Below are 144,179 nucleotides of genomic sequence, written 5' to 3'. Positions count from 1 at the left end.
AGTCTCAAAGACAGCTAATTTTAGACTTTAGAACAAGTTCAAAATAGACTAAGCTGCCCCTACAGAAAATACACAAAGAAAAGATCCCAGGATTGCTGAATCACAGTCAGAACTGAAGCAACTTTGGTAGACATAACCCTCTACAGTAATTGACTGCACATACTCCTAGGTGCAAGGTTCAGCCAACTGTTCACTTTCTGTCTGGAAACCCTCATCAACTTAGAGCTACGTGCTTAGCCAAGTGTTATACTGACCAGTCAGTGCGACCTTCCTACTCTGAGAGAAACTATGTGACTTATCATGTGTTATGAGAATGAGTCAGACCCTGAAAATGTAACATATAATTGTGCAGTTTGGCTGTGGGAAAAGAGTGAGCGATGTGAAAGGACAGTGTAAGAGCTGGACAGAGGGTAAGAGTGAGTGTGTGAGTGTGTGTAGGTATGCATGCTGAGTGAGGGATGTAACTGTATGGGAAAAGAGAAAGAAGGAGAAGTATGAGAGATAATAGAAGAAGTGTGAGAACAAGATGAAAGAATGAATGAATTAATTAATGAATTAATGAATTAATGAGAGAATGAGTAAGTCAAGAGTGAAGAAATGATGTGGTAATATGTGGAAGAATGTAACAGAGTAGAGAGAAGAAATGTGTAGATGTAACTGTGCAAAATAGTTACGTGGCTGTGTGGAGAAATCATGGAAAATGTAACAATGTGAAATATAACTTGGCTGTATGGAGAATGTAGCAATGTAGAATATATATATGTGGAGACAGATTCTCAGAGAAAGAGATTTTTCAAGATGTAGTAAAAGAGAAAGTTACCATCAGAAAGCACGTGTGTTTCTTTAATTTTATCCCTCAGATAGATAGAAACTTATTTCTAAATACCCTCATATAGAAAAAGTCTAGCCCTCAGATAGCTAAGAATTTTTCCTAGCCCTATCCACCTTTGTGGATTTTTTTTAACATACTCTAGGTGGCTGAAGCTGGCCCCCCAGCTACCAATACATCATGACCACCACAACTCTTATAAGGGAAAACATTTAATTGGGGCTGGCTTACAGTTTCAGAGGTTTAGTTCATTAACATCATGGCAAGAAGCATGATGGTATGCAGGCAGACATGGTGCTGGAGAAGGAGTTGAGAGTTCTACATCTGGAACCACAGGCAGCAGAACGAGTCTGTGTCACACTGAGCATAACTTGAGCAAAGAACTCAAAGCCCACCCCCACAGTGACACACTTCCTCCAACAAGGCCATACCTACTCCAACAAAGCCACACCTCCTAATAGTGTCACCCCCCCATGGGGGTCATTTTCTTTCAAACCACCACAAAATTCCCATGTCATATTGTAAAGGTTTAGAAAAACAATACAAAAAAATTTGTTGACTTTTTTTTACTCTTTGAGGGCCCACCACCCAGTTCCCAAATAAATACACAGAGACTTACGAATGCCCAGCCTTAGCTTGGCTTGTTTCTAGCAAGCTTTTCTAACTTAAATTATCCCATTGCCCTTTAGCTACATTTTGCCTCTGGGCTTTTTACCTTTCTTTATTCTATATATCTTCCTTTCCTTTCTACTCTGGGGCTGGCTGTGTGGCTGGGTGGTTGGCCCCTAGAGCCACCTTCTCCTTCTCCTTTTCTCGCTCCTCCCTCTTGTCCCTGGATTTCTCCTCCTCTTGGTTCTCTCTGCCTGGCAGCCCTGCCTATCCTTTCTCCTGCACAGCTTTGGCTCTTCAGCTCTTTATTAGACCAATCAGGTAGTTTAGACAGGCAAAGTAGCACAGCTTCACAGAGTTAAACAAATGTAAAAAGAATGCAACATATCTTTGCATCATTAAACAAATATTCCATGGCATAATTGAATATAATTAAATAAAATGGCAAAGCTATGCCCACTTAATTTTTTACAAAGGAGGCAAAAATAGCCCACAGTGTATTAGTACTGGGATTTGAAACTTTTACGAAATGGGGCTAATGGCTAATGGCTCAACAGAAAGTATGCCCTCACAGTTAAGGGGACATATTGGAAGCAGGAAAGGGAAGGGGAAGAAATAGGGTAATCATATTTTAATTTCAGAAAATATGAGCTGGAGAGTGGCTCAGCAGTTGAAGAGCACTGGTGGCTTTCCCAGAGCAACCAGGTTCGATTCCCAGCACCCACATGCCGCTCACAGCTGTCTGTACCTCCAGTCTCAGGAGACCCAACACCCTCTTCTGGCCTCCATGGGTACTGCACACATATGATGCACAGAAACACATGATGTGAAAGCTACCCATAGACATAAAATAAAATAAAAATAAAAGTTTTTGGAAAATAAAAAATAAAAATTTAAAAGGGGCGATATAAAGGTAATTTCTGGCCAGCCCCTGGCTAGGTCCTGTGTGAGATTGTTATGGAAGCATTAGCCAGGCCTCCCAGCCCCCCCCCAGCCCAACCCAAGCCCTCCTGTTTTCTGCATTAAGATGGGATTATATGTCCCACACGTGACCCCATTGCTGCCATCACCTTGATGTGACACAGCTGAGAATGTGTCACAACTGAACAAGTGTCAACACCATTCTCTTAGACCTCCAAAACTTTGAACTAATAAGCCACCTTTAGTCCTAAGTGTCCTGCCTTGGTTATTTCATTACAGTGATGAAAATGACTTAAATATTATAAGGTAATATAAATATTGCATGATATGCAACTATCCCATAATTTTTAGAAAAACATTGTTCATCTGAATATAAAGCAATGGACACTAGTGGAAACCCATGAACTGTGGACTGGTGGCTGTGGAGCCCCCATGGGATTGGACTAGGCCCTCTGGATACAGTAGAGGGTTGTTTGGCTCAAACTGTTTGGGGGGCACCAAGGCAGGGGGATCAGGATCTGTCCCTGGTCTGTGGGCAGGCTTCTGGAATCTGGTGCCTGTGGTGTGACACCTTGCACAGCCTTGGTGCAGTGAGAAGGGGCTTGGACCTGTCTAGGCTCAGTGTGCTGGGCTCTGTTGATTCCCCATGGGAGACCTTGATTTGGGGGATGTGGGGATGTGGGGTGGCTTGGGAAAGAGGGCTGAAGGGTGGGAGGAGGGAGGGGGGTTGTGGATAGTATGTGGAGTGAGTAGAAAAATTCTTAATAAAGAAAAATGAAAAAAAAAAAGAATGGAGTTTTTTTAAATGTGAACTTGTTGGAGAACATGTTAAGCGCTTAAATAGTTATAAGTGGATTTACCAGAAGTCATCAGTGTAGATCACGACCAGAAATGACTGTCAACAGGGAAGCAGTATTCAAATCACCAAACACTACAGAGACAAAACAGGCAGGATGGAGAGGCTTCCCATGGATTCAGGCAGATGAGAGCTGTTTCAGTAGAGTGAAGGTACAAGTCACGTGTCATTCAAGGGCGTAAGGAAGAGGAGTGATGGACCTTGGGAAATATCAAAGGGGTTGAGTGTTCCAGACATCTGTCCAATAGCAAAAGGAAAAGTTTTCACTAGGTGTGGTAGTGCAAACTTGTAATCTCCACACCTGGGAGGCAGCAGGCAGGAGGGTGGGCAGTTCAAGTCTACTCCAGGTTTATAGTGAGGCCCTGTTTCAAGAAACATAAAACAAAGCAAAAGCCAAGGAAGTTCCTGTCCCAAACATCTACTTACTTTGGGGTTCCCTCTGCAGCTGTCACTATTTATCTGCTTCTTTAAAACAATACTGATTCCTGTGCAAGTAATTCCCAAGCCTCACAAAGCCAGGCACAGAAGAACAGATGCCATGGGATCTCATTCACGTCTAGAATCTGGAAGCTTTGACCTCACAGAAGAAGAGTCGAGCTTACCAGAGGCTGGAGACAGGTAGGACCACACATCCTAAATAACAATTAGGAGAGATAAGCTGTGGCATGGTGTACAGACACAGCAGAGGGACCAGAGATAAAATAATGCACCATGTATCTCCAAAGGCAAGAAGAAAGGACTTTGAATGTCCTTGCCACAAACGTATACTGGAAGTAACGGCAATTTTAATTATCCCCACTTGACCATTGCATAATATATGCATGCATAAGGACAGCATACCCTATAATCATGTAAAATCACATGCCAACAAGAAAATAAAACATACGGGAAATTTTAAAACTGTAAGTAACACCCAGCTTCTTTTGGCTACCCAAATTGTTCCCTCAAATCTGATTCATTTTTCTATAGGGTTGACTCCCAGGTTCCTATACTAAACCAGTCAAAGCATTCCACTGTCATGACGGTGAGTGTTTTGTAGGTGGAGGTGGGTGTTATGTTGGGCCAAACATGGGAACACTCCAGATAACTTTGCTAGGAATCCTGGGACATCAGTGCATGCCACTCCTCTCAGAGCCACAATTCATGTCATATCCCATGTGAACTGTGCCTGTCGTCTGGAAAACCGTACCAGGAAAGATGCAACATCTGGAAACTGAAGCCATGGTGTGACCACAAAGGCAGGGGGTGTGAGAACAAAGCCAGTTTTTAATAAAGCTGAAGCATGGGGTGAATGTGATCCCGGCAAAAGCCCACACCAAACTTCACCTCAGCCTCTTCCACCACCGCACTGTTTCAGTGACACAAGCCCTTCAAGCCCTTTTGTTTCCCAACCCCGTCAAAGCTGAGCTTTCTACTGTGACGGAAGTCACCCTTAGGGTACAGCACCCTCGCTGGTGGACATTCTGTACAAACGCTTGAGCTCCTTCGTTCATCTTTATTTCCTCATTCCAGACAAGCCACCAGAGCTGCTTACCTTCTCCAGAAGGTGAACTTGAACGGGACAGTTCAGGAATTTGCTGCTGCCTGGGCCAAGGGAGAGGACAAGGCAAGGTACTGAGGTCCTGCCGCTGTGACCTCAGATGGGAGCTAGTGAGGACACTGTCATTTTTGTGCTCCTTCATGCACAGACTGCCCTGGGATGTCTTCAGATGGGAAATCACTGCAAGCCCTGCGTTCTACACTTCTACCGGAGCAGGCACGTGTTCACATGTCATTTTAGGTATTTCTCAGCCGACTATTAAATAAACTTTCCCTTTTTTTATTCTGGACATGCACTATTTCTGAGTATTACTTTACTCATTCTAAATAATGGAAAAATCTTGTAGGTTAATCTGAAAACAAGCTTCAGGTCCTGCTTCTTTCCATGACAGCGTCATACACAGATGATTCTCTTTTCCACTGAACAGAATTTCCTGGGTATGTCTCAGTTTGCAGATTCAAAAAGAAAGGAAAATACATGTTAAACCAAAAAGAATTTAACAAAAAAGGCAAGTCTCAAACTACAAATACGGCTCCTTGTGCCACATTCTGGAGGTCATTAACTTAAATCCCCTCTGCTCAGTTCATGCCTTTAATCATACTTAGTCTAATGTGAGGCTCTCTTTTCATGTGAAAGTTGTTAAGTACACACAAGGTAAAACCAGCCCATGGGTTTTTTTTTAATCCTAACAATTCCCAATAGACCAATTTGCAGAGACACAAGACCATAATCAACACAAACTTTAACAATTCCTTACCTCAAGAAGAAAAAAATATACATATTTCAAAGAAGTGTTTTTCTCAGAAAGAAGAGAAAGCATTAATTTTATTCCTAGTTTATATATCTATATAATACCAGATTACCCTCCCAACAGACACATATGCACATATATGCATACCTAATTACAACCAAATTTGCAGGAAATTTTATTCTGGACCCAGGAAAATAATAATTAAAAACATAAAGGATAAGAGGTGTAGGGAATGTAATGTTCCAGACATGTATTAAGGCAAGTAGAAGTTCCAGCTACTCTCTCCTGTCATTATTAGCTGGACAGGTGATTTTCTGTGACCTTCAGGAATTCAGTTAACAGCTGGACTGCTAGGAGTCTACTGCCTATTAGATAAATCTCAGAAGAAAGACCCAGATATAAAAGCACACCAAGAAGAATCTGTAAATTGTTATTGTTGAAAATGCAAAACTGACTAACCTGTGCATGATCCTTCTGTGGTGGCTCGAATAAGAATTACTCCTATAGACTCACAGTTTTGAGTGCTTGGTCACCAAGGAGTGGTGACCACTAGTAGGAGGTGTGGCCTTGTTAGAGGAAGTGTGTCACTGGGGGTGGACTTCAAGGTTTCAGATGCTCAAGCCAAGCCCAGTGTCTCTCCTTTCTTTCTGCTGCCTGCTGATCAAGGTGTAGAACCCACAGTTACCTCTCCAACACCATGTCTGCCTGCATGCTGCCATGTTTCCCGTCATGATGATAATGGACTGAACCTCTGAACTATAAGCCAGCCTGAATTAAATGTTTTCCTTTATAAGAGTTGCCATGGTCATGGTGTCTCTTGACAGCAATAGAAACCCAAACTAAGACACCCTCCTTCAATATCATTTTCTAAGTGATAAATAACCTTTAGAGAATTATAATGCTTGCTTTGTGCTATATATACTATTTAGCTACTTACCAATATCCATTTCGCAAAGAACATTCTTCTATAGAACCTTGGGTATGATATGAGGAAGGCATACTTTCTGTTCTTAACACACTTTCAAATTTATGAATGGATTACTATAAATTCTATGAAATAAATTGATTCATTGCTCACAATACTGCATAATAAAATGCACTGGCATCCATCTAATTTATAAATGTCTGGGTTAAGACTAACTATTTAAGAGATTGCTATAAAGCATTACCAATTTCATATTTGTGATAACCCAGGGACTTGTTGACATTTTTTTAAACCAAGAAGAATTACAAATACTTTTTACTTTGGAAAAATGAACCAGTGAATATTTACTCAATCATCCAAAGAAATTCTTTATTATCTATTATAAGATTTAACATTAGGGCTTGGGAGATGGCTCCGTGGGGTGGGGAACCTGCTGAAGAAGCATGAGAACCCAAGTTAGTATACCAAGAACCCACACAAAGCCGGGAATAACAGCACTCATCTATAACCCCCATGCTTCTATAGTGAGATGAGAGATGGAAATGGGAGCATTGCACCAGCCAGCCTGGTGTAAAGATGGAAAAACAACAAAAAGAACTTGACCCTTGCAAGGTGGAAGGTAGGGGCAGATAATCCAAGTTGTCCTCTGAACTCCACACACCCACCACGGCATGCAAATGCATGCTCACACACTGCACATGTGCATACACAGAGTTGTTGTTTTTTTAAGATTGACATTAGATGCTGATAATGACTCTTTTTAGCTTTCAAGAACTTCATAAGAGCATTATTATTTAATCCTGATGGCTTGTACTAAAGATGTTTTCTAGCCCTGGACTCCCAGGAAAACACATTCAGAAGTCTCTTGTAATAGCTAGTAGTCTCTAAAATATGAGATAATTTGTATATGGGAAGAAACCAAATTTATTGCACCCATATGATGTTGGGAGGCTCCATATGCATCACAGACAATCCAGTCACCTCGAGTTAACCTTGATATGCCATCAGAGAATATTTATGTCACTCCATTTGCATCTTAGGAAGCCAGGCTTTTCCACATTACCCCTTTTTATGTTCTTAATAATTAGTGGCTCTAAAATCCACATCTGCTTATTTAAACTAGAAGTGACAGCTTGGTGCTTTGCAGCATGATACCCAGATGCCACATTTTCTGCAGGGGAGGACACTATGTCTTCATATGTCTGGAGACAGAAAGCAAGGTAGCCAATGTTGTAGGAAGCCTGTTTTACTCACTAGTGAGAAGTCCTCATGACCTGGTCACCTGTCAAGGCCCTTTTAACGTTACTGGACAGGCAACAGCTGAATTTTGTAGGGGCCACATGAAAGCCACAGCAGACCTCTTGAACGGTCAAGTGACTTACCCAAAGTCACTGATTTTGTACATGTTCAATTATTTTTGTATACATTGTAATAATTTTAAAATGGCTTTGAACATAAACTTAAAAAAACTGTAGTAAATATACAAGTCATAACCACAATGAATCTTTTGAAAATCTGTTACAGGACAGTGTAGGTCCACAGGATTTCTCTCGTTCACTTCAACTTGGTATTAGTTGGCCCCAAAGGAAGATTTAAAATACGGTACACTCATTTCCATCTTAGGATATAAACTATGAAAGGAATTAAAGATTCTTCATGTTGCAAATGGCAGGAGGAGAGAGGTAACTGACTGGTGAACTTAGAGTTATAGCCAAATAAAAGTCTGGTCTCCTTTGCTCTCTTGCATACAATCGCTTTCTGCCCTCCAAAGCTTGGTGATGGGGTTCTTTTTTAATGTAAAGCTAATGCTTTTCATTTTAAATCTTAAGTCACGTAACGTCAAGCAACTCAGACTATGGCCTCAGGTATTCTAGATGGACAGAGTCCCCCAAAGTGAAAATATGATTTAATATGAACACCAATGTATCAAGTGGGCATCTCACTTCAATCCTTCCTCTTTAAACTCATTTACCAGGCATGTGCTATAAACTATGCATAGCTATGTGCCTGTGGAGGCAAGAAATATATAAGAAAGTGTGCTTTGCACAAGATAGTTTGGGAAAAAATATGTGCATCTATGACAGTTCTGACAAAGCTGTTTTGACACAGCTGTGCATGGAAACAGCTGTGTCATACAGTAGAGGAGGGAACAGCTTTTAAACAGTCCCAAAAACAAACTGTCAGAGCTTCAGCTGTTTCTGTTAGCAGTAATGTGTGAAACAGACATCCTTTTCCCATTCTCAAGCCTCTGTACAGCCTTAGAGCTCTCCATTTGCAGCCCCCCCCCACCTCCCTGGAATAGCAAAGCCAAGACTAAGTGAGGGTCCAGAATGAGGCTGTGTCAGGGATGGGGTGAGAATGAGGGATGGGATGCGGGGAGGCATTATCTGGCAGACAAACTGTACATGACCAGAAGTTATATGCTTACCACACTTACTCATCTTTGAGAGGGCCATTCATCATCCTTCACAAAATGCCTGCTCATTCTCTGAGAATTCATTTACATGCTAAACGGCCTGTGCTGCAGACAGTGGGCACACTCCTTTACGTTCATGTAAACAGGATCATCTGAGTGAAGATGCCACTTGGTCTGTTTTACATTTGAACCTCTAGAGAACTAGCTGGTGGGCACCTCTGAGCTTGGAGGTTTACCTCACTATGAAAATTTGATTTAGTTGGATGTCTATGTTATAACAAAGTGAAGGAGGGTATTTGAGTGGTATAATTCTCACATGGAAAGATTAGTTTTGTTTTCTAACAGTTTTTTTTTAAATCTCAGCGATTTTTTTTCCTATTTACAACAGTAATGCATACTTAGAGAATTTCCAGCATTTGGTCAAATAAAAAAATGGAGATGTAACATTTGAGGATATCTGTGGTAGTCACTATATTACTACAAGGGATGTGGTGAGTACAAAGGACCATTTATAACACTCTGCTTTAGAGGGGCTATACATATGCATCCACCTTGGGGAAATACCTGCAGCTCATCGCTGAGAATCCCTTCAGCAAAGTGAAGACATGGCTTTCTCTCTTACAATCCAGTCGCTTTTCCACATTGTAGTCAATTGCTTTATTGATGTATGCCAGAAGTGGAATCAATAAATTATGGCCTTCTGTCTCAGTTACAGTTTCTATTGCTATGAAGAGACACTATGACCACAACAACTCCTATAAAGAAAACATTTAATTGGGGTGGCTCACTCACAGTTTCAGAGGTTCAGTCTGTTATCATTATGGCAACATGCAGGCAGATGTGGTGCTGGAAGAGTAGCTGAGAGTCCTATATCTTGCAGGCATCAGGAAGTTGACTGACTCATTGGGTGCTCTTCTGAGCATAGGAAACCTCAAAGCCTGCCCCCACAGGGACATACTTCCTACAATAAGGCCATACCCATTCCAACAAAGTCACACCTCCTAATAGTGCCCATGACATTATGAGGGCCAATTACATTCAAACTACCACACTTTCTTACTACAGAACATTCCAGTGATTGACATTAGTGCTAATCTAATGTATACCCTTGATTTGGTTAATCATCTAATAAAAACACTAACGTGAGCCAAGGATGCCTAGCTATCTACCATAACAACAAAAATGTATCTTTGTGCTACTGTGGAAGTCAATATGTGTGTCCATTGCCCTGTGAGGAAGATGGTTCTTCTAAATGACAGGTTCTGTTTACTTTTGAGGAGCTCTTGTAGGCTGTCTGGTTTCACTTTGTGCATGAGCTCTGGACCCCAGTAAATGTGTGCAAAGGTACTTGTGTTTTCATAAAATGCATAAACACACCATTGTGGATTCATGCACATGAGTGTGGTGTGTGTGTGTGTGTGTGTGTGTGTGTGTGTGTGTGTGTGTGTGTACCCATTATTTTAAAGGTAAACTCTTACATTAAAGGGCATACATAGGATGAAATTGAAACATGAAGAGACAATGTACAATGTTATAAATTCAGAATTTTGCTTACAAATTCTGACTATTGACCTATGAAAATGAATGGTGTGGCTACTCTGTACTAAATTAATGCAAATCATTGTTATTTTTACATGGGTCTATGCAGCTCATAAATATTTACCACTTAAGTAAATAACTTTGAACCCATACTAAATCCCAGACACCCTTCCAACAATTAAGGATACAATGTGCACAAAAATTGACCTACATAGCCTTGAGAAGCTTATGGTTTATGTAGTTTAGATGATTATCATGCTGAGAAAAAACAGAACAAAGTAAGAAAGTCCAGGATGTCACTGGGTGGGGAAAGTGGGGGGTATTTGAACAGACTGAAATGTAGCAGAGAAGTTCGAGCTGCTCATGTGTGAGAAAGGCACTAGGTAAAGAGGAAAGAAAACACAAAGGTTAAATGTGGGCCATGCATGTGTGATCAAGAATCAGCAAAAGAGATAGGCTGCAGGAAAGTGGGAGAAGGGGAGAGGCTAGCAGAGGTTGATCAGAGCAGGGTAGGTGGGTTAGAGAGAGAACTGGATGCTGGTCTCTCAAGACAGGGAGCAGGGGACAACCCTGAAGGAGGAAGCCAGGCAGGCATCAGAGCACCAGGGAAGTCGGGTGAAGAAGGATCTCAGAAGAAAGAAGGGATAAGAAATGTGGTAGAATAGGGACTGCGAATTAACCACTGGGTCTGCCCATCCCCACCCCCGCGTCTTCACTCTGGCTTTCATCACTAAAGTTTTCCAACCTTTCCTCAATATTCTTTCTTTGCACAGACATGGAACATGTGGTGAGCTATCCAGTCCCTAGAAACCTATTTCTCCCACTCACTGGAACTGATAGGCCATGAGAAAAACTGTTGTCTCTTAGATGGTGGCCAATCATTCCTTCAAAAAGGAGTCAGAACCAGGGATGGAGTTCAGCCGGCACAGTGTTGGTCCAGCACGCAGGAAGTCCTTGGCTCAAATCCCCAGCACCACACAAACCAGATACGACAATGCATGTCTGTAATCCCAGCACTTGGGAGGTGGAGGAGCACTGTGAGTTCAAGGTCATCCTCAGCTACACAAGATTAAGTCCAGCCTGTAATATGTGAGACCTAGCCTCCAAAACCAACAGACAGACAAAAAGGAGGGAGAAAAGGAGGTACACAATAAACTTCATACCAAAATAAAAATCCAGGAAATGATTTAATAGGAAATTATCTTTTTTTAAAGATCTGAATGGTTTGAAGCAGGAGTGTAAAAGAAAATGTCCCACGGTCGCTAATCCATGCCAAAGGCCCTGCTATATTCAAGGCTGGAGAGATGGTCTTGATAGTGGATGGGGCTCATTTCTTCCTTCGAGGCTGTTGTCCTTTACCTGGATGTATAATGGGTGGCATCTGAGATGGCATTTGAAGAGAGGGCTCCTAAGCTTAAAGCACATCTGGAATCCTTGCACTGAATAAGAGTTAGAGGCTTTGTGAGTCTGTCGTCATGCAAGTCTTTTTCATGGTAATTCTGCAAGTCAACAAGCTTGATCTGAATAATCGCCAAAACCAGACTGAAATTAAATTACAAGCACAACGCAGAGTCCAAGTTGGAAGTGGAGCTCAAGTTTGGGGACACCAAGGAGAAAGTTGATAGTTACTTCACATTGTTGATTCGTGGAACACCACAGCACTGAGGACACAGAGAAAAACCTACCTGGCTATCAATATTGCCCACTGTCCTGTATGCTAACGGGATTTTCTCCTCTTCAGTCATTCCCAGTGTAATGGTGAGCTGGAAAACTAACTCTAGATTTCCTCTTTTCAAACGTCCATAATTCATCTGACCCTAGAGGAAAAATTCTTACACACTCTGTCAGGGTGAGGGCCATGTGATTCTCATCATCTTTAATAGAAATCACACTTCTGAAACCCTGAATAAAACTTCATCAGTTTAGGTAGTCTTGTTTCCATAGCCAAATCTGTTGCTTTTAATTTCCTCCAGGAGTTTATGTCATTAAAACAGTAAAGCATATTTATGGTGTGTGTCAGTGTACAAGATGCTATGCACAGCTTCCCATTTCTTCTCCTTTGGTTCAGAGACAGAGTGCATATTTTCAGCGTTCTGATAACACATATTTGGCAAATGAAGTGTGTCCATGTACCAGTTAGTTTATTTGAACTAACATAGTTCTGCTAACTGTGGAGGCTTATGAACCCACATGATTCACTTACATCTAAATCATTTCACATAGTGTCAAAATTCATCCTGCATTTTCACATTATAGGAACTGTACTTTTGAAATCTGAGCATTGAGAAATGTGCATAATTGTACATAATTGCTTGCATAGCTCTGTTAACAAACTTACATGTTCTGAACTACAAGAATAATTAACTGTATGTCAGTCATAATGCATCTGAAAATGTTACATATTTTGTGTGAAACACACCAAGGCAAGGCTTAGCACACCATGGATTTGTGGAATCTCTGCACTAACTCTGGCCTCTCTTAAAAAAAAAAAAAAAAGCCCTAAATGTGACAAACCGTAATAGAACAAAAATCCACAGTCTCCAGAATGAGCAAAACAAGTTAAACTGCAAGACAAGGGCCTGGAGAGACAGCTCAGTGACTAAGAGAGGACCGGCATTCAGTTCCCAGCACCCATTCAGAGATTCACAACCACCTGTAACTCCACCACCAGACGACTTGATGTCTTCTTCTGGACTCCACTTGGATGCCTATACTCACATGGGAACTTACCCACACAAAGGCACTCTAAGAAAATTAAAATAAATCTTTAAAACACAGCTGGCCTCTTAGTAGCTACATGGATGAACTTTACCAACCTAAGTGTTTCCTAGCGTCCTTAGCTAATGCTTCTACTTTTCGGAGATATATAATAAAATATCATAGTGCTCAATATACAGTGCAATGATGATAGATGATTCCTGTGTTACACACTGGTCTAAGTGCCATAGACTGTTCCTATATCTCTGTACTTACAGGGTAAATATATAAACACAATCCCATAAAGCACATTGGGTAGAAAAAAAAAATGTATTCTAGTAAAGAAACTCTGGTAAATCCGAGAACTCTGGACTCTTGTACTTGGCCATGATAAGTTATTTCATTTCCCCAATAGTTTCCTCCTCCTTTGAAAAATGAGACAAGTCACTACTGTATACTTTTCACCTCCAGCAGCATACAGAATTCCAGGACCACAAACGCTATGAAATAGAGTAAAAGCTTCTAGCTGGGCGTCAGCTCAGCCTCTCTATGCTCCTGCAAGATATACTGATGCTACAGTGGCAAAAATGTTACGGAGTACCTGAGTACTGTTTTTTATTGGATTTAAGGCCCACTCCGTGAGATGGAACCCAACCTGATATTGCTAACATGACTAAGAACCTGAGACTAAACAGGTCATGGACCTAAAGGAAAACCTACTGCTATTATTCTGCTGAAGGAACGTAACAATCAGATGATTCCTAATGACATATTGAGTACCCACAGAGCAGAGTAATGTTCAACCCTCATCAGCTCAGTGAAGCTTCTTCTTGCCATAAAAGATAATTAACACAAATACTCACAACTGGACAATATACAGAGAGTGAGAGATTCAGTCCAGAATGGGATGTCTTCACCAAACCCCTCTCCTCAAAGCTCAGGGATCTATGTAGAAGAGTCAGAAAGATTAGAAGAATCAGAGGTGATGGATGACTACAGGGAAACAGTGTCTTCCAGACACAAAACTGATGCACATACGAACTCAGAGAGACTGTGACAACATGTGTAAGACCTGCATTAAGTTCAAGTCAGACAAAAATTCCAGCATGGAGAACAGGAAGTGGACACCAAGCCCCACCCCTATCCAAAAAACTATTAGCAATTGATTCCTGCTGGATAAGGGAAAATCAGTTTTCTACAGTGGACTGTCACTGGGTATATCAACCACACTTGAGGGAAAGCCCCAGGTCCAGGAGGAGTTGGTCAACACCAAATGAACGCCATGTTTTGTTTTGTGGGATTTTGCTTCATTTTGCTTTATTTTGATATTTTTTTTTGTCTTACTGGATTTTTGTTTGTTTACTTTGACTTTCATTTTTTTAATGTTTGTTTGTTAAGAAAAAGAATGTGAAGTTAGGATGTGGGTAGGATCTGGGAGGAGTTGGGGGAATATACTGTGTGTAAAAAAGGTTTTTAAAGAAAAATGAGACAAGAGTAATAGTAATAATATCTGACAAATTCTCAGCACAGTGCCTGGCACAGAGGGAGAGCATAAATGTTAGATAATCTTATTCTACAGATGAGGTAACTGGGTTCAATAAATTTATTTGTTCAAGGTTGTATAGTTGCTAGGTCTGAACTACAGTTGTAATTCAGACAACCGCTCAAACACACATTTTATAGGTGTGGGCTTCTTTCTCCCTCTGCTTCCGTTTACTCTGGTCTAGCTGGACTTCGGGGTGATGGAAAGGACAAGCAGATGCTCAGCAGTGGGCTTGTGTCATAAGTTAGCTCCCGCCAGCACCACCCCACACACCACACTGAACTCTCTGGAACCGTACAGGGAACAGTGCAGAGAGGTAAACCAAGCGAAGGAACGCCTTTGCCAGCCCTCCATTTCTTGTATTGATTGCAACCCAGAGGTTAGCGGAAGTAAGCAGCAAGCTCGGTGCTCGGTGCCCTTGAACTCATACTCAATAGATGTCATAATACACGACCCGGATCCACACACTATAATCTCTCCTTTTCCTCCTTCTAAGTCACTTTCGCTAAATTTTCCCAAAGGCTAGACTGCATCCTGTCATCTCACTAGTTGATATGCCATTATGAGAAATTAAGTTGGCATGTTGAAGAGATGTCTGTACTCTATACTCAATGCAGCACTATTCACAAGATCCAAAATATAGAAACAACTCAAATGTCCACTGACTGGTGAATGGAAGAAGAAATGTGGTACATATATGTAACAACATACTATCCAACCACTACAAGGGATGAACGCCTATCACTTGAACCAGACGGATGAAATTGGAGGATAATATGTAAATAAACAAACATACACATAAATAAATCTCACTAACATGTGGAATTCTTACAAAGGGGTCTCCTGGAAGTTGAGATGAGAATAGTGGTCAGCAGAGACCAGGAAGAGTAGGGAGGAGGGCGAGAGGAAAGGGCTAGTCAATAGGTACTAAGTTACTACTAGATAGACAGTGGTGATTTATAGACAATGTTGATTTATCATATGTTTCAAAAAGGCTGGAAGAGGGCTGGAGAGATGGCTCAGTGGTTAAGATCACTGGCTTCTCTTTCTAAGGACCCGGGTTCAGTTCCCAGCTCACCACCATCTGCAACTGCAGTCCCAAGGAATCCAGTGCCCTTTTCTGGCCTCTGTGGGCACTGCGCACACATGATACACACACACACACACATATATATATATGTGTGTGTGTGTGTGTGTGTATATATATATATATGTGTGTATATATATCTATATCTGTGTGTGTATGTATATATATATATATATATATATATATATATACAGGCAAAACACCAATACACAAAAAAGGTAGTAGTAATTTTTAAATTTTTAAAAAGACTAGAAGAGAGAATTTTAATGTTTTTGCCACAAAAAATATTATAAATATTTGAATAAATATGTACACTGACTTGGATTTGATTTGAATATTATATTATATAAACACATATCAAAACATAACACAAATATGAATAACATAATTTCATCACAATTTTTTTCAAAGTTTTATTTAAGGTAGAGCTAGTCTATCAGTATTTTTTCATCTCCCCCTGTATTATAGTTATTCACACCAGGATTATTTCCCACAATATGGTAACGTGAAGAAAATGCCCTCAGTAAGCAAACTAAAGATCCAGCTTGGTTGAAGGCCACACACACCCCTTAGGATGCAGGTAGGAACAGGGCAAATTCCATACACCAGACTTAACTGCATCTTAATGGTCCTTCAGGGAAAAACCCCAGCTCAGTGTTCTCTGTTGCTAATTCAACATTAAATCAGCATTGACAGCTCAGTTCTCAGATTCTTTCTTAAGGCCTTCTTAATATTATTAATTATTAAATAATTATTAATTAAAATAATTCTATAATATTTTAGCTATTATAATATTAGCTATTAATTATCATTAGTTATTAATAGTAGCTACTAATTCTGATACTATATTTCTGTTGGATTCTTTTGCTACATTTATTTGTTTATGATTTATTTGGAGAGAGAGAGAATACATGCATGGATGGGATCTGCACGACACATGTATGGAAGTCAGAGGACAACTTGCTAGAATGGGTTGTTTTCCCTCTACCACGTGGGCCAAAGGGATCAAACTCAGGTCAGCAAACTTCCCAGCAAGCATCTCCCCCTGCTGAGCCCTCTCATCAGCCCCTATCCATCTCACCAGCCCCTATTCTACTGTGTTAGCCCATTCCAGTAATATAACACACTCTAGTAATACTAACTAGTCTTGAAACATACCTCTATTCCAACGTAATGACATCTGATTTTCATTGGTACTATATGGGACATTCTCTTTAAACTTGAGCTCAGAAATCCCTGAAAAGAATCCCAGATACAAACGGCAGAATGTCCAGCAGACTAGGGGCTAATGGACTCCTAGTAGCAGTATATTTTTCTGATTGTCTATAATTTAAAAAGCTAGATTGTATATGACTCCTCACACAAAAGGCCTTCACAAGCTGCTATCTTTATACATCACAGATACCTACATTTTTCTGAGAAATTTCTTCTTAAAATTAAGATTTGAAAGTTGCCTTGAAGTGGGTACGGCCCTCAGACACCCTCATTTCCCAATCAGCATCTTCCTTTGTATTAAAAGCTGTGTTTTCTGATTAGTACCACAGACTTCTCTGTTGCCCACATTCTCACTTAAGTGTAAGCAAAGTGGATGGGCGGGTCCTCAGCAAATGGCCGATGGGCACCAGATGGAGAGCCAAGGCTTCCTTCACACTGAGGCTGTGGACAACGACGTAACCTTTTTCTTTTCAAATGGAAAGTTCCATTGGAAACTCAAAGTTCCCTCTGCCAAACTGAAAGGGACAAAACAAGTTCAAAGAGAATTTCCAACTTTTGCAAAGGTTATTAGGAACAATGGGAGTTTTTCAAATTATTTTTAAAATATTGCTGGCACTGCCCCTTGAAACAAGTTAAAAGGCAAAATAGGCTGAAATGTGACCCCTGTAACCAGCATGCTCAGGCAGAGAGATCCTGGCAGAGACAGTCTCGAGCCATAATTCTGTTGCCTTCCTCCTGCCTTTCAAGTCTGATGAATTTTCCTTTAACTCCCATCCAGTGTGGGTCTCCCCAAGTGCTTGGAAATTGAGTCAACGAGGGGAGGCAGTTTCCTAGGGACCTTCAAGAAGAAACTGACAGCTTCGCCTAACTTCTGCCTGGTTTCTTCTTCCTGCAGCACACACTCAAGGAAGAAACATAATTTTCAAAACATTTTAACTCCAATTTTCTGTTCATATATACAATAACTAAATTTAACTCCTGACTCAAAACATGGTAGGTAATTAAACCAATCACTATTATAATTGGTAGCATACTATTACTATTTAAACTGTCTGAACATACACCTAACTGGAGCCAAAGGGCCAGACAAGGTAAATTGAAATGATTCTTTTTCTTTTTCCCTTTTGTTAATTAAAAAAAAAATGTAAGAACTTCATACATAAGAACTGTGTCTATATCGCTCCCACTAGGAGTAAAGTTAAATGGCTCAGTAGGTTGTATGTGCATGGGGCCAGTGATTCCTAAAGCACCTGCAAGGAAGTTCAGGGGAGAAATTGTCCTTCTTGTGAGGAAGCGGGTTCCCAGGTGAGTCACCTTGCAAACAAAGAGTAAAGCTGTTCAGTTTGTTTGACCGCCTTATTGTCTCCCTGATACTCTCTTAAAGGTTGAGGAGACACTCTAAGAATTTATCTCAAGAGCTACATCAGGCATTGTCTAGTTGAAAGGAAATTAAAAACAACAGAGGTGATCTACAGGAAGTTGAGGATTGAGCAAATAGCTTCCTTTACACTTCCTGTTATGGATAAGTGTTCTTGTGTCATTCTGTTGCTATGATAAAACACTCTCACCAAAAGTCCCTCAGGGAAGAAGCATTTATTTGGCTTGTGCTTCCAAATCACAATCCATCATTGAAGGAAGTCAGAGCAGGAGCCAGGGAGGAACCTTGCTTGCTGACTGACTCGTGGGCTCACGATCGATCGGCTAGCTTTCTCATATAGCCCAATACACCTGCCTAGAGATGTTGCTACCCACAGTGGCCTGGGCCCTTCTGTGCAAACTAAAAAAAAAAAAAAAAAAAAAAAATGAAGACACTCCCTCATAGACACGCTCACAATCAAACCTGATAAAAACAATTACTCAATAAAGACTTTTTTGTCAGGTGATTCTAAGCCCTGGCAGGTTGACAGTGCTAACTAAGACAATGAGAAGCACAGAAACCAACCTGTAGAGAAGCTGGCATCTCAACAAGTTTGCCCAGTTGGCAGGTTGCAAAGTTGACGTTTGGGCCTGGGTCTTTCTAGCTCCAAGGCCACTTCTAATTACAGTGAGGTCTGACATGTGAAGGGATAGAAATCTAACATGACCTTGAAACATTGTACTTCACTTTAGTATGTACTTATAGAACCCTAATAGTCCATCATGAAAAAAAAAATGTGTCAATCAGAAAGAGCATTTTTAAAGTTATTACTATTATTTGTGTGTGTGTGTGTGTGTGTGTGTGTGTGTGTGTGTGCGCGCGCACAGTCTCATGCCACAGCTTATGTATGTTCTTAGAGGAAAATTTGGGGAGATGGCTCTCTCTTTCCACTTTGTTTTTGAGGCAAAGTCTCTCATGTTGTTCCTACCATGATGCGTGTTCCAAGCCAGCTGTCCAGTGAGTTTCTCCAGTTCCCCTGCCTCTGCCTTTCATTCACCAGAAAGAGTCATGGGATTTAGCGAATGACACCACGGTATCTTTTTAAGGTGGTTCCAGGGATAAACTCAGGTCATCAGACTTGCTCATAAAACACACTAACCCGCTGAACCAGCAAAGTGCATTTTTTTTAATGTTCAAAACACTCAGAGTAAAATAGATTAACGTTAACAAGGCGTGAGTTATGAATTCTAGTTTGACCGGCCGATGACCGTAACTCCTGATCCAGATATCAAATAATCTTCAAGTATGTTTCTAATTGTTAAGGGAAGAGCCACTACAGTGACTGTTTGGGGGCTGTGGACAAACTGTTTCCTTTCAAGGAAGAAAAGAAATTCCTCTTCCTGATGCCTGAGATTTCTCTGTGTATTGAGGGAAATGCGGCTGTAAAAAAAATAATAAACATTTAGCACATTCTTGTTAGTATGAGCACGTTTATATGTAGAGTCTAACTTTGCTGAAAGACAATCAAGATGAAAGAGTGAAAGGGAGCTTATAACAGGAGCTCATAAACGTTTGCTCTATTAGAATCTTCGGAAAGCGTGTTCAGAACGTGTGGCCCTGTTGTTGATTATGCACATTCGGCTAGCAATGGAGAATTCAAATTTCCAAAAAGTCCCTAGATGTTTCTGCCGTGACTAAGCCCAGTACCATACTTTTTAAAAACGAGGAAAGTGGAAGCAAAAGAAGGTACTAGATGTTCCTTGTCTATGAAGCATACTGAGCATCAGTTCATCCCAGGGTGTGCTCTCCTTCCTCCCACTGAAACTGTACCATCAGCTCACCATCATAGACTTGCCTGGGAATTGCTGGCCTCCATAATCATGTGAAACTGCTGGGTCTGTTTCTCTCAGGAATTCCTAACCAACTTAAGTTGACATGAAGAGAAATGTTAGAGCCATGATATGATTAAAGGAGACGATGCTGAATTAATACAAGGATGAGGCGAAGTTAATATTCAAGTCTTTAAACAGGGAAGTCTTATCTTCATGCACCAGACAGTATTTCTTCACCCCTACTGCTTTTAAGAGAATTTTAAAATCTCTTTGAAGTCCTTGACAGCCACATTCTATTTCTACTGCCCAAACTATCCACTCTGTAGCCTGAGCTCAACAGCTCTTTAAAGCTTGGGAGGTAGGGAACACATGTTACCTATACTTAATAATTAGCCAGTCCCCGTGAAGCCATGTGACATTCCTTCATTGATTTCACAAAAGTTCTAACATGATATTACATCTCCAAGCAAAACTTTAAATAACTCCTCTTATCCCGTGTTATTTTAAAAATCACATCATCCCTACAGGACAGTGAAATGTGGTGTATGTGATGATCCCTGTATGTAATGGCTTAATAACAAGCGAGGAACATCAGAGTATGCCTTACACCTCCATAAGCTGAGAACTAAATCTTCAGCCATCTGAACAACACCTGTAAAAGTAGAGGCCAGAGCCCACAGACACATAAGCACCTCCTCTTGAAGCCATTGGGGAACTTCTGGTACCTTCTACAAATGTCTGTGAGATGAGTGGAACCTAAACTCAGGAAAATAAGGATTTTCTTGAACTATCTCAGTCCCTGGGACCTCATGTCTCAACAGGAACTGCTCAATAGTAGCTAAGCTGAATTTTAAATAATTTGAAAAGTGCTATTTCCTCATCTCAAAACACTTCACGCTTCGATGGGAGCGATGGGAGTTAAAAGGAGATAGAGGATGGCTCATTTAGCCAAGAATGGAAAAAGAGAGAGAGAGAGAGAGAGAGAGAGAGAGAGAGAGAGAGAGAGAGACTCTGAAGCTTGGATTTCTCTGGCCATGAGTGTGGTTTTGGTTGTGCTGTGTTTACGCTTAGAAAGATGTGGCATCCCGTTTTTATTTCTCAAAGGGCTTTAAATGCTTATTAAAAAATGTTCTTTGAAATCAAATAGCTCTTTAAGGCTGTGTTTTGATGATTTGATTGTAAATGAATGAAAAGCATATGGATTAAGTCACACATGGTTTTAAAGAATTACAGGCAAAAAGTGTCTAACAAGACACATTGAGAGTTTACCAAATTCAAATGTTTGAAAGAAAAGTCATGGGCTAGAGAAAAACAAACTGGATTTTTTAATTGAAACAAATGTAAAGGCCTGTATGTGAAGAGTTTGGTCATGATGTCAGGCATCTCCAGTTACCATTTTGGTCCAATATTTCCACCATACACTGTTCTACGCTAGGCCAACTCCCCAAATGCTGATGACAATTACTATTCTGAAATAGAGGAGTTCAAGTAAGACAAACAGCACTTCGCCCTCTAATCAGGGCTGAGATACCAACCCTAAAATGGCTGTTGTTTTGTCACGAGTGAACTGTCGTGTATGGAAACACCACTGTTTCAGAATAGTCTCAAATCACTAGTGATTTTCTTTGAGATTTTCCTTTAGACACACTCTGAAGCGATGCTTCCCTGTCAGGGTGAAGGGATGGGATGCAGCTGAAGAGATCTGAAAGAGGTTCTAGGTTTAGAAGAACCAAGGAAACAGGAAAGAAGGTTGAAACTGGAGGTTGGAGGGCTAAAGTTTCTTCACGATGAGAGAAGGAAGGTATGCAAATGAAGAAGGGATAGCCATGCTAAGACTGGGACCTAAAAGGACACAGGAAGCGAAATCCAAAGCAGTCAAGGGACTCCGATGAGAGCATACTGAGCAGGACCTTCTGCAGGAGCTTCCAGTCCCCTGTGTCTGAGGTGATACCATGGGGATGGTGCTCTTTAGATTCTTGTTTTATCCCTTCCCTTTCTTTTCATAGGTTGGTTTTTCCAGATCTTGTCTGGGTTACTACTTTTTAAAGACCCAGATTTTAGGCTTGGTCCTCACTATTGGGTTTCACGGTGTGCTTGCTTTGCTTTCCATGCTTTTGTGGTGGTTAATATTAATCACAACTTGACAAGATTGATCACTGTGAAACAAGCCTCAGGCACACCCACACCTATGAAGGATTATCTAGATTGAGTTAGCCTCTGGGCATGCCTGAGAATTTTCTGAATTAGGTTAGTTGAAACTGGAATAGAGCCACCCTAGATATGGGCAACACACACATACACATACACACACACACACACACACACACACACACACACACACACACACACGAGCACACCAAGGGAAAAGTTCTTTTTACACGACTGTGTTGGTGCCTTGCTGGAGAATTGTTGTTGCCACAGCTGCTGCTATCATCCTTCCTTGCTCTCAGAACCCCGATTTTTCAGCCTGTAGATACGGTCTGAAGACCAGTGGTCCTCCAGGAATTCTCCAGGGCTTCAGTGCCACACTGGAACTGCTGAAGCATCCAGCTTCATGGACTGAGCAACTATGGGGCAGTGGCTAGGACTTGTTGATAAGCGTTTGGATTTTCCCACTTTATAGGTTAGAAATGCTTAGTGAAGTTTTAATTATCACTTTTGAGTTTTTAGACAGACAAAAGTTGGAAGTGTTTTCATATGTGAGAGCCTTTTTATTTTACCCTTGTGGATGGTCAGTTTGTGTCTCTTTCCTGTTACTAAACTGGATGGGGAGATTTCTTTTATTCTTTTGCTTTTCAGTTGCGCACACACACACACACACACACACACACACACACACACACACACACACACATACACATTGTAGGCAGACTAAATACCCCTTAAATTTTTATTTTTTAAGTTATGGTACATTTACTTGCAGATAGAGACTGTGGCTATGAACTTACATATAGTAATTAAAGTATTGTTAAAGGAACAAATTGAAACACACAGTATATACAGCATGTATTATTAGAAATGTCAGTTGTATAATATATATTATAGATGTCTGGACTATCTAGTACATGTCACAGATACTTTCACAAATGTACCTGGAAGTTTTCCTATGTCTCGGCCATCTGGCGGTAGGGACAAATCTCTCCCACTTGTGTCCCCCAAGTAAACACATAGAGGCTTATATTAATTATAACTGCTCAGCCATTAGCTCAGGCTTATTACTGACTAGCTCTTACACTCAAATTAACCCATAATTCTTATCTGTGTTTAGCCTTGTGGCTTGATATCTTTTCTCAGTTCTGCCTTGTCATCTTTCTTCCTCTGTGTCTGGCTGGTGACTCCTGACTCAGCCTTCCTCTTCCCAGAATTCTCCTTGTCTGTTTATCCTGCCTATACTTCCTGTCTGGCTACTGGCCAGTCAGCATTTTATTAAACCAGTGTACAAGGACATTATCTCACAGCACACAAACTTTCCATTATTTCTTGATGTTGATAGTATTTTTCATGAAGGTATTTTTTTAATGCAGTCAAATTGACCAATCTACTCTCCTAATGCACCAGGATTTTTATGTCATGGAGGTCCTTCCCAGTAGGGCTTATAAAGGGATATTTATATTTCTGATTAGCTCAAAGTTTATTCTTATATTCATGGTTTGATGAATAGTTCTAACATTTTTCAAAGAACTGTCCAGTTGTCTAAGTATCATTTTGTTCTATCATTGCTCAGAAATTTCAGATGCTAGCTTTATTCAGTGGTAAACTTATACACATTCTTAAGTCTTCTCTAAATGTTACAGTCTGTTCCATTGGTCTGAGTATTCATGCCCCTGTACCACATAATTTTAATTAATAAAAATCTTAATTGTCAGCCGGGCAGTGGTGGTGCATGCCTTTAATCCCAGCACTCGGGAGGCAGAGGCAGGAGGATCTCTGTGAGTTCGAGGCCAGCCTGGTCTACAAAGTGAGTTCCAGGAAAGGCGCAAAACTACAGAGAAACCCTGTCTCGAAAAACAAAAAAAACAAAAAAAAAAATCTTAATTGTCAAAACCTCTTTTCATACAAAACCATTTAGTCCTCTCCAACTGGTGAACCATCAGGTCATCAGTACCTTAATTTCAGTGTTTTCTTGGCTGTTATTACGTCCTATTCTGTAGGAACTTCATAATCTACTTGACCTGCAAGTAAAAGTGTGTTGGTATGCTACTAGTATCTACAATGTACTGATACAATGTATCAGTATCAACGATACTTGGAAGCCTGGCTAAGAACAATGGATGTTTTCCATTGTGGTATTTGGAGTATAGATAATTCTCGTGGGTTTTGTACATTTCTTACTGTATCTTGAGCATTTTATTAATATTTTCTGATATTACAAATTAGTTTTCTCTTCCATTTTAGCTCCTAAATGAAGTTATTTGCTTATTTCAAAGTGCTCATATTAGCCATTTTGTTTTGTTGACTTCTTTTGATGCATGAGTTAGTTTTTATCACTGACTCTGGAGGACTCTTCAACTACCCCCTACAACTAGCTGGGGTTTTTTTTCCAGGTCTTTTATTTCTGTTTTCTTTTCCCTAATCACATTGCCTAACACTTCAATGCCAAATAGTATAGGACATGGTAGATTTCTTCATTTTAGACCCCCTTGGAAATTATATTTGGGTATTTTAATAAAGATGTATTATGTTAACCTTTTATTCCTGTTTTTCCATAATGTTTGTATTAGAATGAAACTATCAAAGGCCATTTTTTAATTTAGCACTTGTGGAAATATTATATTTTTTCTTTTGAGACCTTTTATATGAAGATTAATAAATATACTGATTTTTATTTTTATTTACTAATAATATGTAGCATGAATCTTAAAAGTTCTTATTAATAAAATCAAACCCAAGGCCAGTTATTGGGGTCAATGCTGGTAGATCAGAGAGACAGAACAAGCCACAGCTACCTCACCTCGCCGGATCCTCAGCTGGTCTTGTCTCCTCAGACTGGAGGCCTGTGAGTCCTCATCCAGAATGGGTCTCACCTGAATTGCTGCTAGAAGCCTGAAAGCTTAACCAGCCAAATGCTTAACCAGCCAAATGCTTCTAGTTCCTGGTCTTCCCACCTTACATATCTTGCCTTTCTGCCATCACTCCCTGGGATTAAAGGCTCACTTCTTGGGATTAAAGGCATGTGTCACCATGCCTGGCTGTTTCCAATGTGGCCTTGAACTCACAGAGATCCAGAGGGATTTCTGTCTCTGGAATGCTAGTATTAAAGGTGTGAGTGCCACCATTTTCTGGCCTCTATGTCTGTCTAGTGGCTGTTCTAACTCTAACCCCAGATAAGTTTATTAGGGTGCACAATATTTTGGGGAACACAATACCACCACATTTCCCCTTTTTTGTCTAAAACTAAAAAAAGCTTATAACTAATACAAGAAAAATTATATCCAATAAGTCAAGATTACATTAATAATATGCTAAGATTAATAAACCTTTTAATACTGTCATCCTTGCATTTTGATATAAATCTCACTTGACCTAGTTTATTGGGTTTTGATATGATAAAGTCTACTCATTAATGTTTTGTTATTATGATCTTGCATCACTCTTCCTAAGTGATGTACTCCCACAATCTTAGTCAGACTAGGCTAGCAAAACTTAATACCACTTTGAAAGAATTTGGACAATTTGGGCATTAGCCTCACTTTCTTCATTTTCTGTGTCCTAATTTTGAAATTTCATTACCTTTTTCCTATGAATGATTCTAGGCCTTTTTCTTCCCTTTTGTGCTCCTTCCTTAGTGACTCTATTTCCCCCTAGAACCTTGGCCTACTGAAAACTCCAGATATTTCACTGGGATCAATTCTAGTAAACTTGACTCTAAAGTTATTTGGATAGAGATATGCAAATTGTCTTTTTATGATATGAAAGTTTCCCTGCAATCAATTCTTTTCTCCCTGTAGTTCCTTATTTTATGAGCTACACTTTTTCTTTACTAACTTGGCCATTGGTTTCTGTACATTAATCAATTGTCTAGGGAATTGGAGTTACTATTTCCAAACTTTATACACTGTTTCTATGTTCTCTGGAGTTGACCCTGCCCTTCCACATGCTTTCTTTTTATTCAGTTTGTTGTCTATTTCTGGATATTTTTAGTTGGGATTTTCTTTATTTTTAGTCTTTTATTTGCACTTAATTAGATGTTTGAGTCTATTACTTTTTCCTTCTGCTCACTGCTTTAAACATAACTCCCAGATGTGGTTATAGAGTGTTCATTATTGTTTTCCAGAGATTCTATAACTTCTGTTTGTATTTCCTCTTTTTACCCAAGATTTAACTTCATAAAACATTTTCTAATGTTAGCTTGTAAGAGTCTTTTGAGATTTAATTCATTTTAAGGTCATAGTTGTACCACATTATGACCTGGGAATATTATTTATAATATTTTTACTATACAAATATTGGTATCTTTTTTATGATATAAAATATATACTTTTATGAACACAATGTGCAAGTGTGCAAAAGGAATTCTCTATTACCAGTGTGTAATATTCTGATATATTCAAAACAGCTTCATCATTGGTGACAGTCTAATCCTTTCCTTTGTCCTGTTGATCCGTCTTATGTTCGAAGAGAGATTAAAGTCTTCCATCGGCCGTGTGTTTCAGCATATTCTTCATTTATGTTTTGCAGTTTCTGCTTTATAGCACTAACAGTTGTGCAGTTTGACTTGAAGACACACGTAACTATTGTGTGCTGGTTGTAAGTTGTGGCTTTGCTTTTCTTTGCCTTAATTAATGCTTTTATTGGTACAAAATTTGCTTTGTCTGACTAGAGGTTCAGCCTAGTATAAATTTAAATGTTCATCAATTTTTAGCCTTTTTATAATTCTGTTGCCTTAGGTAAATCTCTCATAATCAGCATAAAGTTAAGGCTGTCCCATGAGCCTCTCTTGTTTCCCAAAGGCAAGTTAAGTGTACATTCATTTATTGACAATGTTGACCTACTCTGTCTTTTTATTTATTGCATTCCTCTCTCTCTCTCTCTCTCTCTCTCTCTCTCTCTCTCTCTCTCTCTCTCTCTCTCTCTCTGTCTCTCCTTGCCTCCCTCCCTCCCTCTTCCTTTACCTCTTCCCATCCTTTCCACTTTAATTTTATTCTTTCTACTCTGTAAAATATAGAACTTTCACATTCTTTCCTCTTAATATGTCACCAGCCTTGTTTGTTCTTAGACCTATAATCAAGTTTTCTAAATGTACAAAATCAGTCCTCTTGATATTTCCTTTTTTATTTCTCAGTTAAGAGAGTCTTGGCCAGGCAGTGGTGGCACACACCTTTAATCCCAGCACTCGGAAGGCAAAGGCAGGTGGATCTCTGTGAGTTTGAGGCCAGCCTGGGCTTACAGAGTGAGTTCCAGGAAAGGCGCATAGCTACACAGAGAAACCTTATCTCGAAAAAAACAAAACAAACAAAAAAGAGAGTCTCATATAGATAAAACTGCATTTCTTTTTTGAAAGATATATTGATATTTATTTACATGTATGTATATGTATGCATTCACATGCAAATGTGTAAGTATATGTGTATGTGTGCACACGTGATTTTATGTGTGTGCAGTTACCTGCCTAGTGTAGAGTGTGTCAGATTCCCTAGAAATGAAGTTATGGGCAGCTGTAAGCCATGTGATGTGGGTGCTGGGACTTCAGCCTAGGTCCCTCTGGAACAAAGTGGCAAGCTCCCGTAACCACTGAGCCATCTCCCCAGCCTGAAGCTGCATCCCTTAAATGCCATGTTTGCCCAGTAAAATTAAATTCAGTATGATGTATCATTCTGCTTTCTGACTGATTATTTGGAGGAAATTTCCACCAGTTAAGATATTTGTGTGTGTGTGTGTGTGTGTGTTTAATTTTTATTTTATATTTTTATTTTATTTTATTTTTCTTTATTAAGAAATTTTCTACTCACTCCTCATGCTATCCACAGACCCCCCCTCCTCCCTCCTCCCTCCTCCCACCCCCAGCCCTCTTTCCCAAGCCACCCTGCATCCCCACATCCCCCAAATCGAGGTCTCCCATGGGGAGTCAGCAGAGCCCAGAACACTGAGCCTAGGCAGGTCCAAGCCCCTTCCCACTGCACCAAGGCTGTGCAAGGTGTCGCACCACAGGCACTGGGTTCCCAAATTAGGAGTAACAAATCCATTTGCATCAATAAAACTAAAACATATCACTGCTATTTATAGATCCCACCTGACAGTCTATAATAACATTTGTTGCTGGTATGAAACAATAAATTCAGTTGAAGGAAAAAATAAATAAATAAAATAAATAAATTATTCTTCAAATGAAAAAAAAAGATATTTGTGTTTCCTTTTCTATTTTATTCTTATGGCACCTTCCTTAGAAAGTTCATCTGATATTCTTCTTAGACATCAGGATTTGCACTTTACCACCACCCTGTTCTGTCAAAATAGTAAAGTCTAGTTTCTTTTTTTTTTTTTTTTTTTTTTTTTTTTTTTTTTTTTTTTTTTGGTTTTTCGAGACAGGGTTTCTCTGTGTAGCTTTGCGCCTTTCCTGGGACTCACTTGGTAGCCCAGGCTGGCCTCGAACTCACAGAGATCCGCCTGGCTCTGCCTCCCGAGTGCTGGGATTAAAGGCGTGCGCCACCACCGCCCGGCAAGTCTAGTTTCTTGAATGGATGGCTTCCTTGACTGTTTGCCTTCTTTGTATTCCCATATGATTACTAATTCCGTATTTCACTGCTCTTTCTCATCTTTGCTGCAAGGGAGTATCTTTTTTATTCTTTGTCTTCTTTCTCTCAGAAGCAACGCTTCTACAGGGCTGCCATCCCCAGTTCCACTCATATTTGAGGTTTCCCAGACCTCAGGTCAATATTTGGCCTGTATAGGTTTGGGTTTTGTTTTGCTTTTGGCGTGTTTGGTTTGGTTAGTTGTTGGTCACTTGGTGACATCTTTAGCCCAACCTGCACCACATCCTTCAGGTAATTCTCTTCTAGCTAGGGCACCCACAGGCTAGCAGATAATAATAACTTTATTGCTGACAGAATACCAAGGCCATAGAAGAGTGTGTGTGTGTGTGTGTGTGTATGTGTGTGTGTGTGTGTGTGTGTGTGTGTGTGTGTGTCTGTCTGTCTGTCTGTCTGTCTCCTTCTTAAAAAGTCTCTAGTATTCAACCTCTGAGACTCCCCCTTCTTGATCTTATGAGCTACTAACCAACTCCTCAAAGCTCCACTTCAAAGTATTTCCTTGCATTTTGGCATGTGTACGTGTTCAAACATCCCTTGGTGGCTTATGATAATGCTATTAATAAATCCCAAAGCACTTAAAGCACTCTTCACAGCCTCTATTCAAAGCCAAGATAGCTGTCCATCACTCCAGCCTCTGAAAAGACCTTTCCTGAAGAAGCACTTGGGGCTTGGTTTGAAAGCTACGGTAAAATTTATACCCGGCTGGTCCCTGAGGATGTGTTCAACCTTGTGTTTCCTGTTCCTTCTGAATGGTCCCTTTGCAGTACCCTAAAGCAGTATAACTTCCAAAGAAGATGAAAATCTCATCAGCTGGCTGCATGGGAAGAAGAGGCAAACACTCCTATACTCTGTGTGCAGAGAGACACTTGACATACTTCAGATATAACTGCATTATTATATATTTTCCCAACTGTACAAAAAAGCACTATATTAAAAACTTCATGCTTTCATGAGGTTGAGACAAGATGATTGTGCTCAGCCTGGGCTACAAAGTAAGTTCAACCCCAGCGATGCTGGCTAGTGGAAGTCTGTTTCAAAAACAAAAACTGGGTTCACACTCAAATTCCTTTTAAAGAATTTATTTTTGTTTATGAAACCTGGAAAAAAAATCATCTGGCTGGAAAAGAAAATACATCAAATACGAGATAGAGAGAGGAAAAAAGAGACGGTATAGGAAAATGAGTAAGACACCACATCTGACACATTACAGAGTAAAGATAGAGAAAGTTTTGTCTATTGTTGAGCAAAAGATTTTGCTGTAAAATCTCTTCCGTGAGCCGATTGGTCCGAGTCAGCCACGCTTCCTAATGAGAAGGGAAGGATAGAGCTTCAGATGTAACCTGTAACTCATGTACATGAGCCCAGGCTTCAAAGTCAGCACTACAACGAGGTCAAAAAGAGGTTAGAAGGGTAATAATACAGAAGATAAAAAGAAATTAGGGCGACTCGGCGTGGCACTGGCAAAGGATACACAATATGATGAAGCAGAAGTCAAGGCTCTAAAAGAAACATGTGAGCTACCATCAGGATGCCTCAATGTCAGGTACAGAATAATATTAAAAGTACCCAAAATGCTTGTACTTCACTTTATTCTTACTTATTTGTGTATTAAATGACTAATGAATGTGCTGAGTTTTGCATGGATGCTTACAGAAAGCTAAATAGACCCCATGCACTTGGAAACACCCTCTGCTTGGATTATGGGTTTTTTAAAAAAATGAATCTCTTAAAGGCTATCACAGGAACTGAGTCTCAAGATTATCAAAATTTTAATGTATGTAATGGAAAGAAATAACTTTTTATATAATGGAAGGTGGAAACTGTAAACAAACAACATTACAAAGCATTGCACTATTGTGTTTTTAAACCATTCCATGTTTGTAGGGCCTCTGAGTGGCTTCACTATGGGGCAACGTCTGAAGCACTTTTTTTTTTTTTTTTTGGTTTTTCGAGACAGGGTTTCTCTGTGTAGCTTTGTGCCTTTCCTGGAACTCACTTGGTAGCCCAGGCTGGCCTCGAACTCACAGAGATCCGCCTGGCTCTGCCTCCCGAGTGCTGGGATTAAAGGCGTGCGCCACCACCGCCCGGCGAGGCACTTTTAATAGGTATTACAAATAGTGATCCCATCTCCTCTCCCAAGATCTCCATCGGGGAACAGAATTAATCCTTGCTGATCAGCCCCGCACTGCATTGCCTTCAGCAGTACAGGTGGCCAAACCTGCGTGAAACAGTCACATGGCCCTGTTAACCCCATGTCGGCTTCCCTACCACTCTGTCGTTCTCCTGGCTATAAACTGTTCCCTAGCAACAACATCCTGGGATTTTACTGGCCACTCTTGTTCATGAAGACCAGCTGTGTAGCAGTGCCTGGAAGTATCAGAAGAAATATGTGTGGATACTTTTACCATGTGGCTTATTAAAAGCCAATGGAGTCCTTTCATGTAAGCCAGGCTGGGCTAGGCACGGACTGCACAAAGCAAGGCCCAGCAATGTGTCTACAAAAGAAAAACTTCTTTCTCTGTGTTGTCTTTGACACACAACTGTCTTTGCACTTCCTAAAAATATCTTGGACACTGTCACCACTGTGGATCTATAAACTGCTCCAAAGATACGTTTTATAGTTACCACTCAAAGTAAAGTCAAGGGGTAAAATACCATTTTCTATAAAACTGAAATTTCCATTATAGGTTTTCTTCAAGTTAATAGGTATTTGTTGCATAATTTGAAATTCATGTTAATATTCAACAATTTTTTGGTTTTGCTATTTTATAAATATACATCTTTATGGGGTACAGTGTAATAATTCAATACATGTATATAATGCCCTATGATCAAACCTTCTCCTAGTATGTCCTCATGAAAGCTTTATAATTTCTCATGTTGGGGATCTTTGACCTCCTTTATTCTAGTGTTTTATAAAATACATAATAAATAGATGAAAACTGTACTCACCTTAACATGCAACAAAACATGGCAATTTACTCTTTCTCTCCAGTTGTATTTTTTAACCATTTTCCACTCTCCATGCCATTTCCCAGCAACTTTCCTGGCCTTTGAAAATTGCTGTTCTCTCTGCTGCTAGGTCAACTACTTTCTTTTCTTTTTTAAACAATTTATCTATCTTTATTTTATGTGCATTGGCATTTTGTCGGCGTGTATGTCTGTGTGAGGGTGTCAGATTCCCTGGAACTGGAGTTACAGACAGTCGTGAGCTGCCATGTGGGTGCTGAGAATTGAACCCTGATCCTCTCAAAAAGCAGCCAGTGTTCTTAACCACTGAGCCATCTCTTCAGCCCTGCTAGGCCACCTATTTTCAATCCCATGTATGAGTGAAATCATGTGGTATTCGTCTTTCTGAGATTCTTCTATCACATAAAATTATGGTCCATACCTGCAAAGTAAAAAGCAAAATGAACAGTAACAACAAAAAAAGAGCTATAATAAGTACTGTGAAATCAATGAGTGTGGTGAAGAGAAAAGGAGAGTGTCTCAGACAGGCGAGCCTACCCTAGTCTGCAAAGCCAGAGATGATTTTTGGAAAGCAGTGATATTCAAATGAAACCTTTACAGGGACACAAGTGTTGGTGTTTGCTCTGAAGGGTCAAGAAAAGAGTCACCAGAAAAAGAAATAGGTACATGAGCAAAAGCCCTGAGGAGCTGAGAAGGGATGACATCACTTGCTTTCAGATACTTAGGAGATGAATGAGTATATGGGGGTTAACAAGATGTGGTAATTTGAATGTAACTGGCCCCCATAAGCTCATAAACATTATTAGGAGATGTGGTTTTGTTGGAGGAAGTGTGTCACTGTCAGATTGGGCTTTGAGGTCTCATATATGCTCAAGCTATGCCCAGTGGCTCAGTTCACTTCCTGTTGCCTCTTGATCAAGATGTAGAACTTTTAGCTCCTTCTCCAGCACCATCTACTTGCATGCCAACATGTCCCACCATGATGATAATGGACTAAACCTCTGAAATGTAAGCAAGCCACCTCAATTAAATGTTTTCCCTTATAAGAATTGCTGTGGTCATGATGTCTCTTCACAGCAATAGAAACACTAAGATAAGTTGGTACCAGGGACTGAGGTATTGCTGTGATAGGCCAGACCATGCTTTTGTTTGGAGGAATGTCGACTTTGGATTAGAAAAGCAGTTAAGTCAGGCCATAGTGGCGCACGCCTTTAATCTCACCACTTGAGAGGCAGAGGCAGGTGTATCTCTATAAGTTCAAGGCTAGCCTGTTCTACAGAGTGAGTTCCAGGACAGCCTGTCTTGAAAAAAAAAAAAAAAAAGGAAAGAAGTTGAATGCTTTAAGTGGGGCTTTGATGAGTCATCGTAGTAGGAACATGGAAGACAGCGGTGCTGAGGGTGACTTGAACTGTGTGGGCTCAAGAAGTTTCAAAGGAGAAGAATGTTAGTACATAGCCTAGAGGTTGTTTTTATAATATTTTGGCAAAAAAAAAAAATGTTACTGCTTTTTGTCCTTGTTCAAAGAGTCTGCCTAAGGCTAAGTTGAAGAGTTTTGGATCAATTCTGTTAGCAGAGGAAATCTCAAAACATCCTAGTATTGACTCTGTTAGGTGGTTATTAGTGTTCACTCTTACGCAGATCTATAATGAAAAGGAGCAAGCTGAGCAAGGAAAAATATAGAATGTATAATTTGAGGAGAAAGGGGGCATGGGGAAGTGAAATAGAGCTTAAGTCTTGTGTTCAAGAAGATAAACAGATTAAAGAAAAGCCTGATATTAAATGGAATAAAGGTAATGATGGCCTCAGGGTAAGACCCCACCCAACTAGGCTTCCAACTTGTGAAAAGGAATTAAAGAAGTTTAGGTTCAGGCATGGTAGCACACATCTTTCATCCTAGCATTCAGGAGACAGAGACAAGCAGATCTCTGAGTTCAAGACCAGCTGGTCTGCAGAGTGAGTTCAAAGACAGTCAGGCTTAGGCACTAAAGGAAACCATTGAAAACAGAAAGCTGGTGAAGATGTAATTGAATAAGAAGGCCATGTTCCAGCCCCAGCAAGCAGCAGAACTTGGCAGCTTCAGTCATGTGGTTCTGGCTTTAGAGTCAAGGATAGAAGAAAGGGGTTATGAAATCTCCCTCTGAGACTAAGGAAAGCCACTGAGGCCAGACAGGTGTCAGGGGTGCCCCTGAATGGAGGTCCAAAGAGGCCATTGTGTGAAACTGTGAAGGTGAAGCCTGGACTGCTTTGGAGACCTCAAAAGATGTTAAAGATGCCAGAGTTGTGGATACCTGCTGAGGAGAGCTGCTAACAGGGAGTAGAAACAGCCCAAGAGAAAGAAGTGTGTTGCAGTCAACAAAGCTGAGTGGAATTGGAGATCTGAAGAACGTTTTGAAATCAGACACAGAGATGCAGAGTTAAGAGTTTGCCCAGCTGGTTTTGGGTCTTGCTTTGGTCCAATATTTCTTCACTATGCTCCCTTCCCTATATTTTGGAATGGTAATGTATATCCTATGCCATTATTGGGAGTATGTGATTTGTTTGTTTGTTTTTTTTGATTTTGATTTTACAGGGGATTAAAGTTAAGAGATTACATAAAATGCAGAAGAAACTTTGAACTTAGGACTTTAAAACACTGTTGAGACTATGATAGACTATGGGGACTTTTGAGGTTGGACTAAATGCATTTTGCCCTATGGTATTGTTATAAGCTAATGGGGGCCAGGGCATGGAATGTGTAGTTTGAATGTAATTGGCTCCCATAAGATCATATGGAGAGGCACTATTAGGAGGTGTGGCTCTGTTGGAGCAGGTGTGGCCTTTTGGAGGAAGTGTGTTACTATGGGGGCAGGCTTTGAGGTCTCATACATGTTCAAGCCATACCCAGTGTCTCAATTCACTTCCTGTTGCTTCCTGATCAAGATGTAGAACTCTCAACTCCTTCTCCAGCACCTTGTCTGCCTGAATGCCACCATGTCCTGCCTTGATGATAATGGACTAAACCTCTGAACTTTAAGCCACACCAACTAAATGTTTTCCTTTGTAAGAGTTGCCATGGCCATGGTGTTTCTTCACAGCGATAGAACACTGACTAAGACACAAGAGATGCTTCTGAGAAACAGATATTTCAATTTTCAATCACAGGGAGGACATTTGAATTTATGCAAATGAAAGTGAGATGCAATGAAGGAAGGAGTGGGGGAGAGGAACATGTTTATGGGGTCTCTTGATAGTAGGTGAAAACTGTCTTGAAGGAGAGGAAGGATGGATGAGCTGCTGGCAATCTTCTGTAGCTGGTGTCTGTGAGGGAGGAGCAGTGTGACCTCCTGAGATGTAGACTCTGCAGAAAACATTTTAGCTTCCAGAGAATGGCACGTCCACCCTGGAAGCATCCCTGACTCCAAACCACTGCTGTCCCCTCGCTCCTCTCTGTAGTGAAAAAAAAAAAAAAGGTCCCACCTGGTGCCAGGAGGCACAGCTACCAGTCATAAAGAGAGGGTCATAGCCTCAGCCACACCTGCCAAAGCAAAATCGAGGCTAAGCAGGCCTAGGCAAAACCTATGGGAACAGGGTGTGTGGAATCAAAACGGAAGTGACAGCAGGGGATGAGGACAGCCTTGGAACAAAGACTCATCAGGATCCCAGTCAGATCAGTCAGCCCTTAATCTGGCCCCCGAACCACGATGAGAAGAGCGCTCCTTTGATCAGTGTGCACCCATAAGCCCTGCAAAGCCCCATCTCCTTCTGCGAGGAAGACCTTAAAGCCTTGTTGTGTTTGATTACCTAAAAAACACTCTCCACCAGGAAGATCTAAGAAACAGCAGAAATGCAAATCAAAGCGTAGCTAAACGTCTTCTAGGAGGCCTCTGACAGCACAGCTGGGATGGGGGGGGTTCCACGGAAGAGGCCAAAGTCCTTCCATCTGATGCAAGTGCAAACCCACCACATGATGAGGACACCTAGACCTGAGCCTTTCATGGTGTCCCGTGAACAGTACTGATTAACACCAAATGGTAAAACAAAATTATTCCCAGCAGTCCTGAAAATGCAGGCTGCCTTCATGGACAGAAGCCCTGTTACCTGGACAGAGTTCTCCTGGATGAGACAGGTGAATGCTAGCTACCAGCAGGATGCTATGCATGTGTTTCAAGTTGAAGAGAGTTGTTGCCAAGCCAGAATGCTCTGAATGTTAAATGAAACACATATCAAAGGAGCAAACGTCTCTGTTGAGCCACATGAAAAATCCAGAGCTCTACCAAACTGTAGGGTATTTATTCACATGGGGTCATTAGTCATTGTTTTAAGAAAAAGTCAGACTAACACTGAACACAGCAGGACAAAAAGGTTTCATTACATTAGTAACACTGAAGCTCACTGGCGAGAGAAGCTGGCAGGCGAGAGAAGCTGGCAGGCGAGAGAAGCTGGCAGGCGAGAGAAGCTGGCAGGCGAGAGAAGCTGGCAGGCGAGAGAAGCTGGCAGGCGAGAGAAGCTGGCTGGCGAGAGAAGCTGGCAGGCGAGAGAAGCTGGCTGGTGAGAGAAGCTGGAGGGTTCAGTGGGTGAGGGTGCTTGCTGCCAAGCCTGACGAGACCTGAGTGTGATTTCAGGGACTCACAGTATGAAAGGAGAGAGCTGGCTCCTGAAAGTTATCCTCTGACGTCCACACACATCAATAAATGAATAAATGTAATAAAATATTTGCAAATAAGGTGGAAAGAGATAGAGGAACTATGTGACAGTCTCTCCTGGCCTCTTCATACATCACACACCACTCACATGCACACACACACACACACACACACACACACACACAAATACACATCTATGCACATGGAGAGAAAAGCAAAGCACTGAAACTATACTAACTAAACAAATAATTATAAATATATGTAATTATATTTACAAATATGCATGTGCATTTGTATACATTCACTGTGGTTAGGTCTTATATTCAGAATTTGATTTCCAATAATTTGAAAATGACCCTAATCTAATGACATTTGCTTCTCTCATAGTGACCACTGGCACTTTAGAAAAAAATATATATATTTATACTCACTCTGACATCCCCTGCTCCATTTATATATCATTGAAACCCCACATAGGACCATATAATTATTTGTTCTTGCCATTTCTTGCCCACCAGATAAGCAACTGAATTCACTCAACTTGTCACTAGAAAAGGGAAGTCTATTGTTTTGCCTCTACATTTTCTTCTGCTTGTGCTTAGGGGAACATATCATTGCAAAGGAATTGTGAAAACTAAACACAAACACGTTTATTTTACCCCTTTCCTATACAAAGGTCAGGTTCAGGCCACTTCCTCTTGAACTCCAGCATTGCTCTGAACAATACGTCATAGACGTGATACTAGGCCTTTCTCCATGCCTGAAAAACCCAACATCATTAGCTCCCAAACTCTTCAGACATGAACACTGTGAGAATCTAGTTTTCCATGCTATGAGAAAAACCACAGTGGTCACACCCAGAAGCACCCTGAAAACAGGGATGTCAGGGTAGGCCCAGCCTGGTCCAGGCACACCAGTCCAGGCACCTGACATAAAGTAGAAAGTCATTATTGTCATATGTCCAAGGAAGACGGCGACAGAGCCAACCCCATTTGAGGTTTGATTGTTAGACATCAGGAGCCTAAACTGAAAATTAAGCACAGCCAATCCACAAAATTCTAATAAAAAGCAACAAAATACTATTTACAACCACTGTATTTGGAGCAGTTTGTTAGTAGTAGTAGATACTAAAAGTCATGCATTTTGCCAAAAATCGCTGCACAGTTTTCAAGACTTAAATTCTATACTCTTAGGATGTGAACTGGAGTGGTCCCTAGACATGCACCTATTTAAATCAGAATTAATTGCACTTAAATTATATTTAAAAGTCAGTTCCTCAGTCATATAAGACACGTTTCCCAGGCTGAACAGCCAAAGCACTGGTGGTTACCGCTACATGCAACAGAGCAGATCACAAAATGTTCCCAATTACCACACAAAGTTCTAGCAGAGATCGGTTACAGACAACCCAGAGCCCTGCCCACAGTTCCACGGAGAACGCTAAAGATGAAAAGACACAGCGGCCATGTATTCTACCTTCTCAAACACAAAACTGATCAAATCACGCCCCGAAGCCTGTGTCTAACTGCACTGAGAAAAGACACGGTCAGGTAGGCTCCGGCTAGAAAGCAAGCTGGTAAATTTATCCAGGGAGACTTTAAGCCTGAGACTTGTGAAGAAAAACTCTTGTTATTGTTGTCGCTGCTAATTATGCCCCCCACCTCCCCTCCAGCAACAACTGCTCTCAGTATGTCCCTGAATATGAGAAAGGGTCTAAGAGGCAAAGTTACCGGAACTGAGCCCCGCCAAGCCGAGGCAGATGCGGTAATCGGAGGAGACGTTGTGTAGAATTCGCGGAGGTTTTGCCTGACAGAGAATCATCACGATACATCAACTAGAGAAGAACAGGGACCCAGGACCTTGGCACAGAGCCACAGAAAATGCTGCTTTTCATCAAAAGATTCTTTGTTCCTTGTGGGAAGTTCTGAACCTACACGGATATATATGTGTATGTCTACATGGGGGACCTACAGGAAAGGAATAGACACACAAACCAGTAACTCAGATACACACATGGCTTTGCCTTCAGGAGGACGTAAGTAAGAAGCCACCTTTTAAAAAGCCCTGGGGCAAGTTGATAGTTGCTTTTTTTTTTAAGTAAATGCTAAGCTATATAATTTCAAAAGTGATGAGGTTTTAATGGCGCATAATAAAAATAAAGTTTGAATCAGGTGTAAGGTAAAGATTCGTGACACACGGAAAAGTAAGATAGAGGGATGTCATTTTTCTTGTGTGGGTCCAGACAGAGATGAGCCCGTGGTTTCTTTCCTCTGGTTCTTTTTGTCTCTCCTCATTCAGCAGCAAGCATGAGCAAGCAAAGGCCTTCCTGAGGCACATGTGTTTACTTTGTCCCTAGCTAGGGGAGGGATGCACTATAAGTACACATGTAGACAGATATCCGAGGTTAAAAAGAGCCTATGGGCCAACTCTGAGACCTGTGTGGCAATATTGCTCCACCACTAACACAACGGGCATCTTCTTCCAATAAAAAGTATCTAAAAGTATCTATAATGGCCCATATTTTATAATAGTAAGATACTTGTGAATTTTAAAAGTTATTTTGTTGGCTCCATAGCAGGAAGGAGAGAAGAGAAGGGCATACCAGAGGCCTGAGCCATGACACTGTGATTCATCACAATTACCAGCTGACTGGTTGTAGTTCAACATCATGGGTATCTAATCTCTAATTCTTTATAACTTCTGTTTCCATGTAGAATATTAGCTGCACAGTGATCAAGGAACTTCAGAGCCCAGGCAGCCTGCTCTAGCTACTTCAGAAAATGAGTAATATACAGTGCTCCTAGGTATGGGCTACATGGGATTGGGGGATCTAGTTAAAGACACAAATACTATAACATTATACTCAAATACTCAAAAACTTCTCTTGTCTTTACTGAAACTAGAAGAGGTTTCTGTGATAGGCAAAGTGATTGCCTTGAGACTTTAAAAAATTAATTTTTAAATAGCTTTGAGCTTAAATGAGGCATGGAAAATTTCAACCTAAAAAATTTAATTTGGAGAAAGTTACTAGCAGATGAGGAATATAATGGAAACCACATGGCAGACACTATTATATGTGAGTCATTACTAAATACACTGCTTCACATGTGCATATATGGTGAACTTTATAGATTGTTCCACAAATTTATTGAGATCAGATATAAGTACTATCTTAAAAGTGTCCACTCATGTTTTCAAAGCATTTTAATCTTCATAAATGAAAGAGCCTATCCTTCCTCATCAAATACATTCACTGCAAATTTGTTGCATTATATTGTGTTTGGATTGTACTACTTTAGATTTGGGGATAGTCTTACCAGTACTACAATTAGGGCTGTTCCAGCTACAAAGAAAACCCCTGAATTCCCTAAATAGTGCCAGCAAGATGTTAGATATGAGAGCCAGAACACTTATGCTAAAATCAAGTCTTTTTAATTTCATGTCATTTGCATATAAAGACATGCATGTTGCTGATAACAATAACAATGCTGTCAAAACAGAGTATTCACCTGTATTCGGAGAATTAAGTCCTGTGCTTTGTATGTTCTGAAGTTTAAACATCCCTCCTCATCCCCAGTAAGGACAGGCACCGAGAGGAGGCATGGGCGAGTGATAAGGACAGGTTAGCAGTTGCTTGTCGTTTGGCTGGACATCACCCGTTCCCAATAATGAGAACTGTTTGCACCTAACATAGAGACCCTGTTAGCGTTAATTAGAAGCAGGAAGAACTCATAAAGCTTCACAGTATGAGAACAGAGTGAAGTCCAGGAGTTTGTGCCTTTATTTACCATTACCCCTCAGCCACCATAACAGTGGTATTTAGTGAATATTGACTGAATTTTCCCATGAAAGATTAAACAACACCAACACTGTCATGTCACAAGGGGGAGGGTTAAATAGAGTGTTTTAGCAAGAGGACTGCACTCGTCTCTGTGCTGTCTGGAGATAGTGAATCGTGATGACTTATGGTCTGGGAGAATATATTAATCCCTAAGCAGCTAGTGGATGACAACAGTCCTTCCTACTGAGAAAGTTTAACTAAGCAGAAGCCACACCCAGGAAGGATTTCCCTACAGTCTGCAGGACCCAGACAAGGATACTAATAATCCATCCAAAGATGCCATGGACACAACTGATTGTGGTCACCATGGAGACACAGGTCTTCCTAGTCAGAGGGAAGTGGAAGGGCTGGAGTTGTAGCTCAGTGGTAGAGTGCCTGCTTTGCATGGTAAGGTCCTGGGTGCAGAATGGGGTGGCGGATGAAGGAAGAGGAGGGGGGGGAGGAGGGAAGAAGGAAGAGGGAAGGAGGAGGAGGAAGCAAAGGAGCAAGAACTGGGGCTTCCAGGATTTGGCCTTATGTTAAGTGGGTTGTGAAGAGAATTTAAGGAAGTCGGTAGAGGTGGGTGCTGTCAAGAGGTAGGTGTAAGTCTATGGCTGCTGTTAGGGTTCTCATCTATAAATGAGAACAGAGTGAAAGCTAAGTTGTATGATAAAGGAGTAGTCTCTCACGATACCTAGAGAAATATCTTAGTTAGGGTTTCTATTGCTGTGATGAAACACCATGACCAAAACCAACTTGGGGAGGTTTATCTGGCTTACACTTCCACATCATAGTCCATCATTGAAAGAAGTCAGGGCAGGAACTCAAACAGGGCAGGATCCTGGAGGCAGGAGCTGATGCAGAGGCCATGGAGGAGTGCTGCTTACTAGCTTGCTCTTCATGGTTTTCTCAGCCTGCTTTCTTATAGCACTCAGGACCACCAGTCCAGGGATGGCACCACCCACCATGATCTGGGCCTGCCCCCATCGATAACTAATTAAGAAAATGCCCTACAGGCTTACCTACAGCCTGATCTTATGGAGGCCTTTTCTCAATTAAGGCTCCCTCCTCTTAGGTGAGTCTATCTTGTGTCGAGTTGACATGAAACCACCCAGCACAAAGAAGATCTATGTTTCTGCACTGTCAGATCTGTAAAGGTTCTCATGCTCAGATCATGACTTCCATCATGCTCACAGCCATGCAGCAGGCTTATCCTAGCTTTGCTCTGTGAAGTTGCCTGTGGTCCCTGGACACCACTAAGTCAGCTGCTGGCAACCTGAAGCCACACTGAGACACCGTCAGCTCCTCATTAAATGGCAAACACTGCCAGAGTGGTGATGCTGAAAAGGCTGGAGAAAGCTGTGATTTTTATCACAACTCAAAGCTGGTGAGATATTCTAAAGGCCTGAATCTAACTATTCTTCCTCCTGTCTGGATATTCCACTCACAGGTCAGTGAGATTTGTACAGTCTCTGTGCTGCCAGAGTAAAGATCTTTTATAAAAGTTGAGACCTACTGACAATCATGATCCTATAACTAAAAATTAAAATGTAATTATATTCATGGGATATATGATTGAAAATATTTCCATCAAAAGCAGGAAACAGTTACAATTTTATATATTTTTTAAAAGGTATTGTTTTTTCTAAATGTCAAAATTACATAGAAACCAAAAGGTAAAATAAAAGCATTATTTAATATCAGAATAGCAAATTAAAAATTATCAAGCAAAAATTACATAAATGAAAAATCTAATTGAATATTTTTTTAATTATGACTTGAGTTGGGTGCCATGAACGGCATGGATCAACCCTTCCAAGCTACTCAGGAAGCTGAGGTAGGAAAGCTAAAAATCACCTGAGCTCACAAGCCCAAGACCAGCTTAGACAACAGAGTAAAACCCAAAAATAAATGAATAAAAATTATTAAGTACACATACGTTTTATAAAATATATCTAGAAAAATCAGCTATCTGTAGCTCTAATGTCCAAGGCCCATGACTGCCGCCCTCCAGCAGTGTTACATCTAGACCTATGTACATACAATGTGATAGGAACTTTAATTGAAGTAAGAGGTAGAAATGGAAACCCATCCTCACCAGTCATGCACGAACTGTTAGAGCCACAAATGGAACATGAGAAAATAGGTTCTCAGAACTAATAGGAAATTATTCCTCCCCCCCAAGAGACTATTGCACTTGCGTCCTCTGAAAGGGGAGGGGGTGATGAGTTGATTAATTTGTCTTGTCTCACCTAAGCACATTGACCATTCAGAGTCTGGCAAGCTGACCTAGTTTTCACCTCCACTGTTGGCAGCAGGACAGGCACATGGGTTACAGACAGAGGTATTTTTGTTAGAGGACGGAGGAGAAGTCATGTGGGAAGCATTTCACTGAAGCATGAACTGTGTTAATCATGAAAGTAGGTATCTGTGGCCACCGATCATGCTATAACCTCCAGAACTGGGGGGGGGGGGAGGGGTGCCTGTGTGCCTTTTAATAGGTTGGCTTTATATATCTGTGATAAACCAGGTCTCTACAACATGGGGCTTCATGTAGGTTTTCCTATTGCTCAGACCTCAGGGACAGATCTTCCTCTTCTCTTTCAAAATCACCCAGTTTAACTGGGGAAAAGTACCCACGGGGACCTCGTCAAAGGCAGAATCTTTGCAAAACACTGTAAGAATGGAAGAAGTTTCCCAGAGGAAAGGAAATGGAAAGATTTGGAAGCTGGAAATCAAAGATCACAGAAAACAAATCAGGGAAGAGGGAAAGGTAGACCACAAGAGCCACACCCCTTTTCAGTGCTGACTGCGTGATGTGTGGCACTGGGCACTGGGTAAGGTGCAGGTACAGTTCCCTCATCACTGCTTTCAAGGGACGGCTGATCCTTGAATAAAGTAACTTTCTCTATTTACCTTATAGACTATCGAGGTTTGGTATGGGAAACTCAAAACCCATTCATTCTTCCCCCAATACATACAATTTTACATTCTCAAAGATGTTGATGTTTTGAAGAGGCACACTTGGATTGGGAAGTAGCTCAGACTACTGTAGACAAAATGGATGAAGGGTGACTCCTCCCCCCAGGACCATTGTCTGGTAACTTCCTCTCCCTCTAGAGGTCTACAATCTCCTTTAATTAAATTTCAAAACATTGAATCTGTAGATTGCTTTTGGTAAGATTGCCATTTTTACTATGTTAATCTTGCCTATCGAAGAGCATGGGAGATCTTTCCATTTTCTGACATCTTCTTCAATTTCTTTTTTCAGGGACTTAAAGTTCTTGTCATATAGGTCCTTCACTTGCTTAGTTAGAGTTACCCCAAGGTACTTTATATAATTTATGGCTATTGTAAAGGGTGATGTATCTCTGATTTCCTTCTCAGCCTGTTTGTCAATTGTATATAGGAGGGCTACTGATTTTTTTTAGTTAATCTTGTATCCTGCTATGTTGCTGAAGATGTTTATAAGCTGTATGAGTTCCTTGGTCGAATTTTTGGGGTCACTCATATATACTATCATGTCATCTGCAAATTGTGAAAGCTTACCAAAAGCAATCTACAGATTCAATGCAATCCCCATCAAAATACCAACACAATTCTTCACAGACCTGGAAAGAACACTACTCAACCTCATATGGAAAAACAAAAAACCCAGGATAGCCAAAAGAATCCTGTACAATAAAACAACCTCTGGAGGCATCATGATCCCTGACCTCAAGCTCTATTATAGAGCTACAGTAATAAAAACAGCTGGGTACTGGCATAAAAACCAACATGTGGACCAATGGAATTGAATTGAAGACCCTGACATTAATCTGCACACCTATGAACATATGATTTTTGACAAAGAAGCCAAAACTGTACAATGGAAAAAAGGAAGCATCTTCAACAAATGGTGCTGGCATAACTGGATGTCAACATGTAGAAGGCTGCAAATAGATTCATATCTGTCACCGTGCACAAAACTTAAGTCCAAGTGGATCAAAGACCTCAACATAAATCTAGTTACTCTGAACCTGATAGAAGAGAAAGTAGGAAGTAGTTTTGAATGCATTGGCTTGGAGATCACTTCCTAAATATAACACCAGTAGCACAGACACTGAGAGAAACAATCAATCAATGGGACCTCTTGAAACTGAGAAGCTTTTGTAGAGCAAAGGACATGATCAACAAGACAAAAACGACAGCCTACAGAATGGGAAAAGGTCTTCACCAACCCCACATCTGACAAAGGGCTGATATCCAGAATATATAAAGAACTCAAGAAATTAGACATCAAAATGCCCAACAGTCCAATTAAGAAATGGGCTATAGAACTAAACAGAGAATTCTCAGCAGAGGAAGCTCAAATGGCTGAAAGACATTTAAGGAATTGCTCAACATCCCTAATCATCAGGGAAATGCAAATCAAAACGACTCTGAGATACCACCTTACACCTGTCAGAATGGCTAGGATCAAAAACACTGAAGATAGCTTATGCTGGAGAGGATGTGGAGCAAGGGGGTATTCTCCTCCACTGCTGGTGGGAATGCAAGCTTGTACAGCCACTTTGGAAATCAATATGGTGCTTTCTTAGAAAATTGGGAATCAATCTCCCCTGAGACCCAGCTATACCACTCTTGGGCATATACCCAAAGAATGCTCAATCATACCACAAGGGCACACGCTCAGCTATGTTCATAGCAGTATTATTTGTAATAGCCAGAACCTGGAAACAACCTAGATGCCCTTCAACTGAAGAATGGATAAATAAAATGTGGTACATATACACAATGGAGTACTATTCAGCAGAGGAAACCAATGACGTCATGAGGTTTGCAGGCAAATGGATGGATCCAGAAAAAAATCATCCTGAGTGGGGTAACCCAGACTCAGAAAGACAAACATGGTATGTACTCACTCATAGGAGGATACTAGATGTAAAACAATGTAAAACAATGTACTCACAACTCCAGGGAGGCTACATAGAAAAGAGGACCCTAAGAAAGACACAGAGATCGCTCAACGACAGAGAAATGGATGAGATTTACATGAACAAACTGGACATGAGGGGGGGTAATGAAGGGCAAGGGTTGAGGGAAAGAGAGATTAGGGAGCAGGAGATCCCAGCTGGATTAAGAACAGAGAAGGAGAACAAGGAAAAAGAGACCATGATAAATGAAGACCCCATGGGAATAGGAAGAAGCAAAGTGCTAGAGAGGTCCCCAGAAATCCACAAATATAACTCCACAATAGACTACTTGCAATGGTCGAGAGAAAGCCCAAACTGACCTACTCTGGTGATAGAATGGCCAAACACCCTAACTGTCATGCTAGAACTCTCATCCAATGACTGATTAAAGCAGATGCAGAGATCCACGACCAGGCCCCAGGTGGAGCTCTGGGAGTCCAATCCGTGAGAAAGAGGAGGGATTATATGAGCGAGAATTGTTGAGTCCATGATTGGTAAAAGCACAGGGACAAATAGCCAAACTAATGGAAACACATGAACTATGAACCAATAGCTGAGGAGCCCCCAACTGGATCAGGCCCTCTGGATAAGTGAGACAGTTGATTAGCTTGAACTCTTTGGGAGGCATCCAGGCAGTGGGACCGGGACCTGTGCTTAGTGCATGAGCTGGCTGTTTGGAACCTGGGGCCTATGGAGGGACACTTTGTTCAGCCTGGGTGAAGGGAGGAGGGGACTGGACCTGCCTGGACTGAATCTACCAGGCTGAGCTAAATCCCCAGGGGAGTCCTTACCCTGGAGGAGATAGGAATGGGGGGGGGTGGGCTTGGGGGAGGGGGGGCGGGAGGAAGGAGGACAAGAGAATCTGTGGCTGATATGTAAAATTAAATTAAATTATAAAATAAAAAAATTTAAAATTTAAAAAAAATTCAAAACATGCAGGATTCCTCAGGATCAAAAGCTGTTGCAAAGGTGACATAACATCTTCCTTCTCAGAATTCACCAGAAGCTATCTGGAAATGCCTTGTTCTAGATATTGAAATTTTCCATTCTTAGAGCCCAGTGGCTAGGATCAATATGGTTACATTGCCTAATAACATTGTAGTCACTCTATGATGTTTTTATATAAATGGTAATATGGTTAAAATTGCCTCGTACTGTGTTCTGGAGTGTGAGTCTGCATTGTAAAATGATACATGCGATGCTATACTTTCCATTGAGAGACCTGGAGAATAGCCCCAGTCACCGACATCTTACAGAGTCCTAAATTTCAGAAATGAATGGCGGATGTTGAGGTTCTGTGAGTTTTAAGAACTTCAGGGATCTCCTGGAGATTGCCTAGTCTTGAAAGAAAACAATTCCAAGTTTCTAGAAATCAGCATGTTTCAATGTTTTATTTTTAAATCTTGGCTTTATGAAAGACACAATAGTCTAAAAACAAAATATTTCTCCTTTTTCTTTTTGAGTCAGCTGACAAGACACTGTGTTGATTCAATGGACAAGAAAGTGTCACATTGCCCATATTCCCAAGGATGCCAGTGGCTGCTGTAACAAATGCTGGCACAGATATGGCTGGTAGGCATTGGAAATCCCATCTTGAATCAGGCCCTTCCTGCTGGCTGTGTGCTGAGGCGGCATTCCTTGTTTACATATAGTTCTGAGCAGAGAGTCCTGCCTCACCTTCCTTTGCAGTCAGAAGTGGACAGACACTAACGTGTGCTGAGGTAGCATTTAAAATAGAATGAAGATTCACACAAAAGGCCCATATGCTAGGTCACCACAGAAGGACAGAAAGTTACTACCTTTGTTTGGTGGCACTTCTAATTTAGACTTTGATGCTGCTGAAGAAACACACAAATAGCAAGAATCAGTCTTCAGTCAAAGCAGAATGAGAGAAGAGACGTTGTGATGTGAAGGAAGATAAGTCTACTTTTATATAAATCAATTCATAAAGATGGATCTCTCTAAGGCATCTGAAAAATAAGAAAGGCGCTTACTTCAAACTCACTGTACTTTGTAAATGGAAGTTTTTAAGTTATATATATATATAATGTATATTCTAATGAGTTGATCAAGAATCATCTTTCCCATTGCTGTTCACAAGAAGGAAGCAGAATAATGAACTGCATAGGTTTATTGTTGGGGAATTATTTTAAGGTGTGTTACTTTTGTTTATGTTGCATTTGTTTAACTCTGTGAAGCTGTGTTACTGTGCCTGTCTAAAACACCTGATGGTCTAATAAAGAACTGAATGGCCAATGGTGAGGCAGGAGAAAGAATAGGCAGGGCTGGCAGGCAGAGAGAATAAATAGAAGGAGAAATCCAGGAGGGAAGAAAGAAGTAATCAGAGAAGGAGGAGGATTCCAGGGGCCAGCCACCCAGCTACACAACCAGCCACAAAGCAAGAGTAAAATTTACAGAAGTCAGAGAAAGGGAAGAGCCCAAAGGCAAAAGTTAGATGGGATAAATTATGGAAATCTGACTAGAAACAAGCCAAGCTAAGGCTGGGCATTTGTAATTAAGAATAAGCCTCTGTGTATGATTTATTTGAGAGCTGGGTTGCCGGCCCCCCAAAAGAGCAGAAACAAACATTTATAATCATAAGAAAGTCAATTCCTACATACCCTTTCCCTTCCTTCAGATATCAAATATATCAACATAAGTCACATTGCAGTACATCAGTGGCAAACTACTCTGCAAGACATTTATTCCTTTTTCTCACCATAAGAGAAAGTTTTCATAGATATATAAGGAAACACACACACACACACACACACACACACACACACACACGCACACACACACATCATGTATGAACTTTTGTCTTCAATATAAGGAATATGTAAGCCAGATATAGTGGCTCATGCCTTTAATACCAGCATTTGGAAAGCAGAGGCAGGCAGTTCTTTGTGGCGGTATTTTACTTGTACTGAAATGTGATTTTAATTGTATGTTAATAAATAAAGTTGCCTAGGGGTCAGAGCAATTAGAGCCATAGCAAGTGCATGGCAGCAGTGGCGCATGCCTTTAATCTCAATACCATAGAGGACCTGGAGGGCTGTACATACAGGCAGTGACGAGGCAGTCACGTGTTTGGGTTTACAACCAATGAGAAGGCAGAACAGCTAGACTATATAAAGACATACACACAGGAAGTAGGTCCCTTTCGGAGAGCTCTCTTGGCTGAAGCAGAAAGGGTAAGGCTCTTAGTTCTGACCTCTTGGCTTTCTTCTCTGAATCGGCTCTGTGTTTCTTATTTAATAAGACAGTTGGTTACATCTATAGTTCTTTGTGAGTTTGAGGCCAACCTGGTCTACGTAATGATTTCCAGGACAGCCGGAGCTACGTAGTGATACTCTGTCTAGATAGATAGATAGATAGATAGATAGATAGATAGATAGATAGATAGATAGATAGATAGATGATAGATAGATAGATAGATAAAATAAAGAACATGCATTCATAGCATAGATTATCTTCCATGTGCTGTATGTTAGTTACTTTCCCTATCACACACTCCACACATAAAAAGTGAAGCACACATACAAAACATACTTGTTTTTTTCCTTAGACATTCAGATTCATGATGTCCAAATGAAAGTTGTACTTTTTTATGAGCTCCTAAGTTTAACAACCCCGGTAGGCATAGCAGAGAGAGGAGAGTGGACCTGGGGTGTAATGTCACCCACATCTGGAGACTCCAAAAGCTTGCCAGCTACATGAAACATCAATGAATCTCACGGATATAAAATCAAACATTAAAAGTCAGACCAAAGGGCACATGCCGTGCGACTGTGTTTATAAAAAGTTTTACAAGCAGGCAAAATTTAGCTATTATTGGGGAATGTATGTTTCGATGATAAAACTATAAATAAAAGCAATATTGTGGTTTCCTCGGCAGGAATGGGAGAAAGACTGACTGGCAGGGGTGTGAGGACAGATCTCCAGCAACGGCAATATAAGTAAACTGGGCTTTGCTTTGTTATTAAAAAATAAATGAAAAAGAAAAAAAAACTTTGTTTGTGGCTATGTGTAATTTTCTACAGAAGACTGCTTAATGTGAAAGTTAGAAAAAAGAATTTGCAAAACTGATTTTGAGGGTGTGTGTGTGTGTGTGTGTATGTGTGTGTGTATTTTAAAGACAGTCTAATGCTGTCTGTTATACTAATTCTACCTTTAAGAATCTACTCTACAGGTATTCATACTCTTTAAAAAGTTTTATCCCAACCAGGTGCCATAGCTTATACCTGTAATTCTGGCACTTAGGATGCTGAAGCAGGAGGATTGCCTTAAGTTCAAAGACCGGTGGGTTATAGGATGAGACACTATCTCAGAAACCAAGCCTTATCTCTAATGATCAATGACAAATCACTGGCATTTTGAAAATGAACATAACTGAAAACCCAGCAATAAGGAAGGAGCTAAAGTATTGTCACACACTGTCAGAACTAAAAGAAACACAATATAATCATGACTGCGTGTTTTTAAAACCTATTCATGAAAACAAGAAGACAAACATCAGATTCCAGCGGTGCATTTGAAGTGAGGTTGTAACTGATTTCTTCTTGCCTTACCTGAGTTCTCTACTTTTCCATAATCAGCACTTCCTAATTGAAAATTTATAATGCACTGCTGTGTGGTTTTAGCAGAATTTCCACACGAGACTGTGAGTTACCAAAGTCTGTTTATAGTTCGGCATCAAAAATTTAAAATAGTTTCCTGAATTCATGTCCATACAGGTCAGAGTTTAAAACCTGGGATATGTGAATAAGCTACATAAATTTAATGCCCCTTTCAACTTATCTAAAAAAACCTAACCCATTCATATATTTGTATGCATATTTGTGTGTGCATTTTCCTAATAGATTCTCACATGCATCTGTATTGTTCCTTCTAAACTCTGGGTATCACTGGAAAGCATGACAGCAGCCTTGCTGTGTTGGAGAGCACCGCTGGGCCTCCATACTTTAGACTAGTGTTGAGTCTGAAAGGGTAGAAAAATACTGCTCAGGAACCCAGGGAGTAACCAAAGCAAATGCTTTCCCTCCTCAAACTTCCCTGAACCCCTATGATGAAGAGAGTGGGAAAGGCCATGTTGGCTGACCGCCATGAACTTTTCAAAGATGGCAGACCTTAGGAGTCCTATAAAGAACTCCTGGAGATCAATGGGTAAATTCTGACAGTCTTCCACACTAGCTAAAGAGGAGGCTGTCATCTCTCTTTGATATTACTTCTTCTGTCTGCATAGTCTGGACCCAGATGGATGAAAATAGAAATATAGGATAAAAGGCTGATGAGGCAGCCCCAGGCACAGGACCAATCTTTCTCGCTCAGATCTTCCTTGGCAAGTGGATCTGAGAGAACAAAGGAGACCCCCAAAGCCCTGACATGCTCCTTGCCAAGGAGCTCCTAATACCACTCGGGGCCAGATCATCACTCATGCTTTAGATTTATCTTTCCATCCTAACTCCTTATCCCAAAATAGACTCCATGGATTATGGCAATAGGCCTCCCACCCACAATCTTTATCTCACTAGGATTCAAAGGTTGGCTGAAGGTTGGTGGTATTTAGTGTTATAAATATACCTAGAATCCCACATGTTGGTGTTATAGCAGAGATGAGAGACCAGGCTGCTTCCTTCAGCTGATGTTCCTTCTGTATCCGTGGCCCAGATCACCTTTCCCACCACTGGGCCACATTAGAGGGGGCCACAGGCTCTGACTAGGAAACATGGGACAACTTCCAGAGAATTCAGTATTTGTGAATCTCTCCTCATGTACCAGAAACTATGAGTGAACTACCTCCAGACATTTTATCTCACCAAACCACCAGTCTCTCATTAACTAGGCAAGACAATTGAGAAGCGAAGAGACTTTCCTGAAAACACATTGGGCTTTGCCCCTTATTAGGGAGATAGAGCATCTAATTCGGGGTCTTGCTGAAGTAAACGTCTTACTATAACCCGCTCCATCTTAGCAAGCAGGGACACTGCCAATGGATGAGCTTGAAAGCAAGATCCCTTGGCAACACTTTGTTGGGCGATCCCTTTCAGACTGCTCTCCATGCATCTTGAGGACCCAAGTATTATGACACTTGCAGGTATGAGAGTCATAGTTTTCTGTAACTTGTTTTATATAAGGTTTGTGTGCTTGGTTTATATAAACTGGAAAAGTCACTCAGAGTCACAAATACAAATAATGTAGATGAGACTAAATAGGAATTCCAATTTTGATACCTGGTTTGGCTCAAACACAGAAAAATTGATTTACATTATGAATTCTGAGCTGGGAGATTAAGGAACACAATGTCTTCAGTTGTATGATACAAACAAACAAACCCTTCAATTTCATAGAATATAAAATACAAGATATCTATCACTATCTTTTTTTTTCTTTTTTGGTTTTTTGAGACAAGGTTTCTCTGTGTAGTTTTGGTGCGTGTCCTGGATCTCACTCTGTAGACCAGGCTGGCCTCGAACTCTGCCTCCTGAGTGCTGGGATTAAAGGCGTGCACCACCGCTGCCCGGCTATCACTATCTGTCTTAGTTAGCATTTCTACCGCTGTTGCAAAACATCATGACCAGAAAGCAAGTTGGAGATAAAAGGGTTTCTTTAGTTTATATTTCAGCCTTGCTGTTCATCACTGAGTTCAGGACAGGAACTCAAACAGGGCAGGATCCTGGAGGCCGGAGCCGATGCAGAGGCCATGGAGGGGAATTGCTTACTGGCTTGCTTCCGCTGGCTTCCTCAGCCCACCTTCTTATAGAACCCAGGACCAACACCCAGGGATGGCACCACCCACCGTGAGCTGGGCCCTCCCCCATTGATCACTAATCAGAAAATGCCTTACAGCTGGATCTCACTGAGGCGTTTCCTCAACTGAGGCTCCTTCCTCTCTGATGACTCTAGCTTGTGTCAAATAGACACACAAAACCAGCCAGTACAACTGAACCCTTGTCGACACACAAATACACCACTATTAAGCCACAACCCTTCCTTTCTTATTCATCCACAAGATCTCACATTAAAATCGTAAGTAATTTTAAAAGTCCCACAGTCTTTACAAATTCAGTCTTTAAAATTTCAGTCCCTTTAAAATATCCAATCTCTTTTAAAAGTTCAAGTCTTTCATCTGTGGGCTCCTTTAAAAATCAAAATTAAAAACCTTCTTCAATAGGAAAGAACCAGGGCACCATCACAATCTGAACCAAGCAAAACCAAACTCCAACACTATAAATAATTCAGCGTTCAATTATCTGGGATCCACTCACAATCTTCTGGACTCCTCCAAAGGGCTTGGGTCACTTCTCCAGCTCCGCCCTCTGCGGCACACACAGCTTGTCTTCTAGGCTCCAGCTGGCTCCACTCCACTGCTGCTGCTGTTCTTGGTGGTCGCCCCATGGTACTGGCATCTCCAAAATGCTGGGGTCTTCTGCTACAACTGGGCTGCATTTTCTCCAATAGCCTCTCATAGGCTCTCTTCATGGTGCCAAGCCCCAACTCCTTTGCATGACCCCTTCAGTCCTGGACCTTCAACTGCCACTGAGGCTGCACCTTCACCAGGGGCCTCTCATGACCTCTCACAGTGTCAAGTCTCAGTGGCTCTCCATGACCTCTTTAGCCTTCAAAACCAGCAAGTACCACTGGGGTGACTCTTACACATTACCAAGTCCAGCTGCCAGCCTTAGGTACAGGCTTGTCTGCCTCTGGAACATAGCTTCTCTGTGCTCTCCAGGAAACACTCTGCAGAAAATTTCACCAGTGCTGCTGGTCAGTTCTAAATCACTGCTCATTTCTTAGCTCCAGCTGACGAGCATCAAGTATCCAAGCAAAGCAAAGTTTTACGTTAGTGGTTCTGGTATCGCGTTAGTCACAGCTGATTCTTCAGCCCCAGCTAACCAGAACCACAGGCTATTAATTCAAAATAACAAATGGCCCTGATAGAGTCTTTAAACTTCCCTCTGAGACTTCACAAGCCAGGCCTCCATCCTCTGCACTGCTCTCAACATTCTTATCTTCTAAGTTCCTAAAGAATATCCCGCCGGGCGGTGGTGACACGTGCCTTTTATCCCAGCACTCGGGAGGCAGAGGCAGGCGGATCTCTGTGAGTTCGAGGCCAGCCTGGTCTACAAAGCGAGTTCCAGGAAAGGCGCAAAGCTACACAGAGAAACCCTGTCTCGAAAAACTAAAAATTGTACATTCTGGGCACAGTTTCCCCTCCATCCTCTCCTTCCAGTTCCCCCCCCCCCCCCCGCACCCACTCTGTTGCCACCCCCGCCCCCAATCCACTCCTCTGTTTCTGTTCAGGAAAGAGCAGATCTCTCATGAGTATCAACAAAACATGGCATATCAAGTTGCAGAAAGACTAAGCACCTCCCCACGTATTAAGGCTGAGCAAGGCGACCCAGTATGAGGAGGAGGGTCTCCAAAGCCTGTAAAGAGTCAGAGACAGCCCTGTTCCCACTGCTAGGAGTCCTGTTGGAAGGGCCTGCTGCTTAGGGTTGCAGTCCACCGTGTCTGGACAGCTCTTCAAGCTTGCTGCAAAACGGAAGACTCCCTTCCCCTGATGGGATTTCCTTTACTGCTTATTAATTGTAAAACTCAAGGACTAATATAAGAACCTGAGACCATTACCACGGCTGTAATGCACCCTCCACCCTGCCTTCCAGCTCCAAAAGGACCTCAAAACCTTCCAGCCCTGCCTAATCTCTGTATAGGCCACTCTTTCTCTCATCCTGGGTCCATCAAGGACTCATTGATCCATTCTGGCCAGCTGAATGTGAACTCCGCCTCTCAGACCAAACACTCTATTCATTTGGATAATGGATCACAGCATAAACAGAATCCCTATAACATTCCCCCAGCAGGGGCTTCCTGCTCTCTGCCTGACCTTACTTGGAAAGCCATCCCTGAGCTTGGATGCCTGACTTATCTTAAGTGTGACCTTTGACACAGCTCCCTGGAAAAGCTCTCCCCCTGATGCCCATAGATAATTAGGTGTTGTGCTCCCATCTGGATGATGGGCCCGTGGAGTCAAATTCAAATAAAGCATACTATGAGCACCCATTAGGTGACGCCCCAGCTGCTGCCCCCACCCTATATATTCCCCTCACTCTGCAGTAAAGGTGAGCTGTCTCACTGAATCTTACTCCCAGCAGGTTATTTCCATCAGACTTACAGCTGGCTAAACCCTGCCAGCTACCTCTGCTCCCTTTGTCCTCTTAGCCTGGTGGCTAAAACACCTTGAGAAAAAGGGAGACCCCACAGAGGTCCCCACAAGAGGACCAAGCTACACAACTGTAACATATATGCAGAGGGCCTAGGTCAGTCCCATGCAGGCTCCCTGGTTGTCGGTTCAGTCTCTGTGAGTCCCTATGAACCCAGGTTAGTTGATTCTGTGGGCTTTCTTGTGGTGTCCTTGACTCCTCTGACTCCTACAATCCTTTCTCCCCCTCTTCTGTAGGGTTCCCCAAACTCTGCCTAATGTTTGGCTGTGGGTCTGAATCTGTTTCCATCAGTTGCTGGATGAAGCCTCTCTGATGACAATTGAGCTAGGCACCAATCTGGTCCCAGGAGATAGCCAGTTCAGGCTATGCATCATCCTTGTAGATTCCTGGGAGATTCCCTTGTGCCAGGTTTTTACCTGAACCCAAAACTCTCCCCCTTTCCAGTAGTCTCTTTCAGTACTCTCTCCCTCCACCCCACCAATCTAAACACTCATGTTCCCATCCCCACCTGCCCTCAATCCACTCACGAAATCTCTTCTATTTCCCCTTCCCGGAAAGATCCGGGTGTTCCCCCATGAACTCTCCTTGTTGCCTAGTCTCTCTGGGTCTGTGGGTTGTAGCACAGTTGTTATCCTTTACTTTACAGCTAATACTCACTTATGAGTGAATATATACTATGCTTATCTTTCTCGGTCTGGGTTACCTCACTCAGGATGATTTTTTTCTAGTTCCATTCATTTGTTTTCAAATTTCCTGGTGTCCTTGTTTTTAACAGCTGGGTAATACTCTGTTATATAAATAGCTTTTTCTATGGAAAAGACCCCGATCCTTTTAATATCCTGGAATTTGTTGAATAGACCCTCTTCTTCTTAAGGAGGAAGGAAGAAGGTATTTTTGTGACCTGATCCCCAGAACTAATGAGCATAAACTTCTTTGTGAATAAAAAAGGGGGTATTATAGATGTAATTACAGTCAAGATCTTACAAAGATCTTACAAAGATCCTCTTGTGTTGTCTAAGTGAGTCCTCAAATCCAATAGAGAGTGTCCTTAGGACAGGTGAAAGGAGAGAAAAGCTCAGCCCCTGAGAAGGAGGAAACAGACATTTAAGTTGGGCAGTGAAGCCTGAAGCTGCCAGTACCTGGAAGTAATCTGGAGATCCTGCAGAGAGGACAACCCCACCTCCACTTTGATCTCACCTTGCGGCACATAGACCCACGAGAGGAACCTCCTCATCTGACTCAGTGAAGAGCAGTCTATGATTGACAGCTGCTTGCCATCACAGAAAAGGACAGGAACTCTGGAGCATTTGTGGGAATTTTTGTTTACTTGAAAAAAAAATGGAAACTGCATCATTGGTGGACAATTTGTCAGTACTTTAGTATGAGAAAGGAGGTGACACTCCCACCATGCCAGAGGCTTATTCTCTGCTCACCTCACTGCAAAGGGTACTGTGCTAAGTCCACCAGTCTTCTGGACCATGGAAAGAGGGAAGGGCTAGGAGAAGATTCCAGTAAAGGTGGGAATGAGGGAGCTTTCTCTGGCCTATTGGCTTGTGGGGTTCCTGCCTAAATGAAAACAATTACCATAAATTACCTCCCGCCTTCTTGCCTTTGCAGTACGACTGACTTTTATGTGGCCCTTCGTTCCTGCCATCAAGAGAGAAAGACCATTTCCTCTCCCCTTGAATCTGGGGTGGCCCGTGTCTTATTTCAGCCAACGAGTCTCACAACTGTCTCTGACTCGAGTTCCAGGGATTTTGATGCCTTCTCCTGGCCTCTGTGGGCACTTCATGCTCACGGTCGTGGTACACATGCATACAAGGAGACAAACATTCACATCAAATAAAAGAGAATTTTAGCTGAGTTTTCAAGTCTGGGCTTCCACGGTGTTCTCGTCTTCCTGACTGGAGCTCTTTGTTCTCCTTTGGTTATTTGTGCCATTAGAAGGAAAAACATTATGTAAACTTGGAGCATCTTTCTTTTAATCCATAGAAATGTGAGTAAAAGAAAGAACATCCTTCCTTCTTCTTCTGAAGTCGAAAGTATAAAATACATTGAGAGCCTCCCCACCCCACAATATACCGGATATATGATGTCTTGGAATTTCCCCGAGAGGTTGGCATTTGGATGTTTTATGTTGTCCTCATGTTTTAAAGGGAACCAAAAGTAAGGAAAACGTTAATAATATAGCATACAGGATACAAATTACAACGTGGACGTCATGAAATCCAGAATGGAGGCTCCCATCCTGCTCCCAGGCTTGGCAACCTGTCACACAGCCTCTGCATTCACGGTGCTTCTGATGATCATTAACTTACATAAATCAGTAGTTTCCTAGAGAGACATTGTGGTGATATATTGTGTACTCTAATAAACTTTGCCTGAAGATCAGAGAACAGAACAAGCCACTGGATTAAACATAGATGCCAGGCCGTGGTGGCACACACCTTTAATCCTAGCACTTGGGAGGCAGTGATTCCCCTGGATCTTTGTGAGTTCAAAGCCACCCTGGGCTATATGAGATTGCTCCAATATAGGAGAGAAAACAGAGCCAGGCAGTGGTGTCACACACCTTTAATCCCAGCACTTGAGATCTCATGCCTTTGCTTGGGAAGCACACATGCTTTTAATCCCAGGAAGTGATATGGTGGGCGGGGAAAGGTATATAAGGTGTGAGGAGACAGGAACTAAAGCCTTTTAGGCTGAGGAGTTGGTGAGGTAAGAGGCGGTGGCTGTGACTCGCTCTGCTTCTTTGATCTTTCAGCTTTCACCCCCAATATCAGGCTCAGGGTTTTTTATTATAAGAACATTTTAGAATTCGAGCAACAGACATCATAAATGTAGAAGCAAAAAAAAAAAAATCCTACAGATCATTGTGATCTAAAATGTATATATATTTTTATTCTTCATATTGTTTTAAAGCTATGTTGTTACAAGTTTTTAGTTCCCATTACAGGAATTGTTGCTATAGCAACACGATGCTTTAAAAGCTCTGGTCAATTCAGTAAACAAATCTATTCACATGGACCCAAAAGGCAGCACTTCACTGATGCTGTGTCCTTAACTGAACTGCTGGACAACCTCACTGGCATTCCTGTCCAACAACAGGAGATGTCTGTGCGTGACTTTGAGGTGAAAACCTGTGGGAAGGTGTTGATTCTTCTCCTTCCCCGTCCCCCAACAACTCCCCAGCTCCTAAATAAGTTGGAGGAAGGAATAGAAAGGGGAAACCTACACAGTAACAACCACGTGTATTTTGCCCTTTTCCAGGTCTGCCCCTTCCTTTTAGGGGGGAAGTCTGATGTGAGGATCCACACTATAGAAGTAATTCTTGGTCCAGAAGAGAAGTCAGCAGACTTCCTGTCAAGGGCCAGATGTCTAATAGTCTCAGCTGATCAGGGCCTGGGGGTCTTTACCTGAACTATTCAACCCTGCCTTTAGACACACTGTGTGAAGAACGGAGTTTGACCTTGTCACTGTAAATCTACAAAACCAGGCAGCTGGCCAGGTCACTTTAGTAACTTGGCTCTAAAGCAGTGGTTCTCAATATGTGGGCTGCGACCCCTCTGGGAATCTAATGATTCTTTCACAAGAGGCACATATCAGATATTTACATTACAATTCACAACCATAGCAAAATTAGTTATGAAGTAGCAACAAAAATAATTTTATGGTTGGGCGTCACCACAACATGAGGAACTATATTCAGAGTTGCAGTATTAGGAAGGTTGGAAACCATCGCTCTAGAGATTATTCTTGCCAGTCCATTTTGGTTCTTCCTTAGTGTACCGGGGATACATTCCATTTTGTAGTTTCCTAGCTGTTGGTTGTAAACCCTGTTGCTCAATTTCAATGTATCTATTCATCTAATTGTAAAGGCTTCCTCTAGCTCCTACTTCAAATTATTTTTCTTTACCTTCACCAAATTCCCCAGCCTTGACCAGATGGTGAGTACAGTTGTATTAGGCCACATGAACCTATCAGTGTTATCAGTGTGGAGAACAAGAAAACGCCGCCCTAATGTATAACACTGTCAAACAGGTCATTTTCAGCTGAGATACACAAGAACCAACAGATGCAGAAGGAAGCCTCCCTAGGGCTTCTCTTACATGAAGGAAACAGACATCCCTGAGAAACAAGTGCTCTGAGTCCCTTTTCCTTGACAGGCAAGAAGAGGATGAGTACCTCTCAGAGAGGTCTACGCCAAGATGTCACTCTGGCTCCAGCACTCGGCACTCCAGCTATGATTTATAAGGCCACATTCTGACCTCCTATTCCTCATCAGTCCTGGGTCCTAAATCCTGATGCCATTTTCCCTGGGAATCTGGACAGACAGGATGTGAAGATGAAGAGAACTATGGTTCACAAATACATAGTTTTAGCGAAGCCAGATTTCACTTCAGTCCAGGAAAATCCTGAGAGTGGTGTGGGCAGGGTGGTCTTTGCAAACATATATAATTATATATGGAACAAGACTGTGTAGAATCAGAAATGGCATCTAGCAGCAATACAAGCAAGAGGCCTGGAGGCTCTCTCAGAAGTATACGCTACATGTAAGAGGCCCAGTGGGCAAATACCTCCTTACTTTGTGAGCCAACCCATTCCTGGATACATATGTGCTCATAAAGATAGACCATCTGTGGAAGCACGACTTCCGAATTTTTCCTGATTAAGCATTGAAGCTGACTTCCAAGAGATAGGTATAATTGCTCCCCTCTTGGATGGGAATGAAACTCAAATATGTGGTCTTGATTATCATAGTGGAAGAGAGAACTGACAGATTTAAGACACTCTGTTTCTGCCAAGATCATCACACTTTCCTTTAAAAAATTATTTTTCCATTCCCTTCTCCAGTTGATGAATAGATTAAAAGGCACCGAGATTCCTGAAACCACTTGGCAGGAGACATTCCTCGGAAGGGTTGGATGTTTTAAAGATTGGTTTGGTCTCTTTTTATAAACTAGGAAGGGGAAAAATAAAATTTCCACATCTATCAGCTTTAGAAACACATGCCAGTCTATGAACTGATAGATGTTATTGGCTGCTTTCATTTCTTCAATGTTTTTCTAAAATACACAAGTAGGTGGCTAATCCCAAGGGAATGGGGTCTGGAGCCATCTTCTCACCACATGTGTTTTTAGTGGGCAGGAGCCCAGGACAACTACCTGATGAAATGCAAGGTGACTTTTTAAACTATAACTCATCCCTGTTAGTCTCATTTCTGCCATATTATCTTAATTCTATAAGAATTTTGACCACAAATGGAAAGAGTACTTTGAGACAATCAGAATCAAAACGGATTGACTTATTAAGCTCTAAGAGAATGGAATTAGTGAACTATGAAGTGGGATTGAATGGGTGGTCTTCACACATATTTGACTGACCTCAAAAATGTTCATGAAGAGACTGCCAAACCACAACTTGGCACAAAATTACTTCTACAAAGATGCTTGTCCAGCTTGCCCTTTGACCTGAGACAGTGTCCATCCCCAAAGACAATTATTCCAAAACAATTTACATCATCTTCCCTGTTTACATTTTGTGGTTTGAATAGGTATGATGGCACAGCCATATCTGATGGGAACGGCGGAAGTCATAAGGCCAGCACAGCTGCTTGACAAAGATCCAGCAAAGCTGAGCCCCATGATGGCTGCCATGCCGCCTTTGGTTTTCATCTCCACCTGTTGCATACTTGGGGGATTTCTAATATTTGTACAATTTGGGGATGTTGGATTGATGGAAAATTTCTTATGAATCATTTATGCCTTCTCCCAGGAGTATTGCTTCTGGGTTTCCCCAGGAAAATCCTCAACATGCTCCCCCCACACACACACACTTTGAGAGAGATATCCTTATCTACTTGAAGGTCTTTGTGCCTTGGAGGTTGTGACACACATAAAGAAGCAGGGGTCTCTTTATAAGGCTATGAGACATTCTTGAAACATGTGTCCCTGTACTTACCCAGGAACAAGATATTCAAAACAAAGTAAACTTTGACAATGGTCAACAAGATTTTGGTGGGCTAGAGGAGTTGGCCACAATTCAGATTTTGCAAGTCTCTTCCCACTATTCACTCAAGTAATTATACAGCATATACAGCAACAAAGTTAGATTAGCTGAAGTTATCTCTTCCCTACACAGAGACTTATATTGTTGGGCAAAGAATAATGTAAAGAGATGATATAAGAATGAGATGTCAGGACCTCCCTCTCTTAGAAAAAATAGCACATGCAGAACCACTGTGGTGTCATATGGCCAAAGAACAACAGAATGCCAGGACATATAGACAAATTCTATAAAGTTATAAAATACAAACATTGTATTAAGCTAGACTTTGAATAATAACGGCAGCAGCTTTGGCCTGAGAATTTTTCTTGGGCACTCTGACCATGAAGAGTTAATAATACACCGCTTAGAACACGGCAATATGCCCCAGCAGGCTTGAAGATTTTGTTTTGGTCTAATGTTCTTAAAGCCACAAAAGCTACCAGCCTGAGAACAGGCTGTCATATGCCTATAGATTCTTAAAAGTTGGGTTATAGGGTTAATGAATAAAAATGATAACTGTTTACTAATAATGTCAAAACTTGAGGGAAAAATGATTGGAAATAACTCTGTTCTATCATAGTTTATTAATGATGACTAAAAGATGAGCAAAAGGAAGTGAAACACATGTCCAAAAACAAAAATGATATGATCTGTGTTTTGGAACAACATGAATCTATCCCTGCTTACTAAATTCTGTATAAATAAAAAAAGCACTCTGGCTGCTAGTCAGCCAGGCTACAACCACCATGGCCTGGCTCACCTCCGTCCTTCACCAACTCCTTACGTCCTCTACTGGAACCTGTCCACTGTCGGGGGTGGCTCCTGGCAGTATGGCCCCTATAGACTCATGTATTTGAATGCTTGGCCCATAGGAAATGGTGTTATTAGAAGGTGTGGCCTTGTTGGAGGAAGTATGTCACTGTGGGAGCAGGCTTTGAGGTCTTATATGCTCAAGCTAGGTTTAGTGTGGCAGTCTCCTTCTGCCTGTGGATCAAGATGTAGAACTCTCAGCCACTTTCTCCAGCACCATGTCCACCTGCATGCCACCATGCTTTTTGACATGATAATAATGAACTAACTCTCCGAAACTGTAAGCCAGCTCCAATTAAATATTTTCCTTTATAAGAGTTGCCATGGTTGTGGTGTCTCTTCACAGCAATAAAAACCTTAACTTAGGCAGCATCCTATCCCAGGTTGCAACCCTGTCATCCCTAAGCAAGGTCAATGCTTTGGAAAGCCAGGCTCACTATCCTTACCTTAGGTAAAAAATGCTGAGACTTCCATTTGGTTTGGTTTCTTTCCGGAGACAGGGTTTCTGGGCAACCCCAAACTGGAACTTGCTATGTAGGCCAGGGTTGGCCTTGAACTCACATCTTCCCACTTCTACCGCCTAAGGCCTAGGATTACAGGTGTGTACCACACCCAGGGGTCAGTGCTATTTTATGAATGACATTTTTAAAGTACCTTTTTCTGAATTTTAACGTTTAAAAACGTTTTGACAATAAACATTATTTTGAAGTTTGGCAGTTCTGCTGGCCTTCCTGTGACAGAAGTCTTTTCCCAACTCACTACATGTGAGTGGGGCTGTGAGATTAGCTTTGCCCCACTGACATAGCAGGTAACACTGGTTCTTCTGAGCCCGAATACTTCAGAGCCTGGGTGTGATATTTGAGGCAAGGTCTTGCTTTGGTTTAGGTTCACTTGTTACTCTTGCAAACCTGCCTCGGCCTCCTAAAAGTCTGGAACTAAAGGCATGTGGCACCATGCTAGATGTGTACATTGTTTTTATGCTGTTTTCCTTTGAAACCTCTCACTGTCATAGATATACTAAGTGGCAGAGACGGATGCATGGATGTAAGCTTCTCCAAGAGAGTTCAGAAGGACATATCCAAGTGTGGTATGGGTTCCTCAAGGGATAGCCACTGTTAACTGTCTTAGCATGAGCCACATAGGCCATCTTGGTGGCTCTCAAATCTCTAAAAGCTACTGAACACCCCCCCATTTTTTTTTCTCTTTTAGTACGTGAGATTATAGGGTGGCTCTGGAGATGTCTTTGACAGCGTTATAATTCTATAAGGTAAAACCAGAAGCCACTAGGTTTGTGCAAGGGGTTTGGTACATGTCCTTTCCCTATAAACCCTTTTTCTGGTGAAATTCCTAGAAAACTGCAGGTTTGCAGCTCAGAAGAGGTAGGGTCTTCAGGAGTTGTCCACTGTGCTGGAATTCTTGCTTTTCTTCTGTCAAGAGGCTTCAATCCGATTGTGAAGAGCGCCTCTTTTCATGTTCCCAGAAATTTCCATCTTTCTAGACTGCCTCACAACCACAGTATGAATGATGAAGGTAGGCAAAGCCCCTGTCTGTCCACGTGGATGTCTGTCCATGTGGATGTCTGTCCATGTGGATGTCTGTCCATGTGGATGAAACAGCATAGAGCAGGGGCCAGCCTCCCTGACTTCAAGCAGCTATGGCCTACACTGTGGCCACAGCTTACAAAGCGGTGACACTCTCTTGTCACCCCAGTCCTGCCACTTAGGAATACTGGAGATATATATGGCCAAACTGAGATTTCAGACGGACTAAGAATTCTTTATAATTTCCCTACATGATTATGGAGTGCAGGTTCCTGCTACGCAGAACTTCAGCAAACACCACAGTATCAGGAGCTGCGTATAAGACCCCAGAAATCAGAGATGTTTCACAGTCCCCCTTTGCCAGGGATTTTCACAAGGAGAGGATGTATATACATAAAACATAAATAAGAAGCCCTCCAAAATTAACTTTATTCATTCAAGGCATTCATTCAGCACTTAACACAGATTGCAAGAATACCTCAACATGTTGGGTTGCAAGGGAGGGAACAGTTTACATTTTTAATGTAAAATAAAAAAAAAAACCTAATTGCTACAGATATTTTGTAAAATTCCCCAAAGTCTAGCCAAGTTTATTGTTTAGTGATTTCCCCCACTCCTTTCTTAAAGAATTAAAAGCTAGATGATGTGTGTTGTGTATTACTGGTTATAACTAATAAATCAGCTTGGAAAATCCTAAAGCAGAAGCATAAATACAATATAAAAAGGCAAGATTTTTAAAATCGTATTGTAAGAATATTAACAGTAAGTGGAAAAGACACATTAAGACCAGAGATGTGTTGCACTAGTTCAAAACAGAATTCAAAGGCAGACCAAAACCGACGTACAGAGGAAAATGGTCTGTGTTCAGGAAGTGTCCAGACGGACACAACCGCAGAGAAACGCTGTCGGTGACTGTGTGGTCTCCTGTCACTCAGCCTTGCGTCCCAGGCAGGATGCCCAGCTCAGCAGGTTACGCTTTCTCTAAGGACTTGTAGTACTCCACCAACACAGTCCAGGCCTTGGGAGCCATGAAGCCTTCTGGAGGCTTCTGACCTTCCCGTGCCAGTCTGCGCATCCGCGTTCCCGAAATAAACTCAAAGTCTTCATGGCTGAAAAGGAGAGAAAAAGTAGTCACTTCACTGTTTTACAAAGTCACTAAGAAATGTTTAAGGGGCATCTGTTCCTCCAGTTCACGTTAGATTACTAGTGAGAAAAAGCGGCCATCTAATGTCTAATCGGTCACTGAGCAAAACCACCACACAACTGGACATTCTTCTGTTTCAGAACTAGGACAAAAAAAAAAATCAACTGAAATTGTTATAGAGATCAATTAGTGTCTTACAGAAATCACAAAAACACACCACAGGAAGATTCCGTGTCCTTGATATCTCGTCCCTCCCGACAGGGACATCCTGCCCAGCTCAGCAAGCTGTTACAATGAGGTAACAGTACAGAGATGAGCTGCCATGACGGGCTTCCTCAGCTTTCCTTCCTCTCTGAGTGACTGTTCAGTTCCAGATAAGCACCACTCAGGTCAGGGAATTGCCACTGCACGCTCCCGGGGCAGCCCCCAACCCGTTCTTGACCTCATCCTATTTCCCCGTCTCACCTCTTCAACAGTCCCTGGGAAATGCTGTGAGAAATAAATAGCATTTAAGATTCACGTATTTAACGTGCATGTGTGAGTCCCTGAGTACATCGACATGCAGCACATGTATGCTGTGCCTGCAGATGCCAGAAGAAAGCACTGGATCCCCTTGAACTAGAGCTCCAGGCGGCTGAGGTAGGGGCTGGAAAACAAACCCAGATTCTCTGGAAGAGCAGCAAGTGCTCTTAAACACTGAGCTATCTCTCTAGTCCTGGACTCATTTATTATTAATTCTTCAGAAACTCGAAGATGAATCTGCCTGGCACAGATAAAACATTTTAGAAAGCTTTAATCTGGAAGTCTAAATGCCTCTGGGACATGATGCAACACACACAGTAACCATCAACACTGTCCCTAGATGAGATACCAAAGAGAAAATTGGCTTCCTTGTCTTTTAAACATACAAAAACACATGAAAGTCTTTAGACCATAGCTCAGAGCATCTACAGCTACAACACATGCTGTTTATCTGCAATTCACCTGCTTCCTTCAAACACGGAACCGACTCAGAAAGCGATTAGACCTAGCAAGAGTTCCAGGTCTCTTCTGTCACCGTGTCCTAAATAAGGTAGCACCTGCTCTGACTAGAGTATGGCAGTAAGCATCAGATAAAATACTCAAGATGTAATCAACAGTTATAAATGAAATCATCAGGCTATCACACATTAAGAACAGTATTTCTACAGAATGAACGTCTGTGTCCCCCAGGCTCACACTGAAGACCTAATTCCCAGTGAGGTGGCGGGGCTTTTGGGAGATGATAAGACTTAGAAGAGGTCATGAGAGCAAGATCCCAGGTGGGACTGACCCACCGACAAACCAACAGAGACTGGGGATCCCCACAGCCATCCAAAGACACGGCAAGAAAGGGGCTGGCCGCCTGCCAACAGCTCAGGCCCTCAGATCCTAATCCTATGAGAAACGGCCCTCATTTAACCACTCAGACCAGGGCATTTTGTCACAGTGGCTCAAGTTCACACGGATACTGGAATTCTGTCAAAATGCAGAGAAAGAAAAGAGGGAATGAGAGGCAACAGAGCCGGTGATTTCCAGAAATGACACCACAGGTGCTTTACGTCCCTGTTCTCTTGGCTTCCCACCGTGATTATCAACCGTCAACATCATCAACGTCAAGCAGCATACAAAATTATCAGTAGTAAGATACTTTCCAGGGACGAAAGGAAACGAGATCTGTCCATGAGATAAAAAGTAGCTGCTCACTCATCCCAGCACTCTGGAGGCTAAAGCTGGAGAGCTGCCACAAGTTCAAGGCCAGCCACAGCTACAAAAGGTGATCCTATTTCAAAGAAATACATACATTACAGATAATTAGTAATGATTTCTATAGTGAATAAAACTTACTGTTAGAATTTCTAAAGTTATTTTAAATCAAGTACTGTAACCTTAAATTAACCAGAGGCCTCAGTTACCTGGACATCTTCCCTGAGAAGCTGATCACTAGAGTGCTGCACAGCATTCTGTCCCCACAACGGTCACAACAGCCATTACTCACCCCACCCCGTCCGTCCCTTCAAACAAGGGCCCGAAAGAGGCTCTCGGAACAGTGCCACAGACACAGGGCACAGACAGTAAACGTTTACCGACTGGAGATCAAATGCTGTATTATCTTTCCACCAGAGGAGCTCAGAGAATGATGGGCAAATCTGGAGCAGCGAAAGGCGGTGTGCAAACGCAGGGAGTCTGCCTAGCTTGACACAGAACTCTTGGAGCTCTAAGATTTACAAATGTCAGGGTTCATCTGAGCCACTTTCTCATTTCCTTTTTATCTGACTCTGGATTATTTCCATGGAGGATCCTCCACAGTGATTCCTTTATAACACTTCAACTCTAACTTCCTTCGGATCTTGCTGGGCTCATGGGGGCGGGGGGGGGGGGGGAACCTGGCAGGCCCTCTAGCCTCAGATATTTGGCCTTTCTCATAAGCAGGAGCCCCAGACAAGAAAGACGGAACTTCTTAGTCATCACACTGTACGCATGGCGTCTGCTTTCCAATGCGTGGGTTCAATGGCCAGACTGCTCACAGAAACGGGGGCTTTGGCCACAGTGTTTCTCCCATCAGCCTCTAAGCAGCAGCTCTACCTGGCAGGACTACTTCAACTCCTCACCACAACTGGCCATTCCGAAGACCACCTGACCCTTGGTCCTAGACCTAGTTCTACCTGTGATCATCGAGACAGCCCAACTCCACACAGTGACACTGAGAGCTCCACTCCCCTTTGAAGCTTGTGCGGGTTTGGGTCTAGAATGCTACACTTACATAATGTGAACATAAGCAGTCCGCCTCATTTAGCAATGTCAAGAAGACCAGTGCCCATGCTTTACAGTTCTATTTCCAACCATCAACACGAGGCTCTGTCTCACAATGTTCTGCATGCTCTTCTGCTTCTCCAGCACTGCTACACAGACAGGACACACACACACTGGACCCAGTGTTTTCAGACCTCTCACCTTGAGCAGAGAATTTTTTTAAAGGACCAGAAAATAATCAAAGATGATCCTGAAAAGGAAGCATTCACCAAATGCTCCTTCAAAACAAACCATTTATCAGCTTAAATGTGGGGTTTTTCTCCCACTTCTTTGCATTCAATGTCTTGTAAGAAAAGGCAAGTCAGGGGCTGGGGAGATGGCTCAGTGGTTAAGAACACTGGCTGCTCTTTCAGAGAACCCACGTTCAATTCCCAGCACCCACATGGTGGCTCACAACCATAACTGCATGAAACTCCAGCTCCAGGGGATCTGACACACTCTTCTGGCCTCTCTGGGCACCAGGCATGTGGTGTACAGATATATATATATAGATATATATATATAGATATATATATATATCTATATATAGATATATATATATAGTCAAAACAGTCACACACACAAAAACTTAAAAATAAATTTAAAAAAGTGGCAACTTTAAAGTATTGGCCTCTAAATGGGCTGGCTACTATGGCTAATAAATAAAGTTTGTCCTGCCCTTTCTTCTGTAAACTAAAAAACATTGACAAATAATTTGTATACTTATAATACTAAAATGAAAAATGAATTTGAGCAAATAAGCTCTCACAAGAAGACAGACTCAGCAGTAGGTAAAAGCACTTCGGGGGAAGGGAGGAGAGAACCAAGATGGCCGTCAGAAACAAGGACTCTTAAAACGTCAGAGCCACCAGGGACCCAGGGCAAAAGCAACCACCCAAACCCACACTGGCCAATCGGAATTCAAATTTTCAGTCAGACGGTGGTGGCGCACGCCTTTAATCCCAGCACTCGGGAGGCAGAGCCAGGTGGATCTCTGTGAGTTCGAGGCCAGCCTGGTGTACAGAGCGAGATCCAGGAAAGGCGCAAAGCTACACAGAGAAACCCTGTCTCGAAAAACCAAAAAAAAAAAAAAAAAAAAAAAAAGAATTCAAATTTGCTTTAGTAGAAGAACTAATCCATGATGATGAAGGAAAGGGGAAATCACAGAAATGGCGTACACGGCACGGTCTGTTCTAAGGGAGAGCGGGAAGTCTTCACAAGTATCCAGGCAGAAGAAAACAAGACGAGGGAAAGAAAGGAGGGACCAAGGGCGGGAACAGAGTCAAGGGGTGGGGAGGAGAGTGGGCGGGGGCTCCAGGACAAGGCTTTAACAAAGAGCAACCAGAGTGACGCGCAGGAGACAGGGGAGAGTGATGACTGGGAGCTAGAAAATGATGGTCTCTGAGGGCCACAAGCACCTGTGTGGATGAATCTGTCAGCACACTCAACTGGATCATCTGCAGGCCGGAGAATACCTTACAGTGTAATCTAAGCCAGCTCACCAGGATGTGATATAAGACTAGTGTGGCTGAGACTCAGTCGGCAACGGACCGTCTCCACTCCCTGGGAGTGGTACTCACAGTTCCCTAAAGAGACTTCCCTGAGGAAAGCGATGGCCCTGGAGCTTCTGCCCATGTAAACTGAAGTTTACTTCCAGGAATGAGAGCTCAGGTCATACACACGAACTGCTGGTTCTTGGTGGTCAGTGAGGGAGCAAGCTGCTCCTGGAAGACTCTGCCTGAACTGTGTGACTCAAGGGAAAAAGCCAGACCAATTAAGTCCTTTCCTCCTCCCAGAATGCTCAACTGTCTGAAATCCAGACTTCCTTGCATTCCTTCCGAAATTGCATTTCTAAGCCAAGGTCCCTGGGCACCTCTTTCTGAAGCCATTTCATACCATCTGCCCTGCATGCCCCAGGCATCCTTCATTTCATGGGATGGGAGTTTCTGTTTCCACATGGTGGTGGTTCTCCACCCCGGCTATGGAAAACACATTGCCCTAGGCCCATTCCTGCACGTCTATCTCTGTTACATAAGGATTTTACTTTTTTATCAGAAGCCAGGTTCAAGTCACTGTCTACAACTAAATTAGAGTTGCACAATAGGATGGTTTTGCAGAAATAATTCCACCAAATAGAATCTAAGAAATTTCTAGAATGATCTAAAATTAGCTCTAAAACTTTACCTATGAGTAATCAGGAATCTGTCAGAAATAGAAAAGGCCCTTCACTTTCACTACAGAGCAGTTTTAATTCGGGTCATTTCATAACACTAGCAAGCTAATGCTCCATGGCAACCCGGAAAAAAAGAAAACCCAAGTATGTTTGCCTTTTTTCTTCTTCTTCTCCTTTTTTTTTTTTAAAGCCACTGGATTACAGATTCTTTATAATCTACAGCAGACAGAATGCTAACTCTTAAAAAAACAAAAGGAAGAGCTGGGACAGCAGAGAGGGTAGAGTGAACCCAAGAGCTAGTGGCCTACATGTGGCCATCAGCGCACTGACCACATGTGGCCAGCAGCTTGAAGAACTCCAAGGCACGATGACTTCTGGCCACTTGCTGACGGTTGTAAATCTTCACAGTCATCTGCTGTCCCTCAGTCCACATATGTGGCCTTCGGAGCTACCAGGACAAGTTACTCACTCAGACAAGACTGAGGTCAGCAGATGGCCTTCAGGTATGTCTTTTGAAGGCTCACATTCAAATCACCAGCATCCTCAGGATTCGAACTAGATAAGCAATTCAGACGGGCAAAAGAGCATTTCTCTCTTGACAGAAATAAAACTAATGGTGGTGACTTGTAAGTGGATCTAATTATTTTTATTCTAATTTATGTTTCATCCAGCTTGAAAGCAGGTCATTTATAACACATCAAAACACTAAGAATTCTTAAGACTATGATTTAAAATGATCTTTTCAAAACTAGATAAACAGTTATTTGTGGCTTTCTTTCAGAGACTAAAAGGCACTGGACAGCATCATACATGACAATTTTATTATTTTTTCTTATTATTTTCTAACCAGAGACTAGATGAAATGAATGAGAAGTTTAATCAGGAGCTGAGAAGGTGGCTCAGTGGGCAAAGCGCCTGCCGCCCAAGTATGGGGACCTCATTTTGAACTCCTAGATCCACATAAAGAAGCCGGACGAGACAGACCACATCTGTAATTCCAGAGCTCCTGTGGCAAGACGGGAAGCAGACAGGAGAGTCTGTGGAAGCGCCTGAGAATCAGTCTGGCTATGTGGTGCTGACCAGAACAACAAAGGACCCTGTCTCAGACAAGGTTGACAGGCAAGGACTCTTCTACATGTCCATCAGTAGATGTGTGTACCTGCACTCATACCTATACCCAGTTATACAGACACAGACCGCGCGCACACACACATACACACACACACACACAGAAAGAGAGAGAGAAAGAGAGAGACAGACAGAGAGAGAGACAGAGAGAGACAAAGACAGAGACAGACAGAGAGACAGACAGAGAGACAGAGGGACAGAGACAGAGAGACAGAGAGATTTAAGTTTAATTATTTTGAATCTAAATTTCTTTCTTTTGGTGGGGAGGTGTTGACATAGGACCTCACTATGTCGCTCTGGTTGTCCTGAAATTCACCCTGTAGACCAGACTGGCCCCAAACTCACAGAGATCCACCTGCCTCTGCCTCTCCAGTGCTGGGATCAAAGGCCCACTACACCCAGCTTGAATCTACATTTCTTAACTTAGGCTTTCCACCAAGCACCTCACTCCTTTAAGCTGTCATTTATTGATTGTTAAAGTGCTGTGGACTGAAGTCAGGGTGTCACTCATGCACCCAGGTGCTCGGTTACTGAGTCACATCCCAGCCAGCACCTGAGTTCATAAAGTCTCTAGAAGAGCTCCTCCCAGACATCCGGATCTGAGAGTTGCACTAATCCCAGGTCAGAGTTCACAGGTCCACCCCTGGGTCTGCAGCTTTTCCTGAAGCTGCTGGGAAATGTGGGATTTCCCAAGTACCTGGGGCCTAACCCAGAGTCAAACCCCATGCCCACCCTGGGTCCTTAGCGTCTGTGAGCTGCTAGGAGCTGGGCCTTGGCTATTTTTACACATTAGTTTTTTTGGTTTGTTTGTTTTTTAACTTTTAATCGGCTCTGTTACATGATTTTTAGTCAATGGGATAGGATCTTAGCTGCATCTGCCTCTGTGAAGAAGCAATTTTTAAATTACCAAGAAAAGTAGAAAATCACTATCTGGCAGGAAGCTTTCTGTTTAAAAAATAAAATAAAAAAAATAAAAAAAAACAACAATGGTATCCTCTCCCAAATGGGCAGTCAATCACCTGCACAGGAAAATGCCCCCAAGAAAGCCATCTGTTCAAGAAACTGTATACAACCTACCTAAGCACACTCATCTCTGGGCACTGTCCACTCTCGCCCTTGAGAGTGCTTTACAGTATTCTGCATCCAGCTCCACTTGCCCTCCACCCCACACTTCGTGTGTCTCATCTGGATTCATTTCATGGTGACCAAAAACACTAACGAGGGGGAGGGTGTAAGATCCTGGTAATAGTTAAACTCACAACACAAAACAACAACACAATACAACAAGAGAAATACTATTGCTAATAAACACAAAGCATTTTGAGCATTACTGAAAAAGACAGCTCCCAGTACCCAAACAGATGGGCTTGTGCATAGCAAAGACTGTGTAGCAAGAAAGGAAGAGGTAAGCATCCAAACACTACTTCAATCATCGGGACAGGATCTGAAGGTAAAACAAAAGAGACCTCCATGTTCTATGCAACTGTGCCTCAGTTTCTTTTACTGTCACTGTCACGAAAGACCCTGACCAGTGTGACTTAAGGGGGAAGGGCTTATTGTGGCTCCTAACTCAAGGTGCAGTCCATCAGAGAAAAGAGGTCAGGCAGCAGGAGCTTGAAGCAGGGGCTCACACTGCATCCTCACCCAGTGTGCCCAATGGTCTATGTCCATCTGACACAAGCCAGTCATCGGAGAGGACGGCACCTCAGCTAAGAAAATACCTCCAGGGGGCTTGCTCCTGCCTCAACTAAATGTACCAGGCTTTGCTGACTCCCCATAGGAGCCCTTACCCCTCCCCTTTGGAGGAGGGGATGGGGGGTCATGGGGGAGGCAGAGGCTGGAGGGGAGCAGGAGGAGGGATGAGAGGGGGATCTGTAGTTGGTATGTAAAATGAATAAAAAATTTCTTAAATTTAAAAAAAGAAAGAAAGAAAAGAAAATGCCTCCAGAAGATCAGGCTGTAAACAAGCCTGTAGGGCATTTTTTATATTAATGATTGACATGGAGGGTCCAGCCCATGGTCGGCAGGGCCATCCTTGGGCTGGTGGTTGTGGGTTCTATAAGAAAGCAGACTGAGAATGGGGAAGAAGCCAATAAGAAGCATCCCTCCACGGTCTCTTGCATCAGCTTCTGCCTCCAGGTTCCTGCTGACAAGGATCATCATGGGAGAAGACTCCAGAGACGTCACAGAAGAGCCTGGCCTGGCACGGGACACCTAACCAGCTACATGTGTTGTTTTATACAAAAGTTATTATTTTAATAACAGAAAACTGATGATAACAGAGGAACACTGACATACAGGTTTAAGAGTCAGAGCTTCAAAAACTATCATACTAGATTGGCTCACCAGTGAAAGTACACAAAAGGAGAGAAACCCACAAACACCTTGAAGGAGGCATAGACTCATTGTTTCCAACAACCAGACTGTGTCTTCCAGATGGTAAGGAGCGTCTTCTAGATGGTAACAGGGCATCTTCTAGATGGTAAAGGGGCATCCTCTAGATGGTAAGGGGGCGTCTTCTAGATGGTAAGGGGGCGTCTTCTAGATGGTAAGGGGGCATCTTCTAGATGGTAAGGGAATGTCTTCTAGATGGTGAGAGGGGCACCTTTAATGGCCAAGGGCTCTCTCTCTGGCAGTACACAAGTTAAAGTATGTATACTCTACCATTAAAAACAGCAGAGACCTGTTAAGATGTGATGCCAGAGCAGGCACATTTACCCTTCCATCACTTCATTTACTCAGCCCCATGGGCACTTTTCACTCATGCCCTCTTCTTTTATTGAGTATGTTGTTTCTATACTCTAAATAATTTTGCATTTGTCTACCCAGAATACAAATATTTACACTTTAAAAGAGAAAAGAAAAGAAAAGACAAAAGATTCCCTAATAGTTGTTAATATCTGTAATGGGACTGAAATCCGACAGCTCAGTCTCTCTGAGTCACTTCTAAAGCTAACACAGCTTCCTTGACTTCCTAAATGTAAACAGATGACTCTATCATAATTCCTATCAATAATTATCTAGCCGGAAATCTTCAGGGAATTTTCCTTCCTAAGCTTTGTCTTACACTAGTATTCAATCAAACCAAAAGCTACAAAATCATTAATTACATAAAAGCTGGCATTGAGTAATGTCCATTAATCAAACATGGACAAGTTCATATGTGCATAATTAATAACTGTTTTCTCGCTACATCAAAGACGATCGCCTTTCCACAAAATTTTAATCACTTTCCAACATATTCCCATCAACTTAATTATATTTGAATACAAATACAGAAAATTAAAAAACTACGGCATTTTTAAAGCTTCCCAAGTTACAACTTATTAAGATTTGGTAACTCAAAAAAAATAAAATTCCAAGGAAATGAGCTACTCATGTGACTAACGTAGAATTCATCTCTGGAAAATCTTATGAGAAATGATGTAATTATTTAGCTTTTAAATGATTAAAAGAGAGACTTAAAGCAGCACTACGCAGATTTAGCTGAACATCAAAGTTATCAAGGGTCTTAGAAGCACATTAATCAACTGCATACAGATGGATCTAGGGTCCCTGTGTGTGACGAAAGCAGCTGGGCACGCAGAGGGACCACAGGGACAGAACACATCAGCCCAGAAGCTGGAAAGGAATAAACACGGTGCTTTTTTATTTTGCTTGCTTTTCTTCCTGTGCACACATCTGTGTGTACACATGTCAGGGGCACTAGTGTGTATGCAGCTGCAGGTACGGATACATGAGGATGTGCACATGGCCACAGAGGCCAGAGATCAAGCTCAGATGTCATTCCTCAGGAGCCATCCACCTTGCTGATTGAGAGGAGCACTCCTGCTGGCCTGGGACTGATTGAAGAAAAGGCTGAGCTGGTCAGGGGACACAAGGTGTCTGACGGTGTCTGTCTCCCTGAGGCTGAGGTTACAAGTACATGCCACCGTGCCAGGCTTTTTTTTTATGATTTATTTTTAATTATGGATGTGAATGTGTATCTGTATGTGGGTATGTGCTTGGAATGCAGGTGCCTATGGAAGCCCGAAGTGTCAGATATCCCCTGAAGCTGGAGCTATAGATGGTTATGAGGCCCCTGCTGCAGGTGAGGAGAACCACAGTCGAGTCCTCCGCAAGAGCAGTGCCCGTCCTTAAAATGCTGAGCCGTCCACGCAGCCTCGCCTCAGCAGGCTTTGCACATGGTGCTGGGGATCCAAGTCCAGTCCTGGGTTTGCACAGAAAGTGCTTTACCCATGGAACCAACTGCAGGCCCCTGCTCAGTTCTTAATGCCACAACACAGAGACTCTTCTAAAGTAAGAGAATACAGACCGGCAGAATGGCCCTGCTTCTCTCTCCTTGCTCGCCCTTGCCTCTGTGTAACTCACTAAACAAAGTCCACCACCGCTCTCAGGAAACGAAGGTTGAGACTGCTGTATACAAACTCAGCAAATTGCACTCGGAGTAAGAAGCAGAAAGTACCGCACCCCAGCATCTGCCTCTGACACCATGTGGCTTACAGGTCTGTAGGAAGGCCCTTGTCCTTCAGGAGCTTGAGACAGGGGGGCTTCAAAAGAACTGCTGACAGGCAGCTCTCCCACAGACCAAGTCGGGCTCTTTGATTGGTGGTCTACATAAATTTAACCACGAAAGGTTAAGACTGTACCCAGACTGCTTTCACCTTCCTTTGTCCTTTCTACTTAGATTCCAATCACCTTTTGAGGTGATACTGTTTATCATAATTGATAACACTCTTCTTTTAAAAGACTCTACGCCATCTCCTAAGCACAGTTAGGAACATAATTCTGTAACAAGGGTTAAAAACGGGCCGTTGGCTGCAAATTCTTCTGAGGGGCTCAGAGTATCCTGGATTTGCATCACATTTGAGGCCTTCAGCGAACAGGCAAGAATAGCTTCCCATCTTGACTTCCACACGCGGCCACTGGCAGCCATTAGGAATCCTTCTATTCGTCCCAGGGCCTGCCGCGACAACCTTTTTGCCTACAGGCTTTTCTAGGCTGTCTTGACTTTCAGCTACGCAGTTCATCACTCACTGAGGGTGCACTATCTCTAGAATGCTGTCAGCACGTGTGAAACCAAGACATCCTCCAGTCTCCAGTGGTAACGACAGCTTTGAACGACAGATGATTTTTACTTAACTCAAAGAAATTCAAAGCCTTATATCCCTTTAACTCATTTCTCAATTACATTTATTTCTCTGTGTGTCTGTGTGGGCATGCACTCATGTCATGGCACCCATGTGGAGATCAGAAGACAACGTGAAGGAATCTATTCTCTTTTTCCATTATGTGGATCCCAGGGATTGAACTCAGATCTGCAGACTTGGCAGCAAGCAACTTTACCTGTTGAGCCGTTCCACAGCCTACTTTATTTGCTTATTGTCTATTTTTAATTTTTTGAGACGGGGTTTCATGTAGCCCAGGGTGGTCTCCAATTCTCTATGCAGCAAGGATGACCCTGAACCACGGATCCTCCTGTCTCTACCTTCCAAGTGCTGGCACTGTAAGTGGGTGCTGATATGTCTTTTAGAAACAAGAGTGTGTTGTTTTAATTTTTCACAAGATTTTTTTTTTCCTTTCCTGTCCCCTCTGTGACAAAATGGGTCACACTAAATGAGGGTCCTGGGTCAGGCTCAGTTTATTCCTAAACATGAACCAATTTTAAGAGTCAGGGGAAGGAAGGAGGCACTGATGCTCAGACTGGATGTGTCTAGGCCAGCGTCAGGTTTCAGTTAATGCTGTCAGTAGAACTGAAACTGATAAAACGTAAATTAAAAAGGATTATATTCTACATGAATGATCTGTTTGACCTGCTGAACAGGAATTGTAACTTGTACTAAAAAGCAGATAAACTAAGAGCTGGTCAACAAAACAACTCACATGCACACATTATACATAAAAATCAGCCAGTGGCGTGTGTCTTTAATCCCAGCACTCAGGAGGCAGAGGCAAATGGATCTCTGAGTTCGAGGCCAGCCTGATCTACACAGTGAGTACCAGGCCAGCTGGGGCTGTATAGTGAGACCCTACCTTAAGAAAATAACTTGGTGCTGCAGATCATGGGGAGCACTATAGAAAGACCTGGGAGGGAAGTGCCTTATCCCCTGCCATCATTCAAGATGAGGAAATACGAGCAGAAAAGACTCGGAATTCAGGTCACAGAGCAAAGACAGAACGAGACCCTGTAACCCAACTTCACACTGCCACTGTGAACTTACACAACTATCATCCACAGACAGAAATGATTACAATTCTGTCCAGAAGAAATAGACGCATACTTAATATTACCGTGTATGTACATATGTATGTATGTAAGTATTGGCAATACCAGAATTGAACCAAAACCTTGTGTGTGCTAGAAACTATCATTCAACTATATCCCCAGCCCACTCTACTTTTTATTCTGAGATAGGGTCTCCCTACCTTGCCCAGGCTATTCTTGAACAACCAGGCCCACACTCCAACCATTTATTCTGAAAGTTGATAACAGTCATGCAGACATATGAATGTTAACACTGCCCTTAAGGACCACATAACAAAATCCCCCAAACTACCAACTCTGAAACTAGATCCAGTGTGTGCTTGTGGGGAGGGGGATTGTGGTTGCGTGTTTGTTTGCTTGGCCTGGAAAGTCCACTATGTAGACTGAGTTGGCCTCAAATCATAGAGATCTACCTGCCTTCGCCTCCCAAGTGCTTAGATTAAAAGAGTTTACTACCACATCCAGCTCAGATCCATTTTACTTTCATTTCTAACTATAGAATAATGAGTTTTCTTGACTTGACTTTTCCTAAGATGGAGCCAACAAAGCCTCCCATTAGAAATTATAAAGAGCAGACGATATGCTGAATCCCCAGAAATAGCTCAGAAACCAGAGTGCTGCCGTCGGCTGCAGCAGTGTGAAACTTACTGCTCAGAGTCATAGTAGTCCATCCGCTTCCTTTTCTTGTTGTAAGCTGCAACTCGGAAGGGAACTATTTCCAAGGTGATCAGGCCGGGGGCCATCGTCAGCACTTTGGCACCATGGGTTGGCTCATAGAGGTCCTTCCCTGTCTCTGGATGAGGCATGCCAGCAGGGTCTCGTCCAACAATATAAAAATTGGCTCCTGCTACCATCCGTGCTCTGCAGTGCCACTGGACCTAGAAAAGATGTCGACATATTAGATAACTACACTCTGACGACTGGGAAACAGCAAATGGATAATAGGCGCATGTGCATTTGTGTTCAACTCTTTCCCACTGAGCTGCACCTCCTTTTATGTCTCACTTCATCACTACCTAATAGTAGGGAGTCCCAACAAATTTAATGTACCTTCTTGGAAAGCTAGAATTAAAAGCAGGCCCCCAAACCAAGATCATAAAGGGCATAAATATACAGGTGCATATCTTTATGGATTATTTGCTTATGAGGTATACGGATGTGCATATATCCATGTGTAAGATTTTACATATACATAAGAAGTCAGGGTGGGGGTTGACCCTTGAACATAAGTAAGGCTATGGGGGTCTTCCAAAGGGATCGATAGGGCAGGTTCACGACCCCATAGATATTGTACTGACTGTTCCAGCTACTGGTGTGAAACATGACCTAATTAAGGAAATGCACAGGAATCCATAGAGCAGTGTGTTTTTTCTGCTCCTTTTTACATGCCTCTGCTCACTTACATAGACTCTGTTTCTAACACGGAATCATTGAATAACTGGAGAATAACCTTCCTGACAGAGGGAAGTCCCCACATCCAACAATGCATTACACTCCTCCTCTCTCCAAGAAAAAAACCTAAATGGTAATCCTCATTACAACTTCATATGTTTGGGATATGGCTGTTAGCTGTACATTCTCAAACCCATCTCATTTTTGACACTTTCACATAGCAGATCTTAGAAAGCATTAATTATTCTTTAGGAAATAGATTTAGCATTCGACGACAAGACAAACATTTTCAATTTGCCAGCTAATTATTCATATAGATAATAAAACTGTACATTCACAACACCAGTTTAAACATTAGAAAGTAAATTCTTCCCCACACAGCTCCCACTCCGTTCCTAGGATGGAATTTCGGAATCGAGCCATAAAAATCTTTATAGACTGGAAAACGAGGAACATCCTGTTGATAACCACACAGCCTTAACAGCTGCTCATTGTTCTGAAATGCATTTGTGCTAAGGAAACAAATCTGGTACCAATGCCTTCTAAGTAACCCAGAGAACGATTAAAGAAGAATCACTGTTTGTATTTTATTATGACAATTTGGCAAATTTGTGTTATTGGCAGACTCGTTCCTGATGTCACTGGAAAAACTACAAAAATGAGGTGGGTCTTATTATTGTTGTTGTTATTGTAAGGAAAGTCTTCACTTAAAGCGAGGCACTACAGAGAAAGGAACAGACGGAGCCAGGCATGGCTGCACACTCTTAAAATCCCAGCCCTTGGAAGACAGAGGAAGGAGGAATGTACAACCTGGGCTACACAGTGAGTCACAGAGTAGCCTGGGCTACACAGCAATACCCTATATCTCACAAAGTAGGAGGGAAGGGAGAGAGGAGCACAAGAAGAATGGATAGTTTTTCATAAGCCACTTAAATCATGCCAAATCATAAACACTGAAATATTTAACTACTTAAAATATTAAAACGATTGCTAGAACTTTTGGTTTATTCATCAAGGGATGAGAAGTTAGAAACTATTGCTCAGCTCTAGCTTTCTCTGACACACCTCAGCTAAGTCACACACTTAGCTTCAGCAGCTTCCCTGGTAGAATGGAAATAAAATCCGTATCTCACAGAGCTCTGGGTAACAACACACGCAAAGCATCAGTCCAGTGTGTGAGCCATACACAGGCATTCAAAGATCATTATTTCCACCTTCTTCGTATTATTAGCATTAAATAGCTAGACACCAAGGACATTCCAAATTAGGCCACAGACATGTGTTCTGACATGAAGTCTACGAACAAGTCATCCCAGGCTCTCTGCCATATTCCAAGTTCTAGGATTTTTACACAAATTTACGAAGCACCCTTATGAGATACAGACAGGGTCTTTATGTGGAATCAGGACAGGGACAGTGAGAACTTGAAGCAAAGTAATTACTGGCTTTCAGCCAGCCAATAATACATACTTTTACATGTTAGTATCAGCCAGACAGCAAGGTAAGTTTTACTGTTACTCTATTTACTCCTCACAAAACCAGTAACAAAAACACAGGCAGGGCCAGGTATGGTGGCACACGCCTTTAATCCCAGCACTGTGGAGGCAAAGGCAAACTCTGTGAGTTCAAGGCCGACCTGGATGACAGAGCAACATTGGGAGTTGCAAGCTAAGCCAAAGCTACATAGTGAGACCCTGTCTAAAAACAAAACAAATAAAACCCACAGGAAGATATTGCTAATAATAAGAGGATGATATCCCTAGAAAAAGAAAGAATAAAGATTGTACAGAGAAAGTGTAAAATATCACTCTGAACTATGATGAGCAGGTATGGAAGCTACTAAACAGGAGATTCCATCTCTAAGGAACATCTGCCAAAATCATGTCAACTCACTATTTTAGAATTCTATGAATGTACTTAAAGTCTGCCTTCAAAACATACCCATTTGCAGTGTTCAACTACTGTAATGTTGAATGACATCGGAGACTGGAACTGCAAGGCATGGCTCTAGGACCAGATTGCTTAGATGCAAATTCCATCTCCATGGCTTACGGCCTGACCTCGAGCAGTTGTTTAACGTCTCCCACAGGTTTCACCTGTAAATTGTGAAGAATGGCAGTGCCTGCCCTCTTAGTGTTGTTACAAGGACTAAGTTAACATATGTAAGTCACTGGGAATGAATACTGTCTGCAAATACCGTGAGCGCTCAATAAAAATGCGCTGCTAGAGGCTGGACAGACGGCTCCGTGGTGAAGAGCACTGGCTGCTCTTCCCTGTGACCCAGGTTCTATTCCCAGCACCTGCATGGTAACTTACAATCACAGGGAACTCTAGTTCCAAGGGATCTGACACCCTCTTCTGGCCTCTGTGAACACCAGTCACACATGTGGTACACACACATAGATGCAGGCAAAACACCCATACACATTAAAAAAAAATGTTAGTGGGTTATGGCATTTTATTTCTTAATCACTACCTAGAACAACACTAATTTATAATCAATTTCTATTCCCTTTTCAGGGAGACTGATCCAATAAGAAGATTCTGAAGACTGGTTAAGAAACAGCAGTATTAAACAGCATGTGGCTAAAGAGTCAGGATCATAAGGCCAAAGTGTGCAACACACAAGACAATCCAGAACTGGTGAGGAAACAGAATGCTGTGCAGTGTGAATCGGCACATTTTCATTAGAAAGACTGGAAACCTCTCCTAATACTAAATAAATGCACATCCATATCCAGTCATTCTACTCAGCAATAACCAATAGGCATATTCACATTTGGAGGTACTAAAATCCACACCAGCACACTGTTCACAGCAAAAATCGAAACACAGCCCAAATGGCCCTCAACAGTGATGCATGAAGTCACACAGGAGGACACAGTAATACTGAGAATGAGTGGTCTGTCACTGACTGTGGTGTAGCAGGCTTTCTTGGATGGCCAGCTCCCAAATCATGACACAGAGACTTATTACTAATTATGAATGCTTAGCCTTAGCTTAGGCTTGTTTCTAGCTAGCTTTTTTTTTCCTAACTTAAATTAACCCATTTGTATTCAGCTATATACTGCCCCGAGGCTCATTTATCTCATCTATGTACTGTCCACCCTGCTTTCCTGCTTCCTCCATGTCTGGCTATGGCCCCTGGCAGGCCGGCCACCCCCTTTTCTATCTCTCCACCAGCCCTGCCTATCCCTCTACTGCCTAGCTATTGGCCGTTCAGCTTTTTACTAGACCAATCAGGTACCTTAGGCAGGAAAGGTGAAACAGCAACACATCTTTACATAAACAAATGCAGCATAAACAAATGCAACACATCTTTACATAGTTAAACAAATATTCTATGCCAAACACTGTGGTGAGTTAAGTGTAAAGTGAGAGAAGCCAGGCATAAGAGACCCCAATGTCAGATTCTAGTTAGATAGGTGTCACACCAGGCTGGCCTGAACGCTGTGGCAGCCCAGGTTACTTCAGGAAGATAAGTATCTGTTTCCAGGAGTATAGCCAGCAGGCACCCACAGCTGCTGGCTCTCTTCAGAAACAGACCCCACTGCAGAGAGCAGCAGGTCCATAAGAGGCACCTTCCTTGGCATCCAATGTCTAGTCAATACAGCTATGATGCCTATTTCTATGCAACTCAGGGCATCTCTGAAAGATCTCCCAGAATCCTCCAGGACACACAGGTTCAGACTCCATCACCATCATTTACTACTATATGATTCTGAGCAAGCTATGGAACCTTTCTACAGGGGTTACCCTCACCTGAAGATGAGTTGTAGCACCTCCCTCCTGTGGTGGCTCAAGGGCTGAATGAGTTAATATACGTAACACCTGAGACTGAACTGCGGCTCAGCTTCTTCCTGTGCCCTGTCCAGCTCCCTTCTTCCTCCTTTCCCAAGTGTGATGGCAAGGACTCTCATGAACCTCCTGAACCCCAGCCTCGTTCTCCATCTGCTACCCAGTGCTCACACCTTCAACACAAGGGAACTGGATCCTCGCTGTAAGTGAGGACAGGGATTACTGTGGTAAGGACAGGTGTGGAGCAGAAGGAACAGGAACAAGAGCTTCTGGATGTTCATTCTGGAAAACTTAGCTTCACTGAACATCTATGAAATGTGTCCTTTCTTCCTATGTATAGTTCACTAGGACATTAAAACAAGACAAATTAGAAAACACACACAACTGACTATGAGAATACTTAACCCCAGTGCACCTCCTACGAAAAGCACTCGGGCACGTAAACACAGCTCAGGAGTCAACGGATTACAGAGGAGCTGGCGGTAAGCCAGTGCAGACTCGCGCTGCAGCCCTCAGTGCACTCCTGCATCATTACTAGGGTCACTGGATGGGTTCTTGTGGGGAGTGACAAGAGCCAATCAGAGGCCGGGGGAGGTCCTGCCAGAGCCAGTTCAGGGCCAGAAGCAGGAAGGCCACACTTCCCTTTAACTCCTTCTCTCTCAAAGAAGGCCATTAAGTCCAGCTGACCTCCCCTAAAGCAGGCCACAAGGCTCTCTCTATATACATGCAGGAAAGAAATGTCCCTTTCTCTGAAGAGAAGAGACCGAGAAGAACATGAGCAACAGGCCCTTCTAAGCCCCCAGATTTATCACTAGCTAATCATACTCCCTTTCTTCCACTCAACCTGCACAACTGCCCACCCATCATCAGATTCAGGCACACAATACACAGCCTCATTGGATCTTTATTTCTAAAGGCTCTTGTGTCATGGAAGACTTGAATTCAACAAATACGTATGCTCTCCTTATGCTAATCCCTTTGTAGGCGATGTCTCAGCCGTGAACCCAGGGTGGGTGAAGGGACAGACACACCACCAGCTACTCAACTGTGCTTTGTGAAGTGGAAGACTGCTAAAGTGAGATGCCTGCCCTCGGGTATCTTCACCGCTCTCTCTTTCCGTGTCTCTCTGTCTGTCTGTGTTGTATGTGCATATGATGGGGTGGGGGTTGTGAAGCCCATGCGCACACAGAAGCCACAGAAGGATGCTGCTACATGGTCTGTTCTATCACTGTGCCCTATTCTTTGTGATGAAGTCTCTTACTGAATCTAGAGCTAGGCATCTAGCAGGCTACAGCAATCCTCCTGCCTCCACCCTCCACCATGCCTAGGTTGTTAGCCCATTTTTTAAAACGGGTGCTGGGATCCAAACTCACATCTCCAAGCCATCTCTCCAGCCACTGCTTTCCCTTTTGAATCTTCCTTCAGCAGCACAACTGATCTAAAGCTGGGCACAGTGTCGGAGGCTGGGAACTCCAGTACTCTGGAAGGAAGGGCAGGGACACCAGGAGCTCAAGGCCAGCCTCAGCTACATACTGTGTTTAAGGCCAGCCTGGGATACTTGAGACTTTGCCCCCAAACCCCTTTCTAACATAAGAAATGATTTTTTTGTTTATTATCACAGGCTATTTCATTACAAATCCTCCCACTCTCATTTTTTAAAAACATTTTTAGTTAACTGAAATAAAATTTCACAGCAACCCCACTTTCAGACAGAGCATAAGAGTCACCAAGAAAACAAGACAGGTCCCAAAGAAGGAGGCTCATTTTCCGAGCTGGAATTTAATAAGGTCACTGTTCATAAACCTATTCTTGCCTGTCATAGTTATGGTTTCTATTGCTGTGATAAATACCATGCATCTTGGAAGGTAAGGGTTTACAGCTTACATAATCTATAGACCATCATCCAGAGAAGTCGGGGCAAGAACTCAAGGCAGGAACCTGGAGACAGGAGCTGGTGCAGAAAGAGATCATGCCGGATTTTGGTTTACTGAGGCTTGCTCATCCTGCTTTCTTATAATACAGGCCCATCAGCCCATGGTGAGCTAGACCCTCCCACATCAATCATAACTCAAGAAAATGTCCCACAGGTTTGCCCACTGGCCAATCTAGTAGGGGCATTTTCTTAATCAAGTTTCCCTGTTCCTAAATGACTACAGCTTGTGTCAAGTTGACAAAAAAAAAAGCAGCCAGCACACTGCCCTAACATCATTTGGGTCATTCTCACATTAAACGACATCTTAGAGAAGCTCAGATCAAATGACTTGCTTAAAATGATGAGGTTAATGTCATCAGTACTGCTGGACCATGGTCTAGAAACAAAGTGGTGTGAGGAGAATTCTAAGTGCTTGTGAGAACACTCCAAGAAAACAAGACAAGAGCCTTGTGACCTCAGTTTCTTCGAAACTTGGAACTGTTCTTGGAATGTGTTTTTGTGTTCCTCCCAGGTGTAGCGGATAAGAGTGAGTTTACTTCAGATTACTCATTACTGCTTGCTGTAATTATTCAATTAAATGTTTAAACTGTCCTTAACACGCCTCTATGGAAAAACATGTTTTTGCCACATGTGGCTTGTCCTTGTGATTGTGTACAGCTTGAACTCGTGAGAACTTTACTCAGGTGACCTTAACCCTCAGAGTACAAACTGTCTGGGGCTCTGAGAAAGCTGGCTATTGCATGAGACTTCAGTTCACCTCATTCATTGGCTCCATTCTCCCAGGTTCCATAGCCTCTAGAGCAATGGTGAGTACCAGCTAGAGGAACCACTGAACAAAATGTGAAATGCAAGAACTAAATAGAAGTCATGGAAGCATATGGTGAACACCAGGGGTCATTGCTGGCCGACTCTAACCAACACCTTACTCCAACAGAAAGAGGAGCAACATGGAGTGTTTACCTCACACAACATTTCAATATATTAGTGGACAGGGACCCAAAAGAAAAGCCAGTCACACTGTCATTTAACCAGCTGTTATGTTTGTTAGCTTTTCTTGAATAAAGAGGTAACAGAATTCAACCCCATAACCTCTCCAATGAAGATTCATAGGCTCCATCCCAAATAATCAAACATCTTGGATTCTCTTTTAAAATGTTGGAAGGAGTTTGTATTACTAAATTACTTAGATCTTTTAAAAAATGAGTTTGACTCTCAGATAAATCTAAGTGTGTTCATCTTCCTCTATGGAAGGGATGAAATGGTGGTGTAATAATGTGCATTCCATTTTTATCTAGAAAACACAAGAAGCTGGCTGGGAATTTCCCACTCACCACTTCTGAGGTCACTCAACTGATTTATTAACTCACTCAGCAAATACATTCTGAAAGCCTATTCGACTCTACCTTGAAACTGAAACCTAATTCTCATCATCTCTACATATGGATATAAAAAGATCTCAAACATTCTATTTGACCACAGGCAGAATTCCAAAACCCTGCCCTCATATCAGGAAGCAATTTTACTTCCTGATTCAATCATGCTCTAGTCTTTCACAAAATAACTGATGAAGATCATCTGGGGATAGGACAGAAGGCTCAGAAGTTAAGATCCAGTACCACTCTTCCAGAAGATTAGACCCAAGTCTGGTTTCCAGTGCCCATGTTGGGTAGCTGACTACTGCCTATAATACCAGCTCCCAGGGATCCAATGCCACTGACCTTCTCCACAGACACCTGTACTCAAATGCACACACATAACCTCACACAGACAAACACAGATACACAGCTAAAAATAAAATAAATCTTTTTAAAAAATTAATGTCTTGCTGGACACTTCCCTAAAATACTGAATGCATTTCACACTCAGATGAGCCAGGGACAAAACAATCATTTGGTTCTGCAAAGTTATCCTAATGCACACGTACTGGAAGCTTCGTATCTAGCTGGAACTACTGGGGGACAGTGAGCCCTTTAAGAGAAGGGACTAAAGGGAAGTCATAGGGTCCTGGACACAAACAGAGGACTCCCGCCCTTCCTCTTTCTTTCAGTGTCGGGCCATTCACTCCCACCACGATGTGCCATTGGACCACAAGCCCAAAAGCAACAAGACCAACCAGTTACATAATGAAGCACTCACGTCAGGCGCCAGATAAACCTTGTCTCTTTATAAGCTGATGACCTCAGGTATTTGTTACAGTGCAAACAGCTGGCTGATAGACTAGAAAAAGCACGAGTCACACTGCATCTGTCCTCCGCTCTGGGACTCCGTGGAAAAAACAAAATCAGTGTTGCTCTAACTGTGTCTGGACCACGGCTGCTGGATACAAAACAACTATGTGCTGCTATACTGTTCTAGCTTCTTCACAGCTTGGACAAGAACCACAAAGAGAGCCAAAGAAACCTCCCCCAACCTTCCCAACAACTGGATGCCCACAGGGTGCAGCAGCTAGAGGACACTCCCAACGGCAGGAGAGTACTCGCAGTGCTGAATGTTTGGAACACACTGAGCCATCCATCGGGGAACGGTCCGCAGGTCAGCTGGTGATGCCACAGTGTTCGCAAGAGTGCCTTTAGCACTATACCGCTATCCTAAAAGCAGCCTACCTCGGTTGGCCCAGCATACATCATAGGAGAGGGAAAGATGGCCACCACTGTTGTTTCGGGGTTCAGGACACCCTCCTCCAGCACCGCAGCATGCTGCTTCATACGCCACATCAAAGGGACATCATCATCCTTCGTCCAGCCACCAAGAGGATGGAGGAGCAAGACGGGGCGCCGGTAGCCCCTCTCCAGCAGCTGCCTGTGGGTGTCCTGCATTAACAGAGCATGTCCGTTGTGCACTGGGTTGCGCAATTGAAATGCAAAGACAGCATCTGAAAAGAGAATTTCCAGAGTTAGGACTTTCCAGCATTACCCTGCATGGGACAAACAATTCTTTCCCAGCTGATGGTGACAAGTAACAAACACACCAGCTCAGAGTCAGAAACGAGGAAAGCCACGGACTGGTGACATCCACTGCTACCAGTGTTAGTGGCCCTTGTTCACCGGAGGAAGTGTGATACGGGAGCCACAGACATAAAGCGGTTACTCCTGTGTGTGGTAATATTTTATTTGTGCTCTAACAAATAAAGCTTGCCTGGAAATCAGGAGGAGGAGCTAGCTACTAGTTAACCATAGAGGTTTGGAGGTCTGTACAAACAGACCGGAAGTGATAGAGCTGGGCAGAGAGAGGAAGTGATAAGGCAGGGTGGAGAGAGGTGCTCGCTCCTCTCTTTCAGTGGAGGATTTCATAGGGGTAAGCTAGAGGCTTGCTGCTCTGCCTCTCTGATCTTTCCACTTTTACCCCAATATCTGGCTCAGGTTTTTTATTAATAAGACCGTTTAGCAATTCGTGTTACACCTGTGTGCAGTGGGAATGAGCAACTGCCGGGCTTTCTTTCCGGTCCTGAGAGTCAGGAACTCACAACAAATACAAATTCGTGGTCAGTGTGTCAGTGACACTCCTCAGTCAAATCCTCCATCACCTGGAGACCCGAGTTGGTAAGCAAACCCAGGTCATTCCCAGGGCTTTTTCAAGAAGAGACATGGTATGAAGGGAGTTACGGCTTCACTTTTCATTTTTTTGCCCAAATTCACGCAGATTACTCTGACTGAGAACAAAGCCACGGTGCTGTCATCTGAGGTCTGGACTTAGGACAGCAACAGTATCTCTCATGAGGACCGTGGCTGGAATTCAAATGGTGAAAGCTACGAGGCTAACTGAACTGATTAGCCATTGTGTGCTTACAATCCTGGCTTCGTTCCTCTGCGCCTACACTAGGAGCCCTCTGTCAGAAGCCGCGGTTCCTTGGGACATAGAGTAATTTCACAGAAGAACCACCTGGCACAGGAGCCCTGTGTTTACTGTTCTCCGAACACCTGCCACAACACCCCACCAGGATGACTTGACTCAGACTGGCTTAGAACTTGTTTACTTTTATTTATTTTTACTCGTACTACAAATAATAAATGATTCGCCCTTATTATTCTGAATTATGTACATTCATGTGTGTCTGTGGGGGGGATGCACATGAATGCAGATGTCCTCAGAGGCCAGAGGTGTTGGCTCTCCTCAGAGCTGAAGTTACAGGCAGGTGTGAACTCGCTGACATGGATGGGCACTGGGAACCGAATGCAGGTCATTTTCAAGGGCAGCAAACCCTCTTTGGAGCCACCTCTCCAATCCCTCCTTCACAACGGACATCATCGTCAATCTACTGTCAATTCTGACCCCTCTACCGCCATGACAGAAGTACAGAAAACTGTTACAAATGACTAGGATTTGGATGTGTCTGCTCTGTCATGTCCCTTAGCATTCAGTATTTGGAATATTATCATTATCTTTAGGCATTCTCAAGTTACCTTTCAAACATCAACAGGGCTTTTTCTAGCCAGAAAATGTATGTGATGTGACATTAGATACAAAGCACAGAACAGTCTTGACAGAAGTATGTGAGCACATAGCACTGTTTGACTTTCACAGGGAGGAGGCATACAGGCTGATCACTGCTTTAATCTTTTGGAATCCAGACATACATATAGACATACAAGATCCTAAACATCTCAGTGACAATAAAGTAGAACTTCAGGAAACTAAAGACACCTACCCTGGATTCTGCACAGAAGGGACACCGAAAGTCGGACAACGAATTGCCGACACTATCATAGTAATAAAGGACCCCCCTGGAGAGATGGCTCCATGGTTAAAGAGCACCGGCTGGTCTGTCAAAGAACCAGGGTTCAATTCCCAGCACCCACAGGCAGCTCACAACCACACTTAACTCCAGTTCTAGGGGATTCGGGCCTTCCTCTAGGCTCCACAGGCACCACCAGGCACACACATGGTGCTCTTACAGACATGCAGCAAAATACTCACGCACAGAAAATAAACCGAACAATCCTTTTCTAAGGACCCCATTAGGAAGGACAAGTGCATGACTGGAATGGCAGTGCAGCCCCAGGAGTACTGCATCGGTGGTACTCTCCTGAGGCGGAGCATGCAGGTCGGCAAAAGACTGTCCCTGCTTCCAGGAGCTAGGAGGGCTTTGGTCTGAAAGCCGCTCTCGAAGACGAAGACGATGTAAAAGCAACAGCAGCAGGATGTTAATAACTGTGGGATCTGGGTTAAATATATGTAGACGTTTTAGCCCTGGAAATAGTTCTGTAACTTTTTATTATTGTAAAATTAAAAAGCAAAGTAGACAACTAAGACAGGAGAGAAGTCAACCAATCACAGTCTGTGGAGCTTACTATGTTTCCAATGAACTAAAAAATTAGTCCCTTGTCTTTTCCTTTTTTTAATGAAAACACTGCAAGTCTGGACACTAAACATTTGATAGTTTTCAGGCTGTTGTTTCTCAGGGTGAAACAGTGGTACCATGGTTATGCTTCGGAAGCCGTTCCTGTTAAAGAGATACATACTGAAACCTTTAGGTGAAATGACGAGAGCTGAGATTTGATTCCGAATGTGGTGAGAGCACTCAGAGAAGACAAGCAGTGGCCCCGATGAAAGGAGAATGACCCCAACAGGCAGTGTTGAAACTGGGTCAGAAGCACAGGGAGTCCTTACTCTGTTATCTCTGCATATGTTTTAAATTCCCCATACCAACATGTTTTAAAAGAGAAGACACATGCGGGGGATCCGAGGCAGAACTGCCTTTAAATTCAGTTATATAACCCTCACTTCTGCGAAGTTTACTAGGAGACTGCTGATCGGACATGAAAGCAAGTTTGACCCCTAAGAAGCCTTGAAGCATTCAGGGCTTTGCAAGCCACGGGGCTCTGCTGCAACCACTCAGCCCAAATGCCACAGTGCAAAAGCATCCAGGGACAGCACCTGGACCGATTAGCCTGGCTATCTAGTAAGACATTGCAACGGCCAGATCTAGCATCCTACAAATAGGACAGGAAGAAGTAAAATGAAATTCCAACCAAGAGGAAAAGTGTGGAAGCATCCCTGCTTTCCAGAGGGGATGGGAACATAAAATCAAAGGTTTTATTTTGTCAAAGATAGAGGGCACATGTCGATGGATGTAAAAACCTGGCACAGGACAATCACATTATATTCTGAATGCTGCTTAGAAAGGATGTTGGTACCAAATAAGGGCGATGACTGGAACAAGAAATGGCCTGTGATCTTCTGTAGAGGATTAGCCCAGTGATGCTATACAGGTTTGACACAGAGGAGTACAGGAAGTGGGGACAGATGGTAGAAATAAAAATGCTGTAACACATATCCACATAAAACAGAACTCTGCCAACTGTTCCACTTTCTCTCCTCCCTTAATCAATGTGTCACCCAGGGCCAATTCACCTGATAGACCATACATACCCTGTATACTGTGATGAGGTCACAAGCACCAAGGATAACAGGCTGGACTCTGTAGTACCGACTTGCAAATTTCTGTTAACTGATCAAAACTTGACCCCAAGCTCAGATCACCTCTCCATCTGCCTCTTAGTGTCCCAGTATCATCCAAGATTCAAGTCCTCCACCTCGTCCCCATCTCCAGTCCGCTCCCTAGCCCTGGAGCGTGGAACCCAATCCTGGGTCCAGAACACTCCTTCCTCCCCCGCCTGTGCTCAGACCCCATCATCTCAGCACAGAGTCTGTGCTGACTGCTCTCCCTCGCAATCTGACAGTGCAGCAGGCAGGGACAGGGAAGGTCTGAACAGATGAAAACTCCAGTTCAGACAAGCTCTCCCCAAGGCAACAGCGGGGCTCCCGTGCCCTCGGGAGTCTGCAGTTTATTCAGAGAAGGAAAGAGCCAAAATGTCTGGTAAAAGAAATCCAGTTCTTTCCAGTCCAGCAGAGAAGGATTAGGACTCTGCTTGTAGAGAAGGGTGGTGACAGTGTGGAGAGGATGTGATGGAGGAAAAGAACGTGGCTTCATTTCTTCACCTCCACGTGGGACTCTTGGACCACACTCACCCAGCCAACCAGTTGCTTCCTGCTCTGCCACACAGTGAGCATGAACCTCTTGCCAAACCCCAAAGGCACCCCTCCCTGCTTTCTGTCTCTACGTGAGCATCTACCCACTGTCTTCCCAGCCTACATGTTCAGCTAAGCAGGGCACTGGCCTTCCAAACACCTGCCTCTTTACCTAACTCCTCTTTAAAATAAAAAGCATGAACCACTGCACAGAACTTGAGGGGAAATTGTCCGTAAACAGACTATTGCAGTATCGCTGCTGTCTTTGGTTTTAATGCTTGATTTGCCCAGTCTCATTATTTTTTGTGCACATATTTTATGCAACCATAATCAAACAAACGTGAAATTTCAGGCTCTGCTGGGCCATCTGGGTTTAGCCACCTGTTTCTCCCTGTTAACCTGGAGCAGCAGGGTTCACTGCTGGGCTGTGTGAAGCTCTTTGGACATGCTCATTCAGGAACTACCCGATCACCCCCCACCATCATCTGAACTCGATTACTATGGGATATCTCAGCCGTATCTCCACGGCCTGACCTCCCAACTCGTCATCTCCGTATTTACTACATTCTGTCTACTGCTCATCACTTTCCCAACCTCCTACGCAAACCTGCCTGTGTAAGAGGACCCGCTCAGTGCGGCAAGCTCTCCTTCCTTGCACTCTGGACTCTTCTCTCCACCAGGCCAAGGGGCAACACGGGAAGAAGCAAGTGGAGTTGGAGCCCTTGCCTTCCAGCAAGTGAAAGGGGAACAAGAGTGTAGAAGGTCCTTTTCAAACTGTGTTTCACGACTTGGGAAGTAGAGGCCAGCTGTCAGCATTTCCTGATGGTGGAAAAACAGCAACAACTCCCTGGAGGTGTGTAGGGCAGGTCATGTGACAACCCATCCAATGGCACAGGAAGCAACAACTGCCAGGACCTAGTGCAAAGAGCTAGATGGACCAGACTCTGCACAGCGGAGTGACCAAAGACAATGGCAGGGAGGGAGGGAGGGAGGGAGCGAGGGAGGACAGACGGACAAGGCACTGCCTCCTGCCCCTACCTGATGTTGCCAGTTTGATCCCCCAGCACTACCTGTGGGTTCCCATGACTGCACCCATCTCTTCTTCGATGCTCACTTGGTTAACTTTAGACTCTATCCAAGGGTGCTTCTGCTTGTGGCTAGAACCTGCCACACAAGGATTCCCCTCAGCTGGTTTCCGGTTGCATCATCTCTAGCTCACTGCTTTTGCCGTAAGAAAACACAGTAACTTCACTGGCTCACCAACCTCCTCTATGGCCCCCAACTTTGCCTAAAATATCCTGACATCTCTACTCACTCTTTTAAAATGGTCTGTAGTTCAACAACTCAACAAAAGCCCTCACAGATGGACTCAGTACTGTACAGCACCATGTTTGTCTAAAAGAAAGGATGTGAATTTTTCACTTTGTAAGCAGCAGGACACCAACAGTCTGTGTAGAGTAAGTACGAATGGGCTCTTAGCTGGCTCAGTGAAACCTTCTTTCTCTCTAGCCTATCAGTCAATCACCTGGATACCAAGACCCTCCACTAGTAAATAGCTCACCTTCTGCTTAGCAAAGCAGGCAATAGGGAAATCTCAGTCCTTCCAGTTACGGACGGGGCTCCAACAGCTGACCTGTTACATCCATGTTCCCAGGACAACAATCTATACCAGGCAAACACTCAGATGAGGTGGAGAGGAGCAAACAGAGGCATGAACACACACTAGAGACAAGAATGGGTGACTGTTCCCGCTGTCTCTCCCTTGAACACATCAGTAGGCCGGTTGTCACTAGCCTCCTAATGAGTAGACAAGGACTACAAAGTAAACTCCCCGGGTCTGTTGCTTATTTGCCTTGGTCTAAAATGGAAAAGTAAACAAAACAACACCACAAATCTTTGTTGTCTGATGCAAGGCTAATAACTGGCTCGCAGCTACTTTAAACAAAGTCGCAATCACTCATTATGCAACAAGCTCCCTAAATGACTTAAAATGTTTGGCTCACAAAGAGCACAAAACAGATGGAATAGTAAAGTCTCTAATTATGAACAATAATTCCATGATAAGATGTCTCAACAGAATCAATAATTGACTAACATCGATTCAAGATATAAATTCAGATTTTGGCAAAAACAAACTAAGGTGGTCTCAACAAGTCCTAAATGTGTTTCTGTTCACCACCAGAGGGAGGGAATGAAATGAACTATCTATTATTGCTGATTATAAATAAAAGACCCAACCAGAAGTGTCTTCAATAATTTAAATAGGCAGTATCTCTTTAAACACGAACTCTGGAGATGAATGACAGAGACTCAACACAGAACACGTTTGGGATCCTCATGAACACAGAATGGCTGCAGGAACTCCAAATACTCTATCTTCACTTACAGCACCCAGAGGGGGAACACGGACAGGCAAATGGTTTCTAGACAATGGTGATAATGCAGTTTCTTGTCAAGAAGGACTTTTTTCCCTGGAAGCTGTCTCTCTCCTTTACAGGACAATGGCCAGAAGCAACCTTCACGGGGTCCCTAAATCTCACACTGATAGAAGGGAACCGCATGCCACTATGCCTGACGCAATCATTACTCACTTGTCAAATGAGCCAGAGTGTGTCTGAAAGCAGGAGATGAAGCTGTACTTAGCCTGCCACTGTAAGCTGCACTCAGAAGCCACTGGCTGTTAGACCCAGGGTGATGGGTATTCTTGTCTGTCAACCTGGCTGCATCCAGAATTAACTAAAACCCCCATGGACTGAACAACTACTGGATTCTTGGACCTTCCACTGTCAGAGTAGCTGGACTACAATCCATAAACCATTCTAAATAAATCCCCTTTAGATAGGGAGGGAGGGAGGGAGGGAGGGAGGGAGGTAGACAGACAGACAGACAGATGGATGATAGATTCATTCTATGAGTTCTACTTCTCTAGAGAACCCTGACTAATACACCAAGTATCTGCTTCAAATTCACAGAGTTCAGAAGACACAGAGCAGTCCTACCCTGCAATTGAAGGAGCCAAGCAGGAAATGTGAACAAACAGTGAATGAGGCAGGCTGAGCAGAAACCACTGAGCACTGCTACAATGTGTGGCCCAGCAGAAACCTCTATCTACACTACCTACAGCCACATGGCTTCAGATTCCAGCCAAGTACAGCAGGCTCAGGAGTAGATAACAGATATCCCTTCTCTAACCGTCATGCCAATACAGGCAGACTAGCTTCGGCTCACACACAGGAATCAGGATAACTTACTCTTATTGTGTGCCCGATGCTGTGCACAGTGCGTTACTCATCTGCTCTCATTTCGATTTTTAAAATAAAACCCTATGGTGGCACTCAGGAGGCAGAGGCAGGCAAACCTCTGTGAGTTTGAGGTCAGCCTGGTCTGCATAGTGAGTTCCAGGGCGGCCAGAGCCACTGTGAGACCCTGTTCCAAATAAATATGCATTAGGTTCCATAAGTGTTCTCATCAGCTGTCAACGAGCCTTACAGAGGAAAACAAGATATGAAACTCCCAAAGGGTAAAGCAGGACACTATCTGCACTCAGGACTCTAAACAAGCTGAAGCCAAGATGACTGCTGGGGTCCTGTGGGGCTGTCCTGTCCCCACGCTCCATCACCACCTGGGACAGAGGCTGAAGGCTCCTAAGTACAGCTGAGCAGTCAGCTAGCTTCCATGACTCACCGCACATTATTCATACCCACGTGCACCTGCCCCTTCCAGGCCACATCCAGACTTCCACGCGGAAAGCATTGAGGAGCGGCACTGAGGCTTAGGGCTCTGCCCTCTGCTGCTGGGCTGACACAGACGACGGTAACAATGGCAGAACACTTAAGCCTCTTAACAGTCTGGCCAAGTCTACAGGGAACGCATGCTCTTTCCACCAAAGCACCTTCAATTTCCGGGCACGCGAAGAAACCTCGGGTGCACACGGCAGCACATCACTTACCAACACCCTTGCATCGCACTTGGTGAGAAGCGCCTGTCCTGGAGCGCTCGGGAGTGAGTGTAAGGCTGCAAAGAACAGCATCCCGGCCTTTCTGAACACACTGCTCCACCTCATCCCAACCCCAACTGATGTCAGGACTGTAGGACAGCTCTCGGAGCAACTTCGTCCTGTCGCTGCTTAATGTCTTCTTTACCCATAAAGCCCCCTTCTCGTGTAAACTTGCATAAAAGCCCGTTCTCATGCAAACTTGTGAAACCTCGGCACTCGGCACACCAGCAGACAAAGACATGAAAGGGTTGATGGATGAGCCACAGTAAGACGGCATTGCTCCATCATTTGTCCCATGAGGTACCACTGGTGTGAGGGGACAGTTCTGACAAATTCTCTTATATAGTTCTACTCAGCTTTAACATGTGAGTTTTATAACAAACAGACAATTTGCTGTTGACATCCATCTTCCATACCATATGCAATCTGTTAGATCAAATTCTAAGAATGTAGCAAAATACAAAAGCACTAGAGGCCTGGCCTGATTGCTGCTCTTCTTTATCCATTCCATTGCCTCGTGCACCTTTAGTTATCACCCTGTTATACACATTTGAGATAGTATTGGGAAACACTTGTGGAACTTTCTCTCCAAGTCATCCCATACTAGATGAGTAGGTCCACATCTTACCAGCATTCATATCTTTAAACTTCTGCTTGAGCTCAGTAGGAGTAAGACGATACTGATCAAGGCCATCGTTCCAGTAAATTCGGTCGAGGACTTGAAGATCTCCTCCAATCAGCCAATCCCCTTGTTCCATAACCATCTAACGGGAAGCAAGAGGAAATGATTTGCTACAACAGAAGCAGGAGCATTCCTCTCAGACAAGCTAAGTGCAGCTTCTATGAGCTGGTCTCCATCTTAAAGGCCAAGCTAGGCTTATGAACATCACTGGAATGAAAGACGCTGAAGAAATATTGTGATATGATGCTTGAATGAAATTATGAAAAGCAATCAAAACCTAAGTGAATGATTATTATTTTTTCAGTTAAAAAAAAAGGCATCCTTCCCGCTGTTATCAGATGCCGGTTAACAGAGTGACTTGCAATCTCCCATCGCGTGCGTCCTCCAATCTCAAACTTCTGACACTGACGATCACTGACAACCAAGTGTATCAAGCTTTGCCAAGCTCACTGCCAAATTCATGCACACGTCCTCAAATTTTATCTGCCCTCACTCACTCACCTTGCCCTACATCTGGAAGTCTGCGGCCTCAGGACCCCCGTTTACAGGATGCAGCTGAAGCCCACCCTTCCCTATATACGTTGGTTGGTGCCTAAATGCACCTCATTTTTCTAAAGCTAATAATCTACTTTAAAACACTAAACAACTGACAGATACTTGCCTTCGATCCTGACATTTCCACACCCAATGCACAAATGAGGCACTTTAAGGAGATGAATCACGTTTCTCTGATTTTCCACAAGAATACAATGTTAAGAGGCCAAAAAATACTAAGCCGCCCTGGTGTGGACTCCCACTGCAGCCCACCCTCACATCTTCCTTGTACGAACACAATTAACACCTTTCCCTACCACTACACTCCAAGAGAACACACACCTTTGTCCAACATGCCCAAGCCCTGTGTTCCAAGCCAGCCCCGAGCTCAGGACCTGGTGCACAGTAAACACATAAGTAAGCTATGTGTTACAAGCTGGAGCACACACACAGCTAAGCACAAGCTCAGCATGCACAGGACTCTGGAGTTAATCCCCAGCATCAATGATTTCAAAAAACTACAAAGAGTCACTGAATAAATGTTTACATGAGCCCAAACGACAAGACCATCTGCTCATTACACTCATCGAAGAACCAGTCTCCATTCTGCAAAACTTCACAGCCCAGAGGAACAACTAACACACAGCCAACGGCCACATTTCAACACGAATGTTACTGTCAGATGAGTCAAGACCTTAATGTAGGGGTGGTTCTTGCATGTCGTTCCCCACTGTCTGGCACAACGCTCCTCTTTCCGGTGCTCAAAGAATTCAGGATTTCGAAGAATGGCCACACGGCGGCCCTCATACACGAGAGCAAATGCTGTACAGCCATCCAGCCTCTCCTTGTCCTCATGCGTGGCTGTCAGGACTATAGGCACCGACAAGTTGATGACACCTCCTGCGGGACACAGAGAGCATGAAGAGCACAGCTCACTCAGTGGGTCTTAGTACAGGCACCTTCGTCCTCAGGACCCAATTCAAGTAACAACAACAACAGAATCTGTTTACAGAGCCCGGGCGGCTGAGGACACTTGCCACCAAACCTGACAAATAGGAGTTCAATCCCTGGAACCCACATGGTCCAAAGAATGAACTGACAGCCACAAGTTATCCTCTGTCCTCAACATGTGTGCTGTGGCCTGAATGACTACAGATGCACACACGTGAAAATACACACGATAAATTACTAACTAGTTAAACACTTTCAAAGAACCAGTGCACTGCCTCTTGAATACCTGGCACAAAAGAATTGGAAGAGCAAACAATTTATTCAGAAAGTTAAGAAAGAAAGAGAAGAAGGGGGAAGAGAAGCAAAGAGATGGGAATGGGGGAAGAGGGAGGAGGGAATGGGAGAGCAGGAAGGAGGGGTGGGGAAGAGGGAAGAGGGGGTGGGGGAGGAGAGAGGAAGGGAAGGGGAAGGGAAAGCAGAGGGGAGGGGTAGGGTGGGAAAAGAGGGGGGAAGGGAATGGGAGAGAAGAGAGGTGAGGATGCGGAGAAAAGGGAAGGGTGGGAAAGGGGAAGGTGGGGATGGGAGAGGAAGGGAGGAAGAATAAAAAAAAACAAAAGAACAACATATATCATATACTAATTCTCATAAGTCATCCAACTATCCTTGGGGAGAATTTTATACAGAACTATAAAAGTAAAGGAAATCATTTATAAAGGAAGCATCGGATGGTCATGACTATCAAAAAATACTGTACATCCCATTATATGAATGAGACCAAGAACTCTATTTCAATTTCAAGAAAAGCTTAAATCTTCGTTGAAAGGAGACTGACACAAATAACGGCATTTCAAGTGGCAAACTGATTATGTATCCTTGAGTATACTTACATGACAAAGGTAATCCAATTTTTTTCTTATTTATTCGTGTGTGTGTGTGTGTGTGTGTGTGTGTGTGTGTAGGTGTATGCACAGGTCAGGGGACGGTGCTGGGTGTCTTCCTCTATCACCCTCCATCTTGTTCCCGGAGACAGGGTCTCTCACTAAACTGACAGCTCAGGAAGGCTGACTGGCCACCCAACTCCCAGGACCCGCCTGTCTCCACTCCTCAACCCCGGGTCACAGTTACACAGGGCCATGTCCAGCTTTTCCATAGGGGCTGCACTCAGGCCCCCTGCTGGTACAGCAAGTCCTCTTACCCACTGAGCCAGCTGCCCAGCTCTCCCCTTTTAAATTACATTTCTAATATAGTCAGAATCAAACCAATGTCAGCTGTCACTGGCCAAGAAACAAAAGCAGTAACCAGTGGCTCTGATTCATCTAAACTGTGTTATCAGTGAGCCCAAGGCACAGTCTCAGTTCTCAGACTGTGACGCTCTACAAGTTTTGCTTTGCTTTGTTTTTTTGAGACAGGGTATCTCTATATAGCCCTGGCTATCCTGGAACTGGCTATATAGACAAGGTTAGCCCCAAACTCACAGAGATCTATCTACCTTTGTCAGCCTGAGTACTAGTATTTAAAGTAAAGGTATGTACCATCACATCCAGCTCTGTGTGTGTGTGTATGTATAAGTCACTATAACATATATGAGCTAGAAAATTAGAATATACTTTTAAATTCCTATTTGGATTTATATATGGAAGAAATCCCACTGTATAGGGATTCATGGACAAAAAAAAAAAAAATCTTTGGACAAAGCTGTCAGCCATCAACAAATCTATCTGCACTTCTGAAATGACCAGGAACAGATAAAGATGGAAGACTAAGAAGTCAATTTGCTCTAAACTCCAAGCTGAATCATTGCTGAGCAGGCAATTAAGGACCACCACTGACTCCAAGGAGAAAAGTCAAAATACAGTATTTAATCTTTACAGAAAACAAACAAAACAGACCCTGAGTTCACAGGCTTTGTAGAGGAATGGTGTGGGGGTGCAAGGGCCCTGGGGGTTACACCCCTGGAGGGAGAAGCTCTCCACAGTACAGGCACTGAGGGAGAAGCGCTCCACAGTGGAAAGGCTGGCGTGGCACAGGGAACAACTGGCTCTTATGACTCACTTTCTGCCCTGATCGAAGGTTTTTCTTCTTCCTCCACAATGAGTAACAATTACAGGAAGGGAAAGGAAGAGTGGAAATAAGATCCATGGTTCATTTAAAGTGTTCAGAACCAATATAGTTCAGTCTTCATGACCACTATCGAGAGGCCATGACTACCTTTATGAAAAGTAACAAATACTGGAAATCACGCCATGCTTCCTCCACACCCAATTTAATTTTAGATGTAGACTGTCTTACCATCCAGAAGACAATCAAAATGAAGGCACTGCAAATATTCCCTCTCTCTCATGAAGCCATTCAGAGGAGTCGCCCAACCTTCCGCCAAAACCTGCACCCACTGCATATCCACCTAGTGATTAGACAGTAAATAAAAAAAACTTATTTCATGTATTTATGAACCCGAGCAGCAAAAAGTTTTATGCATTTAATTTTGAAAGTAATGGAAACAAACATGTCAGCAATGGCTATGGCTCCTACAAACTGAAGAAAGAATATGAACTCTAGGAGAACAAGCCTTTCTTCCAGCACATCTATAATGCATTACCCTCCACATTCTTCCACCAGGGACAGCCTCACCTAGGCCAGGGGTTCTCAAACGTTAATGTGCATCAGACAACCTCTGGGAGGTGTGCTGCAATACAGACTGCTAGCATGGTGGTGTAAACTTAATCTTAGCACTCAGGAGGCAGAGGCAAGCAGATCTCGGTGAGTTTAAGTGCAGCCTGGTGAGTTTCAGGTCAAGTCGGGCTATATGGTGAGAGCCTGTCCAAAGCAAACAAACAAACGCATATTGCTTCACATTCAATTTCCAAGGCAGTGGAAATTTTATAGTTCTGCCAAGTTCCCAGAACTGCTGTCGGGGACGATCTGGAAACTCCATGTTAACAGTCACTATCCCCTTTCGTTGTTGTTTGAGTTTTTTGTTTGTTTTGTTTTTCAAGCCAGGGTTTTGTTTTGTAGTCCTGGCTGTTCTGGAACTCACTTTGTAGACCAGGCTGGCCTCGAACTCACAGAGATCCACCTGCCTCTGCCTCCCGAGTGCTGGGATCAAAGGAGTATGCCACCACCTGGCTGACGGTCACTATCCTAAACCAAAAGATACTTTACACAAATTATTTACCAAAAAATCTCTTCCCCAGACAGACTAACTTCATCTTACAAAGACCATTATTTGCTTAAACCTCCGGACCTGTGGTTACATCCCAATAGAACAGTAAAGAACTGGTGAACTGCATATATCACACATCAATGGCTCCCAAATGAGAAAAGACTAAGCACATGGCCCATGGTGTGCAGCAAGAGTCTCCCATTTATTCCTGAAGCACGATGGCCAATGTGTGCAAGGAAACAGGAAGCAACATGAGGAATTATACAGCCTCAATTCATAAACATTTCCTAAACCCATGATAGCGGTTATTGCTTATCTCTATTCTGGATGGCATCTGTTAGAAGCTAAATGCATGTGTCCCTGCAAGTTTCCTTCTGTTGAAGCCTTAGCCTTCAACATGACTAAATAGAACTTGTGAGGAAGTGCTGTGAATGGGCAGACTGGCAGTGTGCCTTGTGGGTACCATACACTGAATTTGTGAACTCCTGGCCTGAAGGAAGTTCACATTTAGGGTTCTGCAGTCCAACACACCTACAGATATCTCTCTCTTTCCCTTTGCCTGTGCAAACTCTGCTCCTTCTCCATGGCCAGCTGGAACGGCACTGCTTTACACCATCCCTCCCTGACACTCACCCACCTAAGACCAGGTCACACACAGCCATTAAGATCAATTCCTACCAAAGATCTGAACAACTAGGAAGGAGTCTGTCCAGGCCATGCTCAGTTCTCCACTCTCAGTCCTGAGAGGTAACACTTCCTCAAGTGTTCTAGGTTCTTCTTATCATAGAAGAGTTGAAGGAAAAGCCAACTGCTACTCCATATTCTTATTCCTTACCCTTTGTGGGATTTTGCTTGTTTTTTTTCCTTTTTATCTGTTTTTAAAATGTGTATAAATTATACAGTTTAAAATTTCCTAAGATTTGAGAATAAGTCAGTTTCCACTCTCATCCTGCCTAGTTCAACTCAGAAACTGTTAATTGAGAAAGGCACCTAATGATATCATTAGACACAGATATACAACAGAACTATTCTTAATGTGTCCATTTTTCTTAATATAAGGGAGAGTCAAGTGTTGGACAGGAAATTGGGAAACATGTTTAAAGTGGTAAAAGTTCCTTCTAATTATTATGGATTAGCATTTCTTAATGTTTTAGAAACACTCCTTTCTCTCTTATGCCCCCCAAATCTCACATAATCTTTGTTCTTTGATATTTCAAAATAAACAAATGGGAGACTAAAAGCAAATCAAAGTCACGGTAATGTGGGAATATTGTCCCCACTAAACACGCTCTCCGTCCCCGGGAACTGTGATATACACCACAACACCCTGACCTGCTCCTGCCACCCTGACTTCAAACACGGCCACTAAGCCCCACATCCATCAAATGACCGCTCCTCGGAAGGCTGCAGCACTCTGGAAAGGCAACGGAGAACTTACTTTATTGATTTTCAGTGCTGGTAACGCTTCGGCATCAGTTTTCGCCAAATGCAGTTTATTCTCTGGCACATACAGCTCTTTGACTTCATAGGAGGCATCCACGGGGACGATGTCCTTCACAACAACAAGAGGGTAATTAGACATCTGACCCAACAATGCAGGCGTCCCCAAAAGGTATCTTAAGGAAGAAAAATCAGCATTCCTAACAGAAAAGGGGGCTTTAGCGCCATGTTCCCGCTTCAATTATCCTAATGTTAGTTGGTCTACTCCCAAATAACATCCCATACTCAAGAAATCAGCACTATGCCCCATTATCTAATAGGGAAGGAAAAATTCCTAGAACCTTCTATGTGTCAGAACAGGTAACTGTAAATGGAGCTGACCTCAGACGCACTGTGACAAAAATTTCAAACACAAAACAACCCACGTGAGACACTGCCATTTTCCCTATGTACCCTCAGTGCCACTAACGCCATCTTTTTACTCACAAAATGTGTCAGAATGTGTCAACTTCCCTCCCACAGTCATTGAGAACTAATACTTCTTTATTTTTTTTTTGTTTCCACATCCCAAAGTCTCCCCTCTGCCCCCAGTTTCTCCCCTACCCTCTCCATCCACCCCCGACACCACCCCACCCCATCCACCCCTCCTCCACTGTTTCTCTTCAGATACAGGCAGGCCTCCCACGGATATCAGGCGAAAACTAGTACTTTTTGATCCCACATGAAACAGTCTGAACTTCAGTCCAAAGTCTAGGTACTCAGCTATGGCACTAAGACAGGCTTCCTTCCTGCTCATCCTACGTGTACTGCACATGTGAGCACGGGGAGGAGGGGGTGGTGCAGGCACATGGGAGTGTGTGTGAGAGACAGCAGAACCACTTACACCGCTACTAGATCTTTGCAAGACTGGCTCCCAAGACATCACCGTGCCCTAAAGAATCCTAAATGGGTTCAGCCACACTAACTCTGTTTTAATACCAAATCTGCCAGGTCATCTCTACTAGCACACGATATGGAACCAATTGTGGGCTTTTCCTACATGTGTGCAGGCAATACTTTAATACTTTGTTATTCGAAATAAAACAATTCTCAAGAGAATGAAAAGATACAGCCACAGCCCAGGGGAAAGTTTTGAAAAAAAAAAAAAAAAAAGGTTTAGACTGTTATCTAGCATACACAAAGAACTTTAAAACACAGGGGGTAAAAAAAACCCATATTCATAGGCTGGAAGAATGTTATTAAAATGCCCATCCTATCCAATGCAGCCTCCACAATGCCACTGACATCCTTCACAGAGGTAGGAAAACAAATCTAAAAAATACTCCAAACCAAAAACATCACCAACAGCCAGAGAGCAAGTCCTGAATCCACACCTCACAAAGATGCCCAGATGGCATAGAAGTCTATGAAGATACTCAGCATCACACTGTCCCTGCCAAAACGACCACATCCACAGCAGACAGCAGAGCAGGAACTTCCACCCATAGCTGGTGAGAATACAAAAAGGGGACAGATACTACGTAAACCTAAACACATCAAGCCAGGACAAGAGATGGGCTTGCAAACAAGTAAACGAAAGAAGTCCATGTTCAAAGGCATGATGCCTACTGTGCAGCATCAATGTTGCTAGGAAGCTAAAACTTCTATTAAAAGAAGTATTTTTCTTTAAAGCACAAAGCAACAATAATCAATGTAATTCAAAATAAAATACTAATGGAAGAATCAAACTCTCTTTGTGGGCATATGAATATGTGTACATGTTCATATGTGTATGCACATGTGTAAGAGTACACATGGAAGCCAGAGGCCAACATCAGACGTCTTCCTCACTCTCTATCTTGTGTGTGTGTGTGTGTGTGTGTGTGTGTGTGTGTGTGTGTGTGTGTATGTATGTGTACTCACCTACGGGCGTCCTGAGGTCCACACTGGGTGTCTTCCTCTATCAGCCCCCACCTTATTTTCTGAGACAGGGTCTCTCACTCAACAGAGAGCTCGCCATTTTGCTAGACTGCCTGTCAGGTAACACCCAGCACCTCCTTTTTCTGCTGTGCCGGCTTTTTGTGTGGGTACTGAAGGTGTAAACATAGGTCTTCATGCTTGTGTGGAAAGCACTTTTCTGAATGAGCCATCTCCCCAGCTCAAAATCAAAACTGTAAGGACACACCCTATTGACAGTTACCTGCCACAGCTAACAGTGGACTAATGTGTGACGGCAGGGCCATAAGTATCTGTGACCTAGTGACTCCATGGCCATCTTACTTGGGTAGCACCATCTATGGATGTCTGCACAGCATGCCTTGTCTAAGGGAAGAGCTCAAAGTGGCACCTGACTGTATGTGGTTCTACAGCAAAAGAGGAAAATAATAAGGCTAAATCACATGCCTGTGCCAAAAGAGGCACAGGAAGACCAGGGGTAGCTGTTTAAGCAATCCCTATGGGGGTCTGAGAATCTAGAATTAGTGGCCTACAGCTCTATCTTCTCAGATACTCTGCAACCACAATGAGGAAAAAGGACCAGCACAAAATCAGGTAGCAAAACCTGGTTTCTCCTATGGTTATAGTCAAGGCCTGTGACTTCTCATAATAACCCAAGAGTAAGTAAAACTACACATTCAGGAAAAGAAATAATAAAATCAAAACCCACAACCAGGGACCACAGCCAGCTTGGCCCCGCGGCATCATTCCTGGAGCCTAGCAGCATTTCTCAGAGTCCTCTGTCCCTCGGGTGCCCCACTAAACAAGGAGGAAACAGGAAGCGTGTATACAAGGCACAAATTGCCCAGCACAACTCTCCATAAACCTCTTCCTAGTCCTTCCATATTTCATAGTAGAAAGCTATTGTTGTATTTAATGGGGAGAAATACTATCTGAACTCATTAAAGAAAAAAGTAAACCAAGCAGCCCAGCTCCTCCAGCTGCTCCAGCTGCTCCAGCTCCTGCAATATGACTTGGTGGATTTCACATGCAACCATGTATTCATAAGGTAGGCTTCCCCACATAAATGAACCCATGCCAAAGTGGGTACGTGTCAGCTCTATGGGGAGGGGGGGACCCACGACAGGTCAGCAGTCAGTTTATATGAAATGCCTGACTTTAAGAACTCATCTAAAAAGGAAAATCACATACAGAAGGAAAAGAACAATCTAGTCAGATAAGCAGCTTAGGCGCTGCTCTCCTGTGTTTACTTTAAATTGGAAAGGGGCAGGTGGTAGGATTTGGGAAAGAGTAGAAGAAAATGTCCTATGTCCCACTCAACTGTTCTTCGCCGTGGTGCACTACAGGGCAAATGGCCTGTCAGCAGTCTCTGCCAAGCCCATGACACTTCAACTGAAAAGTGAAAGTCCGGAATCTACTTTCCCTGAGGGACAGCAGGGCACGCAAGCAGCAGCTACACACACCCCTCATGATCAGCTGGACACCCAAGGCCTCAGAGTCACACTAAGGCATACATATTCTTAGCAGGTGCAAAATAAAGAACTGAAATCCTCTACACAGGGAAATAAATGCTAAGAGTGACCAACTATAGGAAAGGTCAGGTACTCACCAGGCTTCTATAAGGAAGAGTATAGTAAGGCTCACAGAAGGGCACAAAAGTCACTAAACTAGTTACAAAATTTAAGGGACACACTTTCAAACCCAAATGAGACAGAAGGCAGCAGGAGCCTGTAAGTCAGTTATTTCTGATGTTCTTACTGCTGTGAAGGAAGAAAGGAAGACACGAACATTTTTTACCTAATACTCTGTGAACTGTTTCCAATTTTTTGGTTTTGTTTTTTGTTTTTCAAGACAGGGTTTTTCTGTGTAGCCCTGGCTGTCCTGGAACTCATTCTGTAGACCAGGTTGGCCTTGAACTCATAGAGATCCACCTGCCTCTGCCTCCCAAGTGCTGGGATTAAAGGCATACACCACCACAACTCAGCCTGTTTCTCCAGTTTAATATACAGCCTTGACAGGCTTCCTCTCCTCACATCCTGGTTCCTCCTCTTCCTCAACCACTTAAAAAAAAATCCAGACACTCATGAAACAGCATGGTGTCTGAACTGTGGGACCAACAGAAATACTCCCTCAACACACTTCTAAAGGCTTCAGGTGGCCTGTGCGTTTGTCCAAACACCTACCTGTCAGGGTAGAAGAACCTATCGCTACCTGCCCCCTCCACAGATGAGGGAGCTGAGGTGCAGCAGCTGAACAACCCTCTACACTGTTTCCAATGCACTCAGCACACCAGTAACCAATGATGACAATGACGACACTCACTGTGCTGCAACGCAGAAGGAGCCACCCTAACTCCTGATGTCAGCCGTTAACTCACAGACTTCTCCGAACACTCAAGGCGGGTACTATTATTAGTTCTACTTCACACATGAAAGAAATGAGGCCAGAAACGAAGTTATTTTCCCAAGGCCATAAAAAATCAATTGATATGTGTTAGAATTGGAGTTTCAACTCCAAAAGTGTCCTTTAGTGTTTTCCCCATAAAAAAAAGTTATGAAACTTTGTCACACACATTGCTCACTTTCAAAAAGAAATCCTGTTAAACATTTATAATTCTAAGGGTTTCTAGTTTGTGTATGATCTTTCAGTGCACTGATCTTGTTCTTCACAAAAAAAGATAGACAACATTTCTGACTGGCCTGAAACAGTTCTGTTAATGAGACGTGAACAACTGTAACCCCACTTCTGCGAATCCCCCTGCCGTGCAGAGAATCATGCTCCATTCCCGTCACCCTGGACCTCTTAGCATACACAGAATACACCATGTGGAACAATGACATGGGATGTCCACAAAGCCTGGCTCAGTCCCACTTTGCAAAGAGCTACTTCCCAGTTGTTTATTTTGTCCTTTCTTTCTCTGCTGTATTACAGTGGGGCAGACACTTGGTGGTGGTGGGAACTGGAACTCTCCCTTTCTCCCACATTTATTGTTGATAACTGTCTACAATCTGGAGAAGTCAGAAGACAAGTACCCAGTAGAACAGTCTTTTCAACTCCATCTGATACAAGTTACTTGTAATTTTTAGCTGGTTTCATTGGCTAGCACCGCAAGATAATAGCTCCCAAAAACTGACGAATCGCAGCAGCATGACCAGACCACTGCAATGCTCCAAGCACAGGGCTGGGGCTGTTGGAGCAGTGCTCTTCCCTGCTATGGAATAGTCTTTCTGCACACTGTAAAGGTGCTGCTCTCAATGGTTTAATAAAGAGCTAATGGCCACTAGCTAGGCAGGAAGAGGTTAGGAGGTACTTGTGGACAGGGAAAGAGTGAGTTCGGGATGAAGAAGGGCAGATTCAAGAGGAAACACTGAGAGAAGCAAGATGAACATCTCATACTGAAAACAGGTACCGCCACGTGGTAGAGCCTAGATATGAAATATGGATTAATTTAAGATGTAAGAGCTAGTTAGCAACAAGCCTAAGCTGTTGGCCAAACATTCACAATTAATAAGTCTCTGTGTAGTTATTTGGGAGCAGGTGGTCCTGACAAAAAAATCCACCCACACTTCCCTCCAACAGGAGTTGGCACTCCCCAGAAACACAACTCAGAGGGCGTCCAAAGCTCTCTGACTCTGCTTTCCCTCAACAGAGCCTTGCAAAGGGGCCAGTGTTTCTACAGATAATATCAACGGGTGTCTTCTGACCAGACCACATCAGCCCACAAATGTACAAATGACCTGTGAACAAAGCTGAGTGTCTTTAAGGTGATCTGTGTGAGGTAGGAGAGGGAACACAAGCTTGTCCAAACCATGTCTTAAAGGAATCCATTTCCAAATACTGTGCTTCGGCATACAAGCAAGTTTAGTCATGTGATGCTTTCAAATACCAACATGGAGGCTAGAATCATCTTTTCAAGATCAAGAAGAAATAGTTTCAGATTTTATTTTTAAGTCAAAATAACTTTTTATCACAAGCATTCAACAAAATTCCTCCCTTTGCAGATTCATATCTAACAATATTTATAAAATGAATTTTAGCCTTAAATATGGGTGTGCAGTCCTTCTGGTGGGTAAGCAGTGCTAAGTAAAAGGTCAAGCGTCTGCTGTTGTTTTCTTCTGGAAAGATACAGTTAGTATTTCTGGAATTAACACAAACACAGTGGCATGAGTCAGGGGAAGATGAAACATCTGCTCAGTGGAAAAGAGCTCTGTGTAGACAACTGATTATCAGAAATACAAAGGGAACCTTAAAAATGCAGACACAGGGCTGGAGAAATGGCTCAGTGCTTCAGAGCACTGGCTGCTCTTCCAGAAGATCTGGATTCAATTCTAAGCACCCACATGGCAGCTCACAACCATCTGTAACTCCAGTTTCAGAGGATCCAATGCCTTTTAGCCTCTGCAGGCACGGGCACACACGTGCTACACAGACATACATGCAGACAAAACACCCATACATATAAAAAATATTTTTTATGCTGAATGTAGACACAGCCAGTTCCTAGCACATTCTAATGATAAACCTCAGTCTCCAAAACCACCACTACACACCCAAAAGAACCACTACCACCTCAAAGTGAGAGTGGATACCTAGACAGCAGAAGGCAGAGTCCCTGTCACATGAAGTGATTGTTTTACTTGGGACTCCTTAGGATTTCCACAGACTCACCTGGCAACCAGAAACACTGTGCCATTGTTACATTCATATAACCCCCTTTTAGTTCAGCAAATTTCCTTCCAAACAAAAGACAGATCGCAAGCCTGGCTAGAGGAAGTCTTCACATGACTAGACACCTCACTCCATCTGAGAGGCTCCAATGTTCCAGGTGAGAATAACAGTCCTGGGCTGCTTAAGTGTCCTGAGCAGAGGTCAGTGAGCAGTTTACTTATTACCATTAATGAGGGCTGAGTTCCAGACCTCCAAGTACAGAAATATTAGATGTTATGAATGTAAATACTAATTAGATTTAAAACACAAGATGGATACCCAAACTTTTTTTTCAACTGACTAAACACTATACATGACCGATGGATGTGACATCTACATCCTAGTTTGAGCAACTGTTTGCTTCTCCCTGGAAACGGGTGAGCAGGACAAATAATCACCATCTATAACTAGCAATTCTTGTCCTCTCATCTGAATGTGCCTGTGGCAGCCTGAACGTGTTAATAAACAGTGATTCCACACTTTACGTTCTTTCTCTACATATTTGCTACACTTCTTCTGGAGCCAGAGCTGCTCAACAGACTGAATGCTGGGGCTCAATCACATTTTCATGCAACTATTAAGTTTCTATTATCTCAACTACATGCATCCAAAGCACGAGCAAACGACATTCTGGCAATACTTTAAAACTGAGCTACAAAGTCTGGTTTTTATATGCAGTATAAAATCCATTTAGAGTACTAAACCACCATTTTGTAAGAAGACAAACCTTTAAATAATTTATAGCACTAGTAAATCCAGAGTTCCTGGTAGATTTAAAAACAGCATTTAAAATATCACTTTAGATTAAAACCAGCGGCAAGAAGCCTGCTCCGTTGTGGTCTAACAGGCCAAGTTGAAATGCAATACTAGCAGGCCATCTAGTGACCGCTCCAGGGCTGGTGGAAATGAAAGACAAAGCTTCATGCTTGCTTGTCTTCTATATTCTCGAACAAATGCATACAAAATGAAGCGAGTTAGGAAAACAAAGGTGTTCTGACTAAGTGCTGAGACATGTACTCTTTATCTGAACAACTGTGTCACACAGCCAGACTGAAAGAGAACTTAGAATCTAAAGTAACCCACATAACCAAAGACCTCACAGCTGCAGCACCCGCTTTTCTTGAACATGCAAGATAAATATTCATCGTCCTTGCTGACCGTAAGTCACTGTTGGACTCATCTGTCCCCTTCTCCCTCCAATCTACTTGAGACTCCACCAGATACGCTCCCCTAACCACCTGTGGACAATCTCACAAATATCTCTGCAATAGCAATGACAGTGAACTGCATTTCCTACGCCTAGCTGGACAGAGTGTGCCTTGTACCAAGTCGCCATTCCATGAAAGCAGTGCAGCCCACCAGCTACCAAGTGTGACCCGGGCATCTGTTCACCGGCTTTTCCATGTGCCCTGAGGCTTATCTAAGAGTCAGCTTTACTAGGAGACAATCAACAAGAATACATGTTAGAACAGATGAAGTGTTGTCTGTGTGTCTTCCTCCAACTGTAATTTTGAATTCTACAGCATGCTACAAAAGCTGCAGCAGCATAAACTAATGTATGCACGGCCATCTTGTCTACACACAATTAACTAAGTAAGAGTGGCAAGGACCGAACATGCAGGTCCATAAAGCAACTGTACTATCTGGTTGGCCGCCAGGTTCCAGTGTTTGCTGTAGTGTCTACCACATATGGCACTGAGTGGGTCTCCGGTTAACAAGAATCACCATGCACAACAGAACAGTACTCACAGGCTGTCAGGGAAGTCATTTCCTTAGGAAAGCATGCAACTGAAATCCTTTCCCAAATAAGGATGATGCCCAGAGAACAAATTACAGTAACAGGGCACTGGATTTCTTCTCTGGGATCACCATGCTTTGTGATAAAAACAACCTTTCTAAGAAAACTTCTCTGTTCTAGGCCCATATAACCAAAGTCACTTTCTAGACGTAGACTTGAGTGTAATGAGAAGACTCCTAAAAATCAGGCCAAAGATACATAAGAATCATTGGGAAATCCCAAAGGCAGAATCCAACACCACTATAAGCAAATTTCGTAATTGCTCTGAAATACTTCCAAGGTTGTGCATATATGACATGAGACAACACACAGGAAGAGTGCAAAGACTTCTTAGGATTGCCACAGAAATGGGGGAATGGGGAGCACAGAGGCTCAGTGGTTAGGAGCACTGCTCTTCCAGAGGACCTGGGTTTGAATCCCAGAACTCACATGGCAGCTAACAATTGTCTGTAACTCTAATTCCAGGGGATTCTAGCTTCCAAGAGCATTGTACACATACAGTCCAAACATATGTGCAGGCAAAACACCCATATACATGAAAGAAAAATAAAATCTTTAATTAAAAAAATACAAGGAAAGGGTGTTAGAAGATAAACTGGGAGGAAAAATGAGCCATTGCCCCAGTTTCTAAAGGTCAGAAAGAAATCACTGTAAAAGACATAAAGCACTACATGTATGCCCTTTATAATACTCAGCAAATGTCAAAGGATGCTGAGTATTATGTATTTCTATGCCTCTTTTTGAGATATTGGGTGAACTGTCCAATCATCACATTGTCTGGCAAGTATAAGATAAAAAAGATAATTAATACACTCTCTAAGATGAAATAAATTAGGAGGAAGGCATTAACTAAGACTACAGAAATTAAGATAAACAGTAAGAGAAGGGAGAAGGAGGAGTGGGAGGAAGTACATATTATGATACAAAAAAAATGACAGTACATACAAAGGTATGCATCTTAGAACCAAACTATGAAGAATTCTCAATACAAACCACCTTAATTCTATGAAAAAATGGTAAAATCAGTAATGAAAAAGGAAATACTTAGATTAAACTTCAGAGAGATGATTCTGTGAATGGCATATCATGAAATAAAAGGCACAGAATGGAGGTATGGTTACAAAATCGAGTGGTACTGACCCTGTCCTCCAATCAGTGGGGTAAAACAACATGTAAATCTCATGCACTACAGGTACCCAAAGTCTGAGCCTCACCTTACAGAACGACAGTGGAACCCAAGCAGCCCTGAATATCATGTATGATCCTGCGTTGGATGTTGGATAAGAGAGGACATTAGTGGAAAACGTAACACGAGGGATTTGGCTGAAGGGTGAATGGGACTGTGCCATTCCTAGACTAACAGATTAACTGCAGTATCTTCACAGAATAAACCTTTAAGGAACAACACAAATCATCAACAACCACAAAGCATGAAAGGGAGAGGAGTCAGAGGCAGCAGAGGCGTGAAGTGGATGTATGCAGACAAAGCATGAAAGAACACTTTTCTAAACAGCAGCCCAAAGAAGTGATGAGGAAATCATAGAGAGGGGGAAAGAAGAGTGGTACCAGAAGCAGCCCATGTCCGATCAACTTAACAATCCCGCTAAGTGGCTGACTCCAGGGTTATCTGTAGTCCACACAGGAGAACCTCTGCAGTTTCCTAGGATTCTGTAAAACATTTAAGAACGCTGAGTAGACATAAAAGATAAAAATAATGAAATTAGACTACATACAACTTTTTAGCTTTCATCTGACAAAATTCAAGTAAAATAAAGTAAGTTCAATGCAGACAAATGTAAACACGCCCTATAGTGAGCATGAAGAATAGCTGGCCCTGGAGAAACTGGGGCCCGTGGTACATTACAGGTAGTTACTAACTAAACTCAGCCCTCTGCACCAACGGCATGATGGATACATCAATATACATCCACAACATAAGCATGTCCAGCCTTTTAACATTCCCACATGTTAGCTACACAGTCCACCTTTGAGGACCATGCAACCAAGTGATGAGTCAAAATACTAGCAGTAATAATAATGAACCACAAAAACAACCTCATCATGTTTCACTAAGCTTAGTTTTATGTTAGGCCACATTCACAGCTACCCTGAACCATAGGTTGGACAAGCCTAGTCTTTTAAATTTAAAAAAAGAGGGGAAGGGAGTGTGGTGATGTAGCTCTTTGGGGTAGAGTGACTGACTATCACACACAGAGCCCAGGGTTCAGTCCCAGGAGCACACCCCAGGCATGGTAGTGGTACACAACTGTAAGCCCAGGGCACAAGAGGCAGAGGAACATCAAGAAGTTCAAGGTCATCCCCCGTTATGTACAGAGTAGAATGCCAGCCTGAACTACAAATTAATAAAGCATTATCTCAGGCCAGTGGGATGGATCAGCAGATTAAGGTACTTGCTGCTAAGGGTGACAACCTGAGTTCAATCCTCAGAACCCACACAGTAGAAGGAGAGAGTCAAACACAGTAAGCTGTCTCCTGACCTCCACAAGTGCTCCATGGCACACACCTACCCACGCATACACGCACAAAACTAAATAAACAAATGCAATTAATTAAGACAAAGACACTATCTCAATCTCTGCTGTGTGCTCAGATACAGTATCCAGCACTCAATAAATTTACGAGATAACCAAAAGGGAGAGCAAGCCACCCACGGTCAAGTGCCAATGCTATCAAAGCTAGATCCAGAAATTACCCCGAGGTCAACCATCAACCAGGCCCTTAAACAGTGACTCTGACAGTAAGAAAACCCATTCACAAGATCAGGTGGAACATGGTCTGCATGCATGAATCCCTGGAGAACTTCAACAGAGATGTACATGACAGAGGAAAAAAGCCAAATGATGGCAAAAAATGGTTTTGGTTTTGGGTTATTTGTTTTTTCATGTGTATGAGTGTTTGGCCCAGCATACATATCTGTGCATGATGCCTATGTGTGGTCCCCTTGGGGGCCAGAAAAGGGCATCAGGCTCCCTGGCACTGGAGTTATAGGCAGCTCCAGACTTCTATGTAGGTGCTGGCAATCAAACCAGGTTGTCTAGAAGAGCAGCCAGTGTTCTTAACCACCGAGCCAACTCTCCAGCCCCAAAACAGTTGGTAAATGATTATCACAGGTTAAAAGCTCCTTCTGGGCAAGGCATGGTAATGCATACCTTTAAACCCAGCACTCAGGGGGCAGGCAGATGTCTGAGATAGGAAGCACCAGGACAGCCAGAAATACATAGAGAGACCCTGTTTCAAAAATTAAAAAAAAAAATATATCCTTCTATAAGTTTGTCTATATACTGGGTACAATAAAGAATCAAGAAACTCAAAAATAAATTAATTCAAATAATCAAAGTTATTTATTAACTGAAAAAAGCGGGGCATCTGTGGAACACTAGCTCACTGTTTAACATATGGGGAAGTGGAGTCCCTGTTGGGGAAGAGGTGATGGTGTATAAGGAACATTTAAAGAAAGAATGGCTAGGTTAATGATGACATACTGGACACACACTGAAGTCACAGCAGCTATACCTATGAAAGCTACTGCAAGTCACTTAAAACGAAGACACACTTTAAAACAATGTAATGGCCATGAATTTTCAAAAATTAATAAAGTGCTAGGCAGGGTGGCACACACCCACCTGTATCTCAGCATTGGGAAGGCAGAGGCAAGTTGGAGGCTAGCCTGGTCTACACAGTGAGTTCCAGACCAGCCAGGACTCTGTCGTGGCAAGAGCCTGTCTCAGACAAATGAAATGACTGTGGAGGGAGAGATATCTTGAGAGGACTGCAAGAAAGACACTCCGCTTGGCCAAAATACCTTCAAAGAAGACCAAGCAGAGGAAGACTCTCAAAACCGAACCTTTCCAAACACTCCTGTCTCCCTCCAGACACACGGTGCACCACTGAATCACATCTCTAACACGTTTCCCAGGAGCCTTGTGCTCCTTTTTCTTCTCCTTTGACCCACAACGCAAACCCCCAAGGATGGGATCATGGCTGATTAACCTCTGCACTGCCAGTGCCTACGTTAGTCATTCACTGCAGTAATGGGTTTTAATTAATACATGTTGGTAGAAGATAAGGAATGACTGCTGGGACCACTGTGGAGAGCTGAGAGGGAAGCCAAAGGCAGAGGAGTTGACTGGAGCCCGGAAGTCAGTTAACAGGAAACCTAGAGACTGAAGACGAAGTAAAAAACTCTCCTAAGATAATGCTGTTGGCCCGAAGGCAGTGGTCAGGACATCAGCGGCACACATATGCACATATAAAACATGTACACATAAAATGTCAGAGCAGTGAAGTCACTATCTCCTATTATTTCTATTTATTCAGAAAGAACATTTTGAGTAAGAAAAATAAATTCAGAAGGAAAGCTTTGTGCTAACTACCTGGGATATATATTTTATAATACAGAAAACTTCAAAGGTGAAACATACATATTTAGGCAGAGGAGATAAAGCTGTGGGAGACGGTAGATGAAAGGGAACTCCGGTCAGAACATTGTGCATAAAAAGAAAGTCCAAACACCATCACCTGGTTAGAACAGAATGGGGGATGATGGCACATCCACTCCTGCTCCGTGGCCGGCAAACAGGGACACATGACAAGCAGATGAACGCTAGCATGCCCAGTTCCATCACCCACACAGAGGCCGGATTCTCTCCAGCCAAAGTAAACCACGGAAAGTGGAGTGAAAGAAGAAGTAATGGGTAGTGTAGAGAAAAGAAAAAATATTTCTAAAACCAGAATAAAACCCAAGGGAACGATGCAGCTGTTACTCGGCCCTAATGCCTCTTATGCGTCATATGCCCAGAAGCCAGAGAGCAGTACTGAAGTCCAGGAAGCTTCCCTCCACAGGACCCTTCTCTAAAATCCAGCCATAAGTGCATCACCAAGGTGAAGCAGGTGTGTGTGTGCCTGCCAAATATGTAAGGAAATTTAATAACTCTGGGCGCCTCAACTTAAAGGGTCTAGCACCAAGTCATACAGCAGGATATTCACTACATTTTCACTATTACTAGTGTGGTCAAATTAATGAGAAAATTCTAAGACTCCCAACCTTTCTGATAGTTACAATAACTCGGGTATTCCGTGCACTGTGTATGCCCCACAATGCTAAAAGAGGAGCATCCAGGAAGTTCCTGGTTTTTATGAAGAACCTGAAATACATGCTACTCAGTCAGGTGACGTTTTAGAGGCCAGGTTATCGGGCAGTTTTCTTCTCTTTTCTTTCTCTGCCTGCTTTCTCTCACCCGTTCCTGGAGAAGCTCCACAACCTGCTGGACACAGTCATTGACGTCACAGGAGTCCGTTTTCAGCACCAGCTCCGGGGCCTCTGGTTTCTCATACTCGGAATCAATCCCAGTGAAGCCTTTAAAGACAGCAGACAACAGAGGGGGCAGAAACGTAAAGGGTTAGCTCATCTGCACCGGTCTGCACTAAGGCTCACGCTGCCCTGTCATGGCATTATGGTACTGATGCCTCTTTCTCAGGAGACTGCTAATGAATCCTGATTTCTTCCTTACACATACAGTCACTTCTCATTACTCACTACAGTTATGCTCAATAAAGCTGTCACAAATACTAACCAAGTAAACACTGAATCATGTCTCCTGGGTGAAATACAAGGTCAGGTACCTGACAGCCTCAGGTGCCATGTGCATTTCTGTCTGAAGACACCTTATCGAACATATTGATTCACTTATACTGGCCTCACAGCCACAGCACAGCTCAGTACAATGAAACTAACACAAGCCTCTGGCTCAGCCATATCTGATGGGAATGGCAGAAGTCATAAGGCCAGCACAGTGGCCTCACAAAGATCCAGCAAAGCTGAGCCCCATGATGGCTGCCATGCCACCTTTGGTTTTTATCTCCACCTGTTGCATACTTGGGGCATTTTTAATATTTGCACAATTTGGGGATGTTGGATTGATGGAAAATTTCTTATGAATCATTTATGCCTTCTCCCAGGAATACTGCTTCTAAGCTTCCCAAGGAAAGTCCTGAACTTACTACCCCTTCTGCTTTTAGGGAGACATCCTTATCTACTTGAAGGTCTTGTTATTCCTCGGAGGTTCTGACACACATAAAGACGCCAGAGGTCTCTTTATGAGGCTATGAGACATTCTTGAAACATCTGTTCCTGTACTTACTTAGGGACAAGATATTCAAAACAAAGTAAACTTTAAAAGGTCAACAAGATTCAGTGGGCTAGAGAAGTTGGCCACAGTTCAGATTGCAAAGCCTCTTCCCACAGTACACTCAGGCAATTACGTGGCATATAGAGCAACACAGACTAGCTGAAGTCACCTCTGCCCTAACAGAGACTTATATTGATGAGCAAAGTATGGAGTGGAAAGATGATAAAAGAATGAGATGTCAGGACCTCCATTTCTTAGGAAAGTTAGCTCATGCAGAGTCACTGTGGTGTCATTTGACCAAGGAACAAAAGAATGTCAGGATTAGACTTATAAAATTCTATAAAGATATAAAATATAAACATTGTATTGTACAAAATTTAAATAATAACCACAGGGGCTCTGAGGATTTTTCTTGGGCACTCTGACTGTTAAGAGTTAATACAACACTGCTTGGGACATGGCAATATGCCCGGGTTGGCATAAAGATTTTGTTTTGGTCTAGCATCCTTGAAGCAACCAGAGCTACCAGTCTGAGAACAGGTTGTCATATGCCTCTAGATTTGTAAAAATTGGGTTATGGGGTTAATGAATAAAAATGGTTATAAAAGATAACTGTTTATCAATGATGTCAAAACTTGAGGGAAAATGATTGGAAATCATAACTCTGTTCTGTCAGAGTTCATCAATGATGATGAAGATGAGCAAAAGGAAGTGAAACACATGTCCAAAAACAAAAATGATATGATCTATGTTTTGGGACATCATGAATGTATCCCTGCTTACTAAATTCTGTATGAATAAAAAAAGCACTCTGGCTTTTTTTTTCAGTCAGGTTGCAAGATTCTCCTGACCAACAGGGCCTGGATCACCTCCTTCCCTCACCAACTCCTTACATCCTCTACTGGGACCTGTCCACCACTGGGGATGGCTCCCGACAAGCTTTCCCTCAGAGACCTATCCCAGCATCCTTGCTCTCAGATACTACAGGGCCAGGAAGATGGCTCAGTGAGTAAAGGAGCTGGCCACCAAGCCTAACAACCTGAGTTCAAAGCCCAGGACCCATGTGGTGGAAGGAGAGAGCCAACTCCTACATTTGTCCTCTGGCCTACACACACAAGCCTGATGGTAAGTGTAATTAAAAAATAGTAACACTACACAGTATTTTCAACTGGTGGTCATTTTAAACAACATCACTCAAAAAAAAAAAAGCATGCAAATGTAAAATAACTAATCGGCTTTCTTGCCCACTATCATCAATTACTCCAGGCAGGCAGCCTGTTCTGAGTCAAGAAGGTACAGCTTAATGGGTGAGAGGGATGACAGGCAGTGCCTCATCAACGAGCTGAGCCCCACAGCAGGGAGATCCAGTATCAACTCTGCTCACAAGACTAGACGTCACCGGGACAGGGAGAATTTGTCCCAGCTGTTTATTCCCAGGCCCAAATACACAGGGAAAATGGGTAACAAATAACAAATATTCTCCTTCCCAATTTCCTTTTTCTCTTTCCTGGGCCAAAAACTGAATACCCAAGTCTAGAATTCGGAGCTCCCACAATGGTCCCAGGCTATCATACTTTGTTGGGAAGGTAAGCAAGTTACCTGCATGAATCACCCCTAAAGAATATTCACAGTTTAATCTACCTTTGATGTTGTATTAATGCAATATGTCCTGTTTCCAGGAATGCCAACAAAACGAACACAACTGGTATCAAACACAACAGCAGAGGTGGGCTCTATATTTCCCCTTCAATACCTAATGTGCAGCACAATGAAACCGTGAGCAGGCCACGAACCCTAAGCAAGGTGTGGATGTTTTCATGGAACCGATATGTTAATTCAAATGCAACAGACTTAGAGAGGTTGAATAAGAGCCCTATCAAGCACTATGAAATAAAAACAGGACATTCTCCTTCCATCAAGATGCTTATACTTCAGGCATTTTTCCCAGTAGCTACAGGACATCCTACACTTTCACGCTCCAACAAAGACTAGGGGTAGTGATGGCTGGAAACCTAATTCTAGACACCTAATTGTATGAAATGGGTTTCAACAACACCTCTCAAAGTCCCAGCTCTGTCCTGTGAGCAGAATTCCAACACAGCCAGCAAAGGTCACCGGGGTGCAGTCCCAGGTACTACTGCTAAACCTGAGAGTGGGAACAGTGTAAGCACCACTTACCCTCCTCAACCAGCCCCAAGTCATTACTCACTCCCAATTTCTTAGACAAGAGTATCAGTCCTGGGGGTTGGAGAGATGGATCAGTGATTAAGAGTTCGGTTCCTAACACCTATGTCAGTGGCTTTCAACTGCCTGGAACTCTAGCTCCAGAGGATGCAATGCCTCTAGCCTCCACAGGCACCTGCACTGACATGACAGACACACACACGTAAACACAATTTAAAAAAAAAAAAAAAGGAGCATCAGAACCATACCAAAAGCATGAAATATCTAGACAAAGAGAAACTGTGAAGAACATGCTCCTTGCCTTTTATTTCTCCTGCTCGAGCTTTCTTGTAGAGTCCCTTGACATCCCTCTGTTCACAAACATGCAGAGGAGCATCAACAAAAACTTCAAAGAAAGGTAGGCTTGCACCCTCGTGAATCTGCCTTGCATTGTTGCGATCCTTCAGAAAAGAAGAAGACATATACAGAAACAGTAAGCGGTCAATAAAAAGTGAACAATAAAATGTTGGTTGTTCCGGTATCAAAGATAATTGAAAAGGACTCTGCACCTGAGTTTGTTTATATATGTCATATGTATATTTGCATATGAGTGTGTGTGTGTGTGTGTGTGTGTGTGTGTGTGTGTGTGTGTGTGTATGCGCGTGTGTGTCTGTGAAGCTTGAAATAATTCAGCCAATAGCTTCACCTCAACAACTTTGCTATACTTCAGGATGTTTTAACAGCAAGTTTTATACACACTGGATTTACTCAGAAAAATGACAGCACATAATTTTTTTTAAGTTATTTGGATTTCAGGGAAATAATAAAGTAGATTTATTATTCTAAGCTGACAATGTAATTAACGTTCAGGGCATATCCTAGAGAAGCTCCTAAACTGTAAGAAAGCAGTCTCTTTTAAAGTATGGCTTTGTTTCTGATGGCTATGGAGCATTTGCACACACATGGAGAGCAGTGTGACGCTCTGGTGTGTGGAACAACAGCCCCTGCCAGCCACTGCCCATTTGCTTCTATGCACTGGTTTATGGAACTTGGGAAGGAGCAGCTCCCTCCATCTGCCACAATGTTCCCACAGTGTTTGAGGAGGAAGCCAGAAGAAATCTTCATGGAATGTGGACTTCAGTTTCTTAGGAAAACCAAGCAATGCACCGCCTGGCACCTCATGGGAAGGGCACAGCTTGCATTTGGCACCCCACCTCACGGTTCCTGACGTTCCTTGTCCCTTTGGTGGCTCCTCTGTGCACACTAGCACCTAGGCAAACACAGGCCAATGTTTAACTGCATGCTCTGCCTTCAATTATGCAAGCAGCACCTATGGTGCACAAGCTACACACCTGTGTGTAAGGCGATATAAAGCTTGTGATGCACACTAAGCCGGCATCTGCAAACAGCTTCGCGACCTCTGCAATGCGTCGAACATTCTCTTCTCTGTCCTCGGGGCTGAAGCCAAGGTTTTTATTGAGACCTTGACGGATGTTGTCACCATCCAAAGTGTAGCATGGAATGCCATGGCAAACCAGGTACTCCTCCAGAGCCATGCTCACAGTCGTCTTCCCTGCCCCAGACAATCCTGGAGGGGAGAGTCCAAACAAATTCCACCCATGAAGTTAGGACCAAGAGTCTAACAAGAAGATTAATTACCTCCATTACTCACAGCACCAGAGTCTCAGAACACTCTTACCCATTACTTCTTTAAGACTGACCTTTTATCTACGCAAAACATCTGTAAGCATCTAGGGTTTCTTTATGTTTTGGGGGGACGTGGAGGTATTCTTCTTAAGTATTTCTCTTTGATAACTTAACCCAGAAATCACCAATCAGATCCAAAAATTATTAACCAATTTTAGTGTCATGGTTTGATAGGCATATTCACTTTGTCACCATTAACACTATTGAAAGACACATGCCACATTTTATAGTCAAATGCCAAATTATATATAATAAGGGAAGAAAAAGGAAGGAGAAAAGTAAATATGGTAATATGAAGCTACCTCCATATTCCAGGATCATGTCTCTCATGATAAAACTATCTGGGAGTCAATATATATAATTAACCTGACAAGAAAATTCTAATTTCCATTCACTCTCCTTTCTAATCATGTTTATTCCACTAAATGACTAGGAGAAAGAAAACCATTTATATACTAACACTTCACAAACCTGAAGACCATAATTACAGATCAAAGTCAAGAAAACAATAAGGCAAGAGATGAATGTGGAAGTCTAATATGCCAGTGATCTAGAACAAAACTGTGGCAGTATAGTAGGCTAAAAAAGAGGGTCACACACTGAGAGGATCAGTAGAGGGCTAGCTGCTTTAACTCACAAGCAGGCTGTGTTTCCCAAAGAGACCTACAACACCAGAGCCTGCCCTACAAGCTCCTCTACAGTGTGGCCTTACACTGTCTCCTCAACACAAAGCATCTAATGCCACTCTCTTGTGTCTGGGCTGGTTGACGGACACTGAAAGCCAAAAAATAAAGTGAGTGACAGCCTTCCAAGGCTAGACTAGAAATGGGTCTATAGCTTCTCGGTGTTCACTTAACTTGGAGGCATCAGCTACAAAACACCCTGGGACCACTCTACAACCAAAATCATTAACTTGTTCCAGTACAGCGTGACCATCAGCTGAGGTCCCAGCTGACAAGGACACCAGCCTGGCAGCTCAAAGGACCTTGACTACAACCACGGGAAATGCAGGCAGAGATGGCCCACTGAGTCCCTTGAATTCTGCTTTCTCGGTGCTAAGTAATCAACAAGGCTGCTGTTTCCCTCAGTGAGGCTGCGGGTAATTGCAAAGGAAGAGCAGCAGGAGCAAAGACATGACCGCTCAACTACGCTTCCAGGTGTTCTGTTTATTTGTCTGTTTGCCGTTGTGGTTGTTTGTTTTGTTTTGAGACAGTTTTGCTATGCATCCCAGGATGGCCTTGAACTCACTATGAGGCCCACACCAGCACTGAATGCTGAGCAAGCCTCCTGCCTCAGCCTCCTAGGTGTAGGGACTAAAAGCAGAGCTTATACTTAGCTTTGTTACCAGTTTTAAATACCAGGTGAACACCAAGCGTCTGCAGGAAAAACATGAAAGGTGAAAGGCTAAGTTTTGTAGACAAGAGAGACAGCCAAAACTGTAACAGAAGAGTCTGTTTACACTGTCATGGACACACATCTGTGTTTCTCTGAATACATACAGGCATGAAGACTGAACATTGTTGAAAACTGAGAGGCTGAAACAAAAATCACTATACGTAAGACATAAGCTTCAACAAAGAAGCTAAAGAAGACAAAATGGCTGCTCTGGGTTGGACACCACCCAGGACCTCAGACTGTGACCTGAACTGAATACAACCTTTGCTGGTTAGACAGACCCCAAACCCAGGACCTGATGTTCTTAGACAGACTGGAGCAAGGTGTCTATAAACCATGGAAGGACAGTGATTTCTAAAAACCCCAGATGCTTAAAAAAAAAAAAAAAAAAAAAAAAGGAGTGGACAGATGTGTCTGTGTCCTGTGTGTTCCCACCTCCTCCTACACCACTCTCTCCCCCCGCCATTACCCCTCATCCCCCCCACCCCACCCCACCCCACCCCCGTCACTCAGAAGTGTGGCTGGCCTGGGGAGTGCAAGAGTGGCTACTGTTACTTAAAGCCACTGGTTTTGGTTGATTTGTTACAATGGCCCCAGGGACTAATATGCCGACCAATGTAAAGACACCTTCCAAGAAGTATGGAAGTACAATCTGGTCAGTTAAATGTGTCTAGAAAAAGGAAGCTGACGTGATTAACATTCAGGGCATATCCTAGAGAAGCTCCTAAACTGTAAGAAAGCAGTCTCTTTTAAAGTATGGCTTTGTTTCTGATGGCTATGGAGCATTTGCACACACATGGAGAGCAGTGTGACGCTCTGGTGTGTGGACGAACAGCGCCTGCCAGCCACTGCTCATTTGCTTCTATGCACTGGTTTATGGAATTTGGGAAGGAGCACTCTCTCCATTTGCCACAATGTTCCCACAGTGTTTGAGGAGGTGTGGGAGCCCGTTCTCGGGTTCCTCGTGGCTTTACCCAGCAGGTCTGCATAGAGGATGATTAGACCACGGGCCTGAGTGCAGGTGTCTGAGATGGTCTGCACTTGGCTGTGCTAGGGGAGGAGGTCTTTTGCTCCACCCCTTGGCGTCTCTATAAAAACCCTGGGGCAGAGACAGTCGGGGCCCATTGGAATAGGTTCCAGGCCCTCTCGAGGCTATCCTTTAATTTCTATCTGTTTATCTCCGCGATATTCTCCGCAATAAATCCTTCTATCTAATATTTCCTGCTGCTCGCACTCAAGAAAACTCTGGGGAACTGTGGGGGTGGTTGGGAAAACGCCCCGCAAGGAGGAAGCCAGAAGAAATCTTCATGGAATGTGGACTTCAGTTTCTTAGGAAAACCAAGCAATGCACCCCCTGGCACCTCATGGGAAGGGCACAGCTTGCATTTGGCACCCCACCTCACGGTTCCTGACGTTCCTTGTTCCTTTGGTGGCTCCTCTGTGCACACTAGCACCTAAGTACTATGTACCCATACCTCTGCTCTGCTTCAAGTCACCCACTGGGGTCACGTCATTGTCGTCTTGTTGCTGTTGTTTTGACAGTCTTGCCACAGGCTGATCCTGAACTCACTATGTAGCCCAGGCTGCCTTCAAAGTAGAGGCAATCCCCACCTCAGCCTCCCAAGATCTGGGATTCCAGGCATGCACCACCACACCCACTCATTTCTCTCTTGACCATACCTGTCAGCCAAACTGTGCAACCACGAAAGCCACCTCTGGTCCCCACCACCTGACCTCTCTTGTTCCTGCTGACATGATGGGCTTGATAGGTGACATTAGTTGCTCTCTGCATCCCCTAGAAAAGAAAATGAACAAGAATTCCGGTTCACACAAGCCCTTTAAAATGCCAACATATATTCCTTGTAAACATACAATCGGCACTCTGTATTGTTGTGGAATAATCTTTTCGTATACTGTGAAGATGTGTCCCTCTGATGGGTTTAATAAAAGTGAATGGCCAATAGCTAGGCAGGATTTCCAGGCACAGAGGATGCCAGGAAGAAGGAGGCAGAGACACCAGGGGATGCAGAGCAAGCAGGATGGGCACCACAGAGATAAGGCAATAAAGCCACGAGGCAGAAAGTACATTAATAGAATAGAAATAGGTTCATTAAGTTGTAAGAACTAGTTAGAAACAAGCTTAAGCTATCAGCTGAGCCTTCATAATTAGTAAGTCTCTGTGTCATTATTAGGGAGCTAATGGTCCCAACAAAAAAGTCCGACTACACTATAGAAGATGCCAAAGCAAGGAAAAGCTAAAACAGCTAACTTTCATTTTCTTTTACACACTTCCATAATGTTTACCATGTAGCATTTTACATTTACATTTACCAGCCAACTTACTCCTCATAGCAACCCAATGGCATGGGTACTCTTACTACCGTAGTTTTATGGAAGGCATTAAACCTGACAAAAATTATTAAATAACTTGCCCAAGATCTCCTAACTAGGACTAGAATCTGGAATCTTCCAGCCCTCATTTGTTTCACACACTTATTTAGTCAATCATTCATTCAACCAGTTATTACTGAGGTCTATCTAGTATGTCAAGTAAATAAATCTCCACCCTTGATGAGCTTATATTCAACTGGAAATTCAAGCCAAGAAGATCGTATTAGAAGAGAGTAGTAGGACACATCACATTAAAAAGAAAGCAGAGTAGGAGAGACAGGAAGTGTGGGGTGAGAGCTTCCTCCAGTAGAAGGATAAAGACAGTTGCTCCAAGGGAGGGTTGGCAGGCCTCATTCACCTGCATGGGAATATTACGTTTTCCCAACAGCACCAACTGAAAAATGACTTTCCTGTATGATGTACTCTGGGCACCTCTGTCAAAACTCTACAGACTGCACGTGGGTTTCATTCTGGACTCACTATTCTGCCCCTGCAGTCTATATGTGTGCCTGGATCACTACAGCCTTATAGTATACTTTGGAGCCAAGCATTGTAATGCATCCTGGTCGGTTCTCTTCTGCTAAGACTGCTTTGGTTATCTGAGACTTTCTGAAGTCCTTCACCAATTTTCTGATTGGTTTTTCTAGTCCTGTGGGAAAAGGGGGTTGGTGAAATTTTTTTTATCATGACTGTTTTTTATTATGTTTTTTGGTAATTTCATGCATGCTTACAGTGTACTTAGAGCATATCCACCCTTCCCTAACATCCCCTCCAACTCCTCACAGCTACCACCATCCATCTTCACACATCTTCACATACAGTGTCGACGACACTTGGTTCTCACTCCCCCCTACCTACCCTCCTACCACAGCCCTTCAGCTGGTTCCCTTTCTTCCCTCAGTTAACATGGCTTCTGCTTGGCTCTTGCCTGGAATCGTCACTCTCCCTTAAGATCTCTTCCTTCTCTCTTATGATCCACTTTCTAGTTTTGTAAACTAAACACACACACATACAAATGTGCTTACAATTTTAAATTTAGGTGCAAGAGGAAATATGCAGTATTTGTCTGAAACAGGCTTATTTTACTCAGAGTAATGATTCAGTTTTGTCCATTTTTCTGCAAATTTAAGAGTGACATTTTTCTTTATGACTGCATAAAATCCCACTGTTTATATGGACAACATTTTCCTTATCCATTCCTCTGCTGATGAACATCTAGGCTGGTTCCATTTTCTGGCTATTGTGGATAGTACAGCTATTCATACAATGCCCAATATCTATGTGGTGTCTTGACTCAGGATCTGAAACTCTATAACCAAGAGCGGTGTGTTTTATGTCAATTTAACACAACCTAGAGTCATTTGAGAGAGAGAAACCTCAACTGAAAAAAATGTCTCCCCTTATTATCCGACTGTAGCCACATCTATAGAGCATTTTCTTAATTAGTAGTTGGGGAAGGGAGAGTCAGGCCATTGTGAGTGGTACCAGAGAGTGGCTGGTCATCCTGGGTTCTCTAAGAAAGCAGGCTGAGCAACCTCCATGCTTCTGCATCAATTCCTTCCAAGACTGTGCCCTGTTGGAGTTCCTGCCCTGACTTCCTTCAGTGATGACATGGATACCCTTTCCTCCCCAAGTTGCTTTTGGTCATGGTGTTTCATCACAGCACACAGAAACCCTAACTAGGACAAGTGGTAGAACAGTGCCATCAGATGGTAGCTCTATTTTCAGAATGCTGAGGAACCTCCATACTGACTTCCACAGTGGCCACACACGCTAATGTTCACACTAGTTAACAAAGGCTCCTCTTTCTGCAGTCCCTGCCATCCTTGTTCTCACTTTTCTTTGTTGTTGTTGTTGTTGTTGTTGTTGTTTGGGAGTGGGGGGTTGAGTTTTTTCTTTTTGAAACAGGGTCTCACTATGTAAGCCCCGAGTGTCCTAAAACTCACTATATACACCTGGTTGGTCTCATATTCACAGAGATTCACCTGCCTCTGCCTCCCAAGTGCTGGGATTAAAGATGTGCACCAGCAGCCTGCTGACGCACGATTGGCAAAGACTGTTCTGGAGGCTCTCTTCACCCCAGTGATGTTTGCTTCGCTATGCAGAATCTTCATTTTTTCACATGTATTTATTGGGGGGGGGGGGCATGCAAACACTTGACGCTCTGCACATGTGGAGGTCAGAGGACAATCTGTGGGAACTGGTTCTCATTGTCCACTGTGTGGGGTCCAGGGATCAAACTCAGGTCATCAGGCTTGGCACTGACTTCCTTCAATCACGAGCCATCTGGGCAGCCCACAGAATCTTATCACTATAACCCAGTTTGTCAATTCTTGCGATCACTTCCTATGCCACTGGAGTTGGGCAAATGCTTGTTTGTATGTTATCTTGAAATGTTTTGTCTAAGTTTCCTCTGACAGCTCCAAAGTTCCAGGTCTTCTACAAGGCCTCTGATCCATTCTGCATTTGCTTTTGTGTGGGGTCAGAGGAGGATCTAGTTTCAGTTAGTTGTTCTCAGGTGGAAATCCAGTTTTCCCAGAGACAACTGTCAGACAGTATCTTCTCCTCTAATGCGTATTTCTCAGTTCTGTTTGGCTCTGATCTCCAATTCTCTCTCACTGCTCTACAGATGTGTGTCGGCGGCAGACATCTTGTCACTACAGCTCTGGAATACAGTATGAGCTCAGGCGTTGACACCTCCAGTGCTACTCTTCCTCTGAGGACGACTTTAGCTAGTTCTGGGCCTTCTGTGCTTCCCTGGGAACTTTATGATGGTTTTCTCTAGTTCTGTGAGTGTCACGGAGATTTTGATAAGGGCGGTACTAAATCTATACACTGCTCTCACCAATACAGCCATTTTCACAGTACTAATCCTGTCTATCCAAGGAGCAAGGGAGGTATTTCCACTTTCCAGCGTCCTTCAGTCTCTGTCTAGAGTTTCATTGTTGGCGACTCTCACTACCTTAGCTGGGTTTACTCCTACAGTTGGTGTGTTTGGGGATGCTACTGTGAACGGGGATCTCCTCCCACCAACTCCCCAATTTCCCAATGAGTTCTTTCTTTAGTCTTTTGAGACCAGGTTTCTCTACATAGCCCTGGCTGTCCTGGAACTCACTTTGTAGAACAGGGTGGCCTCGAACTCAGATCCTCCTGCCTCTGCCTCCAAAGTTCTGGGATTAAAGGCCTGTGCCAACAAGTCCAGCTGAAAGTTTGTTATTGATATATAAAAAAGCTGCTGATGTTTTAATGTTGATTTTGCATGCTGTTACTTTGCTGAAAATACCTGCTCTGCATTTTCTGATGGAATCTTTAGGGTCTTTTAGGGATTGTGTGGCCTGCAAATAGAATAATTTGACTTTTTTCCTCTCTGTATCCCTTTTATTTATTTTTCTTGGCTTACTGCTCTAACTAATAAGGCTTCAAGCAAAATATTGAGTAAGACAGGAAAGAATAGGTACCTTTTCTCATTCCAGATTTGACAGGAAATGCTTCAGTTTTTCTCCCTTATAGAATGTTGGTTATAGGTCTATTATATACTGCCTTTACAATCCCCCTATTCCTAATTTGAGGTCATTTATGATGAAGGGATGCTGAGCTTAGCGACAAAGGCCTTTTCTATACTGATTGAGGATCTCGTGATTTAGGTTCTAAAGTCTATGTGTTGGTTGCACTTACTGATTTGTATAAGAACACTGTAACTCTAAAATGAAAGCCTGGTCATAGCATATGAATGTCTTCATATATTCTTCAATTGGATTTGGTAAGAATTTAATTGAGAATTTTTTCATCTGTTTATCAAATAAATTGGTCTACAATTTTCTTTCTTGCTTATTTTCTTTCTGATTTTGGAGTTGGGGTAATCAAGAGTCACAGAGTGTGTGGTAGTGCTCCATTTTGTTTGATGGAACAGTTTGTGGAACACTGGTTAGCTCTTTAAAGATTCAGAAGTAACTCCATCTAGACCTACTCTTTGTTGGGAGGTTTTTTATTACTGCTTTAAACTCACTGTTAAGGAGCTGCCTAAGTTGTTTATAGCTTCTTGATTAGCCATCAGAAATACCTATCTGGAGATGAGAATGGGGTGGGTACCGAAATCACCCACTATTGTTCTATCAAGACCTATCTGACTCTTTATGCCTATTAGCATTTCTGAGATTGTAAGCCCCAATGTTTGATGCATACATATTAACAAAAGCTGCCATGGTCAGCCTAACAATGTGGCAAGCTTGGAATCTAGGCTGCAGAATCCTACATGGTGCCAGGGCAGTCTTGGAGGCCACTTACAGGTACCAACCTGGAGACTGCAGCCATGGGAACTTAACCAGTGCTGGATTTTACCAGCATGAGTTCAGTGTTCATCTAAGGCTCAGTCAGGTATTCACTCCCATTCCTTGGGTCAAGCAGATGGTATCTCTCCAAGCTGTGCTACCTGAACCGGGAGAGGGCCATGAACATAATACAAAATCATCTCCCTGCCTTATGAATTTATGTGTTCTTATTTCTGTGCTGTGCCCACATGCTATGATAACCTCAGCTGGCTTCCATGGCTCTTCAAGGTAATTTGGGTAAAGCGTTGTTAATCTTTTACCAGAGAACAAGCACTTGGAACTCCTGCTATCTTGCTGATGTCCACCAATAACCACATTTCTTATCTTTCTGATACAGGATATGTACACCAGGGTGGCTCTGAACTCACTAAATAACTAAGGATGACCTTGAACTCCTGATACTCCTGCCTCCACCTCCCAAATGCTGAGGTGATGGATATAAGCCACCTGGAGGTTTTTTTATTTTTACTTATGTATATGTGAGTGTATGTGTGTGTGTGTGTGTGTGTGTGTGCCCTGTGTGTGTCCTGTGTGTGCAGGTACCTGCAGAGACAAGAAGAAGGCATTAGATCCCCTGGAGCTGGAGTAACGGGCAGTTGTGAAACACCCAACATGGGTGCTGGGAACTAACCTGGGTCCTCTGGAAGAAAACTGAGCTCTCTTAAACAGTCAAGCCATCGCTCTAGCCCAAGGCTATTTTTAAGGAATCAATTTCCATCCAGATGTCTACCTCCATATTCTGTATCTTCCCACTTTCCCTTTCACAATCACGAACAGGAAAAGCATCTCCTGCCCAATTAAATTTTACTACTCATTGCCCTGAGGTATGAAACCTTCAGAGGCCAAAGGGACAACCTGACAATTCTTTTAAGACGCACACCACAAGAGCTACACCCATCTTCCACTAAGATCACTGATGGATATATTTCCAATAAAATTATACTACATATATTGAATGATTACTTATGAAAATCTCTAATATGGGAAACTGGATCCATTTCTTAAGGACACAGAGCTTCTTAGCAGCTGTGCATTTCAAGCCTGAAAGGGTTCCAGACACAGACACTGGCCCTTTGTGGAAAGCAGAGAGCCTGTCTAGGGTGCGCTCCCATCCTCCTGCACAGAAGGAAGCTAGGGTTTGCTGGATATCGATGAAGAATGTGCTACAAGGTAAACGGCCTCTATTCGCCAAACCTGTTCGACCTGCTCATTTTGTTTGGGGATGTTTCCAGGTCACTTTGCTCCTAGACAAGAAGAAACCTGTATCTAACATGTTTCAATTTTTGTTCCTATAAAATATTTCCTGCTTTTTCTTATTAAACTGAGTCAACTGTATAAAAATTACCCAATAAACTATAAATTGCTGAAGTTACGGATGAGAGAAAATACAAGATACATAAAGACTATCTCATTTAATCACTAAAAAGGATGTATGTACCCTGGCGATTTCTTGCTTACTACATTGAAAACAAATCTGGCAGAAAACCATGGTGGTCTGGGTATAAGAAACTTTTTGCTTACATATATTTGGTATTTTTCACATTTAAAAATAAATCTGAAGCCAGGGGTAGCAGTTCACACACCTGTAATCCCAGCACTGGGAGGTAGTGGCAAGAAGTTAGGTGTTTAAGGCAAGCCTCAGCTACACAGCACATTTGAGACCAGCATGGCCTGTATCAGACCTTATAAAATAAGCAAATAGATAGTAAGTAACTATTAAAATAAATCTAATTTGGAGAAGTCCAAGATAGCCAAATAAAGATATCCATTGCTCACCCCATCCCCAAGGAAGAACCAAAATCATAAACAAATGAATAGCTTCGGTTTCAATATAAGTGACTGAGGAGGAACCCAGGAACTCAGCCAGGCAGAGGTGGGAACCCAGGAAGACATAGAGCGGGGGTGGCAGGATACAGAACAGAACCTAAGGTAAACCTGGCTCTGTCGAGGGCTCTCCCTACCACAGGGAAAAGGGGGAACCCGAGAGTCCAACAGACCCCATCATCAGGATGCCAGCAATCGTAGCCACAGGATGGTTTCACAGTCGTCACAGGTTTGAACACAACCGGAGCCCACAGTCAACCTCTGCTTTGGATGCACAGGATGGTTTCACAGTCATCACAGGTTTGAACACAACTGGAGTGAGCCCACAGTCAACCTCTGCTTTGGAAAAGCCCCCCACTCTGTCCGCCTCCTCCACCTCCAGAGTCACTGCCGCTCGCCGCCAGGCCGCAAACAGAGCCACTGCTGAAGCATACGCTGCCTTAGGTAGAGAAGTTTCTACATCTCGCCATCCCTAGTGTTACTTGTGTTTCTAAGATGAAAGCGTGGGTCCAACAACCCTAGTAAGCTAGGCTTCATCACTCCCCATCAAGGTAGGAATTAAAGAGGAGAAAGGGTATCTATTCAGTGTGGCCACAGTGGGAAGGGAACAAGCGCTCCAGTGATCTCTGAGTCCATCTTCCAGGTGCTAAAATGACATCTGGGGTTAAAGAAAGGGCAGGAGGTACACATAAGCTTAATAGGTCCAGGTCAAGATGTGGTCTTGCCCATCACTAATCTATTACTGTCCTGGCTCCAGTCTCTCCTGCAAGGCACTCTGGTGTGGCATCAAAACTGTGTGAAATCTGTCCCTGAAAGAGAAGTTCTTCCTCTTGCTGGCACGAGGCTAGATGAAAATTTTTATTTTTTCTTATTCCCAGCATGGGATTCTCAGGTCAATTCCAATTCCTTGGGGTGCAATGACTCAATAGTTGACAGACAAAGAGAAAGACCTAGAATACCTTTGCATCTGCTAGGGGCAAATGAATGTTCCACTGACACTCTACCACACTCATATAAAAGGCTGAAACCTCACTAACCCGACTACACTTGTGACCCCAGAACCCAAGCCCAGTAGTCCCCGTGTCAGCAGGGGACAGGTGGCTCACAGCATGATATGCCACCTCTAAGACCTGAAGAACCCAGCATCTTGTACCCTGGGATCTAGGGCCTATGAAACCAGCACACCACTGTTATCACCCGTGCTCCTTGCTGGAGGGCTTGAAGACATGCCTTCTAAGGGGCATGCGTGCCCCTGGTGTCATAATTCCCATTGCTGGGGATTCACACTGCTAGCAGTATCCAACCCTGTGAGGCCTGTGAACTGTCCCAGTACTGTCCCTGACTACCAGAGACACTGCTGCAACCAGCAGTCAGAACTCAACATCCTTAGCAACCTCTACCCACGGCAAAACCACACTACTACAGTAATCCCACAAACACCCGTGGTCTCAGCCACTGAGAGCCACAAATAGTGGTAAGGTAGATTTACAGATAAAGAATTCACAGGAGACCTTAGCTCTGTGCCCACTCAGAACCAAGACTAAAGAATTCTACCCAACGAATGCTCTCTGACACATCCACGGGAAAAGGTCTTTCCCTACTTCTGTAGGATAGTCCCTAAACTCAGAAGAGGTGATTGTTATACCAGAGACACCGAAATCAACATACGGACACATGGACCTGCTTATGATGTAAGTGCTGGGGATCTAGTCACAGGTCCTCATGCTGCAGAACAAGTGCTCACACAAGAGCCACATCCATCTCCCCAACCGGGGCTTTATTTTCAGTAACTACTTCTACATCTCCAACTCAAGATTTTTTTTTTCTTTTTCTTAGTCAAAGCAAAGAGCAGAACAAGGTTTCTTGACTTCAGCATCAGTGAGTTTTTAGAGCTAGTAATCTTGGTTTTTGAAAGCTGCCTTGTGCATGGTAAATGTTTAGTAGCAGCCTTGGCCTCTATCCAACAGATGTCAAAGACATCATCCCCCCCATCCCACAAAAACAACCAAAACACCTCCAGAACTGCCAACCATCCTAAAGGTGGCAAAAATCTCACCCAGTTGAGACACCCAGCCTTGTCAAAACTGAATGTGTTAGAAACAGGTAGGGCACTTACTAACACTTAAAATGCAAAGAAGCAACCCTGCTAAGGGGAAGGCCAACACAGCTAGACACCCCACTAGACACCCCACCACGCTGCCCAAAAACAAAACTGCAAAGTAGTCACTGTCTCTTGCCTGGGAAGAAAGTAAAAATACACGAATATGCAAATACAGAGAAAAGTACAATTAAAAAGGAAAATGGGCAGCGATTCCAAGGCTAGACCTAGACCTCCAACAGATGGAATGTTCTACACTGTACTGATCATCAACTACACTTACAGCACTAGACATGTGGTGAGTACAACTCAGGAACTGAGTTTATTTAACAATAAAGTTGTCACCCGTGGCTAGCGGGCACCACACTAGACAACAAAGACCCTTCTGGACTTTATCATCATCTTGTTAAACATCAGTCAGCTTTCCATGACTATAACAAAATAGCAAGGCAGACTCACAGATTCAGGAGTTTCAGGCCATGGTCCCTCAGCCCCACTGCTTTGGGGACTGTTGTGAGGCAACATCTTGTGATGGTGAGTACATGAGGAACAAGATGCTCACCACATGGCAGCAGGGAAGTGACAGGAAGTGGGCAGGATTCCAACCGCCCTTTCAAGAATGCCCCCCAAAGACCAGACTTCCTCCCACCAGAACCTCTCAACAGTTCTACCACCTACCAATAGCACATGTGCTGGTAAGCAGCCTTACCACACAGGCCTTCGGAGGATATTTATGCAAACCCCATTAGTCAGCATTCAAAGTATATAATTCTTGGAAGAATCCGAGCTTTCCCTTGTACAGTAAGATGACCAACAAATACCTTTCCCAGCCTAGATGGAGGACAATGTTTTACGTGTCCCATCTCAGCCTGAGTCACTCTGTACCATCTTAGTCTTCCCCCACCTGCAGACCGGGCCTCTGGCCTTCTATGAAAGAAATCTAACAGCACAGGAGAACAGACTGGCAAACGTAAAGTTAGTGAAGGGAAGAATTAGTCATTTATTTGATTGTTTGTCTCCCAAGCAGAAGGTAAAATCCACCAGAGCAGAATTCCTTTTGGCCCTTCTTCCGCTACACACCCAGGATGTGCATATACAAAGCAGGTATTAAATATTTGATTAATTAATAAGTAATAGCAGGAATAGTACTCACATACCAGGAACCACAGGTTTAACTAATTAAACCTCTGTACCCTTGACATATGTATAATTTAGCCTGATGGTGATGACTGTTTAAACATCCTTATTGGAGATGAGGGTGTGTGTGTGGAAGCCCAGGGGAGTTAAGAGAATGTGCCCACGATTGTGTTGATGGCTAAGGGACAGAACTGCAACCTGAATCCTCCCGTGTGCACCGTTCACTTCCTTAAACAGACTAGGGACTTACATTCTCGAAAGCACCCAGGTTACTCTGCACTCTACCCCTCTGCCCTTCCTGTCATGTAAGAGCTCAGTAGATACAAAACATCTCTAATGAAATGTGTATACACAGGGATAGCAGTACCACCGCAGAGCTGTACAAGCAATTCCACCCAGGGGCAAGAACACACGTAAGGCAAAATAGCCCAAGGCTCTGAGGATCCCAGTCCTCACTAAGGGGTTATAGATAGCCCAGACCAGAAGAAATATAAAGTCCTAAGGACATAAGGTGTAAAAAGGAAATTGAGCTACAGAGGTATGGGCAGTGGTGGGAGAAGAAACGAGAAAACCCAGATGAGACTATCTATACTTCAGAACCTCATGCTGGGCTTCAGACTTGTCTCTGGGAAGAACAGTAACAAACACTAACAAGACGACCGGCTTGTACAACCTAGTCCATCAGAGAGCTAACCGGAGCAGGACATTCAGTTGGACATGATTCTACAGAAAGGTGACACCTGAGTCCCAAATAAATGACCCCAAGTGACACATTACAAAGGGCAGGTGGAAACTGACCCCATGCAAGAAAGACTGCATCAGCTAAGACCGATGATATTCCTTCCGTTTCAGACTGACAGAGAAGGCGGCTTCTGTGGAAAACACTCGTGGCCTTTCTTCACGACACCCGTCGGTATGTGGTGACATCTGAACAAAGCACTTCCTGGGTCATGGCACTGTTTTCCTTTCTCTGACTCACTGACCTACATGCAGCCACTTCTTTCACCCATCCCCAGTAGAAGCCTAGAAAAGGACGTTAACTAACAGCCTTTCTAGGTCCTACTCATGAGCCTTTAGGTCTTGACTTCTAGCCTAAGCTAACTCAATGTCTGCAACAACATGTGCACAGGCACCTGAGAGCCGGCCAGAATGTCTACCCTGAACTAAGATCTGTGATCAATCAACACACCCGCCAGACCCTAACGTACAAAAGCAGCAAAACATCAGTAATTTTACACCGATTACAAATAGTACTGAGCTTGTATGTAGTGAAAAAATATATTGAATGAAAACATTTGGGCTATGTTAGGCTAAACAAAGCATATTCTTGGCATTTATTTTCTATTTTCACTTATTTTAATGTGGTCTTTAATTTTTTTGTTGTTGTTGTTACATAGGTCGTTCAATTTCTCTCAGACAGAATTACTCTACGAAGTATCTTAACTAATGCTGTCCTTCAAATGCAGGCTAAAATTCCAACTGACACCTTAATAACTCAGCACCTCGACTTCTTCATTGATAAAATGGAGATACTAAGTGCGATAACTCGGTTCTGGGACAGCAGGTGTTCACCATCACACACAATCAGGGTCCTTGGTTTTAAACCCTGCCCAAGGAAATGTCCCCAAACACTCAACCAGTGAATTTAGATACAACATTCAACCTTCTTCCCAACGTCTCAGATCAAAACTTCAGGACCATCTTTTAACGCTTCGCTCCTTTTCATCACCTCCATCTAGTCTGGTCTCCCTGTCCCTTCCTTGCTCTTTCAGCCAGCCAGTCACCTGCTCGCACTGCATTAACGAATAACAAAAACACCTTAAACAATGCTGCCATGCCAGTCATGCTTCCCGTCCACTGGACTGGATCTCACGATCCCACAGGCAGTGCCTGCATCTCTTCTGCAAACCAGTCTTCCTGGATTACCAGCTTCATGTGATGGGAACACTAACAGTGTACAGCTTCTTTACACCAGCACCCATCCCTTGGTTTAAGTGTGTTAGAGGAGGCTATTCATTTAGAGGAAGAAAAGACAAAGTTCAGAAAGTTAAAAATTCTAGTTCATTCAAAAACCCCTACAAAAATCATCCTAACTCTTCAGCTAGACATTTATAGCACACAACCCTGCTCCACCCCATCTTTATCTCTACTCCCCAACAAAAACTCCTTGCAGTAGTCCAACAGGTCTCCACTCAGGGATGCAATGGCTCCCACCCATCTCAGAAATATGAGGTCTTCCATAAATTTATAAAATCACCTGGGGCCAAACTAACCTGCAATAAAACTCCTGCTTTGGGCCACTCACTGAGGTCCATGAAAACATATCAAGGGATGAAAGCCACTTACAATCAGCAGCAATGGACAACTGAAAAGCAAGCACTAAGCCCTGAATTTTCTTATATCCAGCTACATAAAATACACACTAATTTAGCAAAGAGTGTAATATATAATTGACTTGGGGCTAGAAAACTGGCTCCACAGTTAAAAGGACTTGTTCTTGCAGAGAATCTGGGTTCAATTCCCAGGACCCACACGGTGGCTCACAACCATCTGTAACTCAAGTCTGAGGGGATTCAACACTCCCTTTTGACTCATTGGACACCGGGCACACACTTGGTACATATACATACAGGCAGGCAAAACACTCAGACACATAAAGTAATGTTTAAATAAATGACTTATAGACGGTGTTGCTGAAATTACTTTTAAATACTCCAATTTAATCAACTTACTTCCCTACCTACAAAATACCCGTTTAAAGGTTTCATTGCCCTTTCAAGTTCATTATCTTCTGTACTCATAAAAACAATCCTGGAAAGGACACACTGTTATACCCTCAGTCATCTGAGATTCAAAGCAGAGTGACTTTCCTCAAGATCGTCCAACTTACAAATGGCAAGGCTGGAACTTGAGCCCATGCCAGAAGTCCGGGTCTCCTTCCAAGATCCTGATCTCCCTTTTATCTCCCGTCCCTCCTCACCTTCTAAGAAGTTAAGGAAAAGAATGAAAGGAGGCAGGAAGAATTCTTGATCCTGGCAGAAGACATGGTAAATTAATGACTTTAAAAGAACATTTGCCTGAAACAGTTTTTTTCTTCCCCCTGACTTGCTAAAGGCAAGTGATGATTTGCAAGACTGAATTTAAACCTCTTGATCCTGTTAGCTGTGGAATAAAAAATTCCATCTAAACATTAAACTAGTGCCTTTGCAGCCTCCAAAGTTGGACGGTCTCCACCTTCGCGCTTACCATCTTAGCTGTGGCCACCAATGAATACAGAAGGAAACAACCTTCTTCGGAGGGTACAGGACTTGGCCAACAAGGCCAACTGGCACTCGCTGCCCAATCTTAGAAACCATTAATCTCCCCACACCTAACTGTCACCGGGAGTCGAGTCTTTAAAAGTATGTCTGTGTCAGGCATTCTGATTTAAAACTGAGGCACAAAGAACCTCAGTTCGGAGCAGTCCGGATTCATGAATGGCCACATTGTTGGGTATGCACCCAGCACACTGCAACTCAGAAATGTAAAGACGTGGAGACCGACCCACCCAAACCCGGGGCCAGGCCCACCGACAGAGCCAAGAAAACCAGGCACAAGCCGAGAGGCGCCTTCCTCCGTCTCTGCCGCAGCCCTCGGCCTCTCCAGCCTAGGAGACAGCTCCGGGGGCCGGGGCTCGCCTCCGCGGGCAGCCGCCGCCCGGGTCCCCGCCCCCGGCTCCCACAGGATGCACGGGCAGCCCGCGGCTCCCACAGCCGCCCCTCCGCTCCCCGCGCTCCCGCCTGCGGCCTCCACTCACCCAGTTCTGCGCGTTATTGCTCAGCTTGACTTTCTTGCACAGACTCCCAGGGATCTCCATGGCCGCGAAGCGCGGATGCCCAGCTGCTGAGCGCCGGCGAGCGGAGCAGGAGCCGAGAGGCCGGGGGCGGGGCGGAGCAGGGAGGAGGGGCGGGGCCTACGCGCGGGGCTCTGGGCGCGCGCTGACGTGCGGCGCCCCGGACAGCGCCCGCCTCGGCCGGAGCTCGGCGTCTCTGTGGCGTGGAGGGCGGAGCGAAGCGGGAGGCGCGGGGTCCGAACCTTAACGTCCAATCACCAGGGGCGACGCTTGAAGCTCCGCCTTGACCCAGTGGAAGGGGCGGGGTTTGAGGGTTAATGGGGGAACACCTCCCCCCCCCCCTCGGGATGCTGAGCATGCGCAGTGCGCCAGCAGGAGCGCCGCCTGCGGAGGGGCGTGGGAGATGCTCCGGACCGAGGCTGTTTGGGGGAAGACGCTGACGTGGACTCCTGCTGCTCTTTAGCTTTTCTTCCGCTAACCCAGCCTATGGCTTCCACAGGCTCGATTTGGGCACTTGTCAACCAGGCCGCCTTCCAAAAGTGTTTCCCAGCCCTGCAAAAGGCAGAATTAATTTAGTGAATAGCTCGTTCACACGTTGCTCATCGCTTTAAAAGGCTACTCAGAGCACAATGTTTTAAAAGGGTAATTGCCCATCGTCTGACATCAATAGTTTCTCATCCAGGATTGGAAAGTGTTTGTAAGGTGCCTTCTTCGCTACTTGGAGAGCCCCACTTCATATCAGGACATTTGTGTGCAGTTTGTCGCCACTGACTAGCCCCAAAGGGCCTTCACTAGTACTTTCTACTCGTAAAGGACTGAAATCCAAGTCCCTCGGTACGCAAGGCGGAATGATCACCTACAGAGGGCATTTTCAACCTCATCTATTCCAAGACCGGCTCATAGAAGAATGGGGCTGGGAGTGGGAGGCCTCTCCCTCCAGGAGCTAGTCCCTCCTGCTCACCCCCATTACCTTCCGCTCCCGTTTCACATTCGCACAGACAGCAGTTCGCTCTGCCCCTGATAACCGCCAGCACCATACACACAAACACACACGTGCACCAATCAACACCTGAGGCTTGTTAGCCTTACCCCTTGCTAGCCAGTCAACCCCTATTTACTGACAAGGTCTCAAATTAGTCCCTCCCCCACATCTAACCGTAATCATCATTACACACACACACACACACACACACACACACACACACACACACACACACACACACACACGAACGTACGTTCAACATATACTGCCCTCCACTCCCCTGCCACCTCCATTCCCAATACCATGTCAGAATGGTACTTATAAAATGCAATTCTGATCTTGTTCCTCCACTGCTTGAAATGTCAATGTTTCCCTGTAGCTCTATCTAGAAGATTCTTAATCTAAGGGTCTGGGTGTAGGACCGAATTTCAGTACAATTCTAAATTCAGCCAGTAACAGGAATGAGACTTAAAGAGGATCCCAAAATAAGGACAACAATGAACAGGAAAATGTGTGTAAGGCCAAAGGAAATATTTATGAAATGTCATATTTATGAAAATGTCATAAAGAAAGCTATTCTTTTGTATGCACTGAAAAAAATCATTTTCTTTTTAAAAGATTCCAAGCTTCACATGAAGTTTAAGGCCCAGTGTTTCTAAATGTAATTTAAGAACTGGCGATCCTTGGGAGCTGCTGTTGAACCAACTTCTTATTTTTATGTGTATGAGTGTTTTGCCAGCACGCATGATTGTGCACTATGTGGGTGCCTAATGCCCACAGAGCCCCAAGGAGAACTGGAGTTACAGAGAATTGTGAACTGCCGTGTGTTTTTGGTTGTTTCTGCTCTTTTAGGGGGCTCGCCACTCAGCTCCTAAATAAGCCACACATGGAGGCTTATTCTTAATATAAATGCTCAGCCTTAGCTTGGCTTATTTCTTGCCAGCTTTTCTTAAATTATTCCGCCTATCTTTGGCATCAGGGCTTTTATCTTTTTCTGTTCCTGTATACCTTTTCTTTCCTTCTTACTCCATGTATGGCTCTGTAGCTGGGTGACTGGCCCCTGAACCTTCCCTGTAGCTTGAGTTTTCCTGCCTGGCCCACAGTCAGGACAAATCTCTCTCACCCGCCAGTCCCACAGCCGTCAGACCCAACCAAGTAAACACAGAGACTTATATTGGTTACAAACTGTATGGCCGTGGCAGGCTTCTTGTTAACTGTTCTTATAGCTTAAATTAATCCATTTTCATTAATCTATACCTTGCCACGTGGCTTGTGGCTTACCGGTACTTTACATCTTCCTTATCCTGATGGCGGCTGGCAGTGTCTCCCCCACCCAGCTTCCTGTTCTCTCAATTCTCCTCTCTGTTAGTCCTGCCTATACTTCCTGCCTGGCCACTGCCAATCAGTGATTTATTCATTGACCAATCAGCAACACATTTGACAAACAGACCATCCCACAGCACTTCCCCTCTTGTCCCTTGATCCTTTTCTCCCAGATTTCTCCTTCTATTTATTCTCTCTGCCTGCCAGCCCTCCCTATCCTTTCTCCTGCCTCACCATTGGCTGTTCAGCTCTTTATTAGACCATCAGGTGTTTTAGACAGGCAAAGAATCACAGCTTCACAGAGTTAAACAATTGCAACATAAACAAAAGTAACACACCTTAAAATAATATCCCCCAATAGCCATGTGGGCTCTGGGAATCGGACCCAGGTCCTCTGGAAGGGCAACAAATACTCTTAGCTGCTGGGCCATCACTCCGGCCTGCCAACTGATTTTGAAAACTGGTAAAGGAGAAAAGAAAACATCTGTTCTCCTTTTTCTGGGCTATCTCTATATGAGGTGTCAATCCAAACTCAGACACTGCAAAAATAACAAAAATTTACTTAGGGTCGTCGGAGCTGCAGGTCAGGAGACAGAGTTCAGATAGTTCTGAATCACTGTTCTGAGGAAGGCAGGTGGGAAAGGTTAATGCACATCATTGAATGCTAAGAAGGAATCGGGGCTATGTGGCTGGCAAAAAGTAGACAAAATAATGGAAAAGCAGAATAAAAGTGTCCATAAAGCAAGAACCAGATAAATAAAGAAATTCTTGGTATGTACGTTGAACCACTGAGCATAATATGATTGTCAAATCACTGTGGTCACAGCAGATCCCTGCACAGGGTGGAGGTGACTAACTCATATCCTGGGCAGTAGTTTAAGAAACAGTGAGCCTGCTTCCTAATGGGTTCTCAGATCCATTTTTTAAACCTCTGTCAATAGAGCTTTTTCCCACCAAAAAGACACCTGAGAGGAAGTTTTCTTTGGTGCTAATAAAGTATCCTGACCTTAATTCTTCCCAGTTGTTCAGAAGCCCTGTGAATACTTTGATCATGCCAAGATTTTCCACTTGGACTGGTGGGAACACAAACTCCTTCTGAGGGGTATTTCCCTGACTCACTTGGGGTCTCCTGGCCTGCTCTTCCTCAGGTGGACCCCACAATCTCTGGAGCTCACTCTGTGCAGCGCTCTCCCTCCATGTCTACTCTGCTCCTGCCTCATGCTCCCAGCCCCATCTCTTTAGTTCAGGCAAAGTTGATCTCTCCCCTGGCTCCTCCTCCCTGGACAATGGTCTCTGCAGATAATATGCTGGGACGATTATAGGACTCCATTTACTTTCCCATTGTTACGGGAGTTTTAAGGCAAATCCCCGACTCCTATAGCCCCAGTGGGTGAGGATTTGCCCTCAGTCTCACCTGTCACAACACACCAATTTAAGCAGAAGTAATGCTGAAAAGCAAAGGAGATTAAATCAGTGTGGCACATTGGGAAGGGGAACACATAAAAGGTTACGGTGACCCCAAGTTTTATCTTTAGGGCATTGATATGAGCGCCAAGTTTAAACAGAGGAAGGGTTAGAGGCAGGGGAGAAGATGAGTGTGTAGTTCGGCAAAGTGTGGTCTGGGTGATCATTATCTCAGTTCTGGTTCTGCAAGAAGACAAGAAGCAGTTCTTTTTGCCTGAAGGGAACATTTTGATACCCATAAGATGATTGCTCTGGCTCCAGGGTAGTGCCTACCCATTACAGATAATTTTTTGCATGTGGAATGTGACCTATCCTTTGATGCTCTACTGTTCCATCCTAGATGTCTTCAGGCTTAGGACAGTGGCTCTTAACCTTTGTCCCTTCAGATTTAAAGGAAAACGAGGTAGATTAGAGCTCAAAGGGTTTAAATGGACATTCCTAGAGTGATTAACACGGCCACATGCAGAGATTAAACAGGCTACACTGTAAAGGGGACAGACACAAACTGAAAACAGATATGCTAGGCTTTCAGCCTGCATTTAGTTACCTGTAGGCCCAAGTGAGGGGCCCTTTCCTTTTAGCAAAAGCAGCTTCTAAATGTGTGTTCACTGTCTGACATCACTGCTCTGGCCTTCCTGTCACCCATGCTCAGAAAACTATTGTTTGATACATACTGTAGTGGTTTGAAAGACCCCCAAAGTGAGTGGCACTACTCAGGGATGTGACTTTGCTGAAATAGGTATGGCCTTGTTGGAGGAAGTGTGTTACTGTGGAGGCAGACTTTGAGGTCTCATATATGCTCAAGCCATACCCAGTGTCTCAGACCACTTCCTGTTGCCTACAGATCAAGATGTAAAACTCTCAGCTCCTTCTCCAGGACCATGTCTGCCTACATGCCACCTTGTCCCACCATGATGATAATGAACTGAACCTCTGAAACTGTAAGCCACTCCATTAAATGTTTTCCTTTATAAGAGTTGGTATGGTCATGGTGTCTCTTCACAGCAACAGAAATCCCCAAACACACATGCCTTTGTTGGGTTTTCCTAGCTGTTTCAGGTGAAAAAGTATCTAGACACTGCTTCCTTATCTACATAGAAACCAAAGTTGCTTTTTAAAATTATTATGGGTGTTTCTTTTTTGTGTAGTACTTTATGGTATTAACTGCCATTTAAAATTTTAAAGTCTACAATTTCAGTGTACTTCTGTATACAATGTAACAGCCCCCCCCTTTTCTGGCAGGGGGGGGAGTATAGGGGGGCGGAGGGAGTGTAGGGGGGGCGGAGGGGAGGAATCAAGTCTCACCATGAGCCCAGGCTGGCTTATATCTTGCCATGAAGTACTGGCTGATCTTGAAATTACAATCCCCCTTCCCAAGTCTCCCACGTGGTAGGAGCTTGTCAATTGAAGTGTGCTAATCTTCAAGTGTGCTCATCTCTTTTCATGTGTAAATCACTCCTCTAATCACTTTCATTTCTCCACAGCCTCACTAAAAGTCAGGGGGAAACGTTCCAACCTAAATTACTATAGAAATGAATGGACTCTCTGAGATTTAAGACAGGTGGAAATTGGGTATGGTGGCACATGGCTTTAATCCCAGCACTCGGGAGATAGGCAAGTGGATCTCCATGAGTTCAAGGCCAGCCTAATCTATATATCAAGAGTTCCAGGCCAGCCAAGGTTACCTAGTAAGACCTTAGGAAAAACAAAGCAAAACTAAGACAGAAGGAGCCGAGTGGTAAAGTCATTCAGCACAGGAGTACCAGCTAACAGTGTTCACGTTGTGATATTGACAGAACTGAACAAGTAGACAGATGGATGGCACTGATGAGAATTGAAACCTAAGCCAGGTAAGAGAGAACTCTTAATTAAATTTAAATATATCTAGAACTACGTGTGTGTACATTATGCATGTACATGTAAACAGTATATGCGTCTTGGTTTCTTTTCTATTGCTGTGATAAAACACTGACCAAAAGCAACTTGGGAAGGAGGGAGTTTATTTGGCCTAAATTTCCCAGGTCACAATCCATTAACAGAAGCCAAGGCAGAAACTCAGGGCAGGATCCTGGAGGCAGGAACTGAAGCAGAGGCCATGGAGAAACACTGCTTGCTCCTCGAGGACTGCTTTCTTATACAACCCAGAACCACCTGCCCAAGGGTGACACCTCCCACGGTGAGCTAGGCCCCTCCACATCAATCATTAAGAAGAAGAAAATGCTCCCCAGAGACTTGACAAAGGACAATCTGATGGAGGCAGTTCCTCAGTAGAGATTTTCTCTTCCCAGATATATCTAGGTTTGTGTCAAAAGTTGACAGAAACCAATCAGTACAATATGCAAATGTATTTCTTTGTCAGCTGGGGGGGGGGGGGCTCAAAAGAAGTGACATCCTGCAGAACAAGTACCTAACACCCAGATATTTGATTTCCAGTGTTTACAAACAAGAACATGCTTTCTAACATCATTTCCAATAAAAAGATCCAGGGCTCCATGGAAAAATGGCTGGTTCCTCGAGTATGACAGAAACTAGCTAAGATGAGCTGAAGCATTTATTACCCAGAAAATAAGAAAAATGCAGGACTGGGCATATAGTTCCATTGGCAGAGTACTCAGCTAGCATGCATGAAGCTCTAGATTCAATCCCAGTGTTTGTAAACTGGCTGTGATGCTGCAAAAACCCATAATCCCAGCACTCAGGATGGGGAAGCAGGAGAATCAGAAATTCAAAGTCACCCTTAGCTAAATGATGAGTCAGCCTGGGATACAAGAAACATTGAAACAAGAAAGAGAGAGAGAAGGGATGGGAGAGAAAGGAAGAGAAGGATGTTAAAATAAATGCATTATCTCACAAGTATCTGTCAAAGGAACACAGGAGCCAACTGACAGAGCTCCCAGTGGCCAACGATGAAAACATTTGAGCAACAAATAATGTGATGTTGGAGTACCAGGAATGTAGAGCAAACTCCTGTAAGTCTGCTGATACACACGGTTGGCTGACTAAGCTAACGGAGGAGGAAGAAACCTCCCATTCAGAGTTTCAAATAGTTGATGTAGAGCCTGTAAAGGTGCAGGAGCACAAGACCCTGGCCCTTATCGTGGGCTGTGAATGCTTCGTTCCAAAGAGCACATTATAGAAACCGCAGGAAAGAGCAACTTGGCTGCGACAAAAGTGGCAGAATCTCCCAGAGCCAGGGCAAGTGTGTAGCCTTCATACAGTAGAGGAAATGATGTTTCACCTGTGATCTTCCTCCACTATCAAATCACTTTCTAAGAAGTACCATAATACTATTAATATAACATATAATTAAAAATCAGATTCCAAATACTGGGGTATGCTACAAGATCCCTAACAAATAGTCCTCAGAATTCTCACGGCATCTCTGCTGAGTGTACCAGGCTCTGCTGACTCCCCATAGGAGGCCATACCTTGGAGGAGGGAATCGGGGGGAGGTTGGGGAGGGTTGGAGGGGCAGGAGGAGGGAAGAGAGGGAGATCTGTGGTTGGTATGTAAAATGAATTAAAAAATTCCCTTAACAATAAAAAAAAGATTCTCACGGCATCAAAACATTGGAAAATCAGAAGCCAGCCCACTCAGGAGAAGGCTGAAGAGATAAGAAGAGCAAGAAAGAGAAAAAAGAAAAAGAAAAAAAGGTAAGGTAATAATCTAGATAGGATCCTAGAACACAATAAGTCATCATCGCTGGGCTGGAGAA

General features: G+C 43.2%; 1 protein-coding gene across 2 annotated transcripts; it reads right to left on the bottom strand.

The window, feature by feature from the left end:
* Window positions 1-63,259: 63,259 nt before the first annotated feature.
* On the bottom strand, window positions 63,260-136,825 carry Papss1 (3'-phosphoadenosine 5'-phosphosulfate synthase 1). 2 transcript variants are annotated; one of them, XM_052730443.1, is made up of 12 exons: window positions 136,660-136,825; window positions 122,766-122,880; window positions 119,336-119,571; window positions 118,306-118,444; window positions 114,930-115,048; window positions 101,230-101,343; window positions 98,921-99,032; window positions 96,375-96,580; window positions 95,093-95,228; window positions 86,102-86,370; window positions 77,024-77,253; window positions 63,260-63,963 (listed from the first exon to the last, which is right to left on the bottom strand). In XM_052730443.1, the coding sequence occupies exons 1-12, from the start codon at window positions 136,717-136,719 to the stop codon at window positions 63,825-63,827; spliced, it is 1,875 nt and encodes a 624-aa protein (XP_052586403.1). In that variant the 5' UTR covers window positions 136,720-136,825; the 3' UTR covers window positions 63,260-63,824. The 2 variants fall into 2 exon arrangements, with proteins under 2 accessions (XP_052586403.1, XP_052586404.1); XM_052730444.1 differs by lacking the exon at window positions 136,660-136,825 and adding an exon at window positions 135,754-135,777.
* Between the last annotated feature and the right edge of the window lie 7,354 nt (window positions 136,826-144,179).

Source organism: Peromyscus californicus, unplaced genomic scaffold (genome assembly GCF_007827085.1).
Source record: "Peromyscus californicus insignis strain IS unplaced genomic scaffold, ASM782708v3 Scaffold_9__1_contigs__length_137607984, whole genome shotgun sequence".
Taxonomy (NCBI): Eukaryota; Metazoa; Chordata; class Mammalia; order Rodentia; family Cricetidae; genus Peromyscus; species Peromyscus californicus.
Note: the sequence above shows the minus strand (reverse complement) of the source record. Positions and strands in the feature narration are given on the sequence as shown.

What these genes read in the sequence shown, in the direction of transcription:
- Papss1 (XM_052730443.1), bottom strand. Translation starts at nt 136,719, where the DNA reads ATGGAGATCCCTGGGAGTCTGTGCAAGAAAGTCAAGCTGAGCAATAAC. An exon ending in TGGAGCTTCTCCAGGAACGG is followed by an intron (nt 101,344 to 114,929) that starts GTGAGAGAAAGC and finishes GTTGTTGTGAAG; the next exon opens with GACATCGTCCCCGTGGATGC. An exon ending in GTTTAAAGATATGAATGCTG is followed by an intron (nt 86,371 to 95,092) that starts GTAAGATGTGGA and finishes TTCTCTTTTCAG; the next exon opens with ATGCTGTCTTTGCATTTCAA.